At 42.4% G+C, this 144179-nt stretch overlaps 3 protein-coding genes and 1 long non-coding RNA gene across 12 annotated transcripts in view; 2 read left to right on the top strand and 2 right to left on the bottom strand.

The window, feature by feature from the left end:
* TBC1D30 (TBC1 domain family member 30) overlaps positions 1 to 39877 on the bottom strand; it is a 40316-nt gene extending 439 nt beyond the window's left edge. Inside the window, exons 1-14 of one of the 8 annotated variants that reach the window (XM_015855563.3) lie at positions 39613 to 39877; positions 37638 to 37802; positions 20176 to 20237; positions 19701 to 19766; positions 17270 to 17395; positions 15549 to 15734; positions 13965 to 14133; positions 13039 to 13207; positions 11459 to 11564; positions 6681 to 6793; positions 6396 to 6535; positions 3884 to 4090; positions 3636 to 3692; positions 1 to 2402 (exon numbers count right to left, since the gene is read on the bottom strand). The exon at positions 1 to 2402 is cut by the window's left edge and continues 439 nt beyond it. In XM_015855563.3, coding sequence (XP_015711049.1) covers positions 1624 to 2402; positions 3636 to 3692; positions 3884 to 4090; positions 6396 to 6535; positions 6681 to 6793; positions 11459 to 11564; positions 13039 to 13207; positions 13965 to 14133; positions 15549 to 15734; positions 17270 to 17395; positions 19701 to 19766; positions 20176 to 20237; positions 37638 to 37802; positions 39613 to 39853 — 2586 coding nt within the window. In that variant the 5' untranslated portion in view covers positions 39854 to 39877 and the 3' untranslated portion in view covers positions 1 to 1623. Of the gene's footprint in view, positions 2403 to 3635; positions 3693 to 3883; positions 4091 to 6395; positions 6536 to 6680; positions 6794 to 11458; positions 11565 to 13038; positions 13208 to 13964; positions 14134 to 15548; positions 15735 to 17269; positions 17396 to 19700; positions 19767 to 20175; positions 20238 to 24120; positions 24663 to 37637; positions 37803 to 39612 lie in introns of those variants that run through there. The other 7 variants (XM_015855571.3, XM_015855575.3, XM_085514410.1 and 4 more) reach the window with 7 other exon arrangements.
* Positions 39878 to 40800: 923 nt separating this feature from the next.
* Positions 40801 to 60557, top strand: GNS (glucosamine (N-acetyl)-6-sulfatase). The gene is made up of 14 exons (XM_015855557.3): positions 40801 to 41059; positions 41316 to 41375; positions 42013 to 42219; positions 43818 to 43883; positions 44276 to 44374; positions 46822 to 46989; positions 50119 to 50201; positions 51466 to 51584; positions 52087 to 52190; positions 52450 to 52551; positions 53726 to 53833; positions 54492 to 54602; positions 56046 to 56206; positions 56923 to 60557. Exons 1-14 carry the CDS (start codon positions 40916 to 40918, stop codon positions 57005 to 57007), a joined length of 1617 nt encoding a protein of 538 aa, XP_015711043.2. The 5' UTR covers positions 40801 to 40915; the 3' UTR covers positions 57008 to 60557.
* Positions 60558 to 62496: 1939 nt separating this feature from the next.
* RASSF3 (Ras association domain family member 3) lies at positions 62497 to 142762 on the bottom strand. Of its 2 annotated transcripts, XM_085514369.1 has the most exons (6): positions 142543 to 142762; positions 127873 to 127997; positions 68060 to 68167; positions 66744 to 67011; positions 65724 to 65839; positions 62497 to 65414 (listed from the first exon to the last, which is right to left on the bottom strand). In XM_085514369.1, the coding sequence occupies exons 1-6, from the start codon at positions 142661 to 142663 to the stop codon at positions 65265 to 65267; spliced, it is 888 nt and encodes a 295-aa protein (XP_085370495.1). In that variant the 5' UTR covers positions 142664 to 142762; the 3' UTR covers positions 62497 to 65264. The 2 variants fall into 2 exon arrangements, with proteins under 2 accessions (XP_085370495.1, XP_015711020.2); XM_015855534.3 differs by lacking the exons at positions 127873 to 127997; positions 142543 to 142762 and adding an exon at positions 108484 to 108717.
* On the top strand, positions 123527 to 125352 carry LOC107310148 (uncharacterized). The gene is made up of 3 exons (XR_001553494.3): positions 123527 to 123640; positions 123880 to 123993; positions 124563 to 125352. It is a non-coding gene; the product is annotated as an uncharacterized LOC107310148 (long non-coding RNA).
* Positions 142763 to 144179: the final 1417 nt, after the last annotated feature.

Raw genomic sequence — 144179 nt, 5'->3', positions numbered from 1 at the left:
AAAAATGCATCATGTTCATACTTGTATACTATCCTATACGCATACACCTGTATAAAATACAACAGTGAAAGAAATTTGTCCCCACAACAATAAACAGGGTATACTGTACAGCTAAAACTGTTACCACATCCTAAAAGTTATGGGATACGTTAATAAATAGACAATCATATGTTAATTTCCAAATTAAACAAAGAACGAGGATGAGGGAATAGATACAATGGGATTGATTTGTCACTACTGCCTTTACATCAGCTTAAAGTTAGTTCCACATCATGAGGAACCTGGAAGTACTAATGTCACAAATCAGAGTCAATGCATACAGCGTGGCAAGGCTGTAATCCTTTAAGAGCAGCCTGATTTGTTGGAGTTTGAGTGTTTGATTTTGCAGCCGCAGAGCTGAATGATCCACATTTTGTTCCTCTGCCTACCTGCATATATTTATATATACACATATGAATGTTGTTTGTCGCATGGTATTTAATCAGCTTTGCAAAACTTTAGCAGGGGACACGTATCAGAAGTCAGGCTTCTGAGAAAACGTTCTAAGCAACAGGCAAAAGGGGCTGAGAAGTAAATATCCAGCTTACAGCTTAGCAGTGGGTGTTTCTCAACAAGCCAGAGCCATGCAGGGAACCGCTGGCAGTCCAAAGGGTCCAATCCATTAACATAGTCGCTGATGTGCTGGGTTTTAATGACAAGTGGCACCCTAAGTATCTTATTACTCTATTTATAGAATTTTAACTTCTAAACTACTTTGGAACATTCAGTTATTTTACCTACTGCTAAGCAGGCAAATATGATTTAATTACAAAACAGGCTGTAATCTAGGTAATAGTTTTACATCCACTAAAGCCAAGATGTATCATAACATTCAACACAACTATACATATAGTTGTACCTTACACCTAATCTTGCAGCACTGCAACTCCCCAGCCATTATATGTGAAAGAAAAGGAGCAAACCAGTGTTGTGGAAGGACTCATGTGTGTTATTCTCACACTCACTGATTTACATTTGTATTAAAAACCATATCAGCAGAGGACTGCCATGGGAAGAGAAGCATGACATGCAATTGGAGAATGGTTGAAGCCGCATGGTCCAGTATAAACACATGTCCATGTTCAATAACGAAAGTGATACTTTTGATTGCTAGGGCTGCTTGTGCTTTTGTTAGTTGTGGCTTCTCCAGCTACTCAGCGTGATGAAGAAGTCTAACCAGGAGGCTGCATAACAGTTTTTAAAACTGCATTATGGTTTTGTTGCACCAGGCAGATAGTTTGTGTCTTCACAGCATTGAAAGAAACAAGAGGCAGCCATTGAGGCCTACAGGTTAAAGGCAGCTGGTGATTTTAGTATGTTTCACGCTCCAAATCAATATTTATATTACCACAGAAACATTGAAGTTGGCGACAGGGTGCCAAAGTGAATCTTCTCTAATCTATCCCACAGCAACACGTGAGCACAATTTCCAAAGACACAAAATTGTACATCTGGTAACCACTTTTGTCCTCATCAGGTAAAGATCAGAAACTCTTTGGGACACAAATACACACAAACAAAATAAAACTTAAAAAAGCAATACAAATCTTGTCACTGTCAGAAATAGAAAGTGCCCGGCGGTCATCATCGCTTCCTGGTCCCGCTGTTAGCACTGGCTGATTTACTGAAACTTCTGCTCATCTGTGGAAAGTGTACAGTTGGCGTTCTTTCAGTGGGGCCGTACAGCCCTAAATTCCTGGCTGTCGCTGACTTTCGAAGAGGCTTGACACTGGGGAAAGGATTGAAGACTTGTGGCTTTGAATTACCAGGCTGCGGAGATTTAGCCAGGTTCCCACTGTCACTGGATGAATTAGACGACTCAGATAAACGTGCCTGGCAGGACTGACTGGATGTTGACTCAGCATCAGTTTTGTTATCTGAGGTGAGATCCAGCGTTTCCAGTTTTAGCTGAACGACTGTCACGTCTGTATTGCTGTCCATAGAGACTGCATCGGCAGACTGCTGGTCAGCTTTTCGAGTAGTCCTGTCATCCAAGCTACCTCCTCCTTCTCCAAAATCAGAATTCTTGGAAGTGTCCTCCTTTGCACCAGGACAATTTGTCTTACAGCTCTCACTCTGCTCATCTATAAGTCCTATGGTATCCCCATAGCCCAACTGGCCTTTAGCCCTAGCAATATTCTTCCGGTGAACTCGTATGTGAGTGCGCCACGGAGAGTTCAGTTTGGACTTAAGATCTTCTTGGGGAATGGGAGACATCTTCCCTGTAGCATGACTTGGAATGTGGATAACAGCATTCTTGAGAGATTTGTTACTTGATTTCAGCTTCTTTCCTAAAAGGAGGTGGTTTATCACTGGGGAATGGTTTACCTGAGAAGGGAGGAGGCTGGTAACCGGCCCTTTGTCTGAAAGAAAGTGTTTGAAAGAAGCACGGTATTGTTAAATCAATGTCAAAACAAAATGTCCCAAAGATCTATCAGCAAAGACAATATGTAGCTTTTCTTGAGGTATAGCAAAGTTTTGTAGGACTGACTTCAAGTAAAATCACTGAATTCCTCTTACAATTTGGAGTCGAAAACAAAGCTAGAAGTTCTATAATTCCATTCTCCCTCCACTCTTCTTACTTATGGCTAAGTCCTGAGCCAGGAAAATCATGAAAATAAATCATAAAAAATACAGTTCCTCCACTGGTGAAACTGTGCTGCAACGAAAACTGGCTTCTCATCTCTGCACCCCCCTACTTCATTTCTCTTCCAGCTGTAAGAGGCAATTCAATCCCTACATGAAGTCAGTCACCTAAGCCTTTCCATGAGGCTTGAGTGGATACAGAATGAGCCAGTATATTTTTAATAGATAAAACCACACCAATTTATTAGAGCCTCCTCCAATCCAATCACACAGCAGTAAATGAAGAATTAGATAATCAGGTGACAGTTTGATTAAACCTCAAACCCAGCCCTGCAACATGATTAGAAAAATCAGAACTGTTACTGTATTGGGTTTGATTTATTTTTTGGGGGGCAGTTCTTGGAAATCAACATCTTACTGTTTGCACTGTTTCGGCACAGCCACCGCCTTTGTTCAAAGCAGATACTTTGCCACTATTGAAAAGAATTTCCTTCAGAAAAGATACTAACTTTAATGAAAATTAGCAGCTCATACAAAAAAAAGTTTAGCCTCGGAGAGGAATAAAACTTTCTGCAGTGATCCATCTGTGTGTTTCAATGCAGACTTGGAAAAGACGACTTCCAACAAGGAGCTTGCATACCTACTAAAACCTTTAGTTGTTCTGTTCAGGCTAATCTCCAAATCAGGAGAAACAGATTCTGTAACACAGACTGCTAAATAAACTAATGTCCAGCCTGAATTTGACAGCAGTATCATCAGGGCTAGATAGTCTGTCAGCCACAATGGAACACTCGAACCTGTCATGCCCTGGTGATCTCAGGGGGTGGTAGGAAGCTACAGACCAGCTATGAATCTACCTGCTGCTTGATTCAAAGTGTACTCATCTCCTTTTATCTTTTTTTTTTTTTCCAGTGCATCAGCATGTCAACTCCAAGAATGCCAAGGATTAAAACTTTTGAATCAGAAAGATCAACACAGTGCACCCAGATAGCAATGACACTTGTAAATACCGTTGTTCAGCTGGTCCCTGGGACCTAAAAATATCCCAGGGTCATCATCTTCAGATCCTGACAAAAGAAAAAACATCATGATCTTCTCATTTATGTTTTGTGTATATTGAGTTGTAACCTACTAATGTTACAAGTCAATCTTTCATTTTCCCTATTTGGCTAAAAGTAAAAGAGCATCATTGGTCTTGGTTTTTATTACAAGACTGGCTTGTAATAAATCAGTAACTGAGTATGTTTTGATGTATTACCTGCTCTGATATACACATGGTGAACTTGTTGCTGCTGTTTCTTCTTTATCCTGGAATACTGCTTTTTCAGTGCATTGATATCAGTGGTCATACGCTCCATCATCATGCTGTTAAAAGCAGCGTGATACTCGCTTCGGCAAGAGTCTATTGCTCCAGGACTAAGTTCTGCAATGTTACTGGAGCCCAGACTTTGTTCTTCATTCTGATCTGTATGGAGTGAGAATAAAGTGGAGCGAAGAAGTTAATTGGAATACTGAAGAGTTCCGCAGATTATCAGCAAGGCAATCCTGTAGCAGAATCCTATTCTCTTATTTACTTGTAGTCTTTAATCTAAGTTGTTATAATACACATATTTAATAAAGCTGCAGTATTTTTAACTAATACTTATTTCTAGAGCTACTCCTTAAGAATAGTAAGGATTTGGTGGGAGGCAGGTGGAGGAGTGAATGTTTTAATAAAACAACATCAAATAACAAAGCGGTGGAAAGTTATGATCACAGCTTCCCAATTACCCTAAAGTACACCAAGCTATTACTGATTTAAAAAAAAAAAAAAAAAAAAAAAAAAAAGTGATTCTTAAAAACACTCAGCTGGTCAAAGATGAGGCTGAAATTGCAAGTTATGAAATGTGTTACAGTTGAAGAGGCATAAGGTTAAACAAATAGCCTAAGCAATAGTAGCAAAAAGCATCAAGAGATGGTTATAGCACCACAGGGAATAAGCTGACAGTAGCAAGCAACTTCAGAGCCTCTCTGATATGCAACCACAGAGCAATAGAAGCAGTGCAATTTATTTTCACAGCTGTTTCTGATGCGCCACCAAACTGGAACTCCAGGGTCAAGGGGATAATCCCTTTTCAAGGGATGTTTGTTTGTCTTGGGTTTAGTTTGCAATAGCAGTTTGATGTTCTGACTAAGTGCGAGCTTGACGCAGCAGGTGAAGACTTACACGCCCCCATGAAGGAAAAAAAAAACACACCACAAAAATCAAGAGTGAAAATTTCAGTATAAAGGTCTCAGCAAAACCAATCCACAAGAACAGTGATGTGTCATCATATGTCTGCTACACCAGGCTGCTTCCCTCTCTACCAATCCAAGGCTGCTGCAAGTTAAGAAATACTATGTTCTTCTCACCATGTTCTTCTCTTGTATTGGAATTTTACTCTGCTTTGAGTGTTTGCACATCTGAACACTTAATTCTGTCAAAAATTTCATTTCAATTGAAGGATTCAAAAAAAAAAAAAAAATAGTAGCATTTTGTCAGAACACCCTCAACCATATCCAAAATACACCCACGAATATACTGGGCAGGAAGCTGTCTCGGCTCATTGTTAGAGCTTTAATCTAGAGCTGCTGGGAGAAGGAACTACTGCTGAGTGATAGAGAAGAGCCAGTGGATATAATGCTCCCTCCGAGAAACAGTCAGGAACAGGTTGAGAACCTATGGGATAAGACTAGGCACAGAACCAATAAAGGACAGCTAGTGGCTGGGGTCTACTACAGGCAATTTGATCAAAGGAAGTCTGTTGATGTGGACTTCCTGCTTCAGCTGTAAGAAGCATTGCACTCGCTGACTGTCATTCTGATGGGAGATTTCAACCACCCCACATATCTGCTGGGAAAACAACATGGCAAGCTGCAAACAAACCAGGAGGCTCCTGGAGTCCATCAACAATAACCTTCTGGTTCAGGCACTGGATATACCAACAAGAGGTGAAGGATCGCTGGAGCTGATGCTCACCAATGTAGAGCATTCCACTATTTCAAGGGAGATTATAGGCAGGAAGGAAATCAACCTTTCACACAGGTACACTGTGATACGACAAGAGGGAATGGTTTTAAACTAAAGGAGGAAAGATTTAGATTAGATGTCAGGGGGAGAGGGTGGTGAGATGCTGGCACAGCTGCCCAGAGAGGCTGTGGGTGCTGCATCCCTGGAGGTGTTCAAGGCCTGGTTGGACAAGGCCCTGGGCAGCCTGGTCTAGTACATGACGTAATGGTTAAAAACACCGCCTATATATATGGGTTGGAATTTGATGATCCTCGAGTTCCCTTCCAGTCCAATCGAGTTTACAAAAGAATTTAATCTTCACCGACATGTTCCATATGCACATATGCTAATGAAGGTCAAGATTATTTATTAAATACATACTCTTCAGAAGACACTGATCAACAGTTCTCTTGGAAATTAGCATGGACATAGGCTAGACTTCTTCATACGCTTGCTTCTTTTTTTTTTTGTGGGAGGGCAACACTTTGCTGCTGTTTTTAAAACATTACTGTAGCCAAATCCTCACCCCATAGGATTATTTATTATATATATGCAGCCTTTGAAATTGACGTTCAGTGCATCTCCATGGACTGCAGAGGAAGTGATTTGTTATCTACTGTAATCCCTGTGTGAATTAAAAATACCGTTTTCACAGCAGCTTTCACAGTTGAATATAGGAGTGATTTCTGCAAGGTCATGCAGATTTAACTCCATTTTCTAAAATTAACTACAACATTTTTACCTTTCATCTGTTTCTGGTATTTTTGGAGCTCTGGTGCCAAAAAGCCACTTAATGGTCCAAGACAGCCAATTGCATTGGCAATGGAGTCTTCATCATCTAGATCATTCTCTTCATCACTGTCTCTGGTTCTGCCTAGCCTTCTGACAAAGGAGAACATAAGGGGAAAAGGGGAAAAGACATTCTTAAACACAATTACTACTAAACATCTTTATTTTCTTAAGGTGTATATAAGGGAAGATGTCATTTCAACATCTGACAATGATCCACTGTGCATTTCAAACTTACCCTGAAAATGAAGTTGACTTTACTGTTGCAGGGAAAGGAGTAATGTTGTAAGTGTACTTCTCCCTTAATTCTGCCAGTTGTGGGAAGGGAAACTGAGCCATGGTATAAACAGTCTGAGGGGAAAAAAATGCAGCTTTTACAATCATCCCTTTAACCAATAGTCCTACAGAATATTTGCCCATGAACAGACTTTCATAGACATGCAGAATTAAACACTGTGCCACAAAAAAAAAATGTAAGACATCTAGTTTTATGATTTAGTCAGTGTTTCCTGTAAGAAAACTAAGAATCACTAGGAAAGTGCATAGTTTAGAGTTTTAAAAGCAGTTAAGATAATATTAGATATACAGACTTCTAAAAAATCTGCTGTACTTATTTTATACTACTATCACTCCTCTCCTTGGCAGCACACCTGCATCACTGAGGCATTAGGCACCTTCCAGAAGAACTATGCCTCTGTTTAAGTATTCAGCAAGGCACTGACTCTGTTGTAGATAGGGATGAGCAGATCCTCACTTAATTGAGGGTGTTAACAGATCCTTTACATCACCTGAGTTACAGAGTAACAGAAAGGACCCAATATTGTCCAGCTAGCATAAAAAAAAAAGAAATAAAAAGAGATCTGTCCTGTCATTAAAAAAAAATGCCACCTCTTTGTACAAAATACAACTGCAAAATCAATGTGTGTAACTGCTAAAGCAAGACCACAAAAAGCTCTTACTAAATTCTATTTACTTCAATACTTAAAGATGATCAATAGCTGCAAATGAACTTGCTTTCAGCACTGGTTTTGCCTTAGGCCATTTTGTAATAAGACAATGTATGTCAACAACCAACCTGGCACGAAGACAGATCACATTCATTGCAGTATCACTGCGGATTTGACCCTACCTAATTGAGTAGCCCTTTTCCCCTTACTTTTGCATTGGGGGAAAAAAAAACAAAAACAAAACCTGAAACAACATTTCTCAGAGTTCCTTTGCTTATCCTTAAGCTTTTTGATAAGTTAATGTCTACTGACAGACAGCAGCATAAAAATTTCTCCTTAGCCATGGCAGGAAATCTTCCCTTTTCTTGCTCCTGCGCTAGTAAGTCAGTGACATTTTCATTTAAAGGCAAAAGGCCTTGATTAAGATGAAAGGAAATTGTGAACAACTTCTATCTAACTGATTCACAAACAGTGCTTTGTCTGTGCTAAATACATTAAGAAAACTGCAAAAATGAATTTTGAACATTTCCTGATAAAAAAAGGGGAGGGAAAAAATCTCCAGTGGCAATAATTTTAGCAATGAGGAGCAGGAAGGGTATTCCTGGCTAGATCAGACACAGGGCAGTAGTACAGTTCAACAGGCCTCCGTGTAAGGAATTTTCTATTTTGAGCTCTGCAAAGATTCTAAGGCATGGAGAATGCCTTCAGAAACTCAGAGCATGAACTGAAGCTTCGTCACTCTGTGAAACTGCAGCACTACTGCGAAAGACAAATATCCTCAAGGGCCTGAACAGTGATATGCCGGCAGTCTACCAGACGGAGGAATTTTATGATCTGGAGAAAGACCTACCTCCGGCCCAACATGTCTGCCCGTTTGTTTGATCTCCATCACACTTCACTGTGTTTTTCCCCATATGTCTCAACTCTCTCCCTTCATAGAGAAGGAGGTGCGTCTGGAATTTATTTCTACTCTTTATGTCGACAGCCTTTCCAGGTAACTTCTTCCATATGCTATTTACCCTTTATGTGAATAGTCAGCCTGAACTCTCCACTTACTCCTCACACCTACTGTTTTAGATTATGCTTCCAGCTTTTCCATGTCTCCAACGTGTCTTTTCCAGGTCCTGTGCAATTTCTCTCTTGCACGCATTAATTACTTGCTGTCAGATTCTAACTAGGAGCTTCATTTGCCATCTGGTTAAGAGATCCACAAACAGCTTTGATGCTGGTGCACACTCAAAAATTTTTGTCAACCAGCACTTGTGATCCAAAAGCAATGCCTCAACCAATCTTGTTTCTTGTTTGCACACAGATCTGGATGCTGTGTGATTAATTCTGGTGAAACTGGGCCAGTGGGAAACAAACTACAATACAAAGCATTAGGAGTTTGGCTGCACTGTCTTATTTATGGCCATGAGGGACAGATTCTGGGAACACTTAAAGAGGTGAGAAAAACACCCTCCCTTCTCATCGCAAACCTCACGCCTTACTCTAAAACTGCAAAGTCAGCTTTGCTCTCAGCAGAATGCCATACAAAAGGTGACAGGCCTGTGGCTGCCAGAGGAGGGCAAGAAACTCTGCTTTTGCAAGATAGCTCACAAACTCTTGATTCAAGAGCTGCTCCACAGTGATTTAAGGTTTCTCTCTCTTTCCACTAAGAAAACAAAATAAAAAGTTAAGTGCTGCTACAGCAAAAAAAAAAAAGTTACCAGGGAACTACCATCAAATGCAGGTAAATGTCTGCAGGAGATAGTCCAAAATGCTGGGCTAACAGAAAGGGGTTAACCCCCTATTGCCCTCCACCACAGTAAACACACGGGGATATTTCATCTTCTGTTTTCTTCTCATCTGTACACTGCAATGTTTCTAAGCCTACAAACTGAATTAATTTAGCTGCTTGTAAAAATGCGCATTTTATGGGAACGCATGAAAGCATCTACCCAAATAAGCACACATTGTTTAGAGAATCTGCAGACACCTGGCATACAGCCTTTTGTCTCCATGCAAGAGCTACAGTTTAATAATAGGCCAATAAAATATTACTGAATACTGTACTTGTTTAACTGCTAGTCCTAAATATGCATGCAGCCTAGCATCTGGAGCGTGCAGCACTTACGCTTTATTCACCTAAACTGCTCAGTCTGAAAAGGGAGAACATTGTTGGCTTCCTTGCTCCTCCAGTCACTTCAATCTCTCCTCAGCTTAACATTATAAGAGCTCTTTCTACATGAGGTCAAATATGCAAAAGCTTATCTCGTTTAGATATCTGCCCTGTCAACTCTTGCTCCTGAAGCATCAGTCATACCTCCCTCTTCTAGCCTCAAAAGGTAATAGGTTTATAGAGCACAACTTGTTTCCTAGTGGTCCAGAAGTGCCTGTTACTCTTCAGGGGCTAAAGCGAGCCTGGACAAGTAGTTAAAATACAAGCGAAAGCATCATACAAGCTTAAAGAAAAGTGAGATGATCATCACCAGCAACCTCTACTGAAACGTATGGAAAATTTAGAGCAGAATATTAATCCTTCACCATGGTAGGATATTAATTCCTCAGCCACCTTGTAAAAAGTATTATATGCAAGCAAAACCATCACTCTGATTCTGATTAGGAAAAAAATTATAATGTTTTGAAAACAAAACAGCCTAAAATGCTCATCTTTGGTTTACTTGTCTAAAAATCTTAAAGCAATTTATAAAAGCAATGTTTTCAAGCAGCCTATCTCCTTTCATTAATGAACTGGCTCATATTTCTCTATATTCTTCTCCAAAGCAGAAAATAAAAAGCAAAAATGGTTCAAGTGCAGCAGCCAGGCACATGGTGGGACTCATATCCCCTAACTGCAAATAACTGCACTGCCAACATCTCTCGTCTTAGGGTAACGAGAACCTGGAGTGAATTTCTCTGATGAAAACAGCTACACTGTCAGTGCCTGCCTTTGTCTCTATGAATGCAATCTAAATTATATTAGGGTTTCTTCTACTCAGAGGACATACACAAAACAGGCATGTTGCCCTCCTGACATGTCTTCATTATCTGTACTACCCTATGAGGAGCCATAATGCCCATTTTACAAGCATACAAGTACTTCCAACCACTTGCACTTCCATTTTTGAAGCAGAACAAAGCTGCAGTAGTTACCTTTCCCACTCCCAGAGCTCCTTCATCAGACAAAACAACTAAAAGACTGAAAGCAATTCTTCCCTTCAGGACAGTACTTTACCAGACTATGTAAGTGTGTAATCCCAAACAAAAAACTTTGCTTGCAGAAATGGAAAAGTCATCTTCCCACTACATTAATAAATCCACTCAATTGCAGACTTCTCTTCCACTTCCCAAGTCAAAATATTAGGGTAATCATGTGCTCTGTGCCTGCATCCATTTTTTGAGTCAACAAAACATGAGAACTGTAGTGTGACACATTCATAAAAAATTTAAGTAGACAAAACCTCATGTATATTATAAACAACACGCAAGCACAAGTCAATACAACTTTATCTGCAATTCTCAAGTCCCTTTCCTTTCCCAGAACAACGTAGATACTTGTTCTTATGCAGTGACATAAATATAAGAATTCAATGAGCATAGTTATCTACAAACGTCTTTGTTTATAGTTCACTGACTACTCTTCATGGCTATTTCTTTTTTTCAAATCATGAAGGACTCCTTTTCCCCTTCTCACTTGGTAAATCCTTGTCTCCCTGTGTCTGCAGAATGAAAAGGACGCAGTGTAATAAATAACTGGCCAAAACAAAAACAAAATAAAAGAACAACCTAAGAATTATGACTACAAAGAGATTCTACATTCTGCTTGCGTAAATTCAACTGCACACTTTATCACACCAAACTTCCAGCTCTCAGTGTATCTGTACTCTTTATCAAGTGGAGTCTAGTGCTTTTCCATTTTAAACATGTAAGATTTCCAGCTTTAACTGCAGATCATCTGCATTTATCTTCAATTTTTACTCTTGAGAGCTTATATACCTGCAGTATCTGAATAGAAAATGGAATTCCTTAGAAAACAGCACCTGAAGGATGAATGGAGAACGTAAAAAGTTATACCACAAACACTCACCTGCATGAGTTCGTTGCTGTCGATCAGACTGTCTTCCAGCATCTCTTGGGTCAGCTTGCCCATGGTACTATAAAACTCATCTGCAGTTTCACAACACTCTATTTGCCTATGTCAGAATAAATGTTGTTTTATCTCATTTTATTATTTTTAATATGATTATTTGCCTCCAAACCAAAACTGAACTTTCTGTAATCATAAAACATGCATTTCCATTAGTTACCTTAATTCTTGCATTTATGGTAATCCCCCCCTACACTTCCAAATAATAAAACTGCACATCACTAGATGGTGTCTGCCTAGGCTATACACATTCATGCACATACATACAGGTTATTCACTCTGCTTCTTTCAGTTCTAAAGCTTGAGAAATAATAAATCCATCAGATCAAAAATAAGAGTGCCTCTTGCTAAATTAATCTTGTAACGTTCTGGTTGCTTGCGTGAAAACAGGACTGTGTGATTATCTTGTACATACACGCCTACATGCTGGTCAATTTAACTGACTATATTACAAAGCCATAATATAATATTTTGATTAAGGGTTAGACAGGCCTGATCCAATTTGAAATGCTTTAAAACTTTCAATGCCTCCTCTTCAGACTTCTAAGAATTAAAAATTAATCTCATTCCCACCAGTCCTTCTAAGAACCGCTGTCTGACCTCCAACCAGCACACCCATTAAAGACAGGGACAGGGATGCAAAACAAAATAATGAGCCACTGATTAGATAGATAAGCCTAGTCACTCCTTTGCCCTTGCAACAATTTCCATTCAAATATATCAGTGTTTTGTAAAAACAAGTTCAACTGCTTGTCATCTTCAAGGGGAAAATACTCTCTTCATCTTGTAAATGAGAAGTTTATAGGTTGGAAAGACTCGTGAAATCCTGCAAAGTCTGGATGAAAATAAAAGTAACCCATATTTTCTTCAGTTTGAGTGAGCATCTAAGAGCTAAACACAAGTAAATATTTCCTTCCTAAAAATATCCTGGAAGAAAAGAAACCACCAGTCATTTGCTGCACCAAATCACTGGCTCTGACAGCTTTAGAAACAGAATGGATCTTTAGTTGGGAAAAAATAAAAATTAAAATTAAAATTAAAAAAAATCATAGTCTAAAAAATGACTTTTTTTTAAGATCGCTATTTCAGGGAAATATATTGAGTGTGGCATTTATTTATCCCCCAGCTTACATCGTGAATTTGAAAAGAGATTTTAAAATATAAACTGGAAAATCAAATTTTTTTTTCTTCTCTGGATTTCCACCAGAACAGAGAGAACTAAGTGCTTTATCTAAAGGTACACAATATGTACACAATACAAACAGTGGGAGACATTTGCTGCAAGAACGTTCAGCTTATTATCATGCCCGTTCTTTTGGTATCATGACAATATTCTCTAGTACACAGTTTCTTGGAGAAGTCAAAGAGGAACAACACTGCTTCTACATTGAAAAAGATGTACACTCTCCTGGAAGGCTGCATCTTGCTTAGAACTGAGAACATGCTCTTCAGAACAGCATATAAATCATTTACATTGATCAAAGCAAAAGAAAAAAAGTCAGACTAACATGACCACTTACTCTCCTAACTTTGCCCAGATAGCCAGAGCTACTCTCAGTATAATTTCAGAGCCTTCAAAGAATACTGAATCCCAGATCTTCAGAACTGTATGGTTAGGCAGGCAAGTGGCAAAGAGGGTCAGAAACCATTGCATTGTGAAGACATTTGTAAGAGGGGGTTCATAGCCTCCTGAAATAAAAAAAATACATAAATGCTTTAAGTCCTTTGTAATTACCATTGTTTTACATGATGTATATTGCATACTGAAATTCACCTGTCATTCTAGTAACTCCAGTTACTGGGCAAAAGTTTCTTAGCATGGAGCTAAAGAGAAGCTGAGAAAAACTAAAAAAGGACATATATAGTCACCACTCATTCTGCTGAATGGCCAAAAGCTCTAAGCAGAAGCAACCACTTTGAAAAACACCACTAAACACCTTTTCTTAACAACAGAAAGATTGCTTACCCTTCTCGATAACAACATAAGCTAAAAGCCTTTTATTAAAAAAAAAAAAATGCAGTTGTATTTCTGCAGAAACTAATGACATAAGCAGCTTCAGTCCTGATGCACTGACAGCTGAGAAGAAGAAACTGTTAACACATTCAGTTTTCCTTCTGGCTTGTTAACAGCTTCCTACAAGATTCAGAAGCCTGACAAACCTGTAGTTTTATTTTCTTGTTATTCTCAGAGAACAATTTGTGCATCCTAGTATCAGCTGACATCCATGATCCACAGAGGGATATACTTTCAAACAGCAAATGCGTACTTGATACACTTTCTTAGTGTTCATACAGACTGCACTGTCGTGAGTTTATATGTAACAATGTAAAATGTGTATTTTCTGAGCAATATATTCATGAAAACACTTCAAAGACTATTTTCAGACCTGTGCTCAAATGAAACAAGAGCAAGAAGAAAATCAGTAGCGTTTTCTGTTGAACCTACCTCCACTTTCTCTGTTTGCAGCTCTTTGCAGTGTGTCTAAGTGTTGGGACAGTTCAGGAAGGTTCATTCGCAAAAGATCTCGGAAAACAGCCATATCCACAGAGAGAGCACGGAGATTATTGACAAAATAACTATCAGGAAGCACCTTATCAATCAGGTAAATCATGATCTGTAAGAAGATAAATATAATCACATAGGACTCACACTTAGAAAATAAGTCTCAATAACAGAAAAGAGGTATCAAATTCTAAATTCTGTTCACAGAACTACAGGTTAGAGCCAGTGTCAATACATGAATCTGGCATCTCCATTAAAATGGGGTGTAAACATCTTTTTAAGCATCCACAGGTACTCTAAGTTACCATAAGCAATCCAGATGCAAAGGCTAAGACAGGCTCTTGAAACTGCTCAGATTTTATCAACCATTAATGACTGAAATCAATTTGATGGTAAGCTATGCCCAAATTGGAAGCATTAGTCAAATCAAAGGCAACTTTTTGCACTTTTGATGCTAGAGGTGTTTATGAGATTTTCCAAATTGCTGAAAAGTTCCATTATCCCTTTTCTGGTTGTTACTGCCACTGTTAGAATACTCATCTTCTAAAGAATCTTCTTTTGCTTCTCCAAAATGCAAGATAACGTGCTTTTAAAACACTCCTCACACATCTCACTGTGATGTGTTAGTGCATGCCGCACTTCATCTTGTCATTTTAAGAGGTGCTAAAGTAAGCAGCATGAGACAGTTTAAAGAGACATATGTTTCAAGTAAGATAGCTGAATGACATGGGTAAAAATGCATTAACTGGATGCTATCAAGCTTCTAAGAATGAACAAATGGAACAAAGAGATATAAATCACCTTCTGTCTATCAGCAGCCCAACAGAAGACTCTGAACTTCAAGATCTTTCACTATTTCAATACCTGTTCTACAAACTGCAGCAAAAGAGTCTACACATGCTCACACCATCTCCTTTAACTCTCCATTACTCACTACCTCACTAGAAATAACAGCTGACAGAACTGAATAAATTTTTAGAACAAACTGTTCAGAGAAAATTTTACCCTGACAAAGTAAATATAGTATTTTCTAACTATTGTAAGTATCTCTCTAGAATGGTCTAGAATGGAATAGAAAAGGCCTAATAAATAAAACACTATAATGGTTAATGTAGCTTTCACCCTACCGTCTGAGCTATTTATTTTCATTTTCCATAATTATTTTGTGTGTTTCTACAATTAGCTTTAAAATGCAGCAGATTTCTTAACTGCCATGTATGAGGTTGATAACAAACTGGAAGTTTTAGCTAAACATAGAGTTTGGGTAAAGTCAGTAGCAATGTCATCTGTATTTATGATCAAGCTCTTGTTTGTTTTTTGAATACAGTTTGTTGTTTTTTTAAACAGTAATAACATTCAAGCTGTCCATGTTTAGCTCAGACAAGATAATAAGCAATCCACAGATAAAAATCAGTCTACTTTAAGTCTTGCTTTTTTTTGGCTGCCTATGAAGTTCATACATTCATTCATTCTTAAGTTCACTAAGTAAAAGTAATCCTCCACGTTGCAACAAAAGATTCTACTCACTTTCAAGGCATCTCCCTCATTGCCTTCCATCACTTCCAGAATGAGCGCAGCTAGTATGTTAAAGCCCTGACAATAGCCAACAGATTTATTCCACCTGGCATAAGCCAGCAAAACTCGTTTCAGTACCACTCGATCTTGCTCCGCCTCCTGGCCACAGTAAGAACTGCAACCGGTTCGGTGAAGGTCCTGTAAAGGACAGAAAGATAAAGAAGGAAAGAACAGACCAAAAAAAAACGGTGTTTATTTCCCTCCTCCCAGGAGTTTTCATGCTTGCCCCAGTTCTCCCTTCACGTCCACCCTCCAAACACTTGCTCCTGAAGTTGATGAGCTTGTTTCTTTTTTAATCTGCAAACCTTTAGCTTGCTCAACATATTTCTCTTCAGTAGGGTCACAAGTAAATAAGTCATCTAGAAAGTGCTCACAGGAAGTTGTCACGGAAAACATCAGAAGATATCTGTGTTTCAAAGAGGCAAAATATATATCAGCTCTGTAATTCCTTTTTAAGTCTTCCTCCACAGAATGGTGTTTTCTCTTGATTTTAAGGATTTCCAAAGACATCAGAAAAATTTATTCTGTGCATATTAAACAAAGGCACATGGGAAATATATATACAATATATATATTTTTTCTATATATATCTCAAAATCACTTTCATTGCTTAAGGAAACCGCTACCATGTGAACTGACTGAGCAGAATACCATGATTTGTTAATATTGCGCAATATGGAACAAAGGATTCGAGTAGATGCTTGTGTGCAACTGACACTAGCAGCAGCAATTTTAAGGTTTGATGCTAGATGCAGAATTTCTAGCAAACATCTGCCAAGGGCTTCCAGTTCAAGACATTTGTTCTGTAATCCATTCACATTTTTTACTGGAATTGCCTGACATTACCATCACATTCGTGAAGTGGTAATTTGTGCTAGGAAATGAATACAGACAAAAATCCAATTTTTAAAACCACCAAACAAAACAAGAGGAACTGCTTTTTTTAAAATCAGAATGTAAAATAAATCCCAGCCCACTAAGTTTTCAAAACAAAACAAAGATGGAGAGGAGTCCTTGAAAATTTAATTAAAATTACTTGTGAAAGATGAAATGCACTACAATTTTTCGTGTTCCATGACTAAGATCTAAAACCTTATATTACCAAGCACAGATGACAATTGTAATAATCAGGAACACAGGAACTTTGTTCCCTGTCCTTTAATTAAGATGATTATAGAAAATAAAGAACATCTCCTAGGTAAACAGACCAACATCTACATCACCATAGCAATATAAATCAGGTAAGCTCTTCCTCAAAAATGCCCTTTGTTTTATATATAAATTAACAACCAGATGAGAAATGTACATAGAAAGATGCTCAATTACTTCACTATAAAACATAATACTGTTAAACGCAAATACTTTCTGGGGTTAATGTTCAAAATCTGTACTGTAGGAACAAAACCTTACAACCATCTCCATTAGTCTGGTATGTCTCATAATTATTCTTTTAATAGAAATCGAGGAAAACAGATTCAGTAGTAGTTGTTTTTTCCCCTTCAGTTAATGCTAACCACAGCAATGCAAAAGAAAGACCAAGGAACCAGAAGAAATAATTCCTGTGGATCAAAGGAGATTTTTCCCACATGCTTTGGAAAGAACAAAGTACATCCAAACTCTGTCTTAAATGTATATAATCACTTTTCATTAGGAAAGTAAAATAAGTTGTCTACCTTTACTATCTGGATGCCCATAGAGTCATCATCAGGATTACTTCTTTCATTGAAAGTGAAACGCATTGTTTTATCCCAGTCAATGGCTATACTATGCAAGTACTGATCAGCCAGGGTCAGCCAAACCTAGGAAGTCAACAAAATGCATTATTTCTCAGATAAAATATGAGCAGTTTCTATAAGCACCATGAGATTAACCTGACCAGCTTCAGCCAGCTGCAATCTGCTGTTAGATTTGATGTATTAAGGAGAAAACTATACTTAAAACAATTTTTTGCATAATTAAAGTAATACCTTGCTCCTGAAAGCAGAAAGGAGCAAAATGGTATTCAGTATGCAAACCTATGAACTGTTTACATTGCCAGAAACCAAGAGCCCTTCCAAGTGGAAGCCCACCTACTGGTCATACCAGCTTTCCTCATAACCAGCAAGGCATTCTATAAAAGATAAAACAGCTGCAGGCTTTCCTCTAACTTCACCACGGATCCACCTCCTGGAAATGCCATATAAGAAACTTATAAGAAACCTGGAGATCTCAACTTTCCAGAAGGAGCAGCTCCCAGTAGGAAGCATTTGGGACTAATCTGAACAAGTATTACTTGGATCAGTATAAATTAATCTTAAAAAGAAAAAAAAAAGACTTCCAAAACTATTGGCACAACAGGGAGTTCTAAAAACAGACACTGCCCAACTTTTAAAAACCTGCTAATTACCGAAACAGATTATGTGTATGTACTTAAGACAAACCATGAACCATCAGTAAATATTTGAGATGTTCTGGAACCATAAATATACATGACAGATCATACGAAGGCAACAAGTAACAATAAGGGATTTTTATTTTCAGGAAACTGAAAGAAATCTTGAAAGCAAATGGGTCAAGTTTTATACCAGCTGTTAACTCCCTCAAGTGACAGAAGTAATTCAAACACTTCCCACAGATATAAACACTTACATAATTGCATGGTGAAGGAATTTGTAGACAGCTCACAGAATCTCAGATTTTTTGCATTTAAACATGCCATCCCACGCTTTTAAAAAGCCACCCATGTAGAAGATTAATGTTTCTCCACTTCCCAGCAGCATTAGGCACTGTTAATTTCTTACTGATGTTTGACTGGATTGTCTACCTCTGCCAGCTCTGGACAACAGATGTCACATGCTGTAGCAGTAATGCAGATGTCACCCTGCCCCTTCCACTGACAGCAAAGGAAGCAATCAGCATGCTGCCAAAACATCAAATGTTTCCATCATTTCGGTATCAGTATCACTGGAAAACCAAGGAATAGCAGTAAAAAACACAGGCTGTACAGAGGTCTCCATCTCTGGAGGTATTCAAAAGCTGTCCGGACATGGTCCTGGGCAACCTATTCTAGGTAGCTCTTGAGGAGATGGTTGGACTAAATGACCTCCAAAGGTCCCCATCTACCTCAGTCATAATGTGCATACACTGCACAACAACAACAACAACAAGAAAGCTGAAATGGCAGTTCTAGAAGGCCTATTGAAGTGTGGAAGGAGAACATTTCAGGAAACAAAAAAGTTATTAAGATGATATAATTATTCACTGGAGCTGTAGATTAAAATTAGAATGGCAGTGGTGTTAGGATAACAATAAATTACAGTCTCAATTTTTCCCCCCCCATTTTACAATCTGGAAACATAGCAAGAAGAAAACAGAACATTACCTGATGCATCAAAAATGCATGGAACCAGGTAGGTATTTTTAAAAGCTTTAAAAATAGTCTGTTGAGTAAAACTACATTTGTAAAGCTGAGATTGTATGCTTCATTTAGCTTTTAAGAAAGTGAATACATACACATGTATTTGTAGGCTAGGGAAGTTCAAATTCTACTGAAGAAAGCAATAAGACAAGTTCAGCATAATCCCATTGGGCCCTTTCCTACACCACTGAGTGCAATCTCCCTGCAATGGTGTTCTCTACCACTCCATATCACTCCTGACTCTGAACTTCCCTATTTAAGGGACCTGCCTTTACCCCATCAAACGTATCCAAGAACACTCTTTCCAGCACTAGCATTTATCAACTTCACTTTCATAAGCATGACGGCCTACAGAAGAGATTTGCTCTACTTCTAGTTGATCTTCAGCTGCTGGGGCAGCTTCACCAATACATTTCCTTGGGACTGACAAATTGAAACAATATCACCTGCACTGCAGTAAGTTTCCCCAGTCTCAAGCAGAAAGAATCTGACTGATGTAAATGCTGTCTTTACCTATTTTCTCAGCCTTTCCAAATGCTACGTGAAGTCATCACTTATGAAGGTAAACTTGGTAAAATCCCAGTAAAATTCACACTTAAAATTTCCAGCGTTGAAAAGCATTAGCAATACTGATGTGGTCCACCTTGTTTATCTTTCATGTGAAACTCGAAGGTGATGTGTTGAACACTGCATGCAGGTCTACCTACCTTTCGCCGCCATTCTTTTGGTATGCCTGTTGGCAGCCTGGCCACTGCTTTGAGTGCATCATGCCACTAAAAGACAAAAAAAATAAACAAATCATAAAAATCCAGGTAAAAATTCACCGTTAGCTTAATGCAAAAATGTGGCAACATCTACAATACTGCAGACATACGCATTCATTTTATTTTACTGTATGCTTTTCAGAGTTCAACTGTTTAATCAATTTATAGGGAAAATAGTTTAATTATTGACTGATATAGCAACATTATTAAATAAAAGGACACAAAGATGTAAAAGATCTCTAAAACAAACAAACAAACAGAAACCTAGTGCACCTTCCAAATATGAATGGAACAATTCTTCATGCAATAGCAAATAATATGCTGATATGATGATAGATGCATTTTTGAACTAGAGTAAGTATTTTAACTGAGATGAGCCCAGTACTCCATAAACCCAGATAATAATTAACCCAATTACCTGCTGAAAGCCATTTTGACCTAAAGATGGCTCAAGAGTAAATTTCAATTTTGTATCAACTCCTAGAAACAAGAAGGAAAAACAGTTATGATCATTATTTTCATTGAGCTCATTCATGGCTCACTGTGCCATGACATAAAGAACAGTCACTCAGTTCGGCTCTACCCTTCCTCGGTCCTTCCAATGACGCTGTCCAGAGCTCCGGTGCTGAACAGAGCCGCGCCGCATCCCACCCACTGAACTTTCTGACATATAGAATGAAGCCCTTTGCTTTCCCTCCATATCATGCATTACCCCATACTTAAAACGTTAAATATTGTTCACAGTTTTCCTAGAATATCAATCCTAACATCTTTATATACATATTTAAATACCCTTTAAAAAAACAAACAAAAAAAACCCACACTAATTTGCTAGGTTTTATGTAAATAAAATCCATGCTAATCAACTCACCACTAATTCTCAGTGCTTTGAAGGACTAAGCCTGTGTGTTTGTAAAAGCTTAAACTGTAGTGGCATCTGCTAGTTATGGAATATCAAATGTCTTTCAGCATTTGCATACTGACATGTGCAAACAGAGATAAGTAAATTAAAATGCGGCAATAAGCAACTTAAGAACCGTAATGCCTATATATAAGACATCATACAGAAAGACAAAGCTTTCTCCCTGAAGGCTGCCTTTTTTTTTTTTTTTCCTGGCCGGGCAGAGTTTTTTAAAAAAAAGAAAAGAAAATTCACACACACACACAAATGATCATTCAGTATTGCGTTCTTGAGACCTGGGGACTGAGGCTTTGGTTTCTGTGCTTTAGATTGAAAAGACATGCTCGTCAGATTTAGAAAAATAAAAGAATCAAAGCACAGTACAAATGTCTTGAAAAATATTCAAGTATTGATAGATATTCCTGGAAGCAAGTGTTTATTAGTATTCTACCCCATAAACCCATGGCACTCAGCAGGGACTCCTAAATACATAAATCTTTTCATAATAACGCAGAACAGTGTAACAGAGCTAGTAGCCTACTAAGATGAAATCATATCACATTTGCTGTAGATGTGAAAAAGGGATTCTCATTCCCCAGCAATTTTGTGCTAAGTATCAGAGAAGCCTACTACACACAGACACTGTGATCAAGAACTCCTTTTGTTAAGATAACAGCTGACATGTTATCTAATATTGCCTGGTATCAAAGAAACAATAGTCTTCCAAAATAATCACTTATTCATTTCCAACTCAACAGCCACATCATAATCTCTTCACAATTTTCAAAGATAAAGATCTCAGTAACAACTTCTCTCTTGGTCTTAAAATCTTTGTAAAGAAAAAATGCAACCAGAAACACAGACAAATGCCTCAAATCTGTAAGTTTATCAAACCAAAGCTGACAACTAGGACAGGTGTGAAACAACTAGAAATTAGACTAACATCATGTGGTAAAACTAGACTAGACTATGGTTGCTAAGCCCTTCTGCAGCATGACAAGGAGCCTCTTGGTCAGGCCGTGTACTATAACTATGATGTTACTTGATTTGATGTTTTCTGTGACAGAGAAGAGGCAAAAAACACAGGGAGTGAGCCCCAGAAAATACAGGTATGGTCCTTCACACCTGTTCATTTTAAATATTTTGTATTTCCTAAAATTAGATAATTACAATTTTTGTTCAATTAAAAAATAAAAGTCAGCAAGTAAACAGATAAAAGAAGCTGCAATATGAACAATACAATCTTTTTTCCTAAAGATTTCAAGGACAAAGGAGATTGGAAAGACAACCCAGCCAGGAGCTTCCTGGCGTACCTTCAGGAATGCAGCCAGCCAGGTTGAATGTACCCATGCAGCTCCTGGGGACTGTAAGCACCATAAGTACAACTTAACCCTTCTTTTTAATCAAACCAGAAAACCTAATAGTATCATTTGGCATACTATGTATTACCTCTGCAAATGACACTTCAGACCTAAAACAAAATTAATCTATGTAGACAGGAATGTGTTGGGAGCATATTTGAATTAACTAGCTCCACAAATACAAGCATATACAGAAGATTGTTTGGCATCAATTAAATTTCTGAAGGGTAGAATGCCAGAATATGGTCTGTTCTATGTCCTTGCAACCTGGTCACCAGAAGCAACTGCAAAAGCTGTATTTGGAGAACAATTAAAACAATAAAATAAAAATAAAAACAATCAGCCCCACACATACATATTTTTAAAACACCCATGAAAGACAAGAAAAACAAGAAATAAGGACTGTCAGTTTTCCCATATAAAATATTCTATGAAACCCCATAACAAAAGGCTAAGAGAAGGAAGTTTTATACCCAAACCTCAGGCCTCCCACTGCATGACCAAAGTAGAACACATGAGCATGTAATAAGCCACAGGAGCTAAAAAAAAACCATCCAGCCAAGTATCTGGATGAAGAACTCAAATCCTTGATCCTCAGCTCCATGAAACAGAAGAGTAGAGCCAAAGTCTGCGAATATTTCAGAAATATTCATAGAATCATCAAGGTTGGAAAAGACCTAAAAGATCATCCAGTCCAACCGTTCACCTATTACCAATAGCTCCCACTAAACCATGTCCCTCAACACAACATCCAATCCCTCCTTGAAAACAATTGATGCTTGAAAATGATATTAAAACAGAAAAAAAAAAAAAAAAAACCAAACATACGAAGATGATCTGTTCTGATGCAACCTAAAGATCCACAGCTTCAAACTCACAAAGCACATAATTGTAGGGTTTTGCCTGTACTTAGAAGGAGATGTTGAAACTTCTCGAACAGAAAACAGATATATATTTTACCAAAAAAAAGAGGAAAAGGGCCTTGAGCAGCTTTCTGCGCAGTGGGAGACCAAATCTGGGGACAAAAATGGCAACATAAACTACCACCTTATTGTTCCTTACTGTTTCAGAAATAGCAAGATTCTTAGTCTTACCCTGAAATTTTTCTCTAAACATATATTTTTACCTGCAAAACCAGAAATAGCAGTCAGAGCTGCCATTACGGCTCACTGGGATTTATCAAAGCACATCCAACAACTGGAGACCACATAAACTTCTCACTACAAACATACGGTGTACATAGATGCCAAGAAAGCCTGAACAAAATTTAACTAAGTTTATTTCTGTGAAGGCTCATTAGTCTCCCTGTCTCCATCACTGTAAGAAAGCATGCATCCTGAATGACGTCACTGTATTTACCCACATTGAACAGTACACTGAATTAGCCTTAGGACTACAACATTTGTGGTTGAGCTTCTGATTGCGTCTCCAGGTCCCCATAAGAGTGTAAGTAACGGAGTGTCATTATATAGATGTTGTTACCTGGAAGGCTACTGCAGGAGCAGGGGTCTGTGAGGACTAAAGGTGAGAAATCCCTCTAGTAACAGCAGTGCCATAAATCTTTACCAGAATATGTTTAAGACCTTATTAGTAACAGCCCCCAAAATGAATCTCAAACACAGAAGCAGTCAGTGCTACACGATAACAAAAGCAGCCTTGCACACGAGTGCCCAACACACAATAGGAAAACGACCCCTACATACTGCTGTGCATTGCTATAGGTTTTTCCAAGCTTACATATTTTCTGTAGGCCCAAGATTAGACAAGAGATAACAATGCTTTTCCTACATTTAACAGCTTGACATTACAAACTGAGACAGAGACATTATAAACGCAGACAAAGGCCAGGCGGCGGGAGGGGGCTCGGGGAGCCGGCAGCCGGCGATGGAGGCTGGGCTTTGTCACATAGAGCAGCTCTGTGCAGGAGGAGGCTCGGAGCGAGCCTCAGCCCACGGCAGGCTGGCAGGCCCCGCCGGGCCCCGAAGGCGGATCCCGAAGGCGCCCGGCCCGACCCCGCCGTCGCCGCGCCCCGCATCCCCATCGCGGTCCCGGGCAGCCATTGCCGCGGTCCGGTGCCTTCTCCTCCCCGCGTCGCTCCTACCCGCGGCCCCCATCGCGTCCTGCTGCGTCCTCTCGGCCCGGCTCGGCTCTGCCCGGCTCGCCCCCGCCAAGCGGCTTAAGGGATTACGGCCACCGCTCGGCTGCAGTACCTGGCTCCAAGGTGCAGAGCAGGCGCGGCGCCGTGCGGGAGATGCAGCTCCGCTTCTTGAGGACGTTGCTGAGGATGGTGCCCACGCCGCCGCCCGAGCTTTGCCGCTTGAGGCATCGCCCGCCGCGCCGCAGCGAGCCCGGCAGCCGCTCCTGCCTCATGGTGCCCGCGGCTCAGCGAGATGCACCGAGCCTGAGGGTCGGCGGCATGGCCGGGGGGGTGACTAGACTCTAGCTGTCCGCTGCAGTGCGGGCAGAGCAGCGGAGGTGCAGGGAGAAAGAAGGAGGACAAGGGAAAAAAAAGAAGGTGGGGAAAAAAAGAGAGTTGCTCCCGCCCACAATCCGAGCATCAGCGCCTGAAAACCTCCTCCGGCACCACCTGGATGCAGCAGCTCCTCACTGAGATAAAGGGCGGCCCGAGGGCGGCTCCGATCCGACACGGAGCGCTCCGGATCTGCCACGGGGAGCAGCGAGGAGACATTGACTGATAGACAACCAGCGGAACGGGGCCGGGCAGCCCACGAGTCCCACGGGGCGCTGTCCAGCACACATGCTGTCAGCATCCCCAAGTAGAACAACAGCCGTTTGTATGACCCCAAATTACAGCCTCACGTCCTAATATATACTTCAAAAAGGAAACTATTCAACAGCGTGATTTGGTGCGTTTTTAAGAGCTTTCATTTGACCCAAGAGAATCTTAGAATGATTTGATACAAAATTTCAAGCTCTTGGTTTGACTGACAAGCAAGGGGAGGCATTCATAATGCTGACAGCTTTTACCACCTAAGGCAGTTGGTGCTCCTGCCGAAGGAGAGATGTATCATGGAGTTGGACTTGATGTTCCCTGTGGGTCCCTTCCAACTGAGATTATTCTAAAGCTATAACTATGTCACATGAGTCAGGCTCAAAGAGTGAGCTGCCCAAAGTCTGAACCCACCTTTCAATCATTGCAGCTCTGGAACAGCCATTTCCTCCTTTTATTAAACATCTTTGCCAGCCGCAATACGGAAACTGGCAACAGATAAGCATTAAAGCCAACTACATAAAGGATACACCAACAAAACAAAACAAAAATCTTCTAATCTAGAAGTTACATCTATATCTAGAAGCTACTGTTATTTTTGCAGAGAAGTGTGAATCTGTTCATGCCTCTTTAAATATCTGGTTTGGTTCTGCAGAGAAGTCACTACATTTGAGCTGCCAGCTCGCACTCTGAATAGATAATTAAGTCTGTGTGTCGGTGGTTCTTTTTTTAACAAAGGTGACACTTCCCTGCTGATGTAGATGATGCAAATCACTTTATTTCAGTGCCAGCTGGAGATGATTTAGTGGTTAAAGCATAAAATTTGAAACGAATTAATCTCCCTAGGTGTACGGATTGTACCAGTGGGACTGTAACAGAAGTACTTAAATACAGAAATAACCACATAATCTAGTATTTTTCTCCTCTTCCTTTGGCACCATATGCAAGTAGTACCACATCTTTCTTTGATCATTCCAAGACTGGTTAATTTAACGCTACAAATCAATGGCCAAGGTCAAAGTTTCAGGACATGATTAAGGGTCTTCTTATCCATACTCGGTCATCTCACCAAATCAATGATAACAATATCATATGTCCAATTGTTAAAGAACTACAAGTCAGCTCTAAGAAAGACATCAGTGCTTAAGTGATGAAGATAACCAGCTGATTTGGTACAGCCAAAGTAAGAGTACAGAGTCCTTGCTAGTGTTGTTTTTCCTACTTGTCATCCCATTACTGTATGAAAACCTGGAAACAAACAGGACAATCATTCTGTGACTCAGAATGGCCACTTTTAAGGGCCAGTGTGCCAGTAAGGGCACTTGCCCATATGCCAACCAATTAATGCAGCATTAGTCTTAAAAAAAAACAAAAAGTGCAAAAATGATCTTTAAGAGACCAAATGAAAAAGCTAAGGCATACTAATGCATTTGATGACTCACTGGATCATCAGCTCAAATGGATTTCAGAGATATGGCTAAGCTTCCCGTTATGCATATATATACATATTTTAAGGACAGGAACGGAGCTTCTAGAAAAATAAATGGCATCTTTTTTAACACTGATTAGGCAAAGCTTCTGACTTGCCAGTGGTGAGCATTCTCTGTCCCACTCCCTGGACTTGCAGACTTCTAATCGTGACACTGCATGTCAGCAGCTTGCATAAATTTGCCATAGTCACCTCTGAGTTGTAAATAGTCTTCAACAACAAGGAAATTTCAAAGCACAGAGACAATAAAGCTCACAGACAAACCACCAGCTTCAAGCTGGGGTAAAAGCAATAATTTAAAACCAAAGATGTCACCAGCCACCATTAATCTACTTTGCTCCACAAAGTCATAGAAGGCCTGCCACATTAACAAGTTCTTAGCTACAATTACCAGCAAGCCAGACAGTGTTCAGGAACGATTAATAAATAAATTGAAGAGTTTTGACTGGTCCAGTTTCTGAAAAAACTTTCCTTTTCATTTGGCATGTCTTTACCACCACCTGCTAACCGTGCCTTCATAAGGCCTGAGGATACCTCGTAAGAAACCCTCCATGACAAGTATAACTTGCTCATTTCCCACAGTCTGCCTTCTGGTGTATTGTCCAACGACCACCACAAGGTTTTGACATTGAAAAACCAACTCTGCTCTATTTACCTGACTCCTCACCATTCACCATCCTGCTTCCCTTCTATGCACTCGGATAATGAGGTTCAAGACATGCAGCTAGAAAGGGAGAATAAACATCAGCAGACAGGGCAGTGACAGAATGGGGCTGCATAGCAATCTTGAAATTAAAGAGAAGGATATATCTTTTTGTACTAAGCTTTAGCTACTCAAATCCAGAACTCCTGGAAGGCACACTTCACTGGCTCTTGTATGATGTGCACAAAGAAGACTAAACGTAACCAAAAGATGAAAAATCATAAGCCATTTCCAGCTGGGTCATTGTATTTCACGCGTTTCATATCCTTCTCTTTATCTCATATGAAATCATACAGACCTTCCATAATTCTCATTTGCATCTCATCTTTATAAAAGGTTAAACAGTTAAAGTCTAGGGAGAAAGCTTGTATGCCGTGCTTTGTGATACTTGTGTTAGCAAAATATTTAACTAGCGAGTATTATTTTATAGGAGAATTTTACAGAATGTCATGTTTTTGAAAACGTGATGAAAATCCTTTTATTACCTACACAAGTAGGTAGATAAGCTTAAATATAGATATGTTTAAAAACAGGAGCTGGTAGAATTGTACTGTATTATAAACATAAGTGAAAAGGTGAGCTCTAGGAGAGTTCCATTTTAAGCCATCAAAACAAGAGACAGGAGGTTTTAAGAATGTCCTGCCTTGTATATATGTCAAACAGAAGGCACTACAACACCCTCCTAGCCTCTAAATATAAGTACATTTACCATTAAGATAATATTAAGCCTCAAATGTGACTTAAGCTAAAACTTTTTCTCTCAACAATTTTATGCATTATTCAGTTACTGCTGTTAAAAAAGCAGTTTAAAAAAAATTATGTTACATTTCATCCCAGAACACTTTAGAAACTATGTTTATGCAGCATCACTGCACTAGCTGCTGGTACAACAATTATTAGATGGCATGTTCGTATCAATAATATAATGGAAAATATGTATTATAATCACAAGGTAAAAGCTATTTTATTAACCTCATCATAAGCCAATTGCCTGCCAAGGTAAAGATATTACACATAATTCAGTATCAGTCCACAAAATGTAACCATAAAATGTAACCCCATTACCATTTGGCTTCAAACAGCTCAAATAGTAAATCAAAAAATCTGAAATGCATTTCAACACATATTACAATGTGCAGTCTAATTCATCATGAGCTTCAAGGGAGAAAAATAAAATACTTTCAAATTGTAGTGTCTAGGAGAAAACGTGGAATGAAAAGCGCCTACTTTTGAAGCATGACAGGATAAGACAGGTTGAGTCCTCCCAGGAAGCAAAACTATTTTAAATACACTTACTCCATTAAACCATCTTCTGGAGCACAAAATTTCTATCCTATCCAATTCTATAGGAGTTCTATTATTAAACAACCATCCTGCCAAAAACAGTATCTTTTTGCTTTATTCTAAAAGTCACTCTCATCTATTATAGGCTCTTGAACCAAGCTGAAGTCAATACTTAAAAAATGCCACGATGGCTTCATATTATGACGTAGAACAAGCATAACTCATCTGACAACTTGAGAAGAGGCTTTTGGCTAGCTAGATCTCTAGCACTGAAGAGGCATGGGGGCTACAGCAGTGCAGCAGTGCGTGTCCTTGAACATGAGCTAACAGAGTCAGTTCTGTTACTAAGCTGATCTCTGCTCTTATATAAGTCAACCAGGGTTGCCTTCTCTGGACAAGGGATAGTGCCAGAGTCTGAACAAAAATAGATGTTCAGCTATTGTCTTTGTGCCTAGAGAAGTTCACCTTATGTACTTCCCCTAGGTTGAGCTCAGGAAAATGGTTCAGTGTGTTGACGCACCATTGTCAACACGGCATTAATATTTTAAGTTTTTCCATTCGTTAGTACTTGGTGCGTAAATGTGACAAGAGAGGCCAGGACCTTGCTTTGTCCTATATTAGATATCATAGGAAAAAGAAAAAAACAAAACAAAACAGAAAAGGAGTGAGAGCCAATCCTTGTTACAAAGGTTTTCAGTGCAAATATAAACTACTCAACAGACAGGAAAGAATATCATTTTCAGAAATGGGAAATCAAGACTTAAAAGATTAGTCTCAGGAAGTGCGCAGCAGAACTGAGAAACGTGTCCCAACGTGCTCAGTTCTAGCCCAGCGCTACTCTTCCTTTAGACCGCACACACCCTTCTTGTTTTTTCCATTCAAAAACTGACATCTTAAAGAGCAAGTACTCTTTAACAGTGCCTTATTTTGAAGGAAGCCCTTAACACAGACCACTTGTTCTTAGAGAATTTAAGGCAAAGTAGAGGGAATCTCAGGAATTCTTAGTAAGTGCCTGCTTTAAAGGAAAGAAATAAAACACAGTAGCAGAGTACAGAGAGACAGTAAGATCAGTAAGACCAGTATTGTCCTGGTGAAGGGCATAAAGAAATCTGTTGTGAGGCAAGGAGCAAAAGTCAATTTGTTTCACTCATATCACTTATGCACTTGCTATAACAGTAAAGCAGATGACATGCAGTTACATTAAGCAGATATTTGCATTTCATGAGCAAGGTAAAAGACACATCATGCAGGCATTGCTATAGTAACAACGCATTTTAACTGCTGTAGTAAACAGCATGAAGTCTCATGTTAGCCGGTGGAATAAAAGTCACAGCAGTGCCTTCATGCCCAACAAATCATATATGGAGAACATTTTAAATGGAATGTCACAGCAAATGCCTTTTTTTTTTTTTTTTTTTTTTTGTCAGAGAAATCATCTGCCTCTACTGAAGCATAATACTATTTTCATAAGGGACACACTAAGAAAAATCACTGAAGAGGCCTACCTAAAAATATTGATGATAAACATAAGAACTGAGAAATGTTCCATTACCTTTCCATATGATGGAAAGCAAATACAAGTCTTGGACAGTATACATAGTATACAGTATACTCCAGAATCCCACTTAAAAGTCACATGATCATTTAAAAAACTAATCAAGTCAGCAGAAAAGACTAATGTAATACAGCGAAAAGAACACAAAAAACTATTATTTTGACAGTTTTTATTTGTCGTCATGTTTAATATTTACAGAACAGAGGCCATAGTATATTGCAGGCTCTCATGTCTCAAACAGAGGTGCCTTATTAGAATTTGATTATTTGCTTAGCATCTAGCATAGAAATTGAATATCACAGTGTGAATTGCCAACTTGATTGATTTCAACTGCTATTTCAGAATCAGCAAGATTTTAATCTTCCAAATAAAACTAATGAAAGCAAAACCAATATGTCCCCAAGAAAAGATTCATCCATGAAAAAGAACGCTTTCAAAGATCTTTGACTGTAAAGTGACCACCTAAGCCAGAAAAAAGACTAAGCAAAAAATGCCTTTGCTTTGGGCCATGAAGCACTGTGGCAATTGGATCATGTTTACATACAAAGGGTTTTAGATATAATTTTGTATCTGCAGTAATGCTAAGTACTTCCATCAAAGACCAAGCTCAAAATGTGCAAGGTATTCTGTACATATTTAGCAAAAAGACACATCGCCCCTGACTGCCCACAGGTAACAGTCCTATATTTCCTAGAAAGGATCCTCCCTTTCACAGCATATGGCCTCCATGGATGGAGTTTTATTACGGAAGAATGGAAACAAAACCCCAACTGGGGTTGCAAAGGAAAACACTGTTCACTCCAACAGAAGCTAATGGATTTTGTAGGACCGCAAATCTTCGTCAGCCAGCATGGAAGTCATCTACCAGCACTCAAGACCTTTGACTGTGTATACATCAGTTGCTGCTTGCAGATGGCACTAGTCCTCTGAGAAACTGAAATGTTCCCATTACATTTTGTTTGTAAATGAAACTACTGCAAGCCTCCACGCCACATAATTCCTTTCCCCATCTACCACATAGGTCATAACTTCACAGAGCACTTCTGCAACTGCCAAAAAAGGAAGTGACTTACATAAAGCAAAGGAACTTCAAACTTCTGCCTCCCACTTCCTGCACAAAAGAGTGTATCAAGCATTCAAACAAGTTGGATGGATCAACAGGCTTTTGATGAAGCTCACGAGTGACACAAGAAGAAAACAGATATCAGTCACAACCGTGTTAATATTCAAAGCTTTTTTAACTCAGTTAAAGTTTCTGTTTATAATGCACTCTCAAAGGTAAAGTTTCCTGAACTGAATATGTTTATGATTAATCAAAGCTGCTTTTAGAGCAGAAGTCTGAACCAACTAAAATTGATTTTCAACATGTGTAACACTATTCAAGTGTGAATTTTGGTAAAAGCAAAGCTCTGATTGACCACTTACTGACGTTGTTGCTTGGGAGAATTCACATTGCTCCTCCAAATATAACAGCCTTTGGGTGTCCCACTCTTAATATAAATTTGCTTTCCAGGGGGCCTCACACCATTTGTTTATTCAGAGACCAGCTCATTAAATTCCTGATTTCACCGGGCTTCTCTAAGTATTACCACAAATATTAGAACTAATTCCTCAGATTAGTATTCTCTAAATACACATATTTATATGTATATATATATGTAAAAATCAGAATCAGCTATATGTACCGATTACCACTCCATTCTGACTTCCTTCAGTTTCACTGGATAACTATCACTCCTTCAGGATCTAAGGCTCGCTATTGCTGTTGGTGATGACTGGTTGAGGTAAGAAACTAGCAGTAACACGCTGAAAATAAACCCCTCAAACTGCTATCTATCAATGATGCCTAATGCAAGCCAAGAACCACAAACTGTACATGCTTTTTATTTTGGCAATATGTACTGTATGGATGGCAAGGGAAGCATTACATTGATTGGTACCAAGTTGCTTATAAGCAATTTAATTGCTAATAAAATATAATAAAAGGTTTCAAATTTCAAAAGGCTTTCAATAATGCTAATAATACTTTCTTTTTTTCTACAAAGGGGTACACGATGAAATGAACAGGCAGCTCTGACTGCTGTCAGCAAAAAATCAGCATCCTTCCTTCGGCAGCCTGAACAGTCGCCTTAGTTCAAACTGATCCAATACCACTTCTCAAAGTTATCGCAGTACTGAAGATTAAGATGTGACTGATGTGAGAACCACTTCATTCAGACAAATTCAGATATAGCTACTACCAGAACATTACTTGATAAGGAATCCAAAAAAAGAAATTCAGCTGCAATAATCTATCAGATTAGTCCACATTTCTAATACTCAGCAAGCATTTTATGTAACAAGTACTATCCAATGCATCAACTTCTCACGGCACAGCTGTTGTGAAACACATAGTTCAGTGCACTCAAAATTCTATGTGCATCACAAAACTAATCCCAGGAGGTCTGCTATGGCTTTGCAACAGGAACAGGGCTACAGCTACATAGAAAAATACGGAAAGGGCAGCAGTCAACCTCACTTTTATGTATATACAAAATAAATATATTCTCAGCTGTAGCATTAACTCAAGCTTTTCTTTGCTGTCACAGCTGTTAGCACAATGACAAAGAATATTCACATCCTGTAAGAAACACTATATGACTATAATGCGTCAGTGATCCTGCAATCTGTGTGTTCACACGCTGAGCAGCCTGCACTTCTGATTGCAAAATGGGCCTAGATTCAGCAGCAAAATTATTGTTTACAGAAAGACGCACTGAATTCACTCATCATATCTATAATAGGCAATGAAATATTTATTCTGGTAATACATAGTGTAGCCAAATTCAGCTGTTAACAACCCATCAGGTTTGTGCATGACATAAAAATGTTGTAGAGCTATTTTAATACAGGTAGGTAAGATGGTGAAAGCATCAACCACTACTTGAGTGGTGGCTATTATAGGGTGGTGGCAGCAGAGATCAACTATGAGACTGTACATATGTGACACTGTACACACAGATCAATGTGACATCACTTTACCTTCACCTCAGATGTCTGTCATTTCCCAAGGGAAGTATTCAAAATGGGGAGAATAAAGCATGAAGATGTATGGCTCTAAAGTTTGCAGGACACACAGTCTATACAGAAGGGGGATGCCATGGTTAGTTGACCAGGTCTCACTGCACTCCATTGGGTGAAGGATGGTTATCTTCCAAACCATGAGAGCTGGTAACTCCCAAACCATGCCTTGTACAATATACCATCAATCCAAAGTGCCTGAAAGTGTATATGCCTAGACCTTGACTGGATGCCCAAGGTTTGAAACAAAAGCAATCCTCCTTATGGATCTTGCCACTAGCCAAAGCAGCAGTCAGGACTGTTTTCTTAACTAAACTCTGAAGGAGCCCACAATAAAAGCCCTTTCTGAAAACTGTGCAGGTTTTAGCCAGTGACAGAACATATGATCGTAATAGGTCAGTAGGGACATATTTTCAGTTCAGTGTTGAGAGCAAGGGGCAAAAAGGCATAGTGAGGAATATCAGACACAGAAGAAGTAAGGATCTATATAATCTCCAAAGAGACTGAAGGAAAACACGTGGCTTGAGAATAAGTGTTAGCTGTTCAACTCCTAAGCCAACTTGGCAACCTCAGTGCTGAGCAGCCAGAGTGAACTGCAGAGATGGCTGAATGTATATTCCCAGGAAATATAACAAAGCTGGTTGGAAACTTTACTGGAAAACTACCACAAAATACCAGCTTGTGAAGAGCAAAGTCCCTCATGACAGAATAATATATTCGGGAAAAAAAACCAACAAAAAACATATTTCTAAGTGCTAAAAACATAATTTCATTTTGACTCTTTTGGAAATTAAATGCTATAATGTCTAAAAAACGGCTCATTACATAACATGATAAGAGCAAAGGCAAGGAGAGTCAAAATCCCAACAAAGCATTTCAGCTCAAAATGTTAGCTCTCAGAATTATGCTTCATAAGCAGTTGACTTTGTGAGTGGGTGTTTTATTTCATGTTGGAACAAGATACTTTCTGTTGCTGCATTCTAAAAGTGGAATTTCCCCTAAAGTGAGGATTCCAGATTCTGTACTGCACTAAGTATTATTGTTTGTCATCTTCTGAAATTTATATTCTGCAAATGCACAGACCATGGGAACTTCTGAGTTGGGATATGATCAAATCAAAGAGTAAATACATCTTCTCACTTTTGAGAGAAAAACAAGACGATTTCCTTTTCAGCAATAGAAAAGGAAAGAACATCTTCCCCTTGCACTGCTTTCCTCACTTTCAATTCACGAAATATCAGTTCCAAGATCCAACTCTCATCAAAATGAAGTAATCATGTAATTCACTACCTAAAAAGTCACCAGGATTATTCAGGTTCTGATTATTTGTCAACCTTCAATACTAACATAGCAAACTCCCAATAGCATTCAAAAATCCAAATTGCTGTCCTTGTAGCAATTAACATCCTGTTCAGTGTTCCACACTGCTGGTTTTGTGTATGAGAATACTCACTCTTCTGTCTCATGGACTCACTAACAGTTATCGAGAATACCTAATTTAATGTTCATTAGCAAATACTAAATATGACACACAACTACTTACAGAAACATTTTGCCATGACATGGTGCATAGTGATATTGATGCTGTTCACAAGTGATCCTTCTCAGACCAGGCTTCTGTTGCACTGGAATAAGGTATCAGATTTGACAAAATCTTGGCTGGCTAAAGATGAATGAAATATGATAATCAAGAGCCATTTAATTTCGTAGCTGTGTATTCATCACTCTAGTTAGATCTTTCTAGGGATTCTCACAGCTACCAACCTCAACAAGCCAAGCTGCAGCATCCTTAAATTTGTTGGCTGTCTCCTTTCCTGTCCCATTATTTCATTCTCTACAAACCAGCACAGGACACAGATCAAATTATGAAATCTTTGCTAATCAATCTTCAGCCCACTTCCACATCTTGAGTCATAACTAACAGACAGTGTCTTTATACCACACAGGTAACAGTTTGTTGACAATTGCATCAGTTAAAAATAATTTAATTTTTCAATGTATTTATTGTAGCAAATACATATTGCTCCAATAAGGCAAATGACTGTAAAAAAAAATTCAGCCTACACTTAGCAACAAGGACATGATTTAGAAGGGAGCTGTTAGAGTTAGGGTAGCATGGTTGGGTTGCAGTTGGACTTGATGATCTTTAAGGTCTTTTCCAACCTGAGCAATTCTATGATTCCATGAATTTAACAAACAATTGGAAACAAACATTAAATCTTTAGGCACATTATTCTGTTTCTTTCCTGTTTCTTCTTCCCCACCAAAAAGCTTCCCAAGGGCAAAGGATGAAGTAGAATTAAATTTAAAACAATTCATTAAGAAAAACAAGAAGCAATCACAGCATTTCTTAAAGTATTAAATTCATTAACATCCATGAAGGACTGAGACTAGTAATGTAGGTAGGTACACAGACATCATCAAGGTATAGAGGTAGAGTCATTTGAGAATGATTCACATGAAATGAGACTCCACAAGAAGTAAACCTCTTATTTTAACTGTTTCAAAGGAGGAATGTATTTTTGATAGATCAGTTAAATGGTTATTGCTATAAAAAAGGAAATCCATCTGGATATATTTTAGAGACTAGAGTGAGGAACAATTCACAACTAACCAACTTATATTACTACCTTCTCAGGCAAGGCTTTCTCAATATCCTTTGAGATTCCTACCCTGTAAGAAGAGTTCATTGTAGAGTGACAATATCACACTCTCACAAAGAGTTCATAGCCTGGCCATCTCCCAGGGAACGCAGAAGGTACCTCACTGAGGCCAGGTAATAACAGTTTGCACAGGCTTTCTATCAAGGTAAGATGCACTCAATGAGATCAGAGTATTGCTAGTAAGTACGTATGGAAAACTCTGAATTTATAGACTCCAGATCACTCAGCTCTCATGATCAGGAGCTTCTCAATAACTTCCACAGCCACATCAGAATTAACTATCCCAGTTCTAATTAAGATATAATTTGTCCCTATTTTTCCAGCTGCTTCCCATATGAAACCTAATACTTTCCTTCTAAAGAACATTTATTTGCCATCTGTGAAGCTCTTGATTTCATGCTTAAGGAAATGATACAAAAACTACCAACCTATGAAAACCAAAGAGATACACCTCAATCTCTGCATGAAATAAAATATGCTGTCTCCCCCTGCTGGCTCTGCATTAAATCAAACCAGTGTTTGCCTATTACAATGCAGGAGGATAGTACAGAGGCAGGAATAAAAGGCTGGGGGGAAGAAAATCAGTTGTGCCTGCCTTTGGACAGCTGTTGATCACCTAAAAATTTAAAGGTATGACTACTGGAAACTTGTACACCTATTCCAAAGTAAACGTAGCCATAGCAAGTCATTGAACAAACTCTAGTGGCTTTGGATCAGATCTTAACATAAGAAATAACTAAGTTTCAGCTGGTCTGGGATACTCAAGTATGGACTTTCTGAGCCATAAGCTGAAAGTTAACACTAGGAAACATATTGTATTAATAATAAAAATGTCTAACCTGAAGAGATGGAATATACCAACCTAGAGAATTCTCAAAAATGTGCATGCCCATGGACTGATATTAGACAATAAACTGTTACCTTGACATTTCAGCTGTTATCTCAAGTATCACTGGCAAATTAATGGAAAGGGGCATTATGTTTAAAAAACAAGTACAAAAGTCTCTGAAAACTGTAAAAACACATTCATATTTAGGATGAAATCCCACATCCCTTTGAGTCAAAAAGTTTCTAACCATACAAATGAGATCAGGACGTTCACACCTTCAGAATTTACAGTCAATCCTCTAAATACTTAAATGCATGCAAAACAGAAATACTCTTATTTAAAAGTAGACTGTAGTGTATGCTTAATATTGAAGACTCAATTATCAAGCTGATGTTGATGAACAAAAATAATAAGTGAGAAGAAGAAATATGCCTGGAGTCGTACATGTCAGCCAAGATCTTTCATGCTATGCTTTAAGTCAACCAAAGGAACATTTATAAATGCTTAAAAATGAATAGATCAACCTATAACTAAATTATGTTAGCACATGCCACTACAGTAAGATTCTTTTTTTGTTATATTTTACATGCACCTCAAAGCTCCTACCAGGCATTTTTGTGACGTGACCATGCTTTATTTACTGTACCTGAACATTTCTGTACCTGTCACGCTGCATGTTAATAAAAGAAATAAGACAGGAAACAGGTTATTTTCACATTTCCACTGAAATTCTGAAGCCATATTTACTATTTATTTTGACACATAATATTATATTTTTTCATTTTAGCAGAACTAATAAAAGCATTTCAGCATGCCTTTGGATGATAATTTTACCAAGCCTCATAAAAAGGTTCCACTGTGTTGGATGAAAAAGCTAAACAATTAAAGAACAGCAATTCTCCCCTTTCCCACCTGCTCCCTTTGAAACCTCCAAACACACACGTGCTGATAAAGATGTTTGGGGAAAGTAAGTTTGTTTATACTAACGTTATAGTTCCTCATCTTGAATCATCAGCTCCATAGAAAGGAGCTGCATGCACTATTAATAAAACGCTGAGAAGACAGTAGCATTTTCCACCTGTAGCTACACAAAGCTGTAGCTACAGCAGCCTATCTAGTCAATAGCTTAAATCAAGCTGCACTTTGCCAGGTGCGACAGCCATCACTGGAAGCCAGTCGTGTAAGAAACAGCACAGTCTGGCCTTATGATTTTAAATCAAGGGCGAAGGCTTAATTGAAACACTGCCTATGTTAATGAAATACATGACTTACACTAATACACATGCACACAGAACAGCACTTACGTCGTTTCTGGGAAACTGCCTGTAAACAAGCTGTGACAATGTCGCAGTTCTTCTGGACTTTATGCACAAGCCTGTCTTTCAGCTTCAGAAGATGAAGTAACTTTGCGGATTGAACAGAAATCCTGTGATTCAGTTCCCGTTTTATAGTCATCAATTCATCCACACCTGCCAATAAGCAGAAAAAAGAACCTCAATCCAGAACAGCCTATTGTAGTTGATGTGCAAAGGGACTTGCCCCCAAGGCATTTACATATATACATTTCCCATATACTGGAATATCTATAGAATGGGATGATCCCCAATTACAAACATGTTCAAGATCTGAGCCAAAGTCTTCAATGCTCATTCAAACTAAAGTACCTCAATTAATTGTGCAGCGCATTAAACTTAGCCATCATACTGCGATAAATTTGAACCTTCATGACAGATGCAGCAGAAAACACCTCAAGCAGCAAAATCAGGGGGGACGTTTTATATATAAAAGACTACCTGGGAAAAATATGCAAAAGGAGTAAGTAAATGGTAATAAACAAAGGAAGATGTTCAAGAAGCTGCCTGCAAAGCTAGGGATGCAACTCCAGGATGAGCTCTAAGTGGAAAACTATCTCCGCTAAAAGGTAAATGATGTAGCTTCAGTTATGGCCTTCACTATTTCCACTGGTTATGGTGGTATCGGAGCTCTCAGCTCACCAAAGTGACTCAGTTTACTTCTAATGTTCCTGCTGACACTTGTGCAGTGAGCTTTGGAGGGCTCTTAGATTCTCTCCTCTGTGTGCTTCCTGACAGCGAAAGCCTGGGTCTTGCCTACCACGTGCTACTACTCTTCAGCTCTTTGCTATGGAACAACCTGGTGAAGTTTGCTGTTGCTGTCCTGTCAGCTTTCTTCCTGAGACCGTTCTCACACCCCACTGCTCTCAGTCCAACCATGTCTCTTAAAGCTGAAAGAAAAATCAATCCAAAAAATCCATACTGCGGTAATCGGATCCAGTGAGCAAAAAGTTGATGCCTAGAAATGCTAACCAACTGGGGGGGTGGGAGAGAACCAGGAATGGCAGCAAGGGCAGCTGCTGGCAAAAGCAACTCTATATTCTGCAGCAAGCAGCCCATCTAGATCAGTCCCTGCTGCTCAGTCAGCACCTCCCATCACTGGGATTGGGCAAAGTGATTTCGTGCCACGTTGTATCAGGGAACAAATTAAACTGTATTCCTGCTGACATGGACAGTCATCACCATAGCAGTGAGGTGAATTGTATCTTTTCTTGTTCTCCGCAGTTAGCTTTCCCTGTAAAAACCATTAATTACCGTTGCAGAAAAATTCCTTAGTTTTAGTTCTGGGACATATGTTCCCATACAAATTAATTCTTGTTGAGTCCCAGACACTGTGGGGCATACAGAACATGAACCATATCCTGTACTATCAGGTTGAGTACCATCATCTCGTTAGGAAGCCAAACAAGGAAGCAGACAGATGTTTGCACAGCTTGAGAAACTGTCTATTCACCTCCTGCTTTCTTCTGTCCTTGCCAGAAACAAGGATATTCTGACACCAGGAAACAAGAGAACTTTGTATGGCCCTCTTCACTGGGCTGGCTTTGGGTCTGCAAGTCCCATCCTTCAGGAAGTATTCACTGTTACAGTTGCACGAGCATCGTGAGCTCTTTGACAGCTTCATTTTGGTTAGTTTTTACTTTGCATTCATTTGGCTTTCCTTGGAGACAAGTCTACCTGCACAGTAAGCCTGAAAACTGCAAAACTGAAGTCTTAAGAGAATTACAAGAGCCTGAAATTGGATGCCCCGTCCTTGGAGGTGTTCAAGACCAGGTTGGACAGGGCCCTGGGCAACCTGATCTAGTAAAGGTGTATGTTTGGTGGCCCTGCCAGGCAGGGGGTTGGAACTACATGATCCTTGAGGTCCCTTCCAACCCGGGTCATTCTGTGATTCTGTGAAATCTGTGAGCCACGTTGCGGTCCGTACCTTTGAGCCGCAGGTACTCGGTGCGGCTCGGCCGCTGCCGCTGCAGTTCCCGCAGGACGCGGGGAGGGGCGGCCACCTCGACGGCGCTGTAGAGCTCTGTGAGCAGCCCGCTGACCAGCGACGAGGTGCGGCTGGAGCGGCCGCTGCCGGGAACCTCTTCGTCCTCCTCGTCCTCCTCTTCGGCCAGACTGTCCGCGCTGCTGCCCGCCCGGCCGCCCGCGCCTCTCTCCGCCGCCTCCATGTTCCGCGGCCGCACGGCAGCGCCGAGTTCCGGGCTCGGCCCGTTCCACGTTCGGCCGGAGGCGGCGGGGGGAGCCCGGGATCCGGGGCGTTCCTGGCGGGCAGGAGCGGCACCGCGTCCTCCCCGCGCACCTCGAGGCGTGGTAGAGCCCGCGGACGGGGCTGCACCTGCGGGCGGCATCACCGCCCGGCGGGCGGGGCGGGGGGTGAGCAGGTCCTTAGCGAAATGCATCGGGTTGGCGAGTGATATTGAGAATAAAGAGCTACGCTGTTTGTTACAGAATCACAGAATCACAGAATGACCCAGGTTGGAAGGGACCTCAAGGATCATGTAGTTCCAACCCCCCTGCCTGGCAGGGCCACCAAACATACACATTTACTAGATCAGGTTGCCCAGGGCCCCGTCCAACCTGGCCTTGAACACCTCCAAGGACGGGGCATCCACAACCTCCCTGGGCAGCCTGTTGTTACGGCAAGTGTTAAGCTATGTACAGATATAAAACTATTGGAGAGTGTCCAAAGGAGGGTGAGAAGATGGAGAAGGGTCTTTGCTAGGGGCGGCTGATGTCCCTGGGTGTGCTCAGAGCAGAGGAGCTGATGGAGGCCTGATGGCTGCAGCTCTTCGCATGGAGCGGAGGGCAGCGCTGAGCTCTGCTGTGTGTGACAGCGACAGGGCCCGACGGAACGGCATGGAGCTGTCAGGGGAGGGGCAGCTGGGTGAGGGGCTGCACCAGAGGGCGGAGGGCACGGCTCCGAGCTCAAGGTGTGTTCGAGCAGCGCTCGCAGACACGAGCTCTGTTAGCGGGCGGTGCTGCAGTCGGACTCGATGCCCCTTACGGGCCGCCCCGCATCCAGCCGGTTCCGCCCCGCTCTGCCCGGTGGGGCGGGTCGTTGGGCGGCACCTCCCGCACACGTGACGCCCCCCGCCCCCCTGCTCACCCCGGTCATATGCCGGGGGCGGGCCGTGCTGTGCTGCCGGCTGAGCTGTGCTCTTGGCCGCTCCGGGGGGCTGAGCGACGTCGGTGCTTTCCTTCCTTCCGTCTGTCCGTCCCGTCGCAGCGCCATGTCCCGCTGGGCGCTGCTCACCGTGTCCCGGTGGCTGCCGCTGGCCGCGCTGTTGGTGCTGAGCCCGGCGCGGGCGGCGCGACAGAGGCCCAACGTGGTGCTCATCGTCACCGACGATCAGGATGTGTTCCTGGGCGGCATGGTACGGGGGGACGGAGGGAGGGCGCTGCCGAGGGACGTTCAGGGCTCGGGGTGGGAGGCCTCTGCGAGCGGGGCCGCGTTGTGAGGGCCTGGGGTGCTCACCTGGAGGTGGGCAGCGGCCGCACAGACCCCGTTGGAGCTTCTCTTTGCGGGGCCGTGAGCTGGGCAGGATGGATGGATGGGATGGGGCTGCTCCCTGCTCTGCCCCTTCGCTCGTACTCGCTTGTGCCTCTGACCGCTCGGTGCCTTTCTCGCAGACCCCCATGAAGAAGACCAATGCCCTCATAGCGCAGATGGGAGTCACCTTTTTAAACGCGGTAAGTGTTTGCCTTAACGCCTCGAGGCTCCGTGGTGTGTGTGTGTGTGTAGTCTGTGTTTTCGGTTTCAGAGCCTGCGAACGTGCGCGTTTTGTGTGGTGTTTTGTTCCTGATTCAACACCTAGTTGGTTTTAGGTCTCTAAATAAGTAAATAGCACTCAAGGTCAGAGGCTGAGGGGTAATTTTCACTTCCTAAAAGCATTCGAGCTGACTTCCTCAGTGCAGTACAGCTGCGTAGTCTGTCTCTCACTGTGAACTGAGAAGCCTTAGAAGCCACTTAAAACTGGCTGCTTTCTACAGGTTGAAATCCCACTTCACTCCTTTTGTGTTTTAATATATCATCGTAACTAATACAACACTGTGAATCAACTGGTGAGCGCAGGGTTTGAATGGATGCTTGCTGCTGTTTATCTGTACAAGTATGGGATTGGAAAATCCAAAAGGCAGTTTCACACACAGCATTGCACTTGTGAATATCCTTAGGGTGTCCTTTGTGTCCCACGCAGTGCATGTTTTATGAGCTTTTAAAGCTGCTGAGCTCTTTCATCAACCTGTATCTGATCCTTTAGAACTGTATGTTTTAAGGAGAAATGTTTTTCAACATCAATCCTGTCTCTTTTCTTCCTGTTCCTTTTAGTATGTTCCCAGTGCGCTTTGCTGCCCCAGTCGCGCGAGCATTTTAACAGGGAAATACCCTCATAACCACCACGTTGTCAATAACACTCTGGAAGGAAACTGCAGCAGCAAGTCGTGGCAGAAGATACAAGAACCCAACACCTTCCCAGCTCTGCTCAAATCAATGTGTGGATATCAAACATTCTTTGCTGGAAAGTACTTGAATGAGGTATTTTGCACTTGTATTTTTATTGTGGCACAGCATACTCGCCTTTATCCACCTTTCTAAAGCAGCCTCTGGCTTTTTGTTTGTAATAGGTATTGAATCCCCACTGTATTTTAAATGATATTACTTGGATAAACAATTCTCTGCACTGAAGCGGGATAGATAACGTGCAAAGTTGAGATCTTGAGCTTAGCTTAGTTAAAATCAGATTCTTGGTTGTCTGAGGGTTTGTTGTTTTAAAGTTAATTGTGGAAGGATGATGGGATCCGTAGGCATCTTTCAGTGTGTTCGGCTGTGTCACTTGATAGACAGCACGTTTTTCATGGCTGTAAGAAATACATGGTTGGCACATGGGAGCTATGAAGAATGACATCAGGCCTGCACCAACCTGAGGAAGGTGTTAAAATAATGCTACTCAAAGGAAAAAGATAAACTTCTCTCACCATTTTCAACTGCTATATCCCCTTGAACATTGTTATTTGCCTTTTAGCACTTAATTGCTGTTTTAAATATTAAATGTTCACTGAAGCAAGTTTATTGGGAGAGCAGCTAATACCAGAGCTCTTTGCAGAGCTTACTCAGCACTTTACTATTAAATCATTTGTGTGTGCTTTATGGTTTATGTTTTTTTCCCTTTCCTAAGCTGTGGTTCGTTGTATCTTATAGTAAGCTTTAAAACTTCTCCCTGAAAGCACTAAGATTTGTTTCACTTCTGGCACAGTGGAGTTGTATTTGTAGGTGACTTAAAGTTCTTAGCAGCATTATTTTCCTTGTGTCTCTTGGTGGAAAATGTTGGTGGCACAACAGAATAATGGAACATGAGTGAGTATTCTAGCCAGGCACAAGTCTGCCTCTGCTGAAGTCAATGAGGCAGCTGGGGAAGGGAAGTTGATCTGGCGTCCTCTGAGCATTCCTTGAGTCAGCACCATCTCCTGTCCCTCCAGTTTGGGGAGCCGTGTAGATGTGAGGGCAGCCTTGAGAAGATACATTGTGTTGCTCTGAGGCACCCTCTGTTTTGGATTTGGCGCTGATTCAGCAGCCAGTTTCCTATTTTGCTGTCTTAAGGCCTAATTGTTCTTAATCATTTGTCCCAAAGATGACAGCCACTAGCACTGATTTAAGTTCACTCTAACTCTTTGTACAGAGTGATGGAGGCTGTCGGCCTACTTGGAGTTTTCTTTAGTCTCTTAGCCATTAGCACAAAACCCAAAGCTGTCTTACTGCATGTGTTCTGATGGTGTGTTCTTGCATGATGATGTACAGGATCTCTGTATGAGCCCATGTGTGGAGTAGAACAGGGAATAAGATTAAAATAGTAAATAAAAATCTGGAATTCATTATAATATCTTTTAGTTATTTTAACCCTGGTCTCTCTAATAGCCTGTAAATATGTATTTTACATACAAATATAGTTTTTTGTAAAACTATATTTGTTTTTATAGTATAGTATAGAAAAAAATAAAATTTTTTTCTGTTCTGAAGTTTAATTTGACTTAATGGTGTTTCTGGCTAGTGTTTAATAAAGCACATGAATGTGAAGCGTAATCTCTAGCTTTTGTTTGTGATGACTTAAACCAAGTCACAATCTCTCTGTTTTTCAGTATGGAGCAGAGGATGCAGGGGGAGTAAGTCACGTCCCCCCAGGATGGAGTTTTTGGTATGCTCTGGTATGTGATGTTGTTAAAATACTTGATTTTGATAGTTTAGTTATCCGGCTTATGTTCTAAATTTTGCTGGTCATGAAACAGAGAGCACAGAGCATCTAACAACCTAGTGCAAATCTTCCCTTTCTTCCCCTCTATTGTGTATCAGTCCTTTGGCTTTCACAAGGGCTACTCCTACTAAACAGCCTAGGGAAGAACCTTGGAGCATAAAGCCAAAGCGGTGCGAGATAATGCTGCAGTGTATGATATTGTTGGGACTAGTTCTGAGAGTTCTTGGAGTGTCCTTATGACAAGTGCTGGCAACCTATTTGACTGATGTTGGGAGTTCTGATTATTCAAAGTAATCACTGCATATGTTGCTTTGTATAAACGTGTGCAACTTTTCTTTCTCACAGGAGAAAAATTCAAAGTACTACAACTACACTCTTTCAGTAAATGGCAAAGCACGAAGGCACGGTGAGAACTACAGCGTCGATTATCTGACGGATGTACTGGTAGGAAGTTCTGTTATGTCTGTGTTATAAAAACTACTTGTGTCCAAATAATGCCTCTTGCTGGGGGATTTGGGAGAGGTGGTAATGGCAATTTGTTAGGCTGCAGTAGTTCATAAATAGCGAACGATTGCCCTGCCTAGCACCAGGCAGGCATCAAACAGCAAAACAAGATTCTGGGTATATTTTAAACATGGGTAGTTTGTTTGTAGAAGCTGTGGAAAGGAAATATGTTCCAACTGCCTGTTTACTAGTAGTAGACTCACTGAGAGGTTAATGCTGACTGCTGTGGTACGTGAGGAATGTGATACGTACAAGCAGTGTCTTAAAATTACTTCATAGAAGGCTGTATTTCATTACAATAGACAATTTTAGTAGCTGGTTAACTGCATCAAGGTCTTAGTAGGAAGTTAAGCATGTAAAAGTAACTTTATACCATGTTGCATTTTGTAGATGTTGCCTGTGTCTCAATATCTTGTAAATTTTAACTACATCAAACTGGTAACTTGAATATATGAAAGCTTAATCCATGCACCTTAGATCAGGAGGGCAATAAATGTGCTCTTGAAATGTGTAGCTGACCCTGTTCTTTAGCTTCTTTATTCTCTTTAATCTTAAAGGAAAAAAAGGAAATAAGAAAAGCAATAAATGTGTAAAAATACTTAAGAAATAATTACAGCTTTCCTTGTAGTTCTCTTGAGGCACTGTTTAGCAAGTAGCATGGATTTTTCTATTGCATTTTCACCTTCCTCATCCCCCTCCCAGAGCTGGAATCTTAAATTAATGCAGTGTTGTAGTGTATTACATGGCATTGCTGGGAGCTTACATGCTCAGGAAAACTTTCCTCTGTAAAGTCTCTTCGAGCAGTGAGTTTGTGATCTTCTGCTGACTCTAGTGAGGTTCATTGCCAGTTCTTTAACCTAGACAGCTGCTTACTACGAACAGAACTGATTGATGTTTCTTAAGGCATGGAACAGCTGTCTGATTAAATTTAGATTTACAGTGTCTAAAGCTAGATTGGAATTGTAAGCCAGAAGAGACTGGCTATCCTGTTACTGGTATTGTACTGGTCTTTTTGGTCCTTCAGTAGCTCATAAGCATTTTGACCAGGGTTGTATTTGTAGTGGTTTGCCTGTTGATACACCAGTGTGTTACCATGGGTTTTCAGTGTGTTGCATTCTACTTTGTGCCTATAGCTTCTAAGTATGTATGTATCATTTCAGGTTAGTGTTTCAGTTTAAGTCAGTCAGTGGGTGGGCAGCGCATACCATGTGTGTGCTGCCAAATGTGCAGTGACAGAGACCACCAGGAAGAGCAAAAAGTAGCATATGCAGAGTTCCTGTGTTGCTTGACCTAACACACAGTCTCCTTGTCCTGACTGAGGACATGAGAAATTGAATCTAGTATTAAGAATTTGAACACCTATAGCAGGTGTTTGCTGCAGTCCTGATGTGCTACGCTGAAACGTTCTAACAAAATCTGAGTTTACCTCCCTCATACTGGTTTGTGAACCAAGTTTCTGTACTTAACAGTTTTGAATCCTCCCTTAAGTCTGTTACTGTATAAAGTCCAGCCCCTATTGTTTATATGTGGGAGTTAGGAGGGAGGAAGACAGAGTCATATTGGCAGGAGGAATTCTTAGCATTTCTCCAATTCTAGAGGATGAAGAGGGAATACAAAGAGGGACGTACTAGTCGGACAAGAAAAGAAAATGTTGGAAAATCCAAATAGAGAGACCTTTCCAGCAAGTGATACCTTTGAAGCTTTAATTTCAAAGGCTGAACAAGGGAAGGCAAAGTGAAACTCTTCATAGAGTTTCCCTGAAGCTGGACATAGACTGAAGTGAAAATGAAAGTGCAGAAAAGTGACCTGAGTGGTTGGAATTTGCTGCTGCGCTTCATTAAAGCTGCTGGCTTCACCAGCAGAAATGTGACACTCCTTAGAAACTAAGGAGCTGGCTGTGGAATGAGCATAAGCTGCAGAGCTGGAAAACTTTAGGACTTTGTCTATTTCAGAGGGCAACTGAATCTGACAGTCTGTGATCTGTCAGGCAGGGGATGGCATCTGAGACCCTCAGACTGTATTAAAGTTTCAGTTTTACTTGAGAACAGAAGGGTTTGGGCGGATTCTGTTGACACTTGAAATAAGCACAGTGGGTTGAAAAGCTGGGGTTATCCTTTGCATCCTTTTAATGAGCTTTCCAGTCTAAGCAAAGGTCTGAAGTAGAATGCTGTTCAGAGATGTGGGACAGATAATTTGTTTAACGCTTGGGATTACTTTCATCAGGAGCTGCAGTTTTACTACCATCTACAAGTGTCCAAACCACTTCAGAAGCTTATTTCTTGTCCAAGCTTTGAATACTGTGTGTGTGTGTGTGTGTAATTTGGATTTGTTGAGTACTGTTTTCCTTTGGAATTAAGACCTTTTTTTTTTTTTCTTTAACAAAACAGGCTAACATGTCATTGGACTTCTTGGAGTATAAATCTAATTTTGAACCTTTCTTTATGATGATCTCAACCCCAGCACCACATTCGCCTTGGACAGCTGCTCCACAGTATAAAAACAGCTTTCAGAATGTCAGTGCACCAAGAAACAGCAATTTTAACATTCATGGCAAGGTAAGTTGTCTAGAGTCTGCAGAGACTGCTCTCCTCGTTGATGAGAGCAGTAAGCAGTGATTCTGGCTTGCTTATTAAGATGATTGATGAATGTGGAAAATGTTTGTTCTTTGTCCAGTTTCAAGATGATTTTTCTTAAAATGCTTTGGCTTTTCATTGTTCTTCAGTGTGTTCAGGAGGACACATAAGTGTTGTGCTACAGAAAGGCTCAGAGGGGATTTGAGAACAACTCTTATGTCCATGTCCATGTCATGTCCACTCATGAGGGTGGGGCCCTTTGCTTGAGCTCCTGGCAGACCTGCTCCTACTTGACAAGTTTTTGAGGCCAGTTAGAAAAGTCATTAAGACTGTAGTAATTGGGCTTTCATCTGCTGAGATAACTTGCAACCTGAATTTATCAGCCTGGTGTTACACACTTGAGAATGCTTGGGACGTGCAGTATCTTCCCTGCTGCCAGTAAGTTCAGCTGTATATGCTCTAGCTCAGAGTAATCTGCTACTCACTCTGACAGTAAATGAAAGTGGAAGTTGTGGATGGTTGATCTGATGAGATTTTATTTTCAAATACAGGCTTCAGTATTTTCAGCCCAGTGAAACCACTTTTGAGGTCGCTGTGGCTCATGCAGTCCCAGATGGAACCTGCTTTTTTAGCTGAGAACTATAGCTTACAAAAAAATGACTCTGTGCTTATCAGCATGATGTAAAACTGTGAGTCAAAGAGGAGAAAAGGGCTGCAGGCAGTAAAGAATAGATACTTCAGTCCAACCTGTTGCAATGTAATGGGAACTGGAACCTTTTTTTCCATGAAAGACTGTTAATTCTGTCTTAAGTTCCTTTATTGTAGTAAGTGAATGCTTTAAAATTGTGAGCTTGGAATAAATTGACCAGTGAAGCTGTCAGCTTGCTGAAACTGTGTGATATGGGAGTTACCTTATGCAAAGGCAAAAGCTGTGTGTATGCCCATGAATCTGTCTTTTTGTTTTGTGTTATGACTGGTAGCTAATACCTGTGAATGCAGCAGTCTTACTGGGTTTCAAAATAAGAACAGAGTAGCACCTTCCTAGACATAAAATAGCTACAGTCATTAGAAATGTGCATTTCTAATTGGTACTGTTATAGTCTCGAAGCCTAACTCCTCCATGAGCTCTACTGTTTTCTAGGGCATACACAGTTCCTACGAAAGTAATAAACATACACACAGGCCCAGACGCTAAAGTCATTGGTGTTGTAATGTTTGCTAAGCAAACATGCATTGTGCAGTTGTGTGTTATGCAGTCCTGATTCCTAAGTCAATGTTTCCTAGCTTCCTTATGTAGTATGTGGGCAAGAGGTACTAAAAGAAGCCATGTAGGTAGAATCTCTGCATAAAGAGTAAGATTTAAGTTCTTCTATTGGCCAGTAATGTGCTTTCTGCTTAAGATCCTCAGCTATGGATTATTCCAAGTGATAGGTGGCTGTCTGGTCTCCCAAGCAGGGCTACTGATATTCCAGACAAGGTGTCCAACTAAGCTGTTCTGACCAAGATTTGTGTCAGGTATTTCTCTTTCATGGATTGTTTTCCCTGCAAAGTCAAAGCACAGCCCTGGCTGGATTCTACTGACAAGATAGTGTGTTCTGTCTCAAGGTCTTGTAGGCTTTCTTTCAGAGTGGGGCATCAGGAGGCAGCAGGTTTGGTGGACAGCTTTGTATGTAATGCTGTGAATGAAATTAGGAGGGGCTGACAGAAGCAGATTTGAGGATGGTGCATCAGTGTGGAGTTTATTGAAATCAACAAGTATGTTTAGGTGTCCTATGAGACTTCTGAAACTTAGGAGAAATATGGGAAGAGAAAAATACTCCAGAGAAGAGGGATTTCAGTTTTACCAAGTGACTTATCAGTCTGAGTTACACAGCACAGTTGTCTTGGGAAAGAGTTTTCCTGAGCCCACTGCCTGCAAAAGGTGCCAGGTGACAGTGTCAGCTCCTTCATTTTCTGAAGCACTTCTGCTGAGCTGGGGGTAATGTGTGTTCTTTCTTTCTTCGCTTTTATGCTCCTTTACAGCTGCTGCAAAAGCAAGATCTGAATAAAGGGAATTAAAACAAACTGGTTGTGAAATGAGTTTTCCATGCCAAAAATCCTTTCTTCAGTGTGCAAAACAGAAAATGGGGAATTGAGTAACTGCAGAGGGTATGAGTCATTCTGAGTCCTTGAAGCCCAAATGCTTTCCAGTCATTCACTTGTCACAAGAGGAACGTTGCGTAACTAGAGGCTCTTAGAAGAGTGACCAGCTAAGTATAGGCTCAAGCCGAGGGTGGCAAGTGGATCATCTCCAACTTCCTAAATGAAAAATTATAAAGCTGCACTGACATAACTTTATTCTGCTCCCCCACTAATATTAACTTTCAGCTTATTCACAACAAACTTCTGCTTGTGTTTGTGTAGTGACTGACCCAGTTCAGACCGATGCTTGAGGATGTGAGAGTAACTTTTTGTAGGAGCTAGATCATATCTCTTATGTGGGGGAAGTGAGCAATGAGAGGAGAAGGGGAAGAGCTAAAAGTAAGGGAAGCAGAACCCAGCTCAGTCTGTAGCCCAGAGTTTGTAGGCTATCAAGAATCTGTTAGTGGCAGGGCTTTTTTCTCACCTATCCATAAACCGGGTGGTCTTAATTGCCTTTGAATTTCTCCCCACCTCTCTACTGATATTAGTATGCTCACAAGTGTGAATTCCCAAAGAACCATGCTTCAACAGCCGTGTCCAATCTTATAATGTGCTCAATCCTTGAGGCCTTTTTCTTTCCCCCGTTAGACCTAAATCGTGCATCTTCCTGGATTTTTGGTAACTATTGAAATGTTAAGTTTGGGAAGACCTTCCCTAGGAGTTTTAACCAATTTCTTTCCTGGTCTGCTTTGAAAGCATCCAGCACAGGTAATGGAGCTGTAGTGCTGCAGTCTGCTCTTGCAACTTGGGGCTTACATGAGCTAAGAGCAGGACTGTTTTTATAGCATTTTCTAGCTGTTTAACGGCAATTGTGGATATTTTACCCTAACAAGATTTGTCATCAGCCTAATGGAGGTATAAAAGCTGACACAACTTTTCTTGTACTTCTGATCTTCACTGCTTTTTTTCTTATTTCTTTTTCTTCTTTAGAACAAGCACTGGTTAATTCGACAAGCAAAGACTCCAATGACAAACTCTTCGATACAGTTCCTTGATGATGCTTACAGGAAGAGGTAAGAATTTTGTTTCTTAAGGTAAAAAGTTTTAAGGGGCCATAATACATCTGACATCAGGTGTTACCTGTGCTAGTTCTCTGGCATCTGTCTCAACAGACCTGACTTTCAGTTTAGCTCTTGAAAAGAAACTTGTAATTGCCTTCAGAAGTATTCTGCTTGTAAATCATAGAAAGACAAGTCATGTTTAGTGTCTCAGCTGCCTTTCTTTCAGTTCAGAATGTATATGAAATACTATCAATGTATTGGTCAGCTAATGTCATTAACATTGGCTCTCAGTCTCTTCTAGTCCTACCCCTTTAGTTGCAAATATCTGTAATAACTGGTTGGCCAGGGCAAGTGCTTGATCCCTTTCTACAAGGGGTGGGATGAATATGAAGGTATCATTTGCTCCCTTTTTCTTAGTGTAAAGAAAGGTGTATTTGTTTCCCTTATGTTGTAGTCTACACTTATGTTGTAGACTTCTTTTAGAGGTTTTGAATTAAACTCTAGCTTAACTAACTTTAAATGTTAAACTGAATTTTAAGCAGTTATCAGGTATTGATTAGCCTGTTGCTTTAGAGATAGAAGACCAAGGTTCTTGAATTCTCTTTTTCCCCCTAGATTCCTGCTTAACAAAATGCTGAGATAAAAATATGCAGCCAAATTCTAAATTAAGCCTGGAGACAAAAAGATATAATAATTGAATAAGTCCAGTTTAAATTCAACATAACATTAGCCTGTGGAGTCTTATCATTGAATTCTCAGAAGCAGTGTCAATGGCTTCTGTCAGCTTAAGGCTTTTAGATACACTGCAGCAGTAGATCCTGATACCGTGTGAGTGATACAGAACAACTGATTTGCTTTTCAGGCACAAAGGATCCCAAATAGAGAACTAAGTTATTGGCAGACTTGTATTTTAGTACTAAACATTAGATATAAAGAACTAATAACATGACCTTGCGGAAGAACTGTGACTCTTTGCTACTGTGTTGCTTCATAGTTGGTCTTGGCTGTCTCCAGATAAGATTAGAAGTAACCGTCCCTTTGACGTCTTTCTCAGGCACTTCAGAATAAAATCAACAAGAACTGAAGACAAACAGTTCATTTCTATCTTAAATTGCAGCCTCCAAAAGTACAGTGTGATAATCTATGATGCTTGTTTTCAGAAGCTGCAAACAAAATAATCCATTTCCAATGCATTCGCTGTTGATTTAAAGCATGTTATGAATGCACTGAATGTCACAGTTCTAATGTTTTACTTTCTTGTTTTGTTTCTGTGTAGGTGGCAGACTTTGCTGTCAGTAGATGACCTGGTAGAGAAGCTAGTGAAGAAATTGGAAGTCCATGGAGAATTAGATAACACATACATCTTTTACACATCAGACAATGGCTTTCATACTGGTAAGGTTTTCACTGCTTACTGAATGCTTGTAGAAGCTCCAGGAGTGGCAGAGCTTCTCACTCTTGAGACCATTGCAGAAAATGGGAACAGCAACTGTGGAAAACTGTACACATGAGAAGTACAGATCTGAATTGCAAACATTCTGCAGTTGTAGTGTAGGGTGTTTGAGGGATTTTTGTTTGTCTTTTTAATTCTCAGCATTGCCTTTCACTGTAAAATGAGACAGAAGCAGAGGAAGGATCTCTGTTCTGTAAAGTTAACCAGTAAAAGTCTGTCTCAAAGACCTGTCTGGAACATGTTGCACAAGTGAAAAGGTGTTATCCAAGCTAATAAACATTGAGTTATGTCTTAAAGGAGCTGACAGCTTCAAAATATCATCTTCTTTAATGAAGCACGTAACCTCTTCTGTCTCCTTAAAATTCATTGCTGGGAATTAAGTAACACAAGCCTTTCTAAACATTAAAGACGAAGCAGTCTAATTTTCTTTCTTCTCCAATACAGGACAGTTTTCTTTGCCAATAGACAAACGGCAGCTGTATGAGTTTGATATCAAAGTTCCATTGCTAGTCCGAGGACCAGGGATAAAACCAAATCAGACAAACAAGGTAAGTGAAAAGAGAATACAGCTTTACTTCTGTTGTTTCACTGTCAACCACTTCAGGTAATAGTTCCTCAATGAAATATGAGAGGGTAGGAAATGCAAATACTCCGTTCTTTACCAAAAAAAGCCTGTACATCATTGCTTGAAGCAGTACATTTAAGCAATTGCAGGATGCTGACATAAGAGATGCATAAAACAGAAATCTTATTGGTGTATTTGTTAGGTTCTGGTCTTCTGAGCTAACAGTTCTCCTCATCTTGCAGATGCTTGTTGCAAATATCGACTTGGGTCCCACTATTCTGGATATTGCGGGATATGACCTGAATAAGACTCAGATGGATGGAATGTCACTGTTGCCCCTGTTGGTAAGCAGACAATCAGGGATAGTATCCAGCAATAGGGATGATTCTTCAAAGGGAATACTATTTCCTTCAATGAACCAGGTGGATTTCTAATCCATATTCTTACCTTGTTGGCATTTTCACACAGGATATTGACAGTCTAGTAGTTAAAAACATGGGTATGCAGTTTAAATGCAGGTGTATTACAATAAGCTGCGGTCATTTTGTAATAGAAACTTGTCATGCTTTGGCTAATCCAGCAATTTGTAACAATTCCTGTTTTGAAAGTTGCATATTCCTATTTTGCAACCTTCCCTGCCTTTTCCTTAGGACTTCTCAGCACAGACTCAAGAAGGATAGATTATTCTTACCCTGTTTTGCTTCACACTTCAGAAGAGCAAGCATTTCTCAGTAAACTCTATGAAACTGTAGGTGGTTTCATAAAGTAAAGCTGACCTTTCCAATAAGTGAGCAGAAGCCTACTTAAAGAAAGCTGCTTGTAGTTTATCCTTTTAGTTTTAATTAAATTTAGTCTATAAATTGAAGGCAGCTTACTTGGAAATGGAGGAGATCATCCAGATTTAAAACAGTGCTTTGCTATTAAAACCTTCTATCCAAACCTTAAGCTGTTCTTCTGATGGAAGCAGGTAAAAGGTGTCAGTTTAAAGCCACAATCAAAAATGTGGAACTCATTATTTTGCTGTGTACACCTGTGGCAGTGCAGTGTGTTAACTTTAAACTACTTCTCCCTTATAAAATGCCTCTACAAATAGAGCAGCTTAAAGTGTAGTTGCTTCTTAAAGCTGTTTATCTTTCCTTACGCCAAAGCTGTCTTATTCCACCTGGTGTGGTCATCTGATACAAATCAAGGCCAAACAGCCTTGTCACAGGGCTCTGGTCTGTAACGCTGTAGTATCTGTACAGCTGACTGTTTGTGTTACTGCATGATTCCATGTGAGATGAAGGTATCACTTCAGTACCTTTTTCTTGGAGGTTTGAGGTGGGATATGTTTTGTTGGATCCTTGTCTTTCAGCTACCCAAGGAATTCTAACCTGAATGTTATTTAAAGACTGATTTAAACCAGGGACGACAACTCATGTTGCCTTTTGAGCAGTGGGTAGTGTTTGTGTTATGCAAGGCGTGGAAACCTTCTCTTTCTTAATACAGTGAATTCTAAGTCATGTCCTCTCTCCCTAGAGGGGAGACAAAAACGTGACATGGAGATCAGACTTCTTGGTGGAGTACCAGGGAGAAGGATACAATGGCAGTGATCCTACCTGTCCTGGCCTCGGACCCGGTGTCACAGTAAGTAGGACAAGAATGTTAATATTAGAAAACGGCAACTGACTTATCTGTTCTGTGGACTAGCCTGGGTCTAGCAGTAAGCTTCCATTAGGAGCCAGCTCTGTGGGTGCTGTGCAGTATTAAGGAGTCAGAAGGAGACATCCAGCTGTGCGGAACTGATGTGTCCATACAGCCATCCACAACAGTCACCCTTTCAGTAGGAATCTCTGGAGCCTGTGGGCTGCAGAAGTATCCAGAGAGGTTTTGAGTTCAGAAAATGGCAGGCAGAGACATAGTGTTCCTTCTATACTTCCAGTGGCATCATCACACTGTTCTTACTTTCTAGCTGTTTGTTGCTAGCTGCTTTCTGATCAAAGTTTGCTCTAAGTAAAGCGTGCCTTTTGTGTTGTATTTAATGTGCTTTGTGCTGTTTTGTTCAGTGCGTATGCATTAGCTTCCCAGACAAAATGCATTTAATCATTGAGTTCACTAATAACACCGTCTTGAATTTAGAAGAAATGATTTTTGCTTAGTGCCCCTAGCAGAGCCTTAAGTGTGTTAGACTAAGATCCTGGTGTTCATTAATTAACTGCAGTTGGCTTGAGCTGGTGTGTACTCTGGGGAAAGGATTGCTAGTTCATCTTTCTTAATCTTAAATATTGAACTGCTTACTTCACAGCACTGCTTCCCAGACTGTGTCTGTGAGGATTCCTATAACAACACATACGCTTGTGTAAGGACAATGTCAACTTCCTGGGATCTGCAGTACTGTGAATTCGATGACCGGGAGGTGAGTCCACAACAGGCATTAACTGTTCACAACTGTGCAGGTGATGATCTGCAGCCTTGTCTGCTCTCAATGGTTTGCATAAGGTATTCTGGAAAGCAGACTGGCATTGCTTGCAGGGTAAAGTATTTAACAACCAATGAGAATGTTTGAACAGAAGTTTGTGGTGAGGTTCTGGGGAGAAGAAAAGGGTGGGGAAGGGAGTCTACTTTAAACTATAGTTATTGCCTTCTGGTATCACCTAACAGCAGAGCTGTGCTGGGGCTGAATTTGTTTCTCAGTCTTAATTCCATGTGGCTGATTCCTCTGTACTATTGATAAATACTTTTACTACATTGCACTTCTGCTATTCTTAAGTTCAACTGCAACTCTGTTCCTTGGGAAAGCCGAAACATCAGGCTGATCATTTCACTCCTATTGCCCACTTGTTTGCCTGTTCTGGCCAAAGAAGCATAAGTTACAACCCTCAGAAAGGTCTCTAATATCATTTGTGAGAATATGATATACAGTCCCCTGTTCAGAAACAACGTGAATCTTGTTAGCGGAGCATCACCTGTATGCACAAAACCTGCTGGTTTTTAGTCTGATCTTTGAATCCATTTGCGTGCAGTTGCTCCAGAGAGCATAGTGGGATTGAGGCAAGTTTTTGGGTCACAGATCCTATGAACTGCAATGTCAGCGTGTGTGTAGTGAATGTATATAAGCATCAGCTATTCCCAGTCACCACGCTGCCACAAACAAAGTTTGAGCAATCTGTAATAAATGATTTAAATTGGGACAGTAAATACCACAAGATAGATTTGGTAGGGAGACAGCAGAAAAGACAACAGGAAGTCAAGGTGGCAGGTCCTGCTCTCCACTGGTTGCTGAATTTCTGGGTCGCTCAACTTACCTGGGCTCAGCTGAATTAAGGCAGCAGTACTGGGAAGATGCAGTGATGCAGCTTTTGAAACCTTGCATTAAACCTTCCCAGAAAGCTTGTAACCAAGGTCTGTCTTGATGAATCTTTATCGCAGTTAGACACAACTGAGCCAGTGTTAATCAGCATCATCTGTGATCACAGTTTACTGGAGCACAGACAAAACATCAGCTGCACTTTTTAGATATGTTTAACTACTGTTTGTCCCACAGAGATTTAATGTACCAAAAACCAAATCTGCCCTAAAGTTGCCTAGACAAATCTAGTTCTCTAAGTATGTACACATACAAAAGCTTTTCTTTTATTAGGTCTAAACATTTGTACTGAGAATGCTTTTTACATTTAGTGAAGACATCCCTGAGTTCTGACAACTGGAAGTACATAAGCATATCTATCTATATATAATGGTGATGTGGTGGTCATGAAATAGGATTTGGGAACAGCACTTGATTAATAGTATATAATGTGGTTAAACATTAATTAGCATTTAGGACTTTGATACAGTCTGGGAACTTTGTGTTAAACAGGTGTTTGTGGAAGTGTATAACCTGACAGCGGATCCGCACCAGATCAATAACATTGCCAAAACCATCGATCAAGAAATTCTAGAGAAGATGAATTATCGATTAATGATGCTGCAGTCCTGTTCAGGAGCAACTTGCCGTACACCTGGAGTCTTTGATCCTGGGTAAACACTGTGTCCATTCATAGCACTTTTAAGTATCACCATGTATTTTAAAAACCTAAGCTTTCATGGTGGGTGTTTATGATGAGACAGAGTATCCCTGGCATATATGCTTCCATTTACTAGAAATAGTTTGCTGCTGATCTATCTTGAATGCTTAATCCCTATTTTAATTGAACCTACATAACGTAACTTGATGGCATTAATGCTACTACTTTAATCTTGTCAGCCGCTGTTGAGTTTAGCGTAGCTGAGTCTTGCAGCTATTTGGAGCAGTCAGACAAGTGACATCAGTTTTGCCTGCAAGCGACAAAAAGCTCTGCATGTTTCTGTAGGCATGTTGTAAATAAATTGGGCTGCTTCACAATGCAGTCAGCAGCCTTTTGGACTGTAACTTTAAGCACTGGTTGAAATGTTCCTATAGATGGGCTGCGTAGGTCTGTAATTAGAGGCAGCAAAACCTCCTATTAAAAGGCATCTCATGAATGTTTAATGTTACACATACCAATGTGCTGTTGGTATGTTATAGCTCATATTTATTTCTCTGGGGATTATCGACTCCTCAACTGTACGTTGTTATAATTCATCTGGTAGGTGGAGTGTCGCTGCTGTTTGCTATTCACGTAGCATCGTACCAGAGCTATTCTAGAGATCAGCTGTTCCTAGAAATGCTTGCTGCTACTAATTGTAGCTCATGCAGACTGTGTTGCTCTTTGCAGGTACAGATTTGACCCACGGCTGATGTTCAGCAATCACGGTGTTCGGGCTCGCAGGTTTTCTACGCGGTCCTTATCAAGCATTTAAGAGCCTCTTGCAATCAGCTCCCACTGACCAGTTTCTCCAGTGACTGCAGCAGGTCTGTTTCTGAAACTCTCGTTGATCACAGCTGGAAGACTTACCGGGCTATTCAAACCCTGTTTGGAAGAAAAACCCTTGTCTTTAGCTGGTTGCCTTGTGCAATATATATATTTTACAGCTGAACTGTAACTAGATCGTTAGACACAGCTAAATCTCTCTTACTTGGATAATTACCACCTTTGTCTTTCAAATACCTTTTCATACCCCAGGCACAGAGATGTACTATGGCCTGTGAATCCAAACAGTTTATTTTGTTCTAAAATAATCAGTATTGAATTCAATCATAGTTGAATTGGGTCAGATAGGCAGGTGCTGTTGCACAGTAACACTCACCTATATTCAGTGTCACACACTTTCCTAACGGCTGTGTTTATGGATAGATTTCCTGTGTTGAGCACGAAGCTCTTAATGGCAATAGCAGAGTAGCCCAAAACAGCGTAGGGAAGGCATTAGTTGAAAGTGTAGGATCTGAGAGTCTTTTGCAGAACTAAACTAAGCATGTGGAGTATCCTCTTTTAATGAGACCACTTTAAATGAGACCAATGAATTTTGTAGATCTGCTTTGGTAGCTTGCAAACAAGAAGGTAATTTCAGCCTCCTAGTTTGAAATGCTGGATTGGGTTAATATGTACTACTGAAAAAACTCTTAAGGTTTAACATAGGTTTCCTACTGTGTTAATCAAAACAGTGTTGGGACTAACAAGTACTCAAAGAAGTGTGCCTGTGTTCTGAGCTAACCATTACGTTTATTTCAATACATGGAAAGAAATGATACTAAAAACCAACAAAAGCACACAAGGCACAGCAATAGAGTTGATCTTTCTCTAACCTCTGACTACCTGGAATCGTCTAACCATATCAGTTAGATTCTTGAAGGTAAACTGTTTTGAGAGAAAACTAACTGAAATAAGTAAATCACTGTTCATTAGAAGTTAGAGTGCAATTGTAGGCAGTTTAAGTACTTCATAGTTTCTTTTTGGTTGAGACATAACTATAGAGAATCTGCAGTAAGTGGCCTTCACACCAAAGGACTGCAGGTCAGAATCTGACCGGTACGTTATCGTTTGGTTTCCCTTTGGAAAGGTGATGTTGTCTTTTCAACTTTCTGATCAGGCTCGTCTGAAATGCAGCTGTCACTTGTACCCCAACTTGAGCATCTTCTTAAATCTCAAAAAACACCTGAGTTTGAGTTAGAATGTGACTTTTCTATAGATTATTGGCAAAACAGCATCTAGAAACATCGAGCTGTGTGTATTTTGCAAGACAAATTCATGTTGCTTATGCATAAATCAACTGGGCAAGGTACCTGGGCAAGGTAATCTTTCCCTTTTCAGACAAACTGTGACACAACTCTCCAGTTTTCAGTCAGCTATTTCAGATCTCCTCTCTGAAGAGGATGCTGTCCATTTCTGTTGCTTAAAGCCTTCTACCAAGGGGGGAAAATAACTAACAAACTAATGAGGCAAAGAAGTGCAACTGTATCCTAACTGCGGAGATACATTATCCCAATGCACAGATCTGCACACTGGATAAAAACAATGCTAAAAATCAGCTGATAATTCCTTTGGATTCTGAAGCACAGAAGTTGCCTTCCATTTAGCTTAGCTGCAAACTTCTGTGCTGGTGAACAGCTTGGGTTTTATCCAGCTTTTATTTCAAATCTAACTCAGTGTTTCAAATCTCTCGATTGACCAAATGTTTGGAGACAAAACGCTTGAAGGGTAACTTCTCAGCTGGAGTATCTGTATCAGTACTGAGGCTTTTGGATACTCTTAAGCTACTTACCATGCTTTCAGATACTCAGGACTTCCTTTCCTCCATTACAGTTGTAGCTTTATCTTTTTCTCTTTGTTTTTTAAGCCATAGTATTGTCTGTCAATATCATTTAGACTCCGCTTTGACTTTTAAAAACAAAACCAAAGTTCTTTGTGCTCTCAAGTGTTTTCTTGCACACTGAGCTAAACCTAAGGTTCAAACCCAAGATTTACTTACTTTGTGTCTTGCTTAGGGTTGGTTTTTGTTTCAACTTCATTTTGGTAGCTGTCTGGACACTAGTATAAAACACAGTTTGCTGTACATTAAATCCTCCACAGCCCTATTACACCTAGGAGATCATCTGTCAACTTCCAACTTCAGTTAAGCTTCAGCACAAGTAATGCGTGTTATGCTTCTCAATAGAGGAAAAAATAGAAAAATATTTTGGATACAGATGTGTAACACTCAAAGTGATCTAAAGCCATAGTCAGCACATCTTTCTTTTTGCCTAATAAATAGCATGGAAGGTGACAGAGTTGGTATAGATATTAAACACATGATGAGACAGTTGTACCTGGGTCAGCACTTGTATGCACTGTGAACAACTGTCCATTTAAGTAGACTCAATAACTTTCCTTCTGCGCTCAGTGTCAGAGAATCACACCATACCTGAAGTCTGTTGTAGGTAGTAGGTGTCATGTTGAGCTGAAATTCAGAATGAAATGAGTCAGGCCTTGCTCAACCAAAAGAGGGAGAAGGGCTGTTCAGGAAAATAACTTCTCACTGTGGATGAAGATACAAGAGCTGTTCAGCAGAAGCACAGAATTGAAGGCAAGAACAGGACCAAACAGCTGCCTGGCTTCTGTTGCCTTAGAGGAGTTTGTTGTGACTTGTCCTGTATCTATTTCCATGAGTAATTCTGAGTCTTTGAAGAGCCCCAAATGAACAGTATTGATTCTTGACAAAAAATAGAAATACTATGAAGGAACTTTAAACTTGCAGCCAGATCTGATTCCCAACCAAATGGGTTTTATGGCAAATTGTCTTCCTTGGATGCTCCACTTCGTATGCAATGTGATCGTAGCCGAATCCACACCCTGGTACTGAAGGCATTTGTGTCAAATGAAGGGGCCTTATTGGTACAGAGTTACGTTTAGGTAAAATGTGATTTATTTTTTTTTTCTTTTTTATAAACCATTATTATCAAAAACAGAGCTGTGAACTTTAACGATCTAAGCTGGCAAAGCAGAAACTGTGCAGGGAGAAATACAGTTAACTCTTATGTTATCCTGAAACAAACCACGTTCTGTATCAGCCCTTTGGCCTAAGTGTGCGCAGCCAGCGCACGTTCACCCAGTGTAGGCCCAGCATCCTGGTCTTCTGTATGGGGAGCAGAGCTGTAATGCAGACAGACATGCAATCATGTACTCAAGTAGGTACAACACCCGTTCCAACAAGTCAAGGTTGACTGATTATACAATATTTCAATGACTTTTAGTTTTACTGTGATTCAGTTCAAGTGATCGGTTTGGTTTTTTTGTAGTACTCTTCTCTGTCTGTGAGCATCCTTTGCTGTAGCGTGTTGTGAGCATACTTCATTTCTGCTGTTCTGAACGTTTGTTTAGAAAGTGCCCTTCCAGAGGACCCTGTTCACTGCTGCACTTTTGGGGAAAGAAAAAATAAACTGCCTATCAAACTTCTTCCCTTTGTTACCGAATCTCAATTAAACCTTTCCAAAGGATTGAAGTGCGTCATGTTGTTCAGACTGACTTCTCATTGCTAAGCCTGTGCTCTGCCTACTGCCCCATTGCATGAAGATGCTACCAATGGACTTCGATGGTGGTGGGTCCTTTGTGTGGTGTCCAGCAAGACAACGCCTGCCTGCTTTGCACAAGGAAGAAATAAGGCTGAGGTGAGTGAACTCAACTAAAAGCAATCTGTGCTTTCCCATATTGCCTTGGGAACTGATGTAGTTGAGTACATGGAAAATTTGAACTGAACAGATAGTGGAGAAACTGCTCTTTGTAATTAAAGACAGCACATTCTGCCTTTGTCCAACAGGCAGTTACATCAGAGCATAAAAACAGATAGGAAATGCCTGGTATCTGCCCTCTCCCAGCCATGGAAGAATGTTACGAGCAGGCAGAGATGCTCGAGGTTGCAGCTGTCAGGTCTAGACATGAAGAATTGCCCAGGATTACTGGCATACAGAAACCACCTGTTTATCCCAACAGGGAACTTCACAGCCACTTTGGTGCAGTAATTTTGCCTGGGAAATAAAGAGGGGCTGAACATCACATCTACTGGCACCACAGTGCCTCCCTGAGTGTGAGGGACACACCAGATTCCATGTTTAAAGAGGGAAATCAGCCTTGTTCTGCTATTTTCTATCACACTGTGTAGGCTATGATGCTATGTTTAGGTTTATAGAACTACTGCAGGAGAGTTTTGTGCTGGACTTGTCTCAGGAGTAGTTATAGTAAGGGCAGAACAGAACTACTCCAGTTACTCATAGTATCTCCAGATACTCATAATATCCCCTCTTGCTCATACAGAAAGCAGCATTTACTTACATAATTCAGGCACCATCACTACAGACTCATTCATTTCACCTGATAGACTCCTGCTACATTGCAAAATGTGTCGAGATAGATAGGTCCCTTTCTGTCCTGTGTTACGACAGCTGAGAACACTTCTACTTTCAACTTGCACAGCAGCAAACAAGTGATGCGGAGGGCGGCCTCTTACCTCTGCAGAGCACAATGTGTTGTGTGTTCACCACAATCACTGCAAGAGTTGAGTGAGCAGCTGCAGCATCCCAGGACACGTCTGCCTGGTGACTTTTAACCCCACAGGTAGGATGCACAGTGCATGCTCAGCACGAAGCCCAAGTCCATAAGGAGCAGTAGTATTTAGTGCTGCAGTGTCTAACAGCATTCCTGGACTCAATGCTACTGCTCAGGCTTCAGCCAGGTGAACACCAACCTGTCCCTCTGGGAGCACTGGGCCACAGGGAGGCGTTCCCACACTGGTGTTGGCTCAGTGCTTCTGTGCTCCTGCCAAAGCACCACGGCATCATGGACAGCAGAGGGAGCCGACTGATGGGTGAATCTGTACTCAAAAACACCAACTCCATCAGCAAATCCAGCAGTTCTTCCAGACGTCTGGTACAGAAGGAAGATGAGCACTGGTCAGGTGGCGATCTGTTTTTATTTCCCATTGTCACTGCACCTCTAACATTGTTTCAATACATCCTGACTCTCATATCAGCCAACCTGCGGAGCCAGAGCAGCTTCACCAGCTCTGTCCTTGTGAGCCTTTTCACCAGCGCAGGCCCAACTCACACCCTGCAGCCTCCCCACACTCCCCTCTCTCACACGCTAGGCCGGAGGTTCTTGGGCAGTCAGGAGCACGGCTGGATTTTCACCTTTTGGATTCACACCAAGGTCAAAGGAGAGCTGTTATTTTGCTTGCCCCCTAATAAAAGCACAGGAGGGACCAGAAGAGCACTTGTGTGGCACTCCTCACTCCCAGGGCACAGGTACCATCCTGACTACTCATGGAGAAGCAAGAAGGGAGTCCCCATAACCATGTGCCACAAGGAATCCTCATCCAGCACTCAAACCATCCCAACACAAACTCTAGGCAACACGAAAATAAAAACATACCACGTAGCGAAGTATTGCCAACTTCAACTTTAATGATGGAACCATCAATTGCCATTTCATCAATAACTTTTAGGGGAATAAAAACTTCCCTATAAAAATAAAACTAAGCTTGTCAAAATTATAAATAGTTTAATGCTTGTTTGTTTTTAAAGACATATATTTTAATGTTTCCCTGCATTCCCCTCCCCCCCCCCCCCGCCCCCCAATAGTCTGATCATTCCGGTACCATCACATATAGAAATGAAAGCAGTTCTGCAACAGAAGCTTTGACAGTTTAATTTGATGCTAAAATTAAAAAGAGAAAAGGTGGCCAGGGACGACCATGACTTTTCTTTAAATTAAAGCTGTTGTAATTGCCAGTGTGTAAAAAATAATAATAATAACAATAATAATAATTAACCCCACACACGACATCTTACAATAATTAACCATGGACTAAGACAGAGTTAAAATATAGTGAGCCGTTTGGGTTCTTTGCCCCTTTCTCCCCTCAATTCCAAACTCATAGTGCATCCAACACTGATTGAGGTTTTTTTGGCTAAAGTAAATGCAGATGTGCCCACTTAAAAGACCGATAGTTCAAGTAAAAACAAAATTCACATATTTTTATACTCCGCTTTTAGACTCAAACAGTGTTTAAATCTGAGCAACAAATGGTTCAACATCAACAGCGATTATGTAAAGGTTACATCGTTACGGGCAGGCATATAAATAAGTAGATGTTAACAGAATACCCACGGACATGCTGCTGCTTCATAGAAAAAACAAACCATAACAGAACAGAAAAGCATTCCCTGAACCATTATAAAGTGTCTCACTTGAGGATAATGTTACTAACTCGCACATGCACTACAATGTTACATGTGAAATTAAACAAACAAACAAGATATGCCTTATAGATACTTTATAGTTAGTCCTACTTTTAATTTCTCTTAGCGCTTTAAAACATTACGATTGTCAAATTCTTTTCATTTTTAACCAAAAAACACCTGCGAAGGGGTTTTGAAAAAGAAGCTTAAGGAAAGGAAACAAAGGCACAGTCATGTCAAACTGATGACCAGGAGCATGGCGGAGTTTCACACCGTATCCATTAGATGTCGCCAAAGTTCTAACAACTCCTCGGGAGTTCAAAAGGAACATCCTTGGAGCGGAGGAAATAAAAACCCACCCAAATGAAAACGAAATAAAACACTGCACCAGCTGGAGCAGCCCCTCAGCCTACAGCACTTCCCCGCCTCACCTCCATCCTACAGAGCTCTGTTTCCTCTCTGGCGCGGTAATGACTGAAGTATGGGTTACCCGACCTGCCTCACGCCTCTATTGCACTCCCACTTCTTTGGTTTCTTTCCAGCGTGCTTTTTAGATAAATAACTCTAAAGAACCACAATTTTATTTACAATAAAGTAGAATGTTTTCTTGCTACATTTTTCCTACATTTAAATCAAGTAAATCAGCAGTGTAAGGAATTTGGTAATCAGGTTTCAATTAAGGATTTAAAAATGCTTTGAATTCCTACCAGCAAGACTTGCTAAACTCGGTCACCAACACAGCCAATATAACTTAATTTTCTGTTATGCTGGAAACATGAATAAGAAATGGCTTCCTTTGCCTGACCGAGCCCCTTTAACAGATGAGGAAGCAGATGAATCTATTTTTGTCTTTCAGATAACACAAATCAAAACTATCCATCCTAAACATGGATTGCTGAGCCACAGGAAAGATCTGACTTCCAATAAAGAGCAAATGCAACCGTAGTTACAGCTTGGATCCTAAACGCTCACTAGATGGGCACTTCTCACAGAGTTTTATCTTAGATAACATCCACATTCCAGAATTCAAGTAAGCAGCCTCTTGTTTAGCTTTGCTGCACTTTCCAACGACACGTTTACAGAAACAGCTTCTCCAACTGTAACCTCTATGTGCAGCTCCACTTCCGTTCTTATTCAGCTTTTGCCTCTTTTTCCTTCCCAATATTTCAATCATCTTTATTTCTTTTCCAGTGTGGGTTTATACAACTAAAAAGCCCTAAAACTTAAGTCACAATATTACAACATCCTAAAACTTTACTCTTATAGAATTAGTATTTTAACTTTCCTCTGTATAAATACTATTTCTACCTACAACAAGTCCTTCTCCATCGGTTATTACACCTTCCCAGCCTCCAACTCTAACCCTCTCTTCAACTTTCTCCTTACCTTCTCTGGGAAGACCAACTGAAAGCCTTCCACAACTCTCACAGAACAAAACACAAGGTCTCGTTTGCCTTCCATCTATAACAGTTCTCTCACAAATTATACAGTAACTATTCAAAAACAGAAAGGTAGTGCAAATCAATTTCATTTCAAAGATAGTGCTCCGACTGATTATTTTCCAGATAGATTTATTCATTTTATTAAACTAATCAATTTGCACCTCCTTACTTGTAAAGCTACCATTTAAAGCAAAGAAGAAGAAAAAAAATAATCTTATTTCATAGCATCCTAGTAAATCGATTACAGTTTCACAGCTTGCACCAAGATTACTTGGAAAACTCTCTAGGCACACAGAGGGTTGCAAACTGATGTACAAACATGCAGAATCCCTTACGCATGTGGGTGCGAGATGCTAAGTGACCCGGCTTATGGAACTAAGTCTATAGCAAAATTCAGGTACCCCAGCATCACAAAACAGTCTTCTGAATAAAGAAAACTACTCTTTGCTGCTCTTTTGTACTTTGGGTTTGGCATGCTATACTGACGTTTGGTTGTGTGCATTTTTCCTGAGAGTGCTTTGGCCCCCTTTTAACCAGGTTTCCACACCCCACCAAGGGCTTCTTCAAGTTTGTCCCTGTAAGCTGCGTAACGCTTCTTTAGGATTTGCAGTTGCTCGTTTTCCTCTTTGTCCAGTATACGCAAGAAGTTCTGCAGTTCAGGAAGGCTGAAAGCTTCCCACTGTGAGGACAGAGAAAGAAAACAACAGATGAGATAACAGGAAATGCACAAAGCATTTATATATACGCAGCATCAGGAACCCTGCTCGTAAGTCTCACCAATCTGAAAATGCTCAGCTCTTTTATGCTGTCTTCTGTTCTGCAAGTAACAGCAGGCCAGTCTAACCACAGTCTAAACGCTTACAAAAAAACTCAATCAGGAGAAGAAAAAACGAAAGCTTCCCCCCCAAAAAAAACCCAGATCATTACATCAGCACAGATCAAACAGGATCCCTGAAGTTAAAGGACCAAAAAGCTGAGCGTAACATACCATGACCTCTCCAGTCTCGTGCTCACGTAGAACAAAACTGAGCATGTCTGTCCTGGGGCCTGCCACCAAACGCAGGTAGAGGGGATGCTCTCGGTCAGACAGCTTGCATATATAAACTGGAGGAGAAGAAGTGACAGAAATTAACCATCTTTAATTACTATGTTTGACATGTTTTGAATGATCAGTGCCAGCCAACGTTAGAGATTTTAACAGACCTGCACCTGTGGCCACAAATTTACACATTCTCCAGCGTCATTCTGAACTAATAAGCTTCAGGGAAGGGCAGCAGAGCAGAGCTAAACTCAAATATGAATGAAGCAGCTTCTAGTCAGCACAGGATCTGAATATATGCGGGGGCGGGAGGAGGAAATACAACACAGCTCTGTAGCTATAAATAAGTATTTAAAACATCACAGCTGTGCTATCATCATTCTGAGACTTTTTTTTTTCCAGACAGCCAGAAACATCTGAACTCCTGCAACCGCTGTCAATGTCTGCCTACAGAAGAAGGCAGATTCTTAAATGCACTAACACAATGCAGAAGATACCTTCTGCATCTTCTGGTATTTCCAAACACGACATACACCTAACTTTTTCATCCGATGGTGCAGAGAGCATCACGCACACCACGTACCACATGCAAGCAGAATGTGCATACCCACAACGCTCATCAGCTGTCTGTCCAAGCAGGGACTGTGGGCATTGCTGACACAATGGTTTCTCTTTAAAACACTTCAATCTCACAGACCTGTAGTGCTGACGTTTAGGGCCTGACAGACCCCCTGCTCCAGCAGGGGAGATCCATGCAGTTGCTTTAGTGGGTTCTCCTGACTTCTGTGAAATATCCCCATATCACTTACTCTTACTGCACATGCTACTTTTCCACAGAAAAAAGATGAGAGTGACTAAGACTACCAACTCCCCTATCTTTCTTTCTTTCTTCCACCCCGCTTGTTCCAAGTGCTCCTATAACACAGATCCCCACAAATCACTCTGTCACCCAAATGCCCCAACTCTAACCTTGGTCTTCCTTGTGACAGCGTTTGTAAAGTGCAAACTTTGCGGGGTTGTCAGCAACAAGAAACTTCTTGAGCAAGGCCTCAATAACTTCACGGACAGTATTGGTGCTGCTGATGTGAAGTGTATTCACACAGTCGTTCGGCAGGTAAAAAGCAGTTTCGTTATTGCTGTGAGCACACATTCCCTGGCCGGGAGAAGACTGCACAGTGATCGGTCTGCATAGTTCCATCTGAACTTTGATGAAGCCAGTGTAAATCCCATTTGAGTTCTGCAACGGAAAAAAAAAAAGCAAATGCTTAAAATCAGCAGTAAACAATCGTGACATATTAGTGAAGAAGGAAGACTGAAGAGTGAGAGATCTTAAGTGCCATCGTAGTATGTCACATCTCCTAGGACAGATTTCCTGTCAATAATTCATGTTACTCAGCAAAAATACCAGCAGGAATAAAGTCAATACCTGCCTTCACAGTAACAGCTCTACATCTATTAGATCTTGACTACAAAGTGTAGAAGTCTGTTAGCATGTATTTCTAACTATATATTTGAGGAACAAATAAAGAAATCAACTCCCCACTTTCCAGCTGCACTTCACTTGTCAAATTATTTTATGGCATTTAAATGCTCAAATCTTGTTGTGATTCAAAAACAAACAGAATAAATGTTAATCTAATGAGCATTTCCTATTATTTTTTCTGATTGCTTCTGAAGGAAAACAGCTAAATTGTTCACATTTTACTAAGTTAGAGAACTTGTGAATGTTGTTGTTATGGTCTGGAGAAGGTCAGACTGAGCCTTAGACCTGGTTTAATTGTCCCCATTATGTGCATGGAGAGGGCAGCAATAAGAAGTCTCCTCATGCTAAAACCTATAGGACTGCTCTGAGCATTAAGTCCCCTATTAGAAATATTGCACATTTTCACTTCTCTCAGTTGTTCATGCGTCTGTTAAAGAGATGCCTGAAAAACATTTATAAACCCAAACAGAATGAATATGTTCATGTTTACCAGCTGAAGGGTTTTCATGTGACAAACCGACATCCTTGTGTTAAAGAAGAATTTACCTTAAATGCATTTCAAATGACACTCAAATTTGTTTCTTATACAGTTTGCTTCCATCCACATAAAAAAGCAACACAGATAAAAACACTCCAGATGTAAGATTTATTTCCAGATCTAAGAAAAAGCCTACTGTAAGGACATGAAACCAGAGATGGTTTTGCATGTAAGATGCTAAGGATAAAATGATTCGTTATTCTCTACAAAGCTACCATGCAATTGCTCCTACTGTAAGTTACAGAAACCCTTTACAAAACTTACCAAGGTCATCTTCAATTTATCAGTGACAGATGAGTTATAGCTTTGTATCTTCTCTTTAACTTCTTCTTTACTGAGATAAACATGAGGTTCGGTCTCCTTCTGAACATCCTTCAACAAGAACAGCAGAGAGAGAGGTGTTAGAAAACAAAATAAAGAACACTTCTCTTACAAGGTGGGATCTGAGCCTTCCCAGTCTGGGTGACAATTACTCCACAGGGCTCAATGCACATTAACCATCTGTATGGCAAAAGAAAGGCTGAGCAAGCTAGATGAGTCAAGTGGAACACTTGAACTGAACGGAGATGGTTAAACCAACACACCCAGAGACACTTGTGTCATTCTTTTGCCAATTGTTTTCACTCAAATATTTATTGGGGTATGTAAAACAGCTCGATTTGCTCATGTCGGTGCTATGCAATTCCATTAAGAATACAGCTGGATTTTTTGACACATTACTTAGGGCACATATGGGTATTTCTAAGCAAACAAAGAACGCAAACAAAAGCAGTAGCGCATACTAATAAGTAAGACCAGCAGTCCCAACCTGTGCCACAAAGGCGGGAGCATCCCCATGTTCCAGTCTTGATACACCCTGGGGCTCTGACTGCTATGTGAGCCATCACGAGTCACACCAGCTCCATAACGTCACACCACAGCCATGGCTTTTCCATGGGGAAGGCCCTATTAGCTTTTTCAACTGCTGCTTTTACGAGCTTGCTACGGATTTTACGCTCAGCAGTAAAACCAATCCCTGGAGTTGGATTTTATCCAAGCAAACATTTGTTCCCAATCCACACATCACTGCAGCAAACAGCGTTATAAATACACTCTACCATGAGCACCAACGCCATATATAGTCTGAAAGAGTTGCAGTGCTCAGCTTTAACGATGTAAGACATCGCTTAGAAATGGGAAGCGGAGGTCTGAAGCTTTTGGGGTCCATCTGAACACACACACAGGTGGGGGCCATACAGAGGAGAGGAGCTCCCCGCACACACGCGGCCCTTGGGACAACGTGCTGCACACACCCAGACAGCACTTTGGTTCTCCAGGATGGCCGTAGCCGGTGCGGAACTGAAAGCTGACATTTCCCAGAAAGAATGTGCAAAGCATTTTTCTGTCTTCTAATTTAAAACCGGCCGCTTTTAGCTCTTTGGGGCTTAGCGTTGCTTTTCCTATACGGTGTTTTACTAAATGACATGCTGGAGCTGACTTTTCTCCCATAACTATAAAAAGAAAGGTGTGGACTGAACGCAATGGGAGCCTGAAACCTTGGGCTCCGATCTGGACTCCAACGCTGCTTTCCTGCATAACACGGGGAACACACCTTTTCTTCACTGATGAGGAAACTGAGGCAAAATGAACACCGGCCAAACAACTCTCCCAACAGCTCCTTAGCATAACTCTTACTAAGCACGCAGAGCAACCGACACAGCTGCCAAACCCCACCTCACTATTACAAAACACCACATTACTGAACGTCTTCAGAATCCAAGCCTGCAGTCCCACTACAGACATGAATCTTTCTTACTCCTCTATTTGTCATCTTCCCCCAAACTGCCATCGGAGTTACAAATACAATCTCATCTAAACCTCTCGCTTCATCTCCTCAGAGGCCATTGCAGCATTCACTTTGAGAGCAAATGAATAGATGAAAACAAAATGGTATTTTCCTTTCTTTTGCCTAAGTGCAGGGTTGCTTTTTTTTCCCTCTGAAATCAAAATAAGTTTTGCTGCTTTAGTGCTCAAAATAAGCAGTAAAAGCAATGACACAGAGCAAACCTGGAACTATGGGCATTATGAATGCTAGCTTCAAACCATGTGAGAACAGGCCAATGTTCTGGCCACACAAACTGGAGAGAACCAGGAGTGGAGGCAGTACAAAGCTGAAGTAAGAAGGTTCCCACATCTGTGGCTACAGACAAGCTCCTTAGCACAGATACCAGCCCAGACCCATCTTTCTGACAGATGAGTTGTGGGAGTTCACGCTTCTCCAATTTACTTGCTCTTTTGATAGTGAATTTCTAGTAGTGGACACCTCAGCTTTAATGTTTGCCATTATCTCATGGACAACAGATGAAGCAGGTTCCTCTCCTCTACTTTGCTGGAGCTGACTGTCACTGTTAAGTGGTGCAGCTGACATCTGCTATCCAGATGGACCTGGACAGGCTCGAGAGGTAGGCCCATGCCAACCTCGTGGAGTTCAGCAAGGTCAAGTGCAAGGTCCTGCATCTGGGCTGGGGCAATCCAAAGTAGAAATATAGGCTGGGCAAAAAATGGCTTGAGAGCAGCCCTGAAAAGAAACCGGGGGTGTCAGTTGATGAAAGACTCAACATGAGCCAGCAATGTGCTATAACAGCCCAGAAGGCCGTAAACCTGGGCTGCATCAAGAGCAGTGATCAGCAAGTCAAGGGAGGTGATTCAGCCCTTCTGCTCTGCTCTTGTGAGACCCCACCTGGAATACTGTGTCAAGTTCTGGGGCCACCAACACAAAAAGGACATGGAGTTGTTAAAGCAGGTCTATGGGAGGGCCACAAAGGTGATCAGAGAGCTGAAGCACTTCTCCTATGAGGACAGGCTGAGAGAGCTGGGGCTCTGGGGCTCTTAAGTCAGGAGAAGAGAAGGCTCTGTGGGGAGGGACCTTACAGCAGCCTTCAGTACCTGAAGGGGGCTTACAGGACAAAGGGAAATGGCTTTAAACTGGAATAGGGCAGATTTAGACCACATACTAGGAAGAAATTCTTTACTGTGAGGGTGGTGAGACACTGAACAGGCTGTCCAGAGGCTGTGGATGCCCCCTCATTGGAAGTATTCAAGGCCAGGCTGGATGGAGCTTTAAGCAACCTGGTCTAGAGGGAGGTGTCCCTTCTTATAGCATGGGTTTGGAACTGGATGGTCTTAAAGTCCCTTCCAATCCAAACCATTCTATGGCTCTATGTAATCACACAAATCATCCACATCATCATCATCAAGAGAAAACACTAATCAGAAGAGACCACTTCCTAGTCTGACCTATTCTTATACCTTGACCTTTCTTTCAATAACATCACACTGACTCCTGTGCACTTCAAGAGGTTTAATCTGGCAGAAAGGACTTTCAATAACTGGAGATAACAACAAGAAAGTATTGTCACTAATGGTGTAGGGCAAATTCACATGGCTCACGGTAAGTAAACAACCTGTCTACATTATTAAGAGTGTCGAACACCCACTGAGCCCTCCAGGGACACAAAGCCTTGGCCAACTGGGTCAGCTGTGCTCAGTGACTAACATCAGATTTGAGACACCTGTATCTTTCATTTTCCCTAATTACACATAACCAATATGCAAGAATAGCTTCTTGACAAGGCAGTACAGAGTTTTCCCCAAAGCTGAACTGCTCTCAGTATGGTTTAACATTTGGCTTTTGCCATACAGCCTTGTCTAGCTATGTCTTCAGGCACACAAATCTCTGATCAACATGCCTCAGCAGCTGGGGGAGGGCTTGGCAAACTATGACTTATTTCCTCCCATATTTGTCACTTGGTAACAGGACTCACCCAAGGAAAATCCCTCTGATATCTCTGCTTAGGTCCAGTAGATCAAATTCCACTGTGCTATCTCACAGATACCATCTGTAAAAGATCTTGAGTGACCCACCAGCAGCAGAGTAACAGCAGTAATAAACACATCTCTATTAGGCCTTGCAAAATGCCTTTATTGCACTGTTGAGGAAGGTTCACTGAGCAGCTTAAGTCACACTTGCACAGAGTGAGACTGCTAGGAGAGCAGTTACTCCAACCTCACCAAGGCTAAATGGAGCTGAAGGGAGGGAAGGCATTCAGAGGTAAGATTTGGATGCCACAGCTCACTATGCATGACCTGTCCTTGTGACATTTCCATCTGTCCTGGTGAGAGGAGAATCACAGAATCACAGAATCACAGAATTGTAAGGGTTGGAAGGGACCTCTAGAGATCATCGAGTCCAACCCCCCTGCCAAAGCAGGCTCCCTACACCACGTCACACAGGTCGGTGTCCAGGCGGGTCTTAAATATCTCCAGAGAAGGCGACTCCACCATCTCCCTGGGCAGCCTGTTCCAGTGCTCCGTCACCCTCACTGTAAAGAAGTTCTTGCACACATTCATGCAGAACTTCCTATGCTGTACTTTCATCCCATTACCCCTAGTCCTGTCCCCACACACTACTGAAAAGAGACCAGACTCACCACTATGGCTCCCACACCTCAGGTATTTATAAACCTGGATCAAGTCCCCTCTCAGCCTTCTTTTTTCAAGGCTAAACAGACCCAGTTCCCTAAGTCTCTCCTCATAGGGGAGATGCTCCAGGCCCTTCACCATCTTAGTGGCCCTCCGCTGGACTCTTTCCAAGAGATCCCTGTCTTTTTTGTACTGGGGAGCCCAGAACTGGACACAATATTCCAGATGAGGCCTCACCAGGGCAGAGTAGAGGGGGAGGATCACCTCCTTCGACCTGCTGGACACGCTCTTTTTAATACACCCCAGTATGCCATTGGCTTTTTTGGCTACAAGGGCACACTGCTGCTCATGGTTAATCTGTCGTCCACCAGGACGCCCAGGTCCCTCTCTGCAGAGCTCCTCTCCAGCAGGTCTACCCCCAGCCTGTACCGGTGCATGCAATTATTTCTACCCAGGTGCAAGACTCTACACTTGCTTTTGTTAAACCTCATCCGGTTTCTTACTGCCCAGCTCTCCAGGTCTCTCTGAATGACATCTGTGCCAGCTGGTGGCTCACCCAGCCCAGGACAGAAGCCACTTTTCTGGTTGTGGCCCTCAGAACCCAGAGGCATACACTGCAAGCCCAGACACAGCTCCCCAGAGCAGCACTAGGGGTGGCATGCTGCAGCCCAACGAATCATCCCTGTACCTAATTGGATGCTGCTGATTCATCTCCAGCTCCTGGTGAGACACCCAGCATGCATGACCAACACAGTCTGCATGGTGGGAATTGTGAAACCACCCCTCTTCCAAAGACAGGCCTGGTGACACTTTTCCTAACCAAAGTTCTTGCATGAGTCACTGCAAAAGCACAGCCAGCACAACAGTTCATACCGTGCCTTCTGTCAGCTTAGGTGCTGCGGGGCCTACCAAGACACTTCTAGGTGCTACTGTTCCAAAAAACAACAAAAAAGAACAATAGACTTATAGTGAGTTATTTTGGTAAAACACAAAAACCTGCGTGAGGTGTCTCTACATCACCATCCAGATGATGATCTCAGCAATGGCAGCCATGTCACCGCTCCTTCCTCCTCCCAACCCAACTAAGTGTGTTTTCCTCATCAGAGCACTGTGTCTCCTTCCGTTCCCTGCTTCTCAGCCCAGCACAGATGGGAAGGATAAAAACTGATGTCAAGATAGCTGAACTCACCAGAATGTGTATGGAGGATTTCTTGGGGTCTAAACAGTTTCTTTAAGTTCAACCTATTAACTTCCTGTGAAAATCATGCTGCACTTTCCAACACTAACAGCACACACCACCGACGGCCATTCATATTAAAACCATTCCTCAGGTCAACTAAAGCAGTTCGTTCTCGAATGAAATTCCTAAGGAACAGCTGCCAGTGAGAAGGAAATGAGGCAAGTGCTTTTGTTTCCCCATGGGGAATAGTTGGTCTTTCATTCAAACTCATGAGGCAATGTCTCTTAACAGTTGAGAAAGGAACTGAAGGCAGAATTTTTCCTTTATCCCCTCCATACCCCCGAGTACATCCCATTTATTGTATGGCGGATGTTAAGAGAAGAATCCCTGTCTTTCTAACACGCATACCCAGTACTACAAGGGCCCCCAGAGGGTAGTTCTGCGTGAATCTTCAAGGAACATGACAAAAAGTGCATAGATCACAATTAAAATGAACTGTAAATCAAGTCACAATCCCCAAAAAAGAAGAATCACATCACATCTGGGACTTCCATAAAGTTCAAGTCCCACGGTTACTGCCAAAGCCTAGTCCTGCTTGCAGTAAGAAAGCACTAACCTCAACAGCGAGCAAGCTGCTATGGAATTAGGCTAGGAAAAAGCCAAAGACCCTGATGCCTTTTTTTCTGAGGATCCAGGTCTCGAAATGGATGCTCAGCTTCCCCAACCTGTTTTTAATTTACAAGGGAACACAACAAGCTGCCTCTCCTCTAACCCCCCCATTCTCAATAAATTTCTAGGAACTTGGCACCTTTAAGGAATGGGCAATGAAGCTCCTCTTAACCTTCTGGCTTGATAGACAAGAGAAAACACGATGGGCAAAATATAAACCTGTCCCAGGAATACTGTAATATTGTTCTAAGAAGACTAAACAGAAGGCCTGTGAGATCTCAAGCCAACTTTTAAGCAATGGCAGTGCCTACCTCCTTCCCTCATACACCATATTAATCCCACACAGAGTGGATCCTGATACAGCCAGAAGAGTGGAGATGCACTGATCTGGCTGTGAATTATGACCAGGAGTTATTTTTGAGTTAAAATACTGAGGCTTTGACAAATGACAAATGCAATCTATAATAGATGGGGAAAGAAGTATGTAAGTATTGCTTAGTTAATAAAAAATGAAACTAATGCAACTTATTTAGTCTATGTTTGCATTAAAGAAAGGACTAACAGTGGTAACATACAACAAATAGAGAGAAAACACAGACAGGGACTTCTTATCTCAGTGCAGTTTTGTTACTTTCACCAGAAATAACTCTACATTTCCTACAACCCTCCAGCACTCCCACAGGAAAGAAAGAAACTGAAGCCCTGCAAACAAACATCTTGCTTTTCCTTTATCTTAGCTCTCCCGAGATCAAAGCAACGCTGTCAGCAAGAGCAACTGCTTCCGTCCGAGCGCAAGTCTGTGCTCAGAAGATGCACTCTTCTTTCCACAGAAAGTCTGAGAACCAGAGTGGAGATTCAGGTTGTGTCCACCCACAAAGAGTAAGACACCAGCAGCCAGAAAAGTACAGAGAAGACGGACGACAACAACAACAACCAACTAAACAAAAACCCAACCAAATCTGGAAACCCTAAAAAGCAAATAAACAAAAAAAACACAGTTCCGAGCTTGGCACCTTCTCATGTAGCTACACCTCAAAATGTCTGTGTCCTCTTAAAAAGGCACACACTGTTCCCTGGGTAAGGGAATGCCATTTTCTGATGGGACAGATGATGTGGGCACAGCAACCTCTGTATCCTGTTCAGTGCCTCTTTCTTTCTGAGCTCAGTGTGACCCAGTTCCCACTCCCAAGTCAGTGGCACACGGGGCAGGAAGCAGGCCAAAACACTCTGTATTTCTGAGGAGGCTTGGCTCATCCAAGTCTTAATTATCCTAATGGAGCATGAAAGAACAACCTGCACCTGACTAAGAACAACCCGCATTCTCAAAGCAGCAACAGCAGAAGTGCCCGTCTGGGCCAGGTGTACAGTCCATTCAGCCTGGTATTCTGCCTGCAACAGCAGCAGCAAAGAAGGCTATTTCGAGAGAGCACGTGAGACTTTTCTGCAGCCTCTCCACTGGCATCCACAACTGTTTGTGCAGGAATGCAGAGGGTAGCTCCCTTCTGAGTGCTTTTAGTCTCCATTTATGGCCCTGCTGTCAAGGCATGCATGCAAGGCCTCTTGGAACCTGCAGATACTCCCTGTGTCTGCACCTCATGCAGAAGTGAGTTGTGGAAATCCACAAATGCAGTGTGAAGGACTGTCATCTGCCTTCAAGTGACCTACTGCTGAGACAAAAGGAAACATCCATTAGGCATAACGCTTGCCCCCTTAATCCTAATACTGCAAGACCTTGTGAACTTGAATTAGTCGTCTGCTTACCCATCACCCTCATGGTTTTTACAACATAATCACATGCCTCTACTAAATGAGGCGCCCTGGACTCTTCAGCCTTTCCTCCTAACTCAGCTGCCCCACCCTCTCCATCATTTTAGAGAAGAATAAGCAGCTCCACTCCGCCCTGAGATGTGTTGAGCTGGGATGCACGCAGAACACACAACAGGTGCACCAAAATGCAGTGATTGTTAATAACTTCAACACTACAGAGCTGTGAAAAATCCTTAAGAAAGTTATAGCCTGGCTTCTCTCCCAGGGTTCTTTCACTGTGGTCAAAGAAAACCCCAGTTTATCATTCTAGTGTGATTTTACAAGGTATGGGCATTCCAGCCAATAGGTGCTTTTTAGTTGCAGACCATTTTCAGTTTTTCCCATAGTAGCAGCACACAATGGTGGCTGGCATGCTAATGAAAGGGTACCAGAAAGCATTATCTTTCTTGCCCAACTTCTCTGATGTAAACACTCTGTGTTTATATGGTGAATACTTTTAAGCAGCGGAGAAGGAAAACACAGGCTTTAACTAACTTCCCTTTATTCATTCTAACAAATTATTTTCCTTTAAACAGGGGCAATATAAAAGCAGTTCACGTTCAGGCATTGTGAAAGGGAGGTTAGAAAAATAAATCTATTTGTTGGTAACATTAACATTGCTGAAGTTTCAGTTAAGTTCACCATGACTTCACCTCCGAAAACCCCTAGTAACAAAGCTTGTCATACCCTATAAGGCTGTACTTTAACTACTGGCACACAACCCAGTTTTTAAAAGGCAATCATTTGCGTAGAGTGAAAACCAACCATATGAAGAATAGCCTCTAAGGCCTGACATTAGCCTGTCCACCACAATACAGCAGATCTAATGCAGATTTCTACTCTTTTTTTTCTTCATATTATGACACATTTTAAAAGCAATACATTACATGAGTTAAGCAACATTTCACAGCTGTGTCAATTTGCTCATTACAGCTAGTAAGATAAGATGCAAGAAACAGCAATAAATAACTTCTCTCCTTCAGGTCTCCTCTATAGAAAGATAAGGGGTTTAATGAAGTACAGAGGGACAGTCAGCCTCTTTGAGACCTACACAACAGAATCTAGCTTCCAACAGACATCTGCAAACAAGCTTATAGAAGGAAGATACAGTACAGAAATCTAATTATTATATCTTGAAAAGAAGGTAAAGCATTCTCTGAAAGCTGAGGTATTCATCCAGCTACCAAATCAGACGATTAAGTAACATCAAGACCTGGGGTCATTATACCACAGTATTTGCACGCAAGCCTGAATTGCAAGAATCCAGCAGCTTCCATCTACCAGGATGCAGGAAGAGGCTGCCTGCAATGACAACCCCATGGTTTTCAAATGCAACTATCTACACCATACATCAGAACTGGCACTGGAAACCAACCTGGGGAAGCTCTGTGGAGGAAGTCCCAGCCACGTGCCTGGCAGTCAAGCTGCTTTTGCCCCCTGGCTATTGTCAGGCCTCTCATACTGAGGCAGGTTCAGTTGAAGGCCTTGTGTGAGGCTGGGCGCCAGGCTGGGCTTCTGCACCATTTTATCTTCAGAGCAGTGTTCCCCTCCCAGGTCTGGCTGGGTAGTTCACAGTCTGGCTCATCAAACCCTTTTTTAAGCCATCTGATGAAACTTGTCTGCATCAGGCAGGCAACAGCTTCCTACCTAGGCCCAGCTTCAGCAGTTTCTCAAGCCAGCACTGCCCATGGGGGTAAGTTCCTTGTTGAGGAGCACACCATTCCCTCCATAGAGGAAGTACTGGATCTCTCTCAGTTCATCTGGCACTGACCTCATATCTGAAACTCTTCTGAAGGGAAGTCCTCCCCTACCACGAGAGCTTCTCAGGAAACTGAGGAAGCACAACTCTCTATTTCTCAAATCAAATCTGCATTCTGAAGGCCTCGAAGTCCCACCGTAATTTGGAGAAAAAACTGTAAGTAATCACTGGTATCTTTATAAATGTATACATTCTCTAAGCCACCAGAGAACTGAAGTACCTCCTTCGTATGTTGAATGACAAGGCCTTCATACGTATTTACTGCCAACTTATATAACTGCTGCTTTATACACACACATCAGATGGTAAGAGATAAACCTAACCCCATATACAATAAAGTTTTCAGTGACAGCCCTTTTTCAGCAGAAAATGAAACAGAACATGGGAAATACTTTTACACCAGCACTATCTCTCACTGCGCCTTGTATGAGTAACTCCACACAACTTGCACTGAAGTGCTCGGGAGTCACCTTCAAAGAAGCTCCCAGTCTCTTCAAAGAGGCATCCAAACCCTGTATTTCACAAAAGCAAACAAAAGGAGACGCCCCGGCAGACTAACCTGCATGAAGGCTTTTTCTCCTTTTACACTCCAGAAAATGTAGATCATCTGGCACACTTCATTAACAGCTAATAGCCTGAACACTCCTGCATAACCTCAATATTAGCATGCTTTATTAAGAACAGGGTAGTAGCCAAAAGACATATCCCAGCACAATCATCAGCACAGCTGACAAGAAGGTAAAGGCAGGAAGAGAGGGTCTCTTGACCCCTGCATTCAGCCCCTCACCACACCGACACATCCCAGTGAGCTCACACTCACTTAGGTAAGGTGTACTGGATCCTCAGATCACTCTACTGTAAGGAAACAGAGCAATCTATGCATGTTTATGCCTTGAATAAACTCATCAATATGGTAATGATAAACTGCTTTCTGAGGGTTTTTAATCCCTTGTTTTTCTACCCTCTGTTTAACAAACCGTTTCCTCAGTTTTGTGGGGTTTCTTGAGGAGCGTGTGGTAGGGAAGGGCTTCTTCCATTCAGAAAAGATGAACCAAGAGAGATCCTTCACCGTAAGGAAGAGTCATAAACTCAGCTGCACACTTAAACAGGCTCCCAGTACCTCAGTTTTGAGCAGAGGAGGACTGACAAAAGGACAAGTTTCTTCACAGCTCTTCCATTCTCTAAAGAGAAAGACAATAATCGCTACTGCCATTACAAAGAAAAGGAAAACTACCACAACCTCATCTGACTCAAGCTCAAGCCAACTGGTTGCCTCAAGTTTTAGCACATCCTATTGCAACAAACACTCCTGCACACGTTCCCAGCTGACCCATCACCACACTACACTAATGCTAAGTACCACAGCTCACATTGCTTCCTGGTCTGCCATGAGCACGCTGCTCCCCTCCTTGGTAGCTCACAAGTCATATCTCTGGCAGACAAGGCTGGAGTAGTGAGTCATTGCAGAGTAAGAGGGCAATTGCCACCATTTTATTTTTAATGCCATCAATAAAAGAGTGGGGCAACAGCAATGCCCTTTAGAACAACGCAGGTAGGACATCATGGAGGAGAACAGAGGAGGTCACAGTGGATAGACTTCCATGGGCAATGTGAACTGAACAGAAGCCTTTAAAATGTGCTTACAGAGAATCCCCAATAGAAGAGCTGGATAAACACAGCCCTTCTTCTGAAGAGTCAGGAGAGCAGTGCCATAAGACTGCACTGGAGATAAGGGCTTGCTTGGCTCACAACCTGATTGTATGGCCCATCTCCAAACACAAGCTATTTTACCATGCTGGAGAATGGCCACCAGGAAACCTGTGAAGGGGAAAAAACTTACAGGCTTTGTTCTTAAGCAGCAAATGGGAGAACGTGTTGATTCTACCACAAAGTTCAGAAGTTGTTCTTTTTTTCCTTCCAAACAGCTATTTCCCTGCTTTTATGGGCAGGATGTTACAGGCACAAGGAAATGCTGCCGTTACTCCACCTTTCCTCAGCCCCTACTTCTGCTTCAGGAAATGTATCACGAAGCTCATGAAGACATGGGATCTGTTAGAGCTGATACACACTTCAGGGGGAGGGAGGAGAGAGTCTTATGCATTTGTTTTGCCCCCCACAGAAAACTCACATGTGCTAACATTAAAGAGAAGGGGGAGAATAAGGACCCACCACACCCTCCAACAAACACCCCCATAAGCCAGCACACATGGAAAAGTGTGGGTCACTTCACAGACAGGCACAGGATAAGCTGAGTGCAACCGAATCAAAGCTCTTTTAAATAAGCAACAAATCCCACAAGGCAAAACCGTAACAGAATTACTTTTAATAAGACTTTGAAATACCGTTTTTAATATTTCCTGTACTTTAACAGAAGAATATTGTCCTAGCCTAAGAATCTTGATGCTTGTGTTTTTAGGGGGCAAAATAAAGCAAGTAAACCGACAGAAGCTCGATGTTGTCAGTGGAGCAAAATTTAAGTATCATAACAAAAAATGACCTGATCATAAAGAAACACAGCACTTACCTATCAGCTTGTTATGTTACTAAATACACAAAGCAACCTCAGAATTGTATCAATCTCACAACTGTATCAGTCACTCACACAAGGCTCTGTAAATATACCAAGGTGACACACAGAGAAGCACATGTGCACACAGTGTTGGAGCATGTGTTGGGATTTTGTTGTTGTTGTTTCTTTTTTTTTAATAAAAATATAACACGGCAACATCAAAGTATGGAAACGCAGGGACTTAAAGGGAGTTTACTGCATGCTTTTAATCAACTGTTTCTTATGATGCAAAGTGGGAAGAAGCCAGATGCAGCTGGCTACAATATTATAAAATCAGCATTTCAGAAAAAGAGCAGGGGTAATATAAACAAGCAAACTACAAAGCATGCAAGTGATGCTAAGAAAAGATAATGTTGTGGGGAGTATAACTTGCAACGCCACCACACCTCCTAGTTTTGCTTCAGCAAGCCCCATTTTTGTATGCAATTTCTCAACCCCGTTCTTCCTACTAATGTACATGACTGGAAAATTAACAAGAGCCCCAGACATATTACAGGCTTCACCAGACTAGGAAATACCATGTTTCTGGTAAGCCAGAAGAAGCTTTCTCTTAAGCTAAGGAAAGAGGCAGATCAAAACCAACACTATCCTGATGGAGACGGTGATATGACTTATAGTCCCAAGCATGGCCACAGAATCTTACTAGAAATGAAGCATGCCTGCTCGCAGCCACCCTCCCACAGACTCACAGTGTCACAGGTGGCAGTGATGGCACCCAGCAGAGCCCAGCAGCCTCTCAAAGCACACTCTGCACCCAGAGCCATGCAGGATGAGTCTGGGCAGATGTTCACTTTCACCAACAGGATCAACCCTGCTAAGTGCCAGCCATGGGGCTGCACTCCTCTTCTACTCAGAATATCTTGGGCACCCAGCAAGGTCTCTTTGCCCTCCTGCTAATGCAGGATGCCCAAATTCCATCTGATTTAAAACACTGAGAGGAACTGGTGATGTGCCCTGAAGCTGCTGCTGATCCCTGCCAGAGCACCAGCCCCCTGCAGTACCTTGGTCAGGACCCACTGTCACCAAAAGCGTTCCTGTGTACCAGCATTCCCCACAACCTTCTCTCCAATCCCTCTGCAAACTCCATGCAAAATACTGCCTGTTAAGAGAAGAATTTGTCAGCACAGCTGGAGATTCCTGGGAACATCAGCTGTAAACTGAAGGCTTAACAGGCTCTTTCTGAAGCATTACACATGACAGAGAAGCACTCTATCTGCACCCATAATCTCAGCATTCTTGTGTTTCAGTTTACAGTAAGAGCCATATATCTGCTAAAAGGATGCTTAAAAATACCAAACAAATAGCAATGCTGGCAGTAGGCACTAGACCTTCACATCAGCTTTTCTAACAACATCATATCTTCCAGATCTGACCGCTTTGGTTCAGAAAAAGTCCTCCTTCAGGAAGAGCTACTGCTGCCTTCCACCACAACAGCTGTCTGCAAAATGCGTTGTCTGACCACGTCTAATGCCTCACTGCTATCTGTGTCCTGATCCAAGCAGTTTAAATCACCATGTGCTCCCTGTAGCCCAGCAGCACAAAAATCACTGAACAAATCCACTGTAGGATGATTAAGAACATAAGAAAGAGGAGCTGAGAGAGCACAACCACCCTCATTTAGGTTTAAAAGCAGCAGAACACAGCTCTCCCCCACACCCATACAGACTTAGAAACTCCAGTGTGCTTATTAGAAATAGGAGCCATCAAAACACTGCCAAGGGACACCTGGCCCCTCCAGAGGCCTCTAATTTGCTTTCTCTGCAGCTGGATAATGGGGAAAGTCTGTTTTTCACTCCTGTACACTAATCAGGAATGAAAAGCATTACAAATTTCACCATGAACATGCATGTAGTTTTAAGGAGAAACATTTAATCCAGCAGCCTTTAATTACATGCTTGGGAGAGCGAAGCACTAGGTAGGCTATCAGCTTCAGCACAGATTTGAACAAGACCACTCAGAGATGGGTTTAAGTGCTTTTCATTATCAATAATTGTGTGTGTATATATACATATATATATATGTATATATATGTGTATGTATATATATATATATATATATAGGGCAATGGAAAACTATCAACAGCGGTTTCAGCTCACACCCATGTGTCAAGTTTGCAACAATGATTTGAAAACATCATGTATAAAACACAAACCACTGTTTGTATGAATGAAGCTGGGTGCACAAATACGCATCAACTGAAACTGCAGCAGCCATTTTTTAGTAGATTTTAACTTCGATTGATGTCGAGCACCTGAGCCTGGGTACACAGGACTACATAGTATGAAGATACTTTCTCAATATGCAGCCATGACTGCACTGGAGGGAGACTGTGCAGAAAAAGGCTATTTTGTCCACAGCAGAAATTTGGTTGGGTGTCTCTAGAGCAGCTGAGCAGCTACAGCATCTGTCTGGAAGGACAACAGGGAATCAGAAGGGAAAAGCAGTGCAGGCCAGGGAATTTGGGGCTATATGCTGAAGATCATACAGTAACGTTTCATAAAGGAGGCTTAATTCAAGGACGATCTTTAAATTAGTTTAAATAAGTAAATGCACAGATTTTACAGTTATAGTTGTCTTCTTTGACAGTCTAACAGAGGCTATGAAAAAGCTCGTTTACTTAAGTATTGGGAAGAAAAGTATTGCTTTGCCTTGCACTGCACACAATACTGCTTTCCTCACACACTTGCAAACAGGAACATTTGTAAGTGCTCTGTGGCAGCATTTTCATTAAGCAACTGTGACTGTGAGGTTGGGAAAAACCCCAGCCTGCGAGGTCCCTGACTGCAGGGGCTGGCAGCAGTCCAGCCAAGGAGGCAGGAACCTCTGGGATAAATACTGCTCAGCAGAAACCGATCCCAACCCTGTCCTGAAATGGAGTTTTAAGCACAAAAATAGTCTCAGATGACCACCAATGGCAGGTTCTCCCCTTTTAGGGGAGCTGCCTTGAGAGCAGTGAGGATTTGCTGGATCTCACAGGCAGGATCTGTGTGCTGCCAGCAACGTGAGGTCTGTCAGATCCCAGACCTAGTCAGATCACAAGCAGAAGGTGTTTCTCACAAGTGGGGGAGCACACAGAGCTGTATCAGAACAACCCAACTGCTTCATTCTCATTCCAGTCAATACAGTGAGACATCTCCCAGCAGTCAATCCCAAGTGCCATACTTGTCAAATCCCCACGCACCCAAGATACCTGCAACTCTTGAAGTGGCAACCCAAGGCATGGCAGTATACCCACCCCATAGTACCCCAAATGGCAGCAGGTACCCCTGGCCTAGGCAATGAATTCCACCCCACAGACTGACTTGGTGTTGAGCTGAATTTCTCCAAGCTCCGCTGCCAGCACTGCTACCAAGGTATCTGCACTCACACCATTCCTGCATGGCCATGTTCTGGTCCTGAGCTGAACCCCAACGATGCTAGAAAGGCATAGAGTTGAAAAACAAAAAAGATGGGGTGCCTTTGTGTGCAACACAGTTAATGTGAGGAATCCTGTGCCACAGCACACTGTGGATGTTACAAGTTTACACGAGTTGAGAAACAATTAGATAATTCACGGAAGATCACCTAGCTCCAAATCACCAGAGGCTGGGAAAACACTCTGGCAAAACACCACAGTGTATGTGCTCCATCCTACTCCTCCCTTGGCACCAACTGTAAGCAACTGCCAGACAGGATAGCAGTGTAAACAGCCCTCACTTTTGAGCTCCCAAGCTATCGTAAATCATAACCCAAGATTTAATACTGATGCATCAGAAGGAGTGGGCCCTGAACCAAGGCCAGGCTAGCCAAACACAGCCTTATACAGAGCCTAGGATGTGAAGCTGGGGTTCATGTACCCAGCTGTAACGCAGAATGGGTCTCCTACAGCCTGAAACATGAGCAGTAGTGCACTTGCAGATGGGAAGATGCTGTTAATGTGTTATTATTGGAAGGCACACTCACAAAAAATTGTGAAATACCATTGGAAAAAAGAAGTCTATACCAAAGGGATTAATTTTTCTTCTAAAGCAAACTTTGAGTACTTTGCAAGAAATTTATGGCCATATGACATATTCCACAATCACAAGAAGGGGAAAGACTCATCAAGATTAGCACCACACATTCTGCGTGCTGGATGGGGAAAACAGTCTGTGGGAGGCATGCTGGCAAGCAATAAGGTAATTAAGAACCATAATCTAACTGAAAGAGATCAGCAGGAGAAATAACTCTAGCTCTTCCAACTAGTAACAGCTATCCAGTGTTTTCAGAAATAAACAAACATTTTAATGTGTTAATTCATACTAAGATTTATTTTAATACCTAGAACATCCATTCCAGAACAAGAGTACCACTGAGCCAGGATTTGAAAACAAACAATGAAGACTACAAGGAAGCTGTACATTCAAGGACAGTGAGATGTTTGCAGATGAGAACAATCGTACTTGACTTTACATGATGATGCCCTGGCACATACACAGACATAACTGTTTCAAACCATTTATTTCAAGAGTGCCTCTCTTGGGAGAAGGAGTTTATTTAGCTTTTTCTCACAAATCAGCTTTATTTTCTTGCTTTGCTACAGAACTCCTAGTTATTACCTACATTACTGTTCATGATGAGAGGCTGTTACAGCAATTGTTTCCCTGACTTCACTGATACCTCCCTCAACCTCTCAGCATTGCATTCACACAAGCTCAAGCTTAGCTAGACTCAACACTCACCTCTCGTGTTCAAGTTTCATCGTCAACTTTCAAATACAAGTCTTCAACCTGAAGTCATAGTGTTTAACTACTAATAGCCCTTGTTTGGTTTCAGAGCTCTACCTGAAGGCAGCAGAACAAGATCTCTCATGCCATCTGAGGACAGCAAGGTAACCCCACCATACTTACTGAAGACAATTTAGAAAACAACTGTATAGAGATCTCAGATTAAGGAAAACAAAAAACAAAAACCCCACAAATGACTGTCTCAAGGAAAACCTGGCACTCCAAATAACGTGACAAGCTCCATGGCAGCCAGCTCTTGTTTCGACCCAAGTGGCAGGTATGAAACTATTACAGCCACCTTTCATTTTGACAGGTCAAGAGGGATCTGCAAATGCTACACATTTATGGAATGTAAGAATGGATCTACCTGGCCAGGACAAAATGAAAAGTAAGAATCACCACCTCTGATCACAACCTTCAAGGAACAGAGATCTGTACATCCTAAGACCTGGCACTCAACTGAAACAAGTGTCAACAGCCTTCTTTCAGGACAAAATATAAATAAAGGTATAATTTCCTGCTCATATGCAGAGAACGGAACAAGGAGAAACGCAGAAAGTTAAGCCTGTATCATATATGACCATGTCTAAGTAAAGATACCAATTAAAGAGTGACCTAAAAGAAAAATGGGATTCACTGCCAGCCATCTTGCAGCCAACTGCTGCAAGAGATATTAAAACAACAACAACCACCACCAGCACCTAAAACCCACCACTTAAGAGGCTGACAGGACTATGAGAAGATAAGGTATCTGGTCAAGAGTTCAAGACTACATTCAAGTTTCATGAGGTAACCAGATACTGTGTGGAACCCAACAGCACTGGATACCCTTCCCGAGCAAATGAAAAATGATCAGCTGGAAACTAACAGGGCAGCTTCTGTGTTCCTGGGTACTGGGAGAACCAAACCCTGGCTTGGCAGGTAATCCTCAGTCAATTCTTCAAATATATGGCCTGCAGCTAATCAGCAGAGCTAATCCCCTTCTTGCAAGACGGATCTTTTCCTAACCGAAGAGAATGCTGATGAGAGAAGAGAATGGAGATCTTACAGTATATATTGCACGTGTTAAAAATACATACAGACTGTACAAAAAGCCCATATGCACACTTGCCATTTACCACATGATCCCTAGCCTGGATTACAAAGCAGAGCAGTACTGGGAGAGGCGAGAGCTCCATCTGGTAACCCTGAAAAAGAAAAGTGAAACTCAAAGCCGCAGAACAACTACAAAAAGTCAACCTTTCTTAGTTCATTATCACCTTTTCCCCCAGAAATTTGCACTGATGAGAAAGCTGGATGGACAGTGAAAGGAAAGGGGTTTTTGTGAGGTTTTTTTTGAAAGTACTCTTGGAAAAGAATCCCACCACCATCTGTTGCAATTTATAGCAAAGATGTATTTCAAACCATATAATCCCCTGAGGCATGCAACTGCTCCTCTTACTGACCTCTCTTGTATGATTCAGAGAATTCTGCCTTGAGTAGCACGAACACAGAACCACATCCCAGGGAATTAGATTAGTGGAAGGAACATCTTCCTCTATCTTCTAGAATCAGCAACTATTTCTCAGCACTTTGCAAGTCCTGCTACTACCCAAACTGTGTTACTTTCCCACAATCCCTGGGCTGAGGAATGCATGGGGAGATGATGGAACATGAACGTTTCCCAAATGCCATTAGCATCTGGATAACGCTGTCCCAAGGAGCTGCCAGAAGGTCAAAAAGGTGACATGTCCCACCTGCACTAAGTGTAAACCCAAACACCACCCAGGTGATGGCAGCTAAAAAGACTCATGGTGCATTTCCACACCTTTCCTCCTCCTACAGGCTTCCAGGCAGGAGGCTTGTCCTGCCACATTTTCCTTTACCAGTAGAGCTGTGAAGGATGCTTTATGGCCAGCCACAGAGCAGAACTAGGGAAGCACTAATGCAGGTGGCTCAATTTATGATGTGGTTGCACCAATATGGTACAGGAGTGAAGGCTCCTGAAAGTTTAGCTGGTTGCAGAAAACAGTAGACTATTAACGCAGAACTTCTGAAGGACAGACTTCCATGCATGCAGATTGGCTGGTTGTCCTAAAATATTGTGGGTTAGACCCAAACTACAGATCACTGTCTGATCTACCTCAACAGGGAGTGAGAGACAGAAACAACGGCATTTAGGGGAAGGCAGCAGCCACAGGGAACACCCAGCACAGCCAGCACCTGCCTGGGAGGCAGGAGTGGCACAGCAGCACTAACTGTTATCTGACAAGGGGAAGGAGTGGCTGCGGGAAGTTGGGAGATCATAGATATTAGGAAAGTAGAGCAGAGAAGAGATGAAAGGGTTGGGGGCAGACAGGCACCCAGCCCAGGCTGAGTCACTGCTGCCCAACTGGGGAGCCTGGATGCAAAAAGGAGCCCTACAGCTGACAGCTGCTGCACCTGAGACACTTGTGAGTGGAAATCATCCCAGGGAGCAAAAAAAACAGCCAAGTAGGGATGGGAGCTCAGCTCTGGTTAAGTAGTTGCTGTAGAGTGAAGGCAAAGAAATAGACAGCTCTGACTTGCAGCTCTCCCGCATCCAACCCCATCCCAGCGAAGCTCTGCCTGTGCCTGCAGCTTTCCCTGCTGTCTGGTTTAGCACAACATCCTTTGATCTCCCTCCAGCAGCTGCCGTCTGCCTGCCCCTTCCTGGGACACCCGGAGCTCAGATGCAAGCTACAGCAGCCCACAAAAACAGCACTTCAGCCCTCCCTTCTTTAAAGATAAACTCACACTGCATAACAAGCAAAAGAGGAAATGGAAATAAAGGAGAGCTGATTGTAACGAGCTGGCAGACTGGCAGGTCAAGCAGCACTTGCTCCTCCATACAATAGTCTAAGTAAAATGAAAACCAGAGGCAGTGAAGCTTGGTGACCTAGGGGTACCAGCAACAACACTGAAGCTGGTTACTGCTAGCTAATAAAGACAGAGCTGGGTCTGTCTGTCCTTGCTGGTGAAAGCCAAAGAAAAAAATGAAGCACCTTTCTGTAGTTAAAGTGATTTAAAGTGCATGATAAGAAGGGAATCAAAGATGCACTTGAACTCGCCCAATATCCTCAAATATCTGGAGGCACTTACATGGCACATACTGCGCCCATGTGTGCCTCAGAGAAAGCTGTCAGGTGTCACTGATGAACTCCAAATTAAAAGGGGATAAGTCAAAAGCACGGTTGTTCCTACTGCTATGTGTAAAAGAGGCTTTGAAGAAAGCACTGCAGTCAAGTCCATTTGGTTTAGAAGTACCTGTCACCATAGTTAAGCCATTTTAGGAAGTGCTTTATAAAAAGAATAAGGTAAACAGAGTGCTAAACTTGAGGCTTACAGACCTTAAATGCTTTTTCCAAATTACCTCTTATTGCAATACCACAAAGGCTTTTCTGAACTTAAAGAATGTAAGGGCTGATTTTCATAGGTGTCAAGTGTTTGCAGTTGTCATCAACCTCTTCTGAAGGAGTAGGACAGCAGAGGGCTGTCAGTTACACTAAAGAAAAGCAAAAGCCTTTAATCCATAGAAGACAAACCCGTAACAGCAAAACGTATTTGCACAGTGAAGTCTAAAAGGACAATTAATTTAAAACTTAATTCCTAAAATCTGGCTGTTACGTTGAATAACATGCTGTGCCCAAAACAATGTTGAAAACCAAATTTTCATTAATTGCTGTAAGTTTAATACTGGTGTATATTTCATGTGCTTCAGATAATATTTAACCACCAGCTTTGGCAGACAAATCCAGTATGTCTACAATAGATTTCTGCACAGTGCAGATTACCCGTCAATTCACATTTCCTGACTACTGAGCAATGAATGCTTAGATTTCAACAATTAAGTACTGTTTCTGCCTGATTAGCTGGCACTTGCAGTGGCAAAAGTGAATACAAACACATGGAAAACACCGCGCGGTGCCTATGCTTTGATTTGTGCTTGCTTGCACTTTAAAATAAGAGAAATTTCCTGCTATTTTCAGCATGCTACCAACTGTCAGTTTGATTCTGCTAAAAGAAGATCCTTCTCCAGCCTGATGCTTTGACTAGCTGAGAGAGGGGATGGACAGCACTTACAAGAGCTGTCTTCATGATGGCAAATGCTTTGACAGATCAGTTAGCTGTTAGAATATTAATTCAGACTTGCAATGCAAGTCCCTTCTGGAAAGGAAACACAACCCATTCGATTTTTCCAGAAGAATGATAACACTCCTAAAGTGTTTTCTCCTAAAGGGACTGCCTTACTTGTATTCCTTTGTCTTATTTATTCCAACCTCACCAAAACACAAGTGAGGGGCTGAAGTAACCAGCATTACTTTGGACAACAAGGCCACTGGTTCACATCACACCATGCTCTTCATGGCTCTTGTTTGTATTATGGAGCAAACACTAAAGCTTTATCACCCAGAGCACTATGTTTTCCCAAGTGTGACACAACCCAACAACACACACCTTCAAACTTGGACAACCACCATTTTCTTTTCATCCTGAGCTGACAACCTCACAGGTGACCCCTGCACCAGTGCACAGCCAAGCTCAGGTGGTTTTGCCATCTGTAAAACTCCAGCAGTCTGTAGATGCATCTTTGCAACCAGAGCAGAACACACGCCAGCTCACCTGCAAGAAACACCTATAATTGTATTAGATGAGCAGCATTCAAATTTGGACTTGGAGCCTACAGTGAAGTTGTATGGGAAAAACCTACTTGAGGTGACACAAATGACCACATGCCTTAACGGTACACAAAATCACTCAGTTCCACACGTCCCTAAACTTCTATATGCTTACTAAGGGAGGTATATACTAAGTGAACTTAAATGCAATCTCACATCCCGTTCTCTAATGACTAACATTAAAAACAACTGCTGCTGAAGTTGGAGATGCTTAATCCACAAAGTATTTGCAAACTGCAGAACTACAAGTGTCACGCTGTGCTCCCACATTCAGCAGTACTTCCTTCACTAATCTTTCTCACCAGACTTACCATTTAAAATTCCCTGCTGTGCTTCATGCATTTACTTACAGTCATTTGTTTATAAGCCACCCCGCAGTAAAAACTGCATTGCTGTAAAGAATCAAAGTCGTCTTATGCAACTGATTGGACGTGGCAATAATGCAACACCATCCTCACTGTGAAAGGCAGCGCTGCTACAAAAAGAAGGCATGCAGAAGATACTGAAATTCATCTGAATGACAAGCATGAATATTCTACTACTGCACTGCAAAATGCCTTCATGTTTTATGGCATTCTTACCAATACTACAAATCCAGCCACTCTCCTCAGTAGTCTCCCAGTTTACTGCTACCCCACAGAACAACTAAAAGTAAAGTAGGAACTTCACTTGCTTCCTATCATCTTGCTGCTAAGAACAAACACTGTCATTTGCATGATCCAGCTCAGACGAGTAACCACCCTCTTACAATAACAAAGAACTCGAAAGGAATCCTGTTTTCCAAAGATGGAAGTGGCAAAAGCAGCTAAGAGGAGAAAAAAAAACAGCATCCTTTGCTCTGACAGAGGCAATGGCTTACAGCTAAACCCTACATTATACATCAACTGCAAAACGAAGGGTTTGGGGTTGCTTTTCTGTCCTTTTAAAATACAAAAGATTGCATTAACGATAAGGACATTTTGTATATCCGCTTATAAATCATATTTTTGATCCTGTCCCTCCTACATCAATTCCTGGAAAGAAAAGAATGATGAACTTTCACTCAGGTGAGATATTTGCAAAGACCAAGACAACTCATCCCCTTTGCTTTAAAAGGCTGCTATGATTAGGACGAAGATGGATTTGATCTGCTCTCTTTTACACAGGATTTTCCAAGGTTTGCTTCACCTGGAGGTAACTGGTTGAAGCCCTTTGGTCTCTGCTATTTAGAGAGGAAAGGATCTGCAGGCAGATCGTTCTCACAAGGAACTCATGGGTTGTTCCTAACACCGAGGGCTGAGAACACTGAGCTGCTCCAGGGAATCAGTCCTACAGAAACGAAGCACCTCACTTCCAAAAACCATCCCTAAATCCCACTCCTTGTTGGAAATCATCTCCAATATCACATAAAAGTTCTGTGCTATGAGAGTCAGGGAAGAGCACTTAGGGAAGGAAAGCCAAAGCATGGAATCAAAAGCCAGCTGCCTGCATGAAAAGAAAGCCAAATCCTTTGAAGTTTATAAACTCATGAAAGACATATCTGTCCATTTTTATCTTTGCCTTGTGATTGGAACGGTTAGTGGAAAGCAGGCATTTGTAATCCTGCCAGATTCAGCCCAGTGCCGAGGGCAGCCATCCCATGGGCTCCCAGCTGAAGCTGCCCCACAGCCATGTGTGGGGCCCAGCAGCACCCCAGCTCAGAGACATACTGTAGGGCAGCAATGGTGCTAGGAAGGACAGCAAAGACCAGTGGGAAAGGGAAGGAAAGGGGTAACCTCTGTACTCCATAAAATACAAATACATTTGGTAAAACATTACTGTCAAGTGCCATTCATTAGGAGCATTCCCAGCTCTCCAGGGATTCACCCCCTCCTGCCACCAGCACTGGAGGGGAGCAGAGGGAAGAGGCCTAGAGATACAAGTGGGAATAGAAACTGCAGCATGAGCAGCCCAACACAGGGTTATTTACTGAACTCTGAAAAACTCTCAGGTCCTGCTTTGTACTAAAAAAGCAAGGCTGTTCTAAAAACACTTTCTGACTCAAACGATCCAAGGTCAGGGACAGCATCAGCTCCATTTAGTAATGGAAACTCCTCCAGTAGCTGCCCAAGGACAGCAAAAAAAAAAAAAAAAGCAAGAGGTTTGTGTGCAAATGAACTAAACAAAGCCTAGTTTACTATGGTCTCGCGTCAACTAAGCGCTGGAAGACTTTCATATGGATGGCTACAAAGGGGTGAGCTGGGACTGAAGTATTTTTCCTCTGTACGGAGCAGCAGAGCTTCTCTCAGGTGGATTCCTTTACACCTGGCATTACCCCCGCTGTCCTTTTGGTTGGAGCACTGTCAGGGTCTCTGCAAAACCTGCTCATGGCTAAATGGAAAATCTGCAGGAACTTTGTGTGTCCCCATCCCTTTGTGAGAACAAGCAAAGATGCCCCATGCTTAAGACAGGGATGGGCTGCAGAAGTCTTGCTGCTCTAGGAAACAGAGCTAAAGTAGGCAGCCAGAAGAACGTGAAGATCCTACTGTCAATAGAGAATGAGGACAGTTTGTGTGATACTCAGTTATCCTTCCATCCAAGCAACGATTGATTTTGAAACACCTGCACACCACAGCCAAAGCTCTGCCTGCCACAGTTAAAGTCAGTGTAAAACCAACTGTATTTCTGCCATCTGTGCTTACAGTCGACTTGTTCCATGCACAGTTTTCAGCTTCTCCAGACATTAACCAAGACCCCTGCACAAACACCACAGGTACATAAAATGACATTCTTGTAATCACAAGAAGTGAGCTTCAGAGGGTCAGAAACACCATTCATGTAATGGTTTATTGTAAAAGAGTATTATTATATTGGGAACGTGGACACAAAAGCACAAAAGTAAAGTTTCACGTGCACTCTGCAAGTATTCAAATAAAACCAGTAAACGGTTTATATTGCTCAGTGAATTAATCATCCTCCCAGAGACAAATGCAAGACGATAGGTCACCTTGAAAATGAGCATGTTGTATCACTAATGTAGAAGACTTTCAAATCAGAAGAAAAAAGACACCATCGAGGCTCAAGGCATAAGAATAAACAGGAACTGAAGAGCAGGACCTCCTTGAAAGGGGAGATTTAATTGCACATCCTTTGTAGCAGAGGAGAGAGAATTTGAAACAGGACACAGAGCCACCATCACACAGAGTCTGTTAAGTAGGTCTGTGTACTCTGCTGTGCAGAATAATAAAAAAGAATGCAAGAGATAAGCGCTCCAGACTGCATAATGCTTGGACACTGTCCCAGAATTCAGCTCATAAGCAAAGACTCTCATAAGCATGAAGGGTGCCAGAGCAAACACTTTCATGCAACTGGTCTGCATTTGTCTGTCTAGCAAAAAAATAAAGCATAAAACAAAACAAACCCTCAAATGATGTTTTTCTTTTTTCCTACCTTTTTACTGGCAATCAAGCAATACAAGAAGTTCAATTAGTAGACAACAGCCTTATTAATATTATTAAATTTCCATCTTTTACTCGCTTCCATAGAATACTGCTGTATGCCAACATTCAAGCTTTAGGTACCACTATACTTAATGTAGTCTGGTGTGTTACCTCAGAAACAAAACAAAAAACATCAAACCGAATTTCTTTCTACATTTCATTTCATGCATGCTCTCTGAAGGGCAGCCAAAGCACCCTGAAGCCTTCTGGAGTAAAGCAGCTGGGTTCCAGCCCGGCTGTAGTCTGATAAAAGGAGCTTCAAGGTCAGCCTGAAATGACACCTGAGCACTGAATATTCCCTGCAACCTGCAAAGAAGTCAAGGGATCAGTATTAGAGTGGGGTTGCTAGACTTCAGCATGGAAAAGTATTTTAACAACCTATCCATTATCAGCAACTGACTTAAAACCCCAGAGAAGAGCAGTCAGAACTGAGGGATTTACAGTTAATAATTACCCACCATGTCAGTGTTTATGAATAGCCTTGCTTAACAGATGTCTGCTAAGTGGTGTTAGTAAGCAGCACCTGAGAAACGATGTGCAACCAGGTATTTTTTCTGTGATCTCTTCAGTTATTACTGCCATGAAGAAAGAGATGTAAAGGAACACATAAAATAATAAATATTGATTGATTTGAGCTCAAAGCCAACTCAGTCGGCTCTGAGATGAATGAAAACAGAACAAGCAGTAGAAGAAAAATGACCAAAAATAAATACAAGCAGCAACAACAAAACACATTTTCTCATATGCAAGCTGCTCTCTTTTAAGTGCTGCTGTTTGTATAGCAAAGACTCATGGCTCCTATCCACCATCCAGCTTCCCTGCGCTGCTTCATAGCTCCCACCAACCCCCCACCACCTGCTCCAGACACCAACCTTGATGAGATCAGCTGTCCAGAGCCTCCTGTTTCCATGCAAGCCTCTGCTCCAGTTCCAAGCAGGTGCTCCCCAAGCCATCTTTCTCCTTGCTCTTCAGCTACCTGGCCTCCCTTCACCGGGGAGGCAGGGTCCCATACCTTGCCATCTCAGCCCTCCACATCACAAAACAGAGCACAGCCAACACTTGGCTTACAGTACTGACAACATCCTCCACCTGCCCAGGCTCTCACAGATTGTTTTCCTAACCAACCTGCTGGAGCCCTCCGCAGTGCCATACAGCTGTGGAAGCAAATCCCCTGCCGGCCTCTCCTCTTGTCGGTGTTGGCACGATGCACAGGGCTGGGAGCAGAAGTCGCACCAAGCAGCCAAAACCACACAAGTGGGCTCCAGGCTGCATCAACTCTGATCATGTTGTCCCCTTTGTCCAGAGAGGATGTTTAACTCTTCACACAGCCACTGCATGGAGTGAAGCTCAGAGCTGGGACAGGGAAAAGCCAGAACAGGGAAGAAGAGAGAGGCCAGAGCCAGGTGATTTCTCCTGGTCTCCTCACCCTGACCAGGACGTGCTGCATCCTCAGAAGGCTTGATACACACATGGCTACTGATGGTCAGTGCTCCATTTCTCAGCTCTCAATAAAACACAAGAGCCTTCACAATTAACTGCTAGGGAATACTACTAATTTTCAGAACCAAAATTCATTGTATTTATGTCTAAGTTTCTATACCCCTCCTCTGCAACCCTCTCCATTATGCTCATCTATAGGCCGAGTTGGAAGGCTGCCTCTTTTCTAACAGTCTCAGAAATGCTCTCAGGGCTCAGCAGTGTCAGCCAGTCAGTGCCTTACAGTCGGATCAGAAGCTTACCAAGTGATGCTTTCCCTCTTTGAAATGAGCAAAAATAAATGATTAAACAGTCAGGAGCCATCAGGCTCAAATGTTTGAGGTCAGAGAAAGGTAGGAGGCTTAGCCTTCTCTCCTTTCAGAGGTCCAGTACCTACTGCCCTTTGCAGCTCCCACTTCCACAGTAGTAGCTCCTTTTTCACCTGCATTTTTCTCATGTCTTTTACTCAGGAGAGGCCTTGAATGCCTCCAGGGATGGGGCATCCATAACCTCCTTGGGCAACCTGTACCAGCATGTCACCACCCCCTGATTGAAAAACTTCCTCCTAATTATCTAACCTGAATCTCCCGTCTCAGAGGAGACCTGCCATAATCAATAAAGTCCAAAATACAACAGTTAAATCATGGCACAAAGTTGATTTCTGTGATAATGACCAGAAGCAGACAGTTTCAGTTGTAAGATCTGTTACAAACTGACATGAAAATGACACTGAAGATACATTCGTCAAGTAGATTAACAAAGACACGCCAACCCTCTCCCACTTCAGAACTGTCAAACAAGGGAACCTCCCTGCAGTTTTTACAACACAGGAAAGAAGACTACACAATAAAAAGCCGCTTTCTGGGCTGGCATGACATTTAAATTGTACTATAACACATTTAAAACAGTGCCCTCAACCTTATTTTCTAAACTGATGAACTGGTCTATACAGTCTGTTATAGGGAACAATGAAGAGAAGAATCCACATCCACAGAAAATATGAAGAGGTAAAAATAAACAAATACATTCATCTGTAGTATCAGAAACCTCCAAGTAAACCCAAGTTTACATTGCAGTCCTTTTCCATTTCCTACTTTATCACAGCCTAAAGCACAAACAGTTTTCCCCACTGAGTAAACTGTACTGCTTTCTCCTTGCTTATCTCGTCTCACTATCTCCTATACATTTAAAACAAACAAACTTTTCCACCTCCTGCTTACCCGGAGCATTTCCATTGAGCACACAGTTAAGAAATCCATCCCAGCACTCCAAGACACATCCTCCCTGCACCTTCTGCTCAGGTTCTTCCTCGGAGCGATCCCAAAGCACAGCTCTGCCAGGTAAGAAAAGCCCAGATGGGGCTTCCTGAGGTCCCACCCTCCCCACCTATGCATTCCTCCAGCCCCTCTCTCACCAGCACAGCTCCTCATGCAGCCACACGACAAGCTGGTTCAAGGAATGGGTCTGCCTTAAAACTAGCTTAATTAAACTAACACTGCAGTGAAACCACACCCTCTGCTCAAGCGATGGCAACCATGCTCTAAAATAACCCTAGACATGTCACATCTGCATTTTGGGTGTGTTGCCAAGATGTTACAGGACACAATCAACAGAAGTAGGATGAGTTTCTTTCCATTAGGATGATGTTCCTTTCAGTACGTAAAGGGAGCATATAAAAAGGAGAGGAAACAGCTGTTTACAAGGGTGGACAGCGACAGGACAAGGGGGAACAGTTTTAAACTAAGACAGGGGAGGTCTAGGTTAGATATTGGGAGGGAGTTTTTCACACAGAGGGTGGTGATGCACTGGCACAGGTTGCCCAAGGAGGCTGTGGATGCCCCATCCCTGGAGGCATTCACGGCCAGGCTGGATGTGGCTCTGGGCAGCCTGGTCTGGTGGTTGGTGACCCTGCACATAGCAGGGGGTTGAAACTGGATGATCATTGTGGTCCTTTTCAACCCAGGCCATTCCATGATTCTATTAATTGCTCCATAACAACACCTCTATCCTGTGAAACATCATTTGTTCTTAGTTCATGGGATGAGTCTCAAAGATCGGCAGTGCTCAGCCCCCTCTACAAAATGTCCAAACAAGAAGAGTACCAAGAGTTGTACTATGACCATGGGTCCATCTTGATAACCAACTTACACCTAACATACCAAGTTTTTACCAAAACATGCTGTATACATACACTCCATCAAAAGTGGAGATGATGGTGAAGATAAGAATTTGACAGAATGACAGAATGACCCGGGTTGGAAGGGACCTCAAGGATCATGTAGTTCCAACCCCCTGCCTGGCAGGGCCACCAAACATACACCTTTACTAGATCAGGTTGCCCAGGGCCCCGTCCAACCTGGCCTTGAACACCTCCAAGGACGGGGCATCCACAACCTCCCTGCGCAGCCTGTTCCAGGGCCTAACCACTCTCCTAGTGAAGAACTTCCCCCTAACATCCAACCTAAATCTTCCCTCTTTTAACTTAAAGCCATTTCCCCGTGTCCTGCTATTGTCAGCCCTTTCGAAGAGTTTACTCCCCTCCTGGGAGACAGAAAAAGCTGTACACTGAACTACAGATAACCCATGCTGACCAGTACAAGAATTAGAAGACTTTGTAAGAACACATAATGAGTCACACAGCCCCATGGTGTGAAGAACAAAGAGGGAACAGAGCAAATGCTACTCAGGGAAGTACATCTTTGTACGTGTTCGAAAGCAAGTGGAAGCTAATTCAAGTTCAAAGCTTCAGTAGGGGATCACCACAATATTTCAGGGTTTTTTTGCTTACCTCTTTAGTATTGGGAACAATCAGGTCAAAGACCACATCCCTCTTGGAAAGCAGGAAAGAGGTTCATTTAGCAGCATGTATTGAGGGAATAAGGGGAAGAGAGAGAAAGATTCTCCAGAAACACCTAAAAATAACAGTTCCTTCCCAAATCCAGGGAACAGCACCATAGTTCTATGGTTTGTACCTTACTATATTGTAACGCTTCAATGCCTGCAAGATAACAAAATGCTGGTGGCAGTACCAACAACACAACTGTTATAATTCTTCAAATAATTAACACTGCTCAGCTGCCTCTTGTTTCTGCCACAGTTACCACCAAATGTGAAACACCTGCAGAAAGATGTTTATTGGGTTTTGGTTTTTTCCTCCTCTATCTTCTACATCTATCTCTCAAGATGAAAACACATGGATTATTACTTAATTAAGACAAATCCAGGCACATATCACAGAGCACCTACCCAAAAATCCTCCATACAACGTGCTCATAACTATATGAAGAGTGCTGTAAAAGCTGTGTTACACATCATAAGATTTTTCTGAATAAAAAGACTGCTTAAAGCCTGCAAGCTCATTTTAATACACATCCTTGATTCAATTTTGAGGCAAGAGGGAAAGCAAGAAGGGCATACCAGCATCTTTAAGCTCACCAGGCTGCTCCAGGAGCAATTGCAGGTTATAAGTCACAAAGAAATCCTGCCATGAATTTTTGAGTGTGACAGAAAAAATCATCAGGTTTATTGGCTCTTTCTGTTTTTACAGAACATGCCATTTTGTCATCGTAAGAGGCAAACGCCTCTTAGTGGTCTATTATCTTCACAATTCAAAGCTACATCTTCATATTCCAGTGCTAACAGGAACTTCAAAAACGCCTCAGGGAAGAAATCACCAAGCCATTAAAACTAAATATGCTTTGAAGAACACTTGGGGTCTGTTTTAGTGGGCGGAGAAAGATGTTGCATTTAATTTATTTATATATTTTTTTAATTAAATCAGTTGTGAGTTTTAAAGTTCAGAGAATCAGAAACTGCTTTGATGTACCACTTCACATAATACCAACCTTACAGCACAGCAGAAACAATCGTGCTCCCACATCTTGAGATAAGCTTCCTATCATGTGAACATGCAACTGAATCAACATAGCTGCCAACTTAGACAAACCCCTCAATTCTATACATAAAATAATTTGTGATATTATTAATCATACCTAATTATACCCTAATAAAGATATTTCCATGACCAGGCAGATGCATGTCATAAGTAGAAGATGTTTAGAAAGAAATTAAAGGCATTTTGCAATTTCTGGTCCATTGGAAACATCTGAGACTTACTTAAACCCTTTGCTAGTTCTACTAAGGCAGATCTTCACACCTCTGTTTTGGAGAAGCAATGGAATATGTGGGTATCTAAAATGCTCAAACTCTTCCTATGATCACCATGTTAAAGGTCTTTGCCAGGACATTCCCTGAAGCTACTGAAGGGCAATGACTCTTTTCAGGGTGCCCACTATGAGAAGAAAAATGAAGTTGACCCTAGAACTCAACTCAGCAGATCCAATGCTGCTCCACAGAGGCTTCTGTGCCTGCTGCTGACATTAACACACTCAGCACTGGCAGCTGAAGAACAAACCAAGTGATGGGAGCAAGCCAAAACAGCAGCGCGTTGCCAAGAGCTTCAGCCACCTAAAACCCAGCTCAGGAGCACAGGTGAGCACAAAGCATCTGGTGACAAAGCACAGGATTAGCCTCCCAAGGAACCTCCTTGTGATTTCATGATCAAAGAGAAGTTAAAGTGATTTGCATTTGCACCACCTGCTATGTTTTGCAACAACTTGCTTGGTTTTCTGACAGCTGGGCATTTACGTAGTGTTATTGTTTAACAGACATCTTCATTCTCATTCAGAACTTGTGAAAGGTGTAAACCAGGCATTATTTTCCCTATATCTTATAACAAGTGCACTGTCATAATAATGTCAAGGCATTGACAAACGCCCTATGATTTAATAGGCAAAAGAGGAAATCCTGATGCAATGCACTCTGAGCATCCAAACCACTTCATATTTGACATCTATTGACCTATGAAGTATCACTGGTTTTTCTCTTCACCCAAATATCTGACGTTTAGCAAAGATAATGTTGCGTGTGCTGTCATTGAGGCTTAAGGTAGAAGAACTGCCTATTCCATGTGCTGGCTAATTAGCACTCAGCCTAATCCACAATTTAAAGTCTCACCAAGTTAAGTACACCAGCTGTCTGCTTCATTTTATGGCAGATCGAGGATTTGGAACCAGGGTGACTAAAAACTTCAGATCTCACAGCCACATCCATCTTGAGAAGTGCCTCTGCACATCGGCTTAAGGTAGTAATAAGGGCACAGCCCGGTTTTACTTCTTTGTTCATTTATTTACTTATACAGTCTATGTCGTTTTTCCAGGAAGAAAAAAAATGCAACTGTGGTAGAGCATTTAAAACCTTGCAGAAAACATTCTTCGGTCCACTTTGATTAAAAGACGGTGGTTCTGTATCAGTCGCGTTTTACTCTTTATTCATTTCAAAATGCTGCTGAAATCCCTTCCACACAGATCAGGCCCTGACAGAAGTTCAGCAGAGCGGATCACATGGGCAGATGAACACTAATACCTTTTTTCAAGTTCTGTGAAAACAAACTTGTTCCCATAAAGGCCAAATCAGACCCCCAAGCGATATTTTGCCAGCTTAGATGGGTATGTCGAGAGAAGGTATTCACATTTGTCAGCAATTCTGGTGCAAACCAGAGAAGTGCAAGTAAGTCTCAGACTAAAAGGAGAAGAGAAAGTAATGTGTACCCCAAAGAATTAAACAGTTTATCACATTGCCAGGACCATGAAGAATGAGAGAAGACACCACTGCATTATGTAGAGGAATATTTATTTTATACTGTCATTCATGGAGCCCTTAGAAACAAGCTTAAGGAAGGCAGTTCTTTCCCTGTTCACTTAATTCAACAAGGACAGAAAAATGCAGCTGAAAATAACATGATGGCCTACTTCAGTGGTGCATGTGACCATAACCAGAAGCTCAGACCAGCATATGTACATACATTAATCTCCTACCACTTTGGTGAATCAAAAAACAGCTAAAGCAATTCAAGTGCATCGTAAGAGTCACTTTCTCATTGAAATAACTAAATCACATTGGCAAATAGAAAAACGAATTTCAGACTGAAATCTGCAGTGGTGCAACTACATGAAAATGTATTTCCCAGCTACTGTGAACCCATCTACTCAGGTCCTGAGATCCACTTAATAGGCTCTCCAGCAGCAGTTAAATGGTTTCATTACATGAAGAGTTGATTAGGACTCCTGTCATTAGTCATCATCCCACACGGCACAGTCTTTGAAAGGAAAAAAGGTGTATTAATTCAAGAATGTGAGTGCTCCTGAATAACACATTAGGCATTTTGGTTATTTTAACCCAGCCTTCTAACTGATACGACAACTAGAAACTCCTTTCTATTAGATTTCACACCAAAATCAGCTCACAAAGCCTTACATTTAAAGTATTTCAGAGTTACAAGGCCACATTTTATGTAGACACTGTCAAGTGATGCTTTGTTAAATCAGGCTCTGTGCAAGCTGTAAATATCGGGACATAATGAAATATTAAGCCCTCCTTTGTAAAGCAGAGTACTTTTCTGCAGATTACACAGCCGTCTGACTGCTGCTCATACCAGGCCACCTGCACAAGTGATGCTCCCATGTGTGTTTGGGATGGCACAGACCGCTGAGCTCTTCAGGCACAGCCCAGGTTACTTGCCACATGTACACCCTGCTACTATCAGCAATCTACCAGAGCCATGCATGAAAATCAGTCTCATAAAAGGTAACATAAGACACCTGTCTATGCCTACACTACAGAATCTTTGCAGACATCAATAATAACCTATTAAAATTGTAATACTGAATGCAAACTACATCTGTCACACAAAACAAGCTGATCTCAGTGACACTGTACACTGAAGTTCTTCATTTCAGACACGAGGACAAACAACACAGGTGAATTCTCCCAATACACACCACAAAATCATCATATTTTTAATCTTTCCAGTTCTTTGGCAGTGCCAAATATGCCAGTCCCTGCAGACATCAGCTCTGTGGGCCACACTGAAATCCCTGGTGCACTGGCTAGTTTACACAGCTTTCCCAGATGCCTCTCAAATCAACTACAAAGATGTTTTGCAACTCTTAGCTGATGTATCTATAAGTGAACACACTAAATCAAGCCACCTGTGGACCAAACAGCAAGATCTGCACGTTTTGTTCCCAGTAAGCAGAATTCTTCAGCAGAGAGCAAGCAAGAAAAATCATCATCTAAATAGAACTTTTATACTAAACTCTCCCATTTGTCAGATTATCATGATCTGAGGCACAACTATGCATCGGAAGTGGCTGAGAGGAAGCTCTCTACAAGAAAGGTTACAACCCATCAACAGGAGTGTTAAGATACTACTAACCAATATAACCAGTCCCAAAAGGGACAAGACAAATCACAACCACCTCTGCTTCTTTGGAAATAAGATTAAACATTTACTTAGCTATTAAACAAATACTATCTTCAGCCAGAGCAGAATTTGATCTTCAGTTTTTGTTATTATTAATGTGGTTTTAAGAAGTTCACGTGGATCAGATACCACAAATATAAAGCACAGTGACTGTATGGCATAGCCAGACTGTACATCCACGTACCTGAACACACCTGGGGGCGAAGCACAAGACAGCAAACAAGAAATACAATCCTAATTAGGGACAACAGGGATGACTATAAAAGATTACAGACAATAAACTTGCTTTGTCATTTGTTCCTGCACACCCAGGCCAAGGCACCACTGCTGCCCTTACTATTACTTCCAGCACAGCAAACATACCTCTGTGTAAGAGAGCACAAATTCTCCTCCAGCACACACACAGATTAGTAACTAGAAAACGATCTTAACTGCTACATAAACCACACGTGGCTACTTCACACAGCCAAACATATGTCCACAAAGGAAGTACTTTCCTAAAAACTGACTGCAGCCATTTCATCAGCCTGGCAAAAGAGCAAGTACAACAAAAACCAAAAACCAAAAGGGGCAATTACTCATCCCGAGTCAATTCCTACCTGACTACAGGACTGCGTGCTTCACTGCAGGCACCTAAACAAACACAAACCCAGGACAGTACAGCAGAGCTCAAACTGCATTGGATGGAAGCATGCTGAGCTAGCTTCAGTCACATCAGGGTGTTCCCTACAAGTCCGTGGGATGCACTGGTTTTAAGGCTTTCCTGAATGTTGGCTCCTCATATACCTTGCTCTCTAAACCCTTCTCCATCTTAGTAGCCCTAATTTAAAACCATGTGTTAACATCCTGATCCATCTTCTCTTTTTTTCCAGTTTCCCTAGTAGCAACTGGGAGATCCACAGTGGCTGCTTTTGATCTAAAGTATACACCTAACTATGGCAAGCTGCAACAAACACACCGAATAATAAATACTGAATATACAGATAAATGCATCCATAGGCACAAACCATCACTGTATCTGTCTGTGTGGAAGAGCGCAGCACAGACTGCACAGCTCCGGCCTGACGGACACATGCTGCTGAAGTCAGCGGAGACGGCTGCCTGTCTGTAAGAGGAGAGCTTAACTACAGAGATCCATCACTCTGATTTATCCCTTCCTGACACTTACATTGCTTGGCTTCATTCACAAGGTTATTGTCACTGGCAAACGCTGCGTTACAGATCTATTGCTTCATTTAAAATCCTCTGTTAATCGGTTTACTAAGAACTGTTAATCCAACGCTGCTGCCACTGGCATTTCACACAAGGGACAAAACGCAGTATTGATTTTTACTCCATTTACCTTCATATTTTCGCTCTTGCCATGGCTATGTATTAGTCAGCAAGAACCTCTTCCAAGATGGTACCCTGATATTTTCTCATATTCTTGTCACAGTCTACAGTTGAATTAAGAAACGATGAAAACAGGATACCAGACCCTCCTCTTCCCTTCCTTTCAAATAATTGTTGGTTGCTTACTTTGTAAATCTACTTACTGTACACAGATGATGCTGAGCTCAGTTGCTCTGCAGCACATTTTCCTGTATTCACCAGATTCCTCAACTTAAATGGAACTCCTCGCATCTTCCACATCTGTTCACACATCTAAACAAGTCTCAATATAAACATTCCAGCCCATAAGGTATACAGGTCCCAACGCTGACATCTGGCAGCTTTAAACTGCAGCAGTTCTGCTCTTTTGCATTCAAACAAAGCCTCAGTTTTATCCCAAACTCAGCTACATTGCCAGAACTCAAATCTCTAAGCATCCATACAGAACTACCGTGCCCCAGAGCTCCAGTAGGTGAACCAAAGATTTATCTTCCTAAAGAAATGACCCAAGAACCCAAATCTTACATTAACAGAGAAATACTGCCCAAGATATATCTCATACTGTATGAATATAACAGACTAAAGGAAAAAAGAGAGCAGACATCCAGCCTGGACAGTACCTGCAGTGCTGCTGCACTGAGGACACTGAGATGGCTGAACTCATGAGATGTTTCAGTGACTTCAACTCCTCCTGGGACAGAATATCCTATCTATCTATCTATCTATCTATCTATCTATCTATCTATCTATATACATATATATATATACACAGAATATATACAGAATATATCTATATTCTGGGACAGAATATATCTATCTCTCCTCATCTTGCTTCTTAACTGCTGTGCATTAGTAGTCCCCCACTTCATACCTAAAAACGGTGTATGTTTTAGGTAAGTTCCCAGAAGGTAAATTAATGACTGTAAGAGCCAACTGTGCTGTTAAACCAAGGCGCAGTGATCAGTGTTCCTTGGCACAAAGTACATAAATCCCCTCTCGCCTCCAGAGACTGTCAGATGTTGCTAAGTGCCTTGGGGCTCCTCTGGGAACAGCCCTGCTCTGCTGAGCTCCTTAAGCACAAACACGATATGGGGTGCTCAGAGAGGAGCGGGATGAAGCGCACCAGAGTGAAACAAGGGCTGCTGGTTTACTCTAACACTGATGTGGCCTTAAAACAGGCACAGTCTTTATGCTGCTGGTTCCTTCAAGCCTTAACTTTCAAGTGTTTTAGCTGAGACAAAGTTTATCCCACAATATTCACCAACAGTCAAATGGAATAAATAATTAAAAAAAAGACATTATAAAAGATATTTTTAGCTGTATTATTTAAATAAGCTTCATGACTACACGTCAAACACAAACCTGACCTCTTCTGCTCCCAACGGAGCCTATAATTAGAAACCTCATTTGTTCTGGTCGTCAGGAGAGTCGTTTTCTCTGGGGAATGTTGTGGAAAGGAAACCCTGGAAGAGCTGTAACAACCAAACAACAAGGAACTTCCTAATAACGGACATGGTTAGCACAAAGCCATGCTAACTACACTTCAACAGTTACAAACAGCACTTTACCCCAAGAAACTGCTTTCTTCCAACATAAAGTGCTTTTAAAGTGTCTCTTCTTACTGAAACACCACAAGCCACTGTGCAAACTCCTGTGGAACAGATATAAAAGAGTTTCTGCACCCAAAAGCCTGTTTAGTTTTTCACATGGATACCAGCTCATCCACTGAAAACAAAGACACAAATCTGCACTGATAGCGGAGCAAGACGGTCACCTCACTGGGATGAGCCTTTCACCCGCTGCCTTTTGCCTCTCCTCTGCACGGCTCCTCTGCTCTTTCACATCCGGCTTCCATTTCCAGCTTTCTTTATATTAACTTCCTCTCCCACCCCCATTACCACACCTGCAAATCCCACTGAAACGCAGAGGGAAGGAAGGAAACAACAGTGTGGCAGGGTAGCACCTCTAAAGGCTGAGCCCCAGGTTGGGCTCCTGACACGGTGTGGGGTCAGGATGTGAAAAAGCTGTGAAGGCCGAGAGCAGTAATGGGAAGAGAGGCAGAAACTGGACCTCAAATGGGGAAGGATAGCACTGAGTACAAACCAAAATAGACTGAGGAGCAGCAGGATGGTGAGTGCTTCTGGAACTGCCACAAGAAGCAACTGCATTTTTCTTGCTAATATTTCTAGAGAGCCCTGGGTGAAATTCTGCCATTCTGCGTGCACACCACTCATTATTTGGATGCTGAACACAGCACTGCCTGCTCCTGGAGCAGCACTTCCCCAGAAGCCTCCTGTGTAAGAGAAATACCTCACTGGGGGATTCCCTGGGTACCTGAAGTCGCACAGTGGGAGGCATGGCTGGGAACTAACGCAGGGCAGCCCCCAAACTGTGTGAGAAAGGAGAGGTATCACAAGGATTTACATTGATGTTGCTAGGGTGGCAGTGGCCCGTGGAAGTGCAGGAACGCAGGCAGGAAGATGCACTTCCCTCGGACATAGGAGCAGGCGTGCAGGAGCAGGCAGCGCTGTTTTCACTTTTCCTGAAAGGATGGGGGTGGGTGGGATGAAATAGGGAGAGAAAAGGGTCAGCTTTCAAAAGTTTGCAAAACATCTTCTTCTGGTATTTTCTCTGGAGGGAGTGGATGGTTTCCAAAGGTTTGATTAGACAGAAGCACGGGTCTGATCTTGCTAAAGCCTTTGTGCATGGGTAAGTTCACCTCACATGAGCAGTCACACGGGCACAACGAAAATATTTACAGTTCCTCCTTTTTCATTTAGTAAATGAGTCACTGGGAGCACAAAAAAGGGCCACGTTCAGTTCGATCCAGTCAAAAAAGTTGTAACCAATCTTTTCACTGTGAGAACAGGAGAAAGAAGGAGCTGAGGCAGAAGGATAGAAGGAATTGCAGCCACTTTGTCTTCAGCAAGAATAAAAAACACCCTGCAAAACTCAGCATCTGCATAGTTGAGAAAGACACAGAAACAATAACTAATAGCTCCCCTCTTTCCTCTTTGCTCAAGGGGACATAGTATGCATTTTTTGACTAAACCTCAAATACAAACCAAAAGTAACATCCTCATACATACAAAGAGTCTTATTATGATTGTTATTGCTGGAAGGGGAAACTCACTCTTACTGGCCACATGACTGTTGAAATCTACATTCAGCATTGTTTGGGGATTTTTTTCTTTCCTCTCTAACTCATTAGGCACAGTGCAACTGGCAATAACTCTGTGACTAGAAACGTTTAGCTGAGTGTTTCTGACGCTGCAGAGTCAGCAATACAGATGAATTTGTTCCACGCTACCCAATATGTACTTGAACACATCCCCTGCAGCATCTCGCCACAGTTCTCTTTGGGGAAACGCTACCAGACCAGAATATCAAATTTTTGCTTTTTTTTCCTTCACCCCTTGACTGAGAACATTAACATCACACGCAGTGATTTACATGTTTGCACAATCCACCGCTTACTTAACAAGTACTTGCTAAGACGACTCATGCAGCAGCATTACAAAGCAAAGAAACAACCATGTTTTTAGGACTTGAATCAAGACCTGGGGCCTCTCACATCCCATTATAAAGCAACCACCCACAGTCTGAGAGCAGCGAGGTATCTGTTCACACAGAGCTGTGACACTGCAACCTTCTTTTGCAAGGAGGGAGACCTTAGTGCAGCCTTTTACTGCTTACAGGGGGGTTATAAGAAAGACAGCAACTTTTTACAAGGGCACGTAGCAACAGGACAAGGGATAATGGCTTTGAAAAAGCTCTTTACTCAGAGGGCAGTCAGGCTCTGGCACAGGCTGCCCAAAGGAGATGTGAATGCCTCAATAGAGATGATCAAGGCCAGATTGGGTGAGGCTTTGAGCAACTTGGTAAAATGGGGGATGTCTGTGCCTATGGCAGGGGGTTGGAACAGGGTAGACTTTAAGGTCCCATCCAACCCAAGCCATTCTCTGCTCTGTATGGGCCAGGTGGTGGCCACCTCCAGTCAAGAAGGTCAGCAGATGAAGTTCAAGGACACGCTGCAGGACCTGCCAGCTTGAAAATTCAGAGTCATCGGAATCTGCATGAAGCTGGAACTCAAAATGGATGAGAAAGAGACGACCCCTAAGGAAAGGAACTGCAAGAAGCATCCTGGGGAGGCAACAAGGTGAAACGTTGGTCCCAGGGTATCTGTAGAAGGCAGCCAGGCTCAGGTGTAGGCACAGGGTGTGCCCAGGCACCCTGCCAAACTCTGCAAAGGAAACCAAAGCTCAAGAAAACTTCGTGCACTTCCTCAAACAGGAGCAGGAGTTTCCTGAGGGGTGGTTACAGGGCTCACATTTTAAGTCACTAATGGGAATAAGTTGTGGACCTTGGAGAAACAGAAACCAAGGTTGGCTCCTGCAGCACAACATAACCTAGGGGAAGGGCTGTGGGCAACCACGACTCTTGATAAGCCCCACAGGTTGATCAGAGGGCACCATGCTCAGCCAAGTTCCTAACTGAGCCTCCCCGCAGCAGGGAAAACACAGCAGGAGTTGTACAAACACCGATCAGAGGTCCGAGCAAGCAGTGAGAGCGAGGGAAGGGGAGCCAGCATGTGGAAAACTGACTCATCAGCTTCCAGGGATAAAGCCGTGCTTAGAAAGAAACGCTGCGCTTCAGAACAGACGAGAGGGGCCGGGCTGCTTCAGCTGAAGGAGCACAGCGTCTGCCCCGCTGCTGCGCTGACAGCAACCTGAGTTTCTGCTCTCCCGAACGGAGTTTAGCCTGACTGCCTTAATGCCCCGGCACTTCTCGCCCTGCGCCGCCCGCAGATCCTCCATAGAGGCGGGCATTTCAGCGCTGACTACGAAAGCTTCGTGCTTTTATCGTTTTTAATCAGCTCTTCACTTCAAAGTCCTCTTACAGCCGATCTCCGCCGAGCACTTCAGCCACTCCAGTGCGGCCGAGGGCCCTTCCCCGCCGCCCGGGCGGCAGCCAGGCTGCCCCGCACCGCACTCAGCACCGACACGAGGCGCACAGTCCCGCCGGTTACTCCGTCCCGAGCACACGCCGTGTTTAACCCCATCCCAACCCGCACGTTCAGCCCTTCGGGAGGGATTTGAGGCTGCAGCCTGTGGGAGCCCAGAGCCGGGGGGAGAGGGGCCCCTTCCGGACATGTGGAGAGCGAGCCGGGCCCGACCCGGAGCTCGGCACTTACTTGCGGGGCGGCGCGGGTCTTGCCCGGCGGCCTCCTGAAGAAGGAGGTGCGTGCGGTGAAGAAGTACTCCTCGGAGTCCTCCTCCTCCAGGCTGCTGTAGCCGCTGCTCATGCTGCTGGTCCAGGTCATCGGCGGCTCCTAGCGCTGCTGCTGCTACGGGAGGGGCCCGGCGGCGGAGAGCGCCGTCCCGGCCGCCGCATGGGGCCCCGCCACGACCGCTCCTCTCCCAGCGCCGCCGGGCCCGGGGAGCGGGAGGAGGAGGAGAAGGAGGAGAAGAAGGAGGAGCCGCCGCGGCCGCTCCCCGCCTCCCGCCCTCTCTTCCTGCCGCACAAGTTTCCGCGGGGCAGCGGCGGGCTCCGCCGGCACCTCGTGCTCACACAGCCGGCCCCGAGGGGCTCCGCTGACGGGCAGCGGGCAGGGATGGGACGGACAGACACAACAGAAACAGCAGTTGTGGATGATGCGGGGCGTAAATCACGGCCAGCCACCGAGCGGGGATGTGGCAGACAATGCTTGAAGGCCGGCTGGCTACAGAATTACCTGCTTCGGGTTTTCTTATCTCTTCCATTAATTTATTTAGAGCTGGTCGCTGTCAGCGACAGGATATTGGCTTTAAGGCACGGCTTCCTCGGGCCGCACAGCTGCCCATATAGTAGACCTGCCTTTCCTGTTGTAGGGCCTCGGCCCCGCCATGCTGATCCTATGCCATTGATCCCGGGGGAAAAGTGAGCGCGGAGCAGGGCCTGCAGCCAGGGCAGGGGTGGGAGTGAGGCAGGAGCCATCTCCGGCAGTTATCTATCTCCTCACTTTCCTGTCAGCTTGGCTTCTCCCAGGTCTTTTTTCCAGCTACAAAGGAGTGTTTTAATGTTACCCACTGGCACACTTGACCGACTCTCAGCAACAAAAGGCGTTATGTACACAGCCTGTTTGCTTAGCCGCAGCCTCAGACCGATCGTGTGTGGGTGGACCGTGGAGCTCACAAAGAGCACCGTGAAGGCAATAAGGTGCCATGCAGGAGCTCCGTCCATCTGTGCAGGATCTGTTGCAAGTCCTGGCTCCGGTTTATGACAGCAAGGCATGATTTCAGCTGTCCATGAAGCACCTATTGACGACAATGAAAGATTTCTGATGTAGTTTCCTCCTGCTGCAACAAAAACTGATGGAGAAAGTCCATCTAAGTTCTTTATAATACATATCCCAGTACGAACTCATTCTTCAGGCAGAGCTCAGTTTTTAAGCCTACTAATTTTGACAGAGTTTCTTGATTTTTTTTTTTCAGATGTGGCACTGAGTCAAAGAATTCACATGAAGGTACGAGCAGATGAGATCCCTTTTAATTTTGATTTACATGGTGCTTGCAATAATAAATGCAAATCCTATTATGCATTATCCAAGACTGATGTTTAAAAATTAATTGGTTTTCCTATCTTAATATACGGGTATGTTTTTTTAAATGGATTTTAAAGTAATCCAGGTGATCTCAGCTTGTAGATCAGTCATTTTGGTATAGTGCATCCTAGTCAGACTCAACATATGTAACCTTACAGACTGCATTACGCTAATTGTGCTTTATAAAGTTCAGATAAAATCTGCTGATTTAACAGGCCTACGTTTTATTTACAGCAGCACCAACAAGCACAGATTTTCCTTCTAAAGCACAGCAATCAATGTGTTGTCACTTGAGATACCGCTGTCTGGTCAACACTAAACACCACCTACATCATGATCATCAGTGTCGTATATCCACTAAGATTTCTAGAACCTTTAAAAGGAGAAGTCAGTCCTCTTCAGACATCTCTCCATGACTACTGTCCTGTATTGCAACATGGACCAGGTGGATGCTAAGCATCAAGGCTTCCTAGCTGGGAATTGGAACACTGGAACCTCCAGATTACCACTAGCATTGGATTATTTTCAGTCACCTCTGATAGTCCTCTTAAGTAGTCAATGAGCAAAATAACACTGCATGATGTAAATAGGGCAATACGTCAAGGTCAATTCAGTAATAAAGTTTGTGAAAGCATACATGTTCTTAAGGAGCATTAGTGAAGCATTAGGTAAAAACACTGAAGTTAAAAGCCAAGAAATACGGCACAGGATAGAGATTTAAAACATAGATGAGCACTATGAGGCTTTCAATCACTCGTCCCAAGAATTAGTTCAATGAGAAATGAAGCTGGAAGTAGCTACTGTGTGAGCACCCAGGCATCTGGCAATGAAGATGAAGATGCTTTTTGCTTTGTTTTAATGAGTAATGAAGCAGTTAGCAGTGCCATAGATGCACCTATGAAGAAAACAAGAAGAACATTCATTTAACTTAACAAAGTTTGATGACACAGATGGAATTTCATGGTGTTTTTAAATTACAGCCCATTCAAGCCACTAAAATGTGGTGGCTCAAGTCAAGCAAAATAGTAATGGGCACTCTGGGTTCCAGAACAAGTTTAATGAATGAGATATTAATACAGAGCAATCACAGAGAAGGTTCACTTGTGTGATATGTAGATATTTGCTCCTTAAGGGGAGCAACAATATTTAAAATCGTTATTACATCAAAGGTAAAATTCAACTTTAAATTACTTTGTGGTTTTGGAGAGTTTGGAGAAACGAAACATCAGGAATAGCTTCCAGAAAAGTAGAAATTAAAGCTAAGATTCCTGAATGGCAAAACAGGTGTGGATAATTGTATCAGTTTGGTAAGGATTGGACTCTGGGCCACCATAGCTGAAATAATAATAGATATTGAATTTCATAAAGGCGGAGTGCATCTGAAGGCCTTGCAGTTTCATTTGTCTATTTGCATTATAAAGTCTCTTCATTGGAGAGATCTCAATTCCAGATGCAAATATGGTTGAAGGGCACTACAGAGGGCAGTTCACTAAATCCATCCCCTGCTCTGAGGAAGAATCAAGGTCTGTGCTGCATCCCTGCAGACCTTCAGCCAACCCATTCTTAGAGCAAGGAATGGTAGCGTAACAACTCCCTTGCAGGTCATCTGTCCCAGAGCTTTTTAGCTGCCTACTGGAGTTTGAAAGATTCTCCTAACATCTCACTTAAAAACTTAACAAAATCAAGAGAGAGAGCAGCCCACTGATGTTTTTATAGCAACCTTTTGGGTATTTGAGGTCTCTCATCATTCCCCCCTTCTCCTCTTCCCCAGACTAAACAACAGGACAACATGATAAAACATGCTACAGCGTTTACATTAACTCCATCAGTGACTACATGGTGTTTACATGTTCCTAAAACATCCCCTCAGCCCTCTGACATATAAACTTGGAGAGCTCAACAAAATGGGAAGTTCAGCAAACATTCACTCCACCACTATGGCTGCTTGGCTGCCAGTGCCCAAGACACACTGTTCTGTATACAAGCCACTTTCCTCCAGATTTTGGCTAGTCTGTTTCAAAAGCACCATGTCAAAGAATCAGCTAAAAGCAAGATAGGGATTGGGCTTGGGGAGTCCTGTAACATTTTCGAGTGCTTTTCTATTAAAATACAAACCATAGCATGGAGACCTCAAGAGCAACTTACATGGTTTTCCTTGGCCAGAAGGATAAGAGGGAATTAAAAATATGCCACAGTTTCAAATATTTTCAGAACCTATTGGCCTGTGAAGTACTAATGTGTGACCTCAGTGTCAGCCAGAACACTGATGGCTTGGCAGGTCTCAGCCAGGCTGGGTGCAGCTGCGGCGCTAAGGCAGGAGTCTGCAGATTGCCTCCTTTCCTGCTTTCACCAGTGTTTTGCAAGAAGAATTCCAGTAATGAACCTAGCGGTATTCAGAATTACAAGCACTATGAAGCTGCAAGATGCCCCCTGCCTCTGGCTGCAGCAGGAAGCCTTTTGGTTGCTCTGAAGCTGGAGGTTCTCTCTCTCTCCCCCTCATTTTCTGCTTTCACGCATCTTGGCAAGTGCTGGCTCTGATCCTGTAAAGCCTCAACCATACACACAGCTCTACCCATGATTAGTCCCTGCAGCACATACTAAAGCTTCAAATACACGTAGGACTGAAATCAAAAAGAGTTCCTACCTACCAGCACTTTGAATTTGGCTTATTTGTAACATTTTTACAGCAAAATCTAATTATTCCACGATGTTCGTTACGCAAGTCGTGATTTGTGTAGCAAAAAATGATACAAAGACAAGTTGCGGGGGAAGAAAAACAGCCTGTAACAGAATATCCCTTCAAAATCAAAATAATTAGTTGAGAAATCATGTGTTTTGGGTTTCCCTGCATTCCAGCTGAGAACAGTGGTAATTTCAAATGATCAAAGTGAAGCAATAAAGTTGAAATAAAACTGACACAGAACATCCACTCAGGCCCATAGCTGCCATAGACCAGTAAACTTTCTGTTTACTTGTTTCTCCCATTTGTCTCGAATTAATAGCTCAGGTCTGCTTAGTGCCACCGGCAGCACTGACAATTACGCTTTGATTCATACTTGGTGACTTGCTAATTCAAACAAGGGCGCTCCAGCCACATAGACGCATGAGTGCAGGCTGAAAACAAGCAGGAGCCAGTTCTGCAGCCTCCCCGCCCTCATGAAGAAATGGGATGGGGCCACGTACTTGCTGCGACAGATACAACTCGAGGCAGTGCTACCTGGAGTCCTTTCCCAGCTCCTCAAATTCATAATTCCACCTGACTCATAATTCCCCTCAGTGCCACTATTTCAGCTGAAGTCCTCAACATGAAAAGGACACCTGGAAACTAAAGGTGGCCCGTGGAATCTCTTTCTTGCTCCTGAGTTCACACACTTGATCCTGGTCCTGGTTACAGTTCCTTCAAAATTCACTGAATATTCTGGAAAACTTTAATCTCAAGGAGACTGAATGTCATGGACTCAGCTGAGTAGGATGGCACAGAGTTGTCTGATACAATACTATGAGTACAGCCCTCATCAAGGGGTTTTTCTGCTCTTTGAGGACACTGCCACAGGGTTTGACCTCACCACGTGCCAGGAGCACCAAGCTTCACACAGCTCACATTTGTCCCAGACCCACTAGCACTTATGGAAAGGCTCACAGTGCCTTTGAGCGGGTTTGGATGGAGCTCATAATGCAATTCTTGGCCATGCCTGCGTGCGCTTTTCTTCCAAGATACTCATATTCCTATTAGACAGACACATTTGCTAGCAATTTTCCTTTCTTCCTCTTTGTTGACTACAAAATGCATGCTTATACAGGCACTTTCTTGTCACACATGTAAAAGGTAGATTTTACACCACAGATGATGAAAATGTATTTCATATGTCTGTCATATGTTTATTCAGAGGGTTTTGAAGAGCTGTGCAAATATAAAGGAGTGACTCTCCACACTCCTTTCCTTTCCTTTCCTTTCCTTTCCTTTCCTTTCCTTTCCTTTCCTTTCCTTTCCTTTCCTTTCCTTTCCTTTCCTTTCCTTTCCTTTCCTTTCCTTTCCTTTCCTTTCCTTTCCTTTCCTTTCCTTTCCTTTCCTTTCCTTTCCTTTCCTTTCCTTTCCTTTCCTTTCCTTGCCTTGCCTTGCCTTGCCTTGCCTTGCCTTGCCTTGCCTTGCCTTGCCTTGCCTTGCCTTGCCTTGCCTTCCCTTCCCTTCCCTTCCCTTCCCTTCCCTTCCCTTCCCTTCCCTTCCCTTCCCTTCCCTTCCCTTCCCTTCCCTTCCCTTCCCTTCCCTTCCCTTCCCTTCCCTTCCCTTCCCTTCCCTTCCCTTCCCTTCCCTTCCCTTCCCTTCCCTTCCCTTCTAATTCCCTGTAAGCATCCCTGCCTTGCCAGGGTAAGCAATAGAGCTTCTGTATGAGAAAATATAATCCCAAGGAAACATTTCTGTAATAAAATGTACAGAAAACAGACATCCCCCAATTTTTAATTTTCATCCTAATTGCTAACAGTATGTAAAAGTACTTGGGGCAGTAAAATTAACTAGGAACTTCTGTTTTAAGTATAGAAACCACAACTGTGGAAGCCCAGCGTGCTTGTGAATACCACGAAAATGTGAGCCCTAATGAACTGTAGCTGCAATCTGATTCCAAGCATCTGTCCTCTAATGGGTAAATCCGTGGGGGAAGGGGCCTTCTGATCAGGGAATCAAGTCCACATTCTCCTTTCCTAGACAAAGAAGTCCTCCTCCTGTCATCCTCTAAGAGATTTCATTTTGCACTTTTAGTAGCAAGCTTGACTGCAACAGATAGTAGAAACCCTCTAGAAACTGCCCCTCCAAGCTGAGGAATTCTTAGTAGGAAAGCTGCTAATGCAAAGTAATTAAGGTTTTTTTCTCCCTGTCAATGTCCCTCCCATTGATGCCTCGTCCCTGGAGGTGTTCAAGGCCAGGTCGGATGGGGCCCTGGGCAGCCTGGTCTAGTATTAAATGTGGAGGTTGGTGGCCCTGCCTGTGGTGCGGATGTTGGAGATTCATGATCCTTGAGGTTCCTTCCAACCCAACCACTCTGATTCTGTGATTCACCAGCCTACGAGGCTCCCAGTTCTCACCACTGCTGTCACGCTCCTCCTCCCCCAGTGCAGGACACAGGGGGACAGGGGCCTGGAGAAAACAGATTAGACCAAGTGGCAAACCAGCCAAAGCAGAAAACAGGCAAACAAACAAAGGTAGCATTTTGAACTAAGAATTGTGTTTTTCTACTCAGAAATTCTGACATTTTCATAACAGAGGGTCAAATGGATTTCTGGGTGCAAAAAGGGCACGTGCCTAGAAAAGATGGGATGTATGTTTCTAATTTTGAAGGAAGGTTTAGAGAAAAAAATATATATACCGAAAAATGTTTAAAGGAAACTTGAGGGAAAAGTACAGGAGATGAAAGGGCAGCTAAAGAAAGCATATGTGTCAGGGCTGAGAGCATGTTGGAGACTAGAAAAGAGGAAAATATGGTGCTTCGGTTTTTTCTTTCCAAACTGTGGAACGATGTACTCAGCATCTTGAATCCATAATTCACCCGATGTAAAGTCAGCCTCCTGTCTTCATACATGGTGGGAAGGAAGGGGGTGGGGGAAGTGGGTGTCCTACACCCCGAGAAGCCCAGCCTGTGCTCTGGGAGGAGGCTTTGTGCAGCTCCTGCTCTCCTCTCCCCACATGTCATAAGATGGAGCAGCAGTACTTGCAGCGAGAAAAAAACATGTATATGTGACCAGAAGAAAGAAACCACATTTGCAGGAGCAGCTTTCCAGCCCAACGGAAAGAAGCTCTCTATGTGTTTGCTTGCTGCTGCACCTGGTTGGGCTGTGAGTGAAGAGGTCAGGGCCTGAGCCCTGTGCTGATGTGGGATACATGGGGCTGCTTGCTGTTATCTTTTCCATTAACAGAAAACAATAATACTGTCAAAAAAAAAAAGCCAACACTAAGGGGACATATTTTGGCCTCAAAGACCAGCACTCCTCAGCTGGGCAATGCCTCCTTTGTGACTGCCCATGGCCCCACAGCCCTGTGTTCAGAACCTGGCCTAGGCCCTCACTGCCCCTCTGGCCTCCAGCACTGGTCAGACACGGGTCAGTACCAAGGTCACAAAGGAAGCCATAAATCTGGCATCTGATACACTTCTGTCTAGTTGTTGATAGATAGCCTTTTATATACAGCATGCATAAGATGACATAGAATTTATAAGAGCTGTACCTACGCTATCCAGTAATTGAGCTTCCCCCTTTCCCCATTCCCCCAGGCCAGGGTTCACTGTCTGTGACAGAGGCCTTCACCATAGTCACAGCTGATTCGGAGGCTGTGCTTGGCTCAGAGGCTGTGCTACAGCTACTAGTTGCTTAACTTTAAAAGCCAACTAATTAATTAAATGTTACGGTCATTGCGAACGTTTATATTGTTAAACTTGCTTTCCAAAATCAGAAAAGAACCACGTTATTCTTACAAAATAAATTACTTTTCTCATTAATGAATTGCAGATAATTGTTCCTCCCTGTGATTTGAAAGGGGAGGCTTCCAAGTTTCAATGCTGTTATCATTTGAATGGAGGATGAATATGTAAAAACAGGATTTACACTGCAGTGCTTTCAATGTGAAACGTTGCCAGCTGTAATCTGTGACAAACTCTAGAGAGATCCTACAGAACCAGTGGCTGGTATTTTCCCACCACAGCCATGTCCAAACATGGAGGTCACGGCCACAGATTGATTTTTCAAGGATGTAGAGAGCTGTGAGCTCTGAGCTCCTGGAAAGCGATGTAAAATCTCAGCGGTAAGAGAGACGAACTCAGAAGCAAACTTGTAAGCTTTATCCCACCCTTTTTCTTCCAGCATGGTCAGAGGTTTGTGACACAAGCGTTACAGACACAGCACTGTCAGGAGTGAGGATGTTGCAGGTTAAGACACATGAACCAGGGCTTTGCTGGGGAATGGGTCAGAGCTCAGCACCACCTCTGCAGTGACCCATACTTTACAGAAAGCCCTACCAGATCCCAGAATCACAGCGGTTGGAAGGGACCTCTAGGGATCACCAAGCCCAACCCCCTGCCTTATCTTCAAGGCAGAGCTGGGGGAGGAGGTGGTGGAGGTGCAGCAGATGTGTCCATCCCACAGATTGCAGCCTCTGACTCCAGCACATGGTGCAGAGCATATGCTGCACTCTCCACTTGAAAGCTAGCTTGAAACGGAGCAGCACTGTGCATGGTGCCATAAAGAGGCAGGCATGGAGCTCCACGCTGACTGGCTGTTTACCCCTGTGTCCTACCACAGCACATAAGTTATAATCAGAGGAAGGAAACTCCTCAGAGATCTGAAGGCTTTAATTGTTTCAGAGCGCAGATGGTTTGAATTACAGTAAATCAACACAGCTCAAGGTCAATTCATAGTTCAGCAACGGCTGCTTCAACAAGTGAGCTTAGTTTGCTGGCACTTCTTCTGGGGAAGCTTTAGTTGCTTTGCTACTTATTTTACTGACATTTCTAGGCTTAAGAAGCACCGCAACAGGTGAAAGCATAGGGGTGTATGCTGCCACAGCCATTTCCTCTGTGCCTTGTACTGGGCAATTTTTAGAGCGGCTAAATATAGCTGTTTTCCACCAACATTTGAACACTTTGTTTCTACATGTTTTCTTTTCTGCTCCTGACATAGCAATGCACTGTACAGGCTCACGGAGGCTTCACCCACAACTCTGGTTTTCTTCTCCACGCCAAAAGCTGCCAAGCAGCTGCACCAGTGGGAGATGTGGGGTGGGCACCAGCAGCTATTCCTGCCCTTGGCCGTCCATCCACTCTGCCCCTTCCCTGGGGGTCCTGGTCCCCCTGCAAAGACAGCTCAGCTGTTGATGAAGCAGCTGCTGAGCAGCCTCAATTTAGGGCACAGATTGATAGGATAAACTGGAACCAATTTTGCTATGGTTTGTTGTGCTTTTTTTCGTAGCACCAGCCTGAAATCTGCCCCAGCACAGCAGCTGCTTCACTCACTGAGCCATCCCATGGGGTGAAATGGAGCTCCTCAGGAGGACAGCAAGCTGTGGGGTATGGTCACTGCTCAGTGACACCAGTGCAGGGAGGTACCAGTCAGGAACTGGAAACCACACTGCGGGAGAGGAGCACAAAGTGCTCTGCAGCACAAAGCACTGCCCAAGGGAGCCAGGATCGCTGCCTGCTGCCATGTGCCACCTGGGCTGCAAACCCACAGCATCCACAGCTGCCCTGCAGACACTGCAGGGAACGCAGCGCCCGCTGCCCCCAGCATCTTGCCAGCAGGTCGGCCACGGACAGCACTTTCACATCAGCATATTTTCCAACAGACCGCAGCAAGAGTGCTTACAAAGAAGGGGTTGTTCTTGCAGACAAGCAATTTCCTAAAGAATCCACTTCCTCATTAAAACAGCAGAAAGGTGGAAGGTTTCCCTAAAGCTGGCACTGAGGGCGTAGCTGTGACATGAAGATAATTACTGGAAGTAACGGGCGAAACTGCCAAGTCTGACTGCAGCAGAACTGCCAGAACGTTTTTCCTTCTTAATTGCAGCCAAACCCCACAGGTGACTTAAAAGAAACAAAAAGTGTGAGGAAGAGTGTGGAATGACCAGGAAATACTGCTCCGAGTGCATAAGCACTTTGCTTTAGCACAATCTAAAGGACTCACCCATGAAATGCTGCCTCAGCCCTCAGTATTAGGGACAATTGCCAACTAACCTTAGCTAGGGTGGCCTGGGGATGGGTGGGATCAAGGCAGGCACATTCCCCTTGCCTCAGAGGCCCCATCTCTGCTGACCCTGGCTCAGGATGCAGGGCAGCTCCTGTTCCCTGTGCCAGGAGTGCTCTGGTTGCTGAGCCTCCAGCAGGCAACCGCAATCTACAAAAGGCTCAAAAGTGTGAGCTGATAAAAATAAAAATAAAGGACAGTTGATAAATATTTACAAACTGTTACTGAAACTCAATCTGATGGAGCTAAACTCTGCTCTCGTCAGCTCTGTTGGATCCCACATCTCATTTTTCGCTGTCTCCTACAATACAATGATTCTCACCCCTAAGAGCAGGGCTGCTGTGGGAGCTCCAGTCTGTGTCATAGGAGATGCACTGAAGAGAGAAATGTCCAGGATGCTTTTGTCTGCATCCCATTTGCTTTTCTGTTTATCTCCTACTTTCTCCCCAATCAAAGATCTCTCTGCTTTCCTGTCCCAGCACCCAGGGCAGCTCTTTCTTATTTCTCATATTTGTTCAGCCCAAGACATTGTCGCAGTCCCTAGTTTTATCTGCGAACTGTGGGGGAAAATATAACGAACTCAGTAAGATCATGATTCACAAATGCAGCTGCTAGAGATCTTACTCCTTTCCCTCTCTTGTACCAAGTTACATTCCAGCTTATCATATCTTCATCCTTTCATTCCTTTTCCAGATTACAGAGTCTTGGACAAACTCAGCAACCTGCCATGATGAATCACTCAGCAGTACTTGATTTCAGAAGTATGGGGAAAGCAGAAACAAACTCAGAAACAATCAAGCTCTCAGGATAGAACTGTGCTTGCTGCTGACACACAGGCGTGCCACACACCGCATTTATTTGCCCACAGTATTTCGCAATGAAGAGTTGGTTCTCGGCGTGGTTAGGAGCAGCAGATAGGCAAGGACTATTAATCACAACATCACCATTTCCACAAACATTTTCTACTCCCGACTCCCCAGACTGAGATATTTTTAAGGTAGAGCGAAATACCAGGTTTGCATATCACGAGCACCTCCCTCCTCATGGAATAAGGAAGAAAAGAAAGCTGGAGGCGAGAGACTAAAAATTAAATCGGCACATCTGAAAACTGAGGCCAAATTGACTTGCTGAAGGCCATATCTAATCAGTCATTAGTGGAGCAAGGACTGCAAATCTGGTTTCCTCAGTCCCAGTTTCATGCTCTAATTCCTACCTCCAACAAATTGCTTTATAATAATCATAAGACCTTGCTGATTAGTCATATATGCAGATAAAGAAATCTCTCCAAGGTTATTTGAAGGGAAATACTTGTTAGGATGGCAAGAGGAAGGTTGCGGGGAGAGAACTGTGAAAATGGAAAATGCACAGCGTGTACCCAGAGCAACATTCCTCTAAATGCAAACTCAGGAGCGATGGGAGACATAACAGCAGTGGTCTGCTGTACCATGGACCAGTCTTCCTTGTCTGATAAGGTTGCAGTGATACAGAAGTTTAGGGGAATCAAGACAGTGTAGTTTTATCCTGAAGTCAGTCAGGTGAGATCAGCCCTTGACAGGATGCTGACCTCATCCTGCTGCCCCATGGTAACTATCACCACTGCTTTGTTCTCATTCAGGACTGTAAAGCAAAATAATCAATGACTGCACTTATCTTGCTGTAAACAAACGCAGTCAGAGAAGACAAAACCTGAAAAGGGACTGACCATGGTTACACACACACTTGTAAGCAATGGCAGAGAATGAGGTGAAGAAACACAGGATACGATTTAAGCAAAGCAAATAATATTATCCGGCCATCCAGCTGACGGCAGCACAAAGTAGGCAAAATGCTTTAAATAGGGATTTGCTGCTCCCCGTAGGCTCATGGCACTCGTTGTAGTGTATACACTTGAAGACCTCCTGGGGTCCCATAATGGAAGTTTTCATCACAAAGATAAAGGGCAGATATGATTTTGTCCTTTTAAATTGCTGGAATATCCACACAGGGCAGGCAATCCGTTGGGCTTATCTTCTCAGGGCACCTCTGCCTCACAAGCAGTATGGCTGCAGCATCACCTGGGCCAGGTGCTGATCCGAAACCCACCCGGAGGACTCCTGATTAAGAGCTGGGTCACAGAGAAAGGGAGTGACTGGAAGATTCAGGATGCTGTGTTCCTTTCTGAGGAAAAGCAACACCGCTGTACCTTGCAGCCTCCTTACCCCATGACTTTGGGTTTCTGACCTCCCCACGGACTCCTGACTGTGAAGGTGGTCCAAATCTGAATCAAGATAGGTAGGGAAATGGAAGCAGCTGCAAGCCCCAGTCTGGACATGCATAGATGGATCAGCCTTGTAGGCTGCCCTGTGTCAGACCAGCTGAAGACTGCCTGGAGATTATACACAAACTGTTTGCTGAGACAATACACAGAAGAAGAGATCTCAACTGTATTCACCAAGTATGTCAAAGCTCTCATTTTCTTCCTTTCTTCCTCCAAGTGGTACGTGAATTTCTTTTCTTGACAAGCCAAAACAAGAGTAGAAACAAAAGAAGCACAAATCTGAAGACATCTGAAGGTCATAGCTGAAAGGCAATCAGTGCAAAGTGACCCTTGGAACTAAAATCTGATCCAGAATATCCCAGCCATAATATAAAGTGTTTATCTTGAATGAAGTGACGAGAAGACTTTATCTCATTTTCAAAAGTGTTGTTTTTTGTTAAATAAATATTTGAGGAAATTAAAAACCAAATAACTGATCACCAGCATATTCTTTTCAGAACACATCAGATCTAAAAAGCAAGTAGGAGTCTCCATTTTGTAGCTCTAGCTCTGTGTTTAAATGGAACAACAATCTTTCACATCTGGGCAGCTTCTTTTGCACTGCAGTAGATGATCTGGACACAGGAACCAGAGGCGCAAGACTGAAAGCTATGCTGCGGGATTGGAGGCTTAGGTTAAATGGGTTGAGCAGGCTTAATAAAAACATAGAAGGAGACATTACTCCTTGAGGTCCCCCACAGTTATGCAAAGAACCTGGTATGTTTTCAGTGCAGGAAAGCCAGCCACTCCTTCATGGTTTGGGTAGGAACAAAAGAACTGCTCCCTGCTAGTTTAGTATGACAACTTCATTGTCTTTGCCTTTAAACGAAGTAGTTGGAGAGAAACTTAGTTTACGAAGGAGGGCTCCTCTGTTCACAGTCTGGTGAGAAGGACACGAGAGGAGAAGGACTCCAGACAGACCAAGCGCTGAGAGTCAGCCACCAAGGAAAAGCCCCAAGGGCAGCCCTTAGGCTGTGTCCTCACCAAGAGGAAGCCATGATCAGTGCAGAACCACACTACCTTCTTTTGTTTCATTCCCTCCTCTTGGGGAAGCTAAGCTTTACATTCATGTAAGGTAAACAGGACTGCATCAGAACAACATCGGCTCTATTCTCTACCTGTTTTCCTGACAGCTATCTGTGGGGCTGCTGGCTGGCAAACCACTTGGATCAAAGACTGGGAACAAATATTTTCATATCTTCATCCAGCAATGTTATCACTGAAAATAATCAAAAACCGCTCCCCACCTTCCTTCCCCACCAGGGAAGGTTTTGCATCATGCCTTTCCTGCACTGAGTCAAAAGGCAGCAGTAATCTCTTCTCTGTAAATTTCCAACGGCAATTAACACCATAAGTCAACAAAAGAAGCTTGATACTGTTAAAAAAAAGAGAGAGAATGAAGCTTCAAGAATATTGACGCCAATTTACGCCAAGATCCAAACAGTTCTGAGTTTTTCTTTTAATCAGCCTTGCTGCCACCTTGTTGTTTGCTTAGGGCAGATCCACATGGGGTGAATTAAGCAGTCTGCAATCATTATTCCAGCCCAGCTTCCTTCCTGAACTCTCAAATGTGAAATAAAAAGAGCCTGATGAATAAGCACAATAAAATGTGTGTGATACGAATTATTTCTTTGAACCCTGTTTGGAAAACTATCACCTCTGTGGATTAATAGATTAAGACAGCCCTGACATGGCTGCTGTGCTACTGATAACTTCATTTTGGCTGAGGTATATGAGTATATATCCATATACTTTTATGGATGTGAAGTAAATAACCAGGCAGGTTGTGAAGGGAGGGGGGAAGGTGACTGTCACCCTATCTACCAGTTGATTTCCAGAAGTTTAGCTGTCTGTCTGTCATCTGCTTCACAAGGATGTTCAAGAAATATCAGTGTTGGCCTCTGCAGAGGAGCAGAGACTCACAGGAGCTGCCATCAGCTCCCACATTCACAACTTCCCTATCCAGCATTCATTTTCTCTCATTCTTCAAGTTCTGATGGCTGAACAAGGTGCTATCATAGATAGTGCTTTATCACCAAGCAAATGGGCATCTCACGCTTATCACACTCATGAGATGATGAGACCCCTACTCGAGCCTCAGTCTCTCCTCATAGGATCATTGTGGCCTAAATTGAGGCCCACTGTCAGATTCTCTCAAGTGTCTCTCTTATACTGGGAGCCCAGAACTGGATGCAGCACTCCAAGTACAGCCTCATCACTGCTGAATAGAGATTATTACAGTATTCCTGGTGATCACTGGCCCGATCTGCATGTTGAATAACTACCCAAAAGTCAACAAAGAGACTGTACTCAGATTTCCTTGCTGCAAGCCATCGTTGGCACAACCCACAGCACCCTCACCTGCTACCAGCTCCCCCTGCTTGCTCAGGCAGAACCTGGCCACCCCCGGTGCTGATGTGTGTCTATGTCACTTTATATCATCTACACAACAAGTAAAACAGTGTCTCACAAGATTGGTTCTCCTGCAGCCTTTTCTCCAGCATGATTAGGCTGTGGCATTTGAATTGAATATCAGCAAACCACTCAAACACATGGGACGTGCAAGCCTATGTTACTTCTATTAAACTTGTAACGTGATCATCTCAGCCTGCTGAGGTCCTGTGAAGATATTAATAGCTTTGGGCGAGGAAGAAGACTGCTGTAATAAAGACATGCAGTTAGTATTTTACATCGTATATGCGGCACAACACTGACAGCAGAAACTGGAAATGGCTGTGGAAGAAGTTTGTGGTAAGAACAATGTGCATGTGAAATACATGCTGAAGGAATAACATTGAATAGCTGACATTTCAAGCTGAAGTTGGCATTACTTGGGGAGCACTGTGTGTTGTTTGCTGAGGAGCTCATATGAATGTCTTGAATATAACAACACAAAACTGCAAAAATCAGAAGTTCTCTTGCAGTGTTCCTCTGGTCTAAGAGCAGTTTTTGCCTGTAATCTGAAGCCTTGTCTGCTTCTTTTTATGCAGCTAGAAGGTCAGAGTGGTTTGAGCGGAGCTGATTGCTAAACAACCAAGAACTGATCTATGGATTTCAGCTGTGTGTTCACTGAACAGAGAACTTGCTACGCCTCTGTCTGAAAGGTCAGACCTGTGTATTATTATTTAAGGACTTTAAATAGAATTTGAGGGAAAAAAATGTTTCTTCTGCAGGCTGAAAATTCTCATAAAGTGCTATCAGGCTGAATCCAGCCCTGTTAGGCGTCTGAATTCCTATTATATGTCACTTGGGGCTATGATGACACAGGTCTGTCCACTCACTGTGTGCCCCATCCAACTTTTACTGTTGGGCTTCAAGCAAATCCAAGTGGGGCTGACATTGTGCAAAGACGTCCAAGCTTTCTGGATGCCTGGAGAGCCAGGTAAAGCAGAACTGCCTGAGCTGTCACACATCTGGAATCCCAGGCAACTACACAAAAAAAGTCTCAATTTCTGCCAAAAAAAAATTACCACACGGGAGAGAAATATATCTCCAAGAAACCTGAAATCATCGTAATTCCAGCAAGGCATCCCTTTCTGGCAAGGGATGGAAAACCTCCAACCCACAGGCTGGAAAGGGATGGTCTATACACAATATACTTGTCTATACACAATAACGTGCTTTCTGCCGCGGTTTCTTTTTTCTTACTTCTTATTTTTCTATTTTTTTCCAGAGAAGTTCTTCAGGAGATGGACAGGGAGGCAGCTGCGGGTAGTAAAGAGCTGTTCTGGCAGCAGAAGGAGCATAGAGCTGCCGGCAGAGCCCGGGGCTGGGAGCAGCTGTGCTGCATTTTTACTCCCTGCCCTCTGCTGGAGAACGCTGATGTTGGGAGAAGGAAAACTCGTCGAGTTTTAACGACTTCTGTGTGCAGCATTAAAACTGCCACCAAAAGATATAAAGCCAACAACGTCTGCAAAAATATGCTTAAATGCATCTGTTGCCTTTGTCCTACTTGGTGTATTTAACTACTGCCTCAGTTATCATCGACCCAAGAGTTTATGCAGCCACATGGTGGATACCTGATCCAGAGGATATGTGCTCCATACTTGTGTTACCTACTCTAGAGACTACTAAAGAAGTCCAAATATCTGATATAGTAAATTAGACTTATTAAAATGTTGCCGCTTATGTTTTATATACACATATGCACTATCACGTAAAGATCTTAAGTAAGTCAGCAGTGCACAAAGTCATACTAGCAATACTTACACTGTGAAGGAAGGCTGCAGAGAACTGCTGTGGATATCTCTTATATTTTTTAGCTTTTGAAATCCTGGGACCAATTCCTAGCTAATATACTTTATCATGGCTTTTATTTACGTGAAATGGATTGCTTTAAAAGCAGCCTGAGCAACGCACACAACTGGAACTGAAATCAGCTCCAGGTTTGAAATCAATCCCAGTCACTGGCAAAAATGAAACTATGTTCTGCCTGCCAAAACATTTAGTCTTCCTCTTTTCCTTTCAACTACTACCAAGCATAATCAGGTTTAATAGAAATCTTAAATATACAAGCCATAAAAAACATGCACGCTGTACAGCACACAAACCACTACCAGCGGTGGGTATGTGAGAGCAATCAGTAACTCACTGGTAGCTTTCGTTATTAATCAAGAGCTGAACACATCTGCACAGTGATATTTTGCTCTGTACTGCCTCTTTTCTTCCCAAAGGGAAAAGTGAAAAGACATGTCAAAGCGTCTCACCACTCTTGAGTAGAAAGAACTGAAACTACTTTCAGCTCCAGTTACATTTAGTGTCAGCCTTGGTGCCCACCCAGACCCTGAGTTTTCCATTCTTGCACTCTCCCTTTTCTCTACAGAGGATCCATGCAATACGAAGCCAGGGATGTTTTTATGCAAGCCATTTCAGATGTCCTATATACCTTACCAAGAGTCTATGGCCTTGTACAAACCTCACCCTTGACCATCCTCTCTGCTTGCTCCTGGAGGACACCAGCAGCTCTCTCACTGCTTTTCCCAAGGGCGCTGTTCTGAGATCACAGAGGGCATTAATTCCTCTTTTCTGCTTTAATCTCTACCCAGAATGTCTTTGAGAGGGAACCATTTAAGGCCAGAGAATTGGCTAGACACCATCCCCTTTTCACCTCAGCCATTTATTTCCATCAGCAGGCAACTGCAGTGTGTGTGAAACTGTGAGCTTCATTTACAAGTATTTAACCACACAATCTCTCCAAGCAGGTACGTAATTAAATTTCCTAGACTTTTTTATAATGAAATATATGTGTGTGTGTGTGTGTGTGTGTGTTTAGATCCACATACAGAAAGGACAGCAAACTTCAGGTTTTTGAGCTCCAAGGGCAAGCAGTTAGTTTATAGTCCAGAGTATAAACCTATCTGACCAGTCCCTGTCAAGACTACACAGGTTGTTAGTAAGGCATTCCTCTCCATAAGTACCACAAAGTTCCAGCAGTTCTCTGTAATCCCATCACGTTTTCAGTGGACACTCACTGTATGGCTGAGATATCCCCAAATACATGCATGCGCTCTGGAGATATGCGTTTTGCTAACATAGCGTGATGCAAAATCAACTGGTTTTGCATACCATGTGATTTTCAAAGTCATAATGTAGATAAAGCAAAAGCAGGCTTCACTGGAGCGCTTATCAGCGTGCTTCTCACTGAGGACTGTTCCGTGACAAACATTGTACGCCTACGTTAACAAATCCTGTGGTGCAATAGGAGCAACTCTGTAAAGCAAAGCAATTTTGTACAGCGCCAAGAGCCTGGAGTCAGTGATATAAAGACTTCAGTGGTTTTACTTATGGCAGTCAGCCTCGTTCCTGTGGGCTGAATGGTCATCATTGGCTGGAGCACGTCACAGTGCCCTTCACTGAGACTTCAGCAAACAGTTTAATTTCAACCTGAAAGGTCTGTGTGCTCTAAGTCTGCCTGCTGATACAAACCAAAACAAGGTTAAGTGAGGACGATTGGAAGACTTGCTTCCAAAGCACGCTCCGAGTGTAATTAAAACCCTACAGACTACACTCCATCTGCAGAATGCCAGAATAATTTTGCAGAATAATTCAAACTATTTTTTCCCAGAGAAAGCTCTGTGCCGGTCTGCAGCACAGTCAGCAAGCCTAGCAAGGGAATGGAGACATACTGAAGCTTCAACTGGTTCAGGTGAAAGTTCAGTGGCTTAACACCTTATTAAGTGTGGGTGGACTTTTGTGGATGAGGAAAGGTAAATCATCTGGAAATGGATGATGGGAAGAGCTAATTAGCACAGTGCAATTTTTACCAAAGCACTAAAGAGTTGCAAGGTTCTTTATCACTGTGTGAACCTCCTTCATGGAGGATCCCTGCCTTCCTGCAGTCACGTGCTGCTTTGATGCATACACTGAGGAAGGTGCAGGGAGAAGATGCAGACACTGAGGGTGAAATACAAGGTGAGAAGCAATGTGGTGGTCTAAGTGAAGGGAGTACATCATAACAAATTGAAGCTGCTGGGGAATTTCAGGAAATGTGAAATTACTGGCAGAGAGGCATGACGAAACTACACCAAACCCAGTCAAAACCTGAAACATCATTTAGTGGTCACAAACAGCCAAGCCCTTAGCTCCGTTCACAGTCCCACAGCATTCCATTCAGCAGTACACAGCACCTGGGTTTTCCAGCTCGCTGCCAACTGCTCCATGGCAGAGCTGACAGCCTAACAGGCAGCCCCAGCCACAGGCTCTCACCCCAGCACACACACCTGCTCTGCTCCAGCCACCTGCCTTGGGCAGCCAAACATACAGAAGAAATACTATTTAGTGAGATGATTCTCAGCAAGCTTAGCTGATAACTGATTGGAGGAGCACTGACCCATCTGGCAGCAGTCGCACTGCAAAACCATAGTGCTGCTGGCCATGCTTAAGTGTGACATCACTCCCAAGCAGCTGGGTGAAGCAGGCAGACTGTGCTTCATTACAGAGCTGACAAGAGACAGCAGTAATTACACAAACATGAGACCTATTACCTGACCATCGCTGTCAGATCCATGTAAGGTGCCATGTGCAGTGATGCAGTCCATTAATTTCCCATTCCGCCGGCAGCCCAGGTGCACCAGATCTCGGCAGTGAGCGTGGCATGTGTATTTGCAATCTGCAACACGCACGCAGACAAAAAAAGAAGAAAAACAGAAGTGTTTAGAAATGAAGTTGCTGCAGGCAGAAGCCCGGAGTGAGGCGCATCCTGATTTGCTGTGTGACCTCCAGGAAATGGCGCGCTGCCTCGTCTGAACCTCCCTGTAAAAATAGGTATCACAAAGATGGAAAATCATTGGAGCAAAGGAGACAGCCCTGACATGGTCTCAGCAATGCGTGTCTCTGGCGGGATCAGGGCTGCCCTCATGCATGACACTGCGCCACACACTGTTTATTAGCTATCATAATGCAAGCGCATGAGGGTTTGTTCTCAGAAAAGACACAACATTTCTGATTTTTGACATAAGTACAACCACCCTACAACCACTATCACGTAGCTTTATGCATTTTAAGCAAGGTTCTCTTGAGGATGCACACAGGGATATTGAAAATGGAACGAGGAGTTCATCCGAAGCCGTAGTTAACCTGCTAAATCAGAAAGCTGCCTTCAGGAACAACTCAAAGATGTCACTTGCTGGCTACCAAAACCTGCCGTGATGGACACTAGAAATATAAATCCCTAATAGAGGCAAATGGCCCCATCTCTAACAAGAAAGCAGTCGATTCTTACTGCTTCGGCATCTCAAAGGGATGAATCACTTTAGTGGAATTTGGTTCTGAAGCCTTGTTGCATCCACTGTTATTATAAGTTGGGCAGAGCTCATTATACCACCTTTGTCTAGCACTGAATGTCGCTCTCTATTTTTAGACTCTGTCTTAAATTGTTTATAATTTTGCCAAAGAGGAACCACTTGTCCTTAAAGTTTCCATGCTGGGGAATATCACGCTGTTTGGTTTAGGACATTTTGGTTAAAACAATTCAGCCATTTCCAAGAATGACTGTTGGAGGAAATGCTTTGATTTTCCCAAAAATAAACTACTCATGCAAATACATGTTGGTTTTTTTACAGAGCTTTATACCATTCTTGTTTATAGGAAAAGATGAATTCTGGGTGGGATTCTTTTTTATTGTTCCCTTGTTCCCTTTCAAAAATCTGTTTCCCATATATATATTTATAATAGATTCCCATTGCAACTCTTGAAGGATAAATCCCTCTAGGTTGTCAGTTACAATCAATACTCAGCAGCAGTGCTACAGGGCAAGTCAACAGAGCATTGCAGGAGCAATGCTGCTCTTCTTGGCTATGGACTGGATCTTTAGCACAAAAGTCAGACTCTTAGGGCATCAGCAAATGGTTTATAGCTAATCACTGGGCAAGAACGGCCCTGTTGGAGCATTACTCAAAATACTGAGAAAAGGCTCTACCCTGAAGTTGACCGGTTTCAACTACATACAGTCTAAAAGACCATTATAGTTATATGAATTTCATGGAAATCATCACCAGGTTGAAGAAGAGAGACCAAACTAACATCCAAGCTCAGGGCAAGGTTGGCAAAACCATCATGCAGGTGTCAGACATTGGCCAAACAACTCCTACGTGCCTCATGTTGGCTCGGGAGGAGGCTGCAAGGATCAGGGCACAAATCTGTATGAAACCAGGCTTTGTTACTCCAACAGCTTTCTGCTGTCATGCAAACAAATACAAAGAGCATGTGCCTATTCCGAAGGCTCATTTTCACAAATAATATTAGGAAAAAATCTCCTAGCTAAACAGCGCTCAAAACCAGGATTACTAATTAAGTTAAGAAACATTATCTCTCAATGCTATTTTGTTTGTCATTTATATTCATTTTAATTTGTGAGTCCGTAATGTCATTTGTAGGACAAGCCCATAATTTCCTGCTGGCTGTTATAGGCATAATTGCAAAAAAATGTGAAAGCTTCTTCTCTGAAACTCTTGATCATAAACTAGATTTTAATATAATGACTGTAAGTTCAATGAGCAAGTCAAGAAAAAATAAATATTTCTTCCTAGCATGGTAATATTTACAGCCTTTATTACTATTTATCTTAGCTTTAAACACACTATTTTACTGCATTCATGGCATACAACATTTCACAAAGGTCCAGGTAGCATCAAGTTAAGACTAATATCCTCCTTTTTTTGTAATCCTTTGTTGGAGTATTCTCAAAATTACCATCAGTTCAAAAATCAGCTACTATTCTGAAAATGCTGTTTTGATCACCAGATTTTGAGTTGCCATATTATTTCTGCTCAGAAAGCAATCGGAACCAGGTGTTGCTTCCTGACGCAGCCTGAAACAAATGCAGTCCTTTGAACTGAAAGGTGTACAGGGGTTTAAACTGTGTCCAGCTGATAAAAGCACCCCCAGACATGTAGAAAAGCTAACAGGTTTATTTTACTAATGCTCAGGCTGTCCTGTATGCTTAAGTTATTTATTAAAGTGCCATAACGCTGCATAGTGAACATGTGTAATTATCCTGCATCCTTTATAAATGCAAAGCGTGTATTTATTAAACATACAAATATTTTTAAGATTGCGTTGGCAACTACTGAGTCATAAAGGAACACAGTATTTATTACCACGTTGCTACCAGAGTTGTAGCAAAAAAATAACTTAGAAAATTTTAAAATTATATGAAATGAAGGCTGCTTATATCCTGCCTTCATAAGGGTCTACTGTAAGAGCTGAACGCATCCATTTTATGTGATTGGTCCCTACCTGATGTTTGGGTTCTCTTCATCTGACACTTGATTTGGCCTGATAGCTTGTAAATAGATGTTTGTATGAGTGGCTGTGCCAGGCTGCACAGCGGGGAGGCAGGCAGCTCAATGGCTGCTCCAGCATCAGCCCCTGTAACTGAGTATCAGTGGGTCAGGCAGAGGTTCAGCAGCAAAGCCTCTCACTCCTGCTATGGTCTTCTCCCCTTGCCCAGAAAGTGTGTGCATGTGCACACAAGTTCTGTGACAGCCCAGACAAATTTGACTTTCAAATAGGTATGCAAATGTATGCCATGCCACAGTGACACATCACAAGTTCAAAGCTGAATTTATGTTTAGGTTTGTATTACTTATCAGCTGCAATAAATTGAAGAAGTCTTTACTAGAAAGCTTGAGGAGAGTGCACAGCTTGGTTCTGCTACTGCGTGTGATGGGAGATTAGACAGTAAAATTATCTCTAATTGATAGCCTGTGGCTTTGTTCCCAGCTATCAGAGGAGACATTACTACTGTGATTGCACACAGAAATTATGCTTGTAAAGCTTCTTGGAAAAATATCCAAACTACGTAAGATGCTTACGGCTTTACTTCTTAATCTGTTTGCAGCCAGCAGGTCACATAAGGAAGGAGAAGAAAGATCAGTATTTCTTCTGCAAGATAGAATTCATTATTTTTCTACAATATTTTGACATCCACATCTCACGCTTTGGGTTGGACCCAATCTATGTTGTGTTCTGCTTTTTGCTGATGCTCAATCTAGTTAGATGCCAAAGAAAGTCGGCACCACACAAGTTTCTCTAGATGCTGCGGTGGAATGAGCAGCATTATTATTTGCAAAAATGCCCTTTGAAATTGTTGAGTTCCCCCCAGCTTTTGGCGCAGATCTGTTATAACTCTTTTCATACATCTGCAATTCTCTTTATTTCTGATTATTTCTTTATTTATTATCATCACTCATCATCAGATCTCTGTGCATGTTTCCCTGTTGTGGAGCTAGACAAGGCTCATTTCACACTGCAGTACAGAAAAGCCCCACGTTCCTAACTCCTCTGAAGTGGTATCCATCCACAATTACTACTTTTCTACATAAGCTCTTCTAATCTACAGTTTCTCAGTAGACTGCTTTCAACAGACACATGGGCCACAGCAATGGCCACTGGCCACCAGGCCCTACACACATCCCATAGACAGCAATTTTCCCAGGCACTGACAGACCATAAAACTGACTTGACTAACTCCCTAAGGCAACGGCCCAAGAGACCTGCTACTACAAGAATGAGACAATGGAGCCATCTTGTTGCTGGAGTGGCACCAGGGGGCTGAAGAACACCAGAAGATATAACCAGATGGGCTTTCTCCTTCAAGTAGACAAACAGTGCTGCTGGAAAGCAGACATTCTCTCTCATCCAATTCCTGCTTCACACAGATGTCACAGCCCCACTTGGCAATAGTAGGCAGCAAGCACAAATCCAAACAACACAACAATTTCAAAGTGCTGGTGCTAAAAATAGGCTTCAAGATTCAGAATTTAAGTCATTTATATAACTTTTTTTTTTCTCCAGCTATTCTAGAATCCTCATCTTTTGCTTTCACATAGCTGGCAAAAAACCATCTGGATTACAATCTTCCATTGTCAAGGAATAAAAAAACCACAAACAAGAGCCTCTCACACACTCATTCATTGGTACTTCTAATATATTCACACATTCTACTAGTTAAATCTCTAAAGTGTTACTTGTTGTAAAACACTAAAACTGAAGCTAAAAATCAAAGGAATATGACTGCAAATAGGTAGCTGAAGTAAAAGAGTGAAACCAGGATCTGTTTGTAACTTGGATGACGCTGTGTCAATACCAGTCTGTGAGAGTTCATCATCTGACACACTACTCCTTGTGTTCAATACTGACTCAATGAACAGGATCATTTTGAACAAATGAGGTCATACTGAAAAACTAAAATGAGTTACTGACTATACCAGCATAATTCTTGATGACATGGGATATATCAGTATCTAAGTCTTATATTATGGCATAAATCCAGTACAGACATGATACATCAAAACATGGTCGGTTTAATTGGCTTCTATGAAGAGAAAAAAATGACATGTTTATGTATGACACCAAAGTTACTTCCAGTGTTTTAATGAATATCTGAAAATAATGGCATTCCTGAAAATTCATATCTGATACCATCGTTTGATTTATATCTTTCCTACTTTAGATCACAGAAATAACTCCAGATCCTGAGCAATATATCAGCATTTCAAGGCTCCTCTCCAAAACAGGAAATTATTAGGAGATACTTGAACTTTGGTTTCTATCCAGTGCTCTCAGCGAGTCAAAATGAGCACTCTGGAAGTTCTTCTGTAACATTCACATGAATTTTGCAAGGTCTCTTTACTAACAGTTGTCACTTCCTTGTGGCTGTGAATGTTCCAGCATTGTGCAACCCCAAACATTTACATATACACTGATTAAAAGTGAACCTAGCAGGCCTGCAGCCCCACCTGGACCTGTCACAGCCCCATCCAGGGTCAGAAACTCTGCCTGGGAACAGGACGAACTCCTGTAACCAGCTCACTGTGGTACCCAGTGACTACAGGCCAGGCCTGCTCGGTCATGTATTTGCATACATTTGGGCCTCAGCAGAAAAGGGGTGCTTTAACTCTAACAAAACAGTTCTAAAAGTTCACCTGACTTTTGTCTGCAAAGTGCTTTTCCAAAGTAGAGCTTGGCTATTGCGGGGAAAAAGAAAAAGGAAAAAAAAGAAGACTGAGAATTTTCAGACAACTGTTTACCACCTGGGCAGGCAGTAACCAACCTGACTTTGCCACACATGACATGTGTGGAGCAGGAATCATAGGCCTCTCGGGGAGAAGACATGAAAACTCCAGATTGAAAACTCCAGGAACAGATGAGCCATGGAGGCCAACAACATCCATCAGCCTGGATTTGTTCAATGGCCCTGCAATCTGTGAACACCCAGAGCACATCCCTGACCACATGCATCAGGTAGCAAGTAATCTGGTAGTACATTAATTCAGCCTCTCAACAGCAAAACAGGAAGGAGGGACTGGTGTTTCAAACTAAACAAGCTAAGCTAGAGTTTCTTCAGATTCTGCCACGGGTACCTCTATAAACAATGGTGTGGTCTGTTTTGGAGCTTTAAATGTCTTTTTGAGTGTGTGTATGTGTGTGATTTTATCTCAGCCTGGATTGTGCTTTAGCTTTGTATGGTCAGCACCAGACAGAGGAGTTGCGTGGGTACGGCCATCTGGAAGTTGGGGGCATGCTGAGCAGGACCGCCATGGCAGGGCAGCTCACCCAAGAACTGGCAGCGGACGTTGCCATCTAGCTGCATGTTGTGGAACTGGGATAGGGGAATTCTGAATAGATGAAGTGTCTTTAGTAGGTCACAGCTACCAGGTAAGAGCGTTGGCAGCAGCCACAGAGAAAGCCACTGACCTCTGAGGGAGGACTGCACACCTTCATGCACGTAAAAACAATGTGTGAGATAGGGTTAATGCCTATCTTGAGATACTAAACTTTACAGTGGCTCTTCAATATTTCAAGTCTTTGAGCATTGATTCCTGAGCGATTCCAGAACACAAACCCTAATGATTTACTCCAGAGCTATTAAAGAATAGCTCTGGCAAAGTCAATTTAATGTGTATGCAAAGATCATCTGTATTTTTCTCAACATGGCTATCTCAGTCTTGGGTCCTCCCCCTTTTCCCAGTGCTTCCCCAAAGTCTCCTGCTAAGATTTGCCATATGAAGCTCTTGCTCAAAGCTGGGATTCCATATTATCAGCCCACAAACAGAGCAGTGCTCCTCAGAATTCCTGTGCCTGCTCTGAGCAGATAACGCTCTGTGTGCAGTCCTATTTGCAACCACCACCACTCCAGCTGCAACAGAGCTCCTAATGCTTGCCAGACCACACAGAACGGAATACATCCACTTCATTCAATCAAGGAAGGCTTAAAACATAAATTCTAAACAGCAGAAGAACTTTAAAAGAAAAATGCAAAACAAGAAAATACAAGCTTGGATTATATTTACTACTCAAAATCTCTCTGATCTATTTTAGTATCACAGCCAACTTGAAATCTGGCTTTAACTTCCATGCTGCAGCTTTAAGCTTGCGTCTCTTGTTTCAGCCTTCTGCTGGAATGGTCCCAGCTGCTTGCCTTGAGAAACACATCTATGGGCTCGAAACGCTCCTGCAGTAAGCTCTGAGAACCAAGCACCAAATGATGATGTGGGGACTGAGGGTTTTCAACCACAGAACCTGCTCCTCCCCACGTACCTGGCTGGTTTTCTGACATCCCCTTCTATGGACACTGTTCAAAAACAGAATCACAGAACAGCTCAGGATGGAAAAGACCTTTAGACCACTGAATCCAACCACAACCCAACCATACTACCCTGACTAACAACCCTCTGCTAAACCACATCCCTGAGCACCACATCCAAACAGTTTTTAAACACATCCAGGGATGGTGACTCAACCACCTCCCTGGGGAGACTATTCCAGTGCTTAACAACCCTTTCTGTAAAGTTTTTCCTGATATCCAACCTAAACTTACCTTGGCAAAACTTGAGGCCATTCCCTCTTGTCCTATCACCTGTCACCAGTGAGAAGAGACCAGCCCTGCTCTTGCTGTAAGCACCTTTCAGATATTGGAAGAGAGCAATAAGGTCTCCCCTCAGCCTCCTTTTCCCCAGACTGAACAGCCCCAGTTCCTTCAGTCTCTCCTCGTAGGGCTTATTCTCCAAGCCCTTCACAAGCCTTGAGCAGGTCTTCTTTGGACCTGCACCAGCACCTCAATGTCCTTTCTGTACTGAGGTGCCCAAAACTGATCACAGTACTCGAGGTTTCACCAATGCCGAGTACAGGGGCAGGATGACTTCCCTAGTCCTGCTCATCACACCATTCCTGATACAAGCCAGGATGCCATTGGCCTTCTTGGCCACCTGGGCACACTGCTGGCTAATATTCAGCTGACTGTCCATCAGCACAACAAGGTCCCTTTCCATCAGGCAGCTTTCCAGCCACACCTCCCCAAGCCTGTAGGGTTGCCTGGGGTTGTTGTGACTAAAATGCAGGACCCAACTTGGCCTTATTGAAACTCATACAGTTAACCTCGGCCCATCCATCCAGTCTATCCAGGTCCCTCTGCAGTACCTTTCTCTGAATGACTGCATCTCAGAATGGCTTGGGTTGAAAGGAACCCCAAAGAACATCTAGTTCCTACCTCCCCAGACAGGGTGAATAAGTTCATACTTATCCATAAGTTTATGCATGGAGCTCCCAAAACCAGGAAGACCAAAGACAATGTTGAAGTCCCTCACTCAGTGCGGCCTGGATAAACAGGCAGATGAGGCACTCCAGATCCCAGAAGCCACATTTCCTCTGGCATCTCTCTCAGAACAGACATCAAAAATCATGAAATTTTACATTCATTGAGTACCTGGCTGGGTGAGTTTCTGAACTGAAAATGAGATAAAAAGGTAAGAAATTGGTCCAAAGTATTTATGCAGTCCCAATATCTGTCATGCTGGAATTTCTGGACTTCTCTTTGCTGTGATTGCTAGTCTATTTCCAACACTGAAAGAGAAAAATAATGGGAAGGAAAAAACCTTCAACATCCAAAAATTTTTAAACAAGTTCATTTTTCAATCTGAAAACAAAGCGTTTACTCTAGTGCCCTCTATTGCTGAACGCCCAAAATGCACAGTATAAAGTTAATTCGCAAATTGTCTTTTGTTGTTGTTGTTTGTTTTCCTTTTCTATTAGAAGAAACTTGACAAAAAATATGCGTTGGTATGAAAAGTGTGGCTTAGGTGTAGCTACCCACCCTGCCGAGGAGCTATGAGCTCACAGCCAGGCCCAAGTTACTTAACTCCCTCTATGTGGTTCAGTTGGTGCAATGTGAAATCGGGAAAAAGAAAAATCAAACCCATCAAACAACAGGAAGCCTAACTAAATAATTGTTATGCTTGCTCAGCAAACCTGTGGAGCATTCTGTAGTGGTTGGTCATTTCTTAACACTGAATGCAGCCCAACTCCAAGCATGTTTCTGGATGCTGAGGTATCAGGCTTTACTGTTACATTCTCTCTTTAAAAGAGTAAATTCCTCACTGCTAATTTATTAATGTTCTTCTGCAAAAATGACAAGCTCACAGCTTTTATTTCAGTTGTTATGGGACATCATTCCCACCTTGATAATGGACCTTGAGACATGTATCTTGGGGAGGCACTGTGTTTAATGCACACAGTTGGCATCCTCTTCTCTCCTGGTTGTCTTACTACAAGCTACCACAGAAGCAAAAAAGACAAAGCAGCAAAGAGCAATGACATCTTCCTACTGCTATTGTTTGCCATTGGCAAAGGAAAGAAAAGTAGCAGTAGAAAAACAGAAAGTAAAATTAAATCTTCCAAAGTACCTCAAAGCCCACACCAGGCACAGACTGTAACAGTAGTTCCCGGTGACCTTAACATCCCTCATGCATTGCAGATATTCACATTGCTGGTCCTGAACCACACAGAGGTTATGCCCGTGAGATGAAGTTCAGTCCCTGAAGAGATTTGTTTTTTTTTACTTTGCATTTGTAACAGACTTATGAAGGCTTTAGTAAATCTCAGGGTACCAATCAGGACCTTCCTTTGGCAGGGTTATAAACCATGTACTGAGGTTTCTCTTGTTCCATTTAAAACTGGTGCGGCTAAGGAAAAGAGAGTTTAGTGAGACACCACATTCACTTCATCTAACTATCTGATAATTGGGATAAAACAATGTGTGATGCAATTAGTAAATGCCATGTGACGTGTATGTGCTGTGACTTGTGACCATTACAGACAAAAATGTACCATTACTGTCTGGACTCCAACAGAATGGGTCTTGCCTGAAAAAGTACAGACTCACAAATATGAAGCAAACTGAACAACTATTTAATGGATGGAAGAACACCCAGAAATTAAGAATAGTGAAAGAGGCTGTCCTGTTCTGCAGCTTGTATTGGTATTTCAGCTGAAGAACACAAGAACAGCTGGATTAGAGCAAGGAGCCACCCAGGCCACTATCCTGACTTGGGAAGAGCCTGTGAGTAGGTGCAGAGGGAGCACACATGAGAAATAAAGTGAATTTTGAATGACATTTCCTCTTTATGACCTGCTTTCCTCCGGCAATCTGCAACTTCAATGAGCCAGCGGTTGCATCTGCATCTGTTTATTTAATATCCCTTTGTGGCTCTTTCCTCCACAAATTTATCTAATCCCTTGTTGAATACGCTTACACTTCGGTCTCTCAAACATCCTGTTAGTCAGCTCTCCAATTGAATTACGTCTATGTGCACGTATGTGAAAAAGTAATTTGTTCTAAGCCTCTCATGTGGCCAGTTCATGGTGGGGTAATGACTTCTGATGACCACCTCCCTGGGCAGCCTGCTGCATTGCCTGACTTCTCTCTTGGAGAAGAAGTATTTCCTAACATCTGACCTGAATCTCCCCTGGCACAACTCGAGGCCATTTCCTCTTGTCCTCTTGCTAGTTATATGGGAGAAGAGGCCAACCCCCACCTCACCACAACCTCAGGTACCTGTAGAGAGCAATAAGTTCTCCCTTGAGCCTCCTCCAGACTAAACAATCCCAGCTCCCTCGGCCATTCCTCATAAGACTTGTGCTCCAGACCCCTCACAGCTTCAGTGCCCTTCTCTGGACACGTTCCAGTGCCTCCATGTCTTTCTTGCAGTGAGAGGCCCAAAACTGAACACAGTACTCCAGATGTGGCCACACCAAGGCTGAGTACAGAGAGATGACCACTTCCCTTCTTCTGCTGGCAACACTTTCTGATACAAGCCAGGATGTCATCGGCTTTCTTGGCCACCTGGGCACACTGCTGGCTCATGTTCAGCCGAGTGTCAACCAAGTTTTCCAAGTGATGAATACTAAACTATAAGCTACTGTTCTGAATATGCAATTACAGTGTTTTCCTTATATATTTTTGTACATATTTATCAACAATGAATTAAGTTTAACTGACCCATCACTCAGCATGACGTGTTTCTTCCACAGCCGTTTGCAGCCATCTCTATAGTATCCCAATGACCTGCAAATACCAACATTTGGCATCCATCCTCTTTATCGCTTTGCTGATATGCATTAAATATTTTGTACAAAATAGAGCTTGGAACAGTTTCACAGTTTCCTCTGAAGCCAGGTAAGTGCACTTATATGCAATTTGTACAAGAAAAATTGCACATATACTTAAAATAAAAAGAGGTAGCGAAAGTACATACGGAGATGGTTTTGAAAAGAGGACCAGAAACTAAAACCATGTTTTCACAACACAAGTGATTTTTAAATGGCATATTTCCATTAATAATCTATGTATACTTATACGAACTTAAATGAACACAGGCTATAAAATGAGGATTGGGAACCTTCAGATCAAATGAGTTGAAGTGTCCAGAGCAGATGAACAAATAGGAACTGAAAGAACTGCATCCAGTCCTAACACAGACAGAAAACCTGTCTGCATGATCCGACTGTAAAAGGCTAATGTATTCTACCTGCTTCCAACCTACAGTGCCATTCCATCCCTAGCACTATGTAAGTAATAGCCTTGAAGTAGGCATTTAGGAAACAAACACAGCAGCCCAGACAAGCTGGTTCCAAAGTTTTGATCCCCCACCCTAGTATGTCCTAAGGAGATATGACCTTGGGTTACTGGATTCATGCTACAGAAGTTCACCTTGTCTGATGCTCCATTAGGTTTCAATATAACTGATCTGCAAACACATAGATGTCCACTGAGACAGTGTCGTTCTGCCCACACTCCCAGATGCAGTTAATTAACCCTTCAAATGATGCTCACTAGCTCAAACTGTAGAGAATCATCACTGTCCAAGAGCTGAGAATAAAGATTTTCACATATTGGCTTTGGCAAGAAATGGCCAGCAAAGTCTTCCATGTCAGGCTACTTTATCTAACAAAATAATAGGAAGCATTTTTCATCTTTTCATGTTCATTACCACAGAATATTATGGCAAGTTTGTTTTTTTTTCTGAACAGGTCTGAAATCTGCTTTTTTCTGCACAGGACTGAAAAAGATTGTAAGGGTTTAAGTCAATGGGTATCACAAGGTTGTCTCTGCTTGGGGTTGGCATCTGTTGCTTCCAAAGAAACTACAAAAAACAATTGTGGGATCTGAGCCAGAAACTATGTCAAACTAATCTGTAATTGGTAATAATGAACTTAAACACTGAAGCAAGATGATTTACATCTCTTTCAAAGCTTTTCTTACAGCTTCAATTCTCATATGATTGAATATTCTTATTCTTCCAGATCCTCTTTAAATCTGGTTACATTCCTGACCTCAGCAGCATCCCCTGGTAATGAGCTCTACAATTTAATTACATTCTGAATTAGAAAAAAAAGAAAAAAAAAAAAGTAAAGAAATTTCCTTTTACCTACTTTAAATTTGTCACCCATCACTTTAACCCTCTGCTATAAAATAGGGAGAATAGAAGCAACTTGTCTGTTGTGTCTTCATTGACCATAGGTTTCCATAGTTTTATCTAGGCTCTCTCTAATGCCGCCATCTTGTCACACAGCAACAACATGCAGTGGATGCTGGTGGGACGGTTCAGCCTCTATTGCTGTACCACCAGCACCCACCCCTGATGTTGTGGGCCAGCATGACAAAATGGGAGGCATTATTCTTGATGCATCCCTTGTAGCATATTCTGAACTACATCTAAGATATTATTTTAACCTTTGGTAAGTAATTAAATCAAAAATAGTTACTGAGCATTATCCTAGAATTTTCTTCCATCTTTAATGATGCGTAAAGGGCAATAATCCATAGCCAAATCATCCATCCAAAGAGGCTGGAAACAAAGGACTTTTAGGATTAGAAATCTAGTTCTGCTTTCACAGATAAAACTTGTACCAAATACAGCTTTCTGCAAACAATCATGTACAGCAGTACTAAACTCACCATCACACTTAGAATCTGTTTTTGTACGTCAGCAGATTTTGTTTCTGGACAGGAAAAGGAGACAAGAGTGACTGAAGTAGAATGAAAACAAATCTCAGCAAGAGGCACATTGCCCATCTCTTGACTCAGATGACAGTTGATATCGCAGTGTCTATGGCAAGATGTACTACAGAATGCCATCTCTACTCTTCTTTACACGTGCAAATCGTGAAAGTTTCTTTCTTGTTGTTAAGACATTAATTTATTTGTTAAAGCATGTCTGAGAACTATCAGTGAGTCTTATGGTGAGCTTTAATTATTAGCTGGGTTTTTCATCCGTGGAACAAGGCTAGCAGAGCACAATTATTTTGCTGGCTCATCCTGGCTGACCTAACCGGAAAATCCTGTTAGTGCCACCACAGAAACAAACGCTGACAGAAAAACCACAGAGGCGGAGATAAAGCTGAAAAATCTAGGATTATGCATAGTGAAGCAAGCACTCTGTTCACCATGCTGGTGATGGAGCCATGGCACAGGTTGCCCTGAGGCTGTGGTGTCCTTGGGGATCTTCTGAAGCTGCCTGGACGTGGCCCTGGGCACTAAATAAAGGCAGAAATGCTCATGGACTTTGGTGCAGCTAAAGTTTCATACCACATAGTGGCTTTGTGAAGACCAAAAAGGAATCATCAGTGTAGACACTATCAGTATCCACTCCTCTGTGACAGAAGCACTGAGATTTCAGCCTCCATTTATTATGCTGATGTGTTAGGAGGACTGGAGATAACCAATATTCAAACAGAGGCAACAATTCTAGCCTTAGTTGAGGAAAACTTTGCCACAGTCTTCAGTGAAGTGGGATTTCCCTCTGGATGCCTGAAAACCACAGACACCTTCAGTGGGAAAAAGCCACATGTCAATTAGATATGTCATTTAGGCATGTAGTCCAACAGCATTTCTGTGGCGGATATCAGACTGTTCAACTTGTCCTTTCTGTCTCAGGTTCATAAATCTGTGATATGGAGCGCAACACTACAACAACAAATATTTCAGCTGCAGAACTGCTCCGAATCCCACCCCATGCAAACAGAAATGTTTTATTAATGCTGTAATACTTGCAGAATTGACAAGATGACCACTTCAATCAAAACAGTCCTTGTCAAAAGAAATTCTGTCTCGTATAATTAGACCTTTAAAAATAACAGAGTAAATTCAGCTTCCTAAGCTGAAAAAGTGCCCATTTCTCCCGACTCCCTGAGAACACACCTCAACCCCAGCTTTTAGGCAATTCTGAAAGGACACAGCCATCTTTGGGCTTTAGGACTATTTAAGAGGATGCAAACACCTTCCCATTAGGAGTGGACAAGGATCAAAGACTGAATTGTCTTTAGAAGTAATAACTTTTGCTAATTGATGAGCTGAGTGGTACTTCATTTTGGCTGATAAAAGGAGTATTAGGGACAGAGCATCACTGCCAAACACAAGCCCTCCCCCCATTCCTCATTGCTTTCTGTGAACAATGACACAAAGCGCCAAGTTATCTAGTCACCTTTACCTTCACAAAGCCTTTTAGATAAATGAACAGGTAAGGCACTCTGAAATAATTTTCTGGCGAGTATTTGAGGCATATCAGAATTCCTGTGTGAGTGAGAAACAAGGTCTGTAAAACTGGGATGCCGAATATCTCCAATATGACTGCTAATATGAATAAATCACAAGGCTGCGAGAGGATTCTCCTTCTGAGCAAGCCTAACAAACCTTCTGTTGCATCTGCAAAATATTTTTACAGTTTTACCTAATGGGCCTCGGAGAACGGGAAAATGCAGAACCGTGCTGGACTGGGAAAGTTAACCAGCTGAATGGAAGAAATTTAGTTTTCTCTTTGAATTTCTTTCTAGTGGGAAAAAAATGAATGCCTTAAGAAGTATAGCAGCAGACTTACCAGTAGACTTCCAAAGGAGTTTTACTGTCCTTCTCCTCGAGCTGCCCAGTGATTTGGGAAACCGGTAAAAGAAACGTGCTATCCTTCTGATGGTTTTGCTGAAGTCGCTTCTTATGGCCATGTCTGAAAGGGCTCCACGGCTACATCAGGAAGAGCAGGAGCACGTAGCCAGACTGCGAGAGGAAAGCCCACGAATGCCCGCACGCGGCACGCCGGCTCTGAGCTCAGCCTCAGCCACTGCGTCTCGAGACCACCTGTTAGTCCTAAATCCCCTCCCTCCCAGTCACTCAGTTTAGAGCCCTTTAGACCTCCCTCTTTACGACAAGCAGAGCTATATTAATAGATGCTCTGGCTAAAGAAAGACCAACGCTTCACAGCCTTAACCTGGTCCTGTGCTTTCAGTGATGTTAAAAGAGGACTTCTTTTCCACAGAGGGTTTTTGGAAGGTTCATCTCCAGCTACCTCTTCTAGTCTGTAAGCAAATCAATTCTAAAACTGATAGCCTAAGTCCCCTTTAAATGCCCTTTATTTAAACCAACAAGATTTTATCTAAGTACCTTGGAAACCTGAAAGTTTTTAGCGACATGTTGAACAGATTTCTATAGATACACAGCTTTTTAAAACACAACTTTTACTCATAATGGATTCTAAAGTAAATGCAACAGTCACATCATTCACTGCCACAGTTCGAATCAAGCATCTATTAACATTCAGTTATCCAAACAAACTACCAGTATGTCAGTAGTCAGACTGCATGCTTCAAGCAAGATATATACTGAACTGTAAACCCGGAGATGCAATGAATTAATATACCCCCCGTAACTGTTTTAAAACAAATAAAATATACATTTATTTGTATAACTCTGGCATATGCATTCTAACAGCGAGACAATTCGATTGCTTCCCAAGCCCAGTACAATCTCAGCTGTGTCACAAGCTTCTCTTCAGCTTCTCACATTTAATTTGATTTTTTTTTTCTTCTGCTGAATCTGGACAGCAGAAAACACTGAATACCAAAACTAATGTCATTATTAAACAAAGATCCTTCTATCTCAACCTTTAAATGACAGTAAGGAAGGGCTCTGTTACATGAGCTACATTCACAGTATGCAGTTAATAACTTTTCTAGAATTCACTATGTATTTCTCTACGCTAAAATAAGTGTTTAGCCCCATTTTATACACTGGACATTTTTAACATACTGATAACTTCTCGAGTCCAAGTTAGATAGATTGCATTTCCTCTGCTCACTATGTCTCCAAAAACAAACATTTCCACTTCAGCTGGATCTGCCACAATTCTTCAGCCAGTGTCAGTGGAAGAGCAGACGGCAGAGTTGGAGCTGCCAGACTCATCTCCCCACCCCGCCATGCCAGCAGGAATTTCACAGCAAAGCGAGGGTTTCCGCACAAGTCAGAGCTCTGACACCCTGCTCAGCAAACAGCAGAGCTGGAGCCCAGCAGCTAACTCACCACTGTGGGAGCTGGAATGGTTCTGAGCACTTAAGTGCAGCTGAGTTGAATGGTTAAGGCTTTTTTCCTAAAATGGGTTTGCACAAAATGGAATGAAAACCAAAGTGGCTTATACAAAAATACTTGATACTTCAGACTAAAAGGGAATATATGCTAGGACTAGTA

This window comes from Coturnix japonica, chromosome 1 (assembly GCF_054131305.1).
Source record: "Coturnix japonica strain WE chromosome 1, WE-NBRP24, whole genome shotgun sequence".
NCBI classification, from domain to species: Eukaryota; Metazoa; Chordata; class Aves; order Galliformes; family Phasianidae; genus Coturnix; species Coturnix japonica.
This window is presented reverse-complemented; position numbering and strand designations above follow the sequence as displayed.

Excerpts from the sequence above, each read along its gene's own strand:
- GNS (XM_015855557.3), top strand. The coding sequence starts at position 40,916 with ATGTCCCGCTGGGCGCTGCTCACCGTGTCCCGGTGGCTGCCGCTGGCC. Across the intron at positions 41,060-41,315 it reads ATGTGTTCCTGGGCGGCATG|ACCCCCATGAAGAAGACCAA; the intron begins GTACGGGGGGAC and ends CCTTTCTCGCAG. Across the intron at positions 53,834-54,491 it reads GCCTCGGACCCGGTGTCACA|CACTGCTTCCCAGACTGTGT; the intron begins GTAAGTAGGACA and ends CTTACTTCACAG.
- RASSF3 (XM_085514369.1), bottom strand. The coding sequence starts at position 142,663 with ATGGCCATAAGAAGCGACTTCAGCAAAACCATCAGAAGGATAGCACGT. Across the intron at positions 68,168-127,872 it reads GATCTGACAGCGATGGTCAG|GATGTTCAGAAGGAGACCGA; the intron begins GTAATAGGTCTC and ends TTCTTGTTGAAG. Across the intron at positions 65,840-66,743 it reads CTGTCACAAGGAAGACCAAG|TTTATATATGCAAGCTGTCT; the intron begins GTTAGAGTTGGG and ends CTTCTCCTCCAG.